Below are 117,584 nucleotides of genomic sequence, written 5' to 3' on the forward strand. Positions count from 1 at the left end.
GTATCAACACTTCTGGTCTTTGTTTTTCTAGTCAAGTAAGCCAATTACTTCTACAATGCTGATCAACCCAGCGGAAGGCGGGGGGTGACTACTTTGGCAGCTGGAGGACTTTTGACTTTTTAATTACTTTATTCAGGGGTTCAGGTATACAACAATGGTGGCCGCTTAGAAAGTGAAAACACAAACAACTTACTACCAAACCAAACCAACCAACACATCACACCATGACAGACACCTTCGCTGCATTTCACATCCTGTCTTACATGCTAATTACGCGGTCGGCGTGCCAACCACACAGTCATAAACAATTCAGACCCTGCTCCATCTCATCATACATGTAACAAAACCTTCAACTTCCACACAAAAAGAAAGCAAAAAAGCAGCCTGGTGAGGGCCCAGGACGCGGCACGAGCTGGAAGTCACAGTTTGACACCGAACCAGCCCGGTCGCCCAGACTGGTCATGACATCAGAGTGTGCATTTGAGACGGCTGTCCTCCACCTGGCACAGCGCTCCCTCAAGGGCCCAGCGCGTCTCAAAGGCGTGCTCAAACTCCAGCGAGAGGCGCGCCTGCACCAGGAGGCGGAAAAGCCGCAGGGCATCATCTGAGCCGGTCCCGGCAAGCCGGTTCCGGCGGCTCTTGAGGGCAGCCAACTTGGCCTAACCCAGTACAAAGTTGGCCAGGCAGACGGGGCCCTTCTCAGCCGCCCGGTACGGGCAGGAGCACACATAGGTGGTCTCCGAAAAGCTCCTGCCCAGAGCCTGCAGCAGTGGGCTGAGGATGACAAAGAGCGGCTGCAGGTGGGGGCAGTCCAGGAAAGCATGAAAGAGGGTCTCCTCAACACCCCCCGGGCAGAAGGGACAGGCCGTCGAGGCGGCTGGGTCCAAGTGGGACGCAAACGTGCCAGTGGCTAGGATGCTGTGCAGCGACCGCCACTGCAGGTCGCCAGTCTTCTTGGCAATTGGCGGCTTATACAATGCGCCACGCCGGGTGGGCCGGTGGGGAACCCGGCGGCCCCAGGCGCCGTCGCCACGGTGTATCGGGGCGGCCCGCCAGCACTTGGGCATGGCGGACGTGAATCACCCAGGCGTATAAACCTCTATGCGACAGAGAAGCAAAAGGACAGCCTGTGTCACTGTCAGGAGGCACAGGGAGCGTCAGCAGGGTGCCAGGGCCGCCGGCCAGATTGTCGGCCACGGCTGGGGCGACTGGTAACGCAGGGAAAGCCTTGCTCGGGGCATCCTCAGGGGACCTGGCCCGCCTGGAGATGGTCCTCCAGGGCAGCTGCCGCCTCCAATGGGAGGGCAGCCCGGATGTCACACAGACATCTGGCGAGAGCCAGGCTGACCGAGCGGGGTCAAGGAGGTGACTCAGGTGGAGAACACGCGCCTGAATGAGAGCGGCCGTGAGACTGGCAGAAGCCAGGCTCGGCACGGGGCACCTCAGCGCTGGGTTGTGCACCAGGGGTTCCCCCAGCAACTGCGGGAACTGGAGGTGACGGGCCTGGCACTGGAGGTGGAAAGTGACTTGCCAGGCTTGTACCATGCCACGGTAAAAGGCTGGAAGCACGGCCCAGTTCAAAAGCGTGAGGTCCAGCAGGAAGAGCTCCCAGTCAAAGCCGAGGGCCCCCACCCTCTGCAGAAACCGGCATGCCAGGTGTTGCCAAGGTGGGCGCTTCTCTCTGTACAGGAGTCACTGGAGGGCCTAGAGGCGGAAGGTGACCACCCTGCTCGCCAGGTCAACCAAACTCTGGCCCCAGTCACAGGTAGGTAAAGGACAGGTCGTGGGAGCCAGGGGCGCCCGTCCCAGAAGAAGTCAACCAGGAGGCGCTGGAGTCTCTCAAGCAGGTCCTCCGGCGGATCGAGTACGGCGCACCGATGTCACTAGGTTGTTCACGATGAGGACACGTCCACGGGAGGAGAGGCTGGGTAGGCGCCAGTGCCACCTTTGTAGGCGGGCCTTCACTCCTTCCTCGAGGCCATCCCAGTTGCGCACCATGAAGGTTGGTGGCCCCAGAAACACACCCAGGATCTTAAGGCCCTCGCGGCGCCAGGTGAGGCCCCCGGGCAAGGCCGGGGGGGTCGTGGCGATCCACTCTTCAAGCAGCAGGGTATCACTCTTGGCCCAGTTGATACGGGCCGAAGAGGCGCGTTCGTAGGCTCACTGGCAGGCTGTCTGGGCCTCCACATCTTCCTGGGTGTTAAGGAAGATGGTCACATCGTCTGCGTATGCTGAGAGCCGCAGCGGAGGGGCAATGGATGGGCCCACGGCTGGTGGCAAGGCCACACCTCTCAGGCGGCGCTTCAGCGCATGCAGCAGTGGCTCAATGGCCAGGGCATACAGCATGCCCGACAGGAGGCAGCCCTGACGGATGCCTCTGTGTGCGGGGAACGGGGCACAGAGCACGCCGTTCACCTTGAGCAGGCTGGAAGTGTCTTGATACAAGACCCGGACGGCGCCGGTGAAAAGGGGCCCAAAGCCAAAGGCCTCCAGGGTCCAAAAGAGGTAGGCATGGTCCACCTGGTCAAAGGCTTTCTCCTGGTCCTGAGAGATAAGGCCAACGTCCAGGCCAAAGAGTTTGCTGGCTGTAAGTAGGTCGCGCAGCAGAAACAGGTTTTCTTGGATGGTTCTGCCCGGCACGCAGTAGCTCTGCTCAGGCCCAGTGACGGAGGCCATGACAGTACAGAGGCGGGTGGCCAGCGCTTTGGCCAGGATCTTGTAATCCATGCACAGCAGGGAGACAGGCTGCCAGTTCTTAATGCAGCCAAGGTCTCCTTTCTTGGGCAGCAGCGTGAGCACTGCACGGCGGCAACTGATTGGCAAGACCTTGTCGGCAAGACTCTCCTGGAAAACGTGCAGGAGGCAGGGGCCGAGACGAGGCCAGAAAGCCTTGTAGAACTCCGCAGGTAGCCCGGCGAGGCCCGGGGCCCTGCCGGAGGCGAGGCCAGCGGCGGCCGCTGCCAGCTCCACCAGAGACAACTCCTGCTCAAGCTCGCCGGCCTCCAGGGCACCAAGGCGCGGCAGGCCCGCATGGAGTTCCCGCGCGGCGTCAGGGCAGGATGGCTCAGCCGCAAACAGGTCACGATAGAAAGCAACAGCATGCTCACGTACTTCACCTGGGTCAGTGATGACCTGGCCCGCAGAGGTCTTGAGGTGATCTAAGATAGCTCGCTGCCCGCCGTCGCTCCAGGTTGAAAAAGAAGCGGGTCGGGGCATCTGTTTCGGCCAGCTCTTGGCAGGGGGCGCGGATCCTCGCTCCACGGGCCGCACTCTCCGCCAAGTCACGCAGGCACTTCTTCCGGAACCGGAGGCTCTCGCGCAGCACCGCATCACTGCCGGCTGCCAGCAGGGCAGCCTCGAGTTTTACCACATCCTCCTCCAGCTCTCTGATACAGCGGCGCAGTTCATTTGTGGCCAGCTGAGTGTACTGCTGGCAAAAGGCCCGGATCTGTTCTTTTGTCCTTTCGTTTGCTTTAGAAAGGTCAAGAGCCCCCCATAGTCAGGACCGACCTGGAGGGGTCTGCCAACATGGGCTGCACATTTCCCACAGAGGAGCGGCGAGGCCGCACACTGGCTGGGAGCGCTGCATCCACGCCCTCAATATCCAAGCCCATCAACCTCCTCTGATCGTCTAGGTCAAGGTCTGGCTCTTGAAGAGCAAGCCCCACCTTTTTGGGAGGGGAGAGGTCATCCCACTCTTGAGGTCGCTTGCGACACTCAGAAAGCTGGATTTCCATCTCACAAGCCTCCTCATCTAATTCAGTGGCCTGGGACGTGACCAAGAGGTCAGCAGACTCCTCTGCCGCTCCCTTGGTCAGACCTCCAGAAGCAACACATTGTGCATACGTCTTCTTGCCCCCCGTCTCCGAGAGCTGGGAGATGGGCGAGGCGTTAAGGACCCCTGTCTTCGCCTCCCCCACCTCCAAACTGCCCTCATCCCTGGTCAGCAGGGTCGCTGACGTGACAGCCGGAGCAGGGCCGGGCTCTCCAGCAGGGACCTCCCCAGCACCAGCTGAGGAAGGCCTCAGTGGGGATGGGGAGTCCTGAGGGGTCCCTTTTACTTTCTTCTCCTTGTTGTTGTTCTTCTTCTTCTGCTTTGTGGCAGATGACCCATCCTTCACAGAGGATGGGCCAGACTGTGTCTGGCCTGTCTCCCTAGAGCCAGCCACCTCAGCCTAAGCCACGGTGGAGGGCAACTTGCAGGAGGCCTGAGCCCCGTCGTCTGACAGGGCCTCAGTGCCACAATCGCTGACCACCCCAGCCTCAGACGGGGAAGTCGGGGCAGGCAGGGCGGAAGCGGAAGCACCCGCCTCTCCCCCTGGTGGGGGTGGGCACCGTAGGTGGAATGAGTGGGGGGGGGGGCTGGGGTTGGCAGCTGGAGGAACCCAGCCCCACTGAAACTGAATTCATTGGGGGTGAGGACTTGCAGAAGGGAGAGATACAGCTCCATATAGAAACACAAGTAACACATTGACAGAATTACAAAGACCCTAGAAAGGTATCCCTAATTACTGAGCACACCCCAAAGTGATGGGCAAATCTGATAACAAATTGGTGGAGAAGGCTAGCAGCACATGACCCTAATCACATGGTAATTGTTGAATAGTTGCTGCACAGTGGGAAACTGAGGCACAGACCACAGAGCTTTCTCTTCCTTTTTCTTTTCCTTTTTTTCTCTTTTCTTTCTTATCAGACCAAGATCCTTCAGTGAGGTCCCTCTCTCAGAATATTTGGTAATCTCCTGTAACTTTTAAATTAAGAACTGTGCTGGAATAACTTTAGGACCATGCTATAAAGAGTTGAGTTGTGCTTTAGAACTAAGATTTTAAAGTACTACTCTGTCAGCCTGAGATCTGAGTAAAAGAGGCTTTTGATAGTGATCATTAATATGATAAGGGAAAGGGAAACGTCTGCAAAACCCCTTTAGCTGTTTCTCTGAGGCACGAGAAACCCTGCAGGTTAGAGAGATGGGTAATAAAAAAGGGGAAATGCCCTTGAAAAAGGTTGCTTCAAGGGGGAAAATCCTCTGACTGAGTCTTGTTTAAGTTTTGAGCCAAGGGGTAGTGCAAAAGATGCAGCTGCTGCCTGGGCATTGTTTTATGCATGTTTGGAAATGATTGAAATGTTAAAGAAGAAGCAGGAACTGGAGCTTGAGACAGAGCAGTTACAACAGCGTTTGAAAGAATGTAAAATGAAAAGGTGTGGTTTTATAGCAGAAAAACTTAAATTAGTGACTTTCCATAGAGATATACAGGAAGAGAGAGACAAGGTAAGCAGGACTGCAGAGCAGTATAGGGAAGAATGAACACGCACAAAAGTGTTGTTAGAAGAAGCCAGAGCAGCAACTTCTTTCTTTGGCAGATGGAAACAAGGCAGCCAAGACAGCAGCAAGCCATCAGAAGTGTGAGGCAGAGATCAGTAAATTGCATGCCCAACTTAGTGCCCATAAAGGGGTGGTAGCAGCTGTAAGGTTGAGAGAGGATTGTGCCTTTGAATCCCCTGAGAAAATAGAGAGACCCCCTGATGCTGTCCCCAAAAGCTCATTCAACCCAGTTGGCCCCACATGCATAAGGTTGCCCCTGTTTCCACAAGGGAAGTTAAACATGTAGTTTCAGGAGCTGATCTTCCCATAACGGAAATGGTCACTGGCATAGTGAGATGGTCTCCTATTCAAGCCAAGGCTATTGCTGACAGACTGGGGTCACTGAACTGTGACACTGCCATTGCATGGCTGGCTCACATTTGGCAGATGTATTCCTCTGCTGATGGCATGGACTTAACTCAATTAGCTCAGTTATGTTCCTCTCCTTGTGATGCAGATACTCTGGACATGGGCATAAGTGCTTGGGAGCGGACTGCCGCTGGACCCCGGGAATGGATGATAAATGCTCTTAAAATATTACTGCTTGCTTCTTCCCTTAAGAAACTGTGTATGATGGAAGAGAAGAAGCCAGTAGAAGCCCCAGAAGCTTACCTAATCAGAAAGAAAATGCTGGCAGCTCTCTCTAATTCATTACCCCAGAAAGAAGAGAATGGGATTATCACTTCCCATTATCAGGGACCTGAACTGATACAGAGCACCTATGCAGGGTTAAATTCTCAGACAAAAATGACTAGCGGGGTGTAGATTTAGAGCACCTAACCTGGAACGAACTAGTGGCAAAAATCAAACAGGCAGGAGATTTGCTGCAAGAGACTGGTGTTTTAAAACAACAAGCAGGCAAAAAAATTACATCAGAGCCTGTGCAGGCTATCACCTTTGTGAATAATGGTCCTCACTCTGCCAGTCCCCCTCCCAGTTCTAACACCCTTGGCCCCACAACTCTGGGCAACAACAACCCAAATGAGATCCTTAGGAAAATGATTTGAAAGGAGCTGGTGAATTTAGGGGAGGATATGGGAAAATACAGTCGCCAGCCCATTAGTGTCTTGATTAATGCTTTGTCTCAGGCCATGCGGAGAACAGAGTTAATGCAGGGAGCACCCCCTCGGCCTACTGCCCCAGTACGGACTGCATCCCCCATGCCCACTCCCCGTCAACACCAGACCCCTGCCTCCTCTCCTGAGTGGAGGCTCCCGAGGGAGCCTGCTGGTCAAAAGTGGTGCCCGGCTCTCCTCGGGCCTCCCCAGCTAGGCACAAAACTTCAGTGTGATGTATGGGGGAGACCCATGTGAGGGCTACAGTGGGGAACCCACGGATGATAGCCCAATTGCTAGCGCATACTGGATCATCGGTAAATATTTTAAGTCCCCAGTGGATCTCTGGACCCACCACTAAACATTTTTAGCTCAGTGGATATGGGGGAGAAATCCAGGAAGCTCCTGTGTGGCAGGATGTTCCTTTGCAAATTGACAGATTGCAAGGAAAAGTAGAGTGCTGTGCTCAGGAGGGAAATGAGAAGGGAATCCTAGGAGTTTCTTTCCTCCAGGCATTTCAGCTAACTGTAGATCTAGCTAACGGGGTGTTATGGAAGTTAAAAGGAGGGCCTGCAGAAGTCTCTGCTGTGCATCGTTGTGCTTCCATAAAGGCACCCACTACCCCCCTCACCTCCATTAGTGATCCATGGGTACGGGAATTTCCCAGTGTGTGGACTAAACTTAAGACAGAGTGTGGAAAAATAAATGCTGAGGTTTTGATTGAAGGAAAAAAACCCACCCCCCAATTATAAATATAAGTACCCAGCTGCAGGAGAAGGCGGCATTAAAGAGACTCTTGGAACAAGGAGTGCTTGTGCCTATGCACTTTGATTTGCAAGTCACCAGCATGGCCAGTCCTTGAGGCAGACAGGGTCCCTTACAGAATGACAATAGACCTCTGTGCCTTAAATGCAGCCACCCCTGCAGTAGCCCAATACAGTGAGATCTTAGCAGCAGTAGCAGCTGGCTCCAAATGGTTCTCTATGATTGATATGGCTAATGCTTTCATGGCTGTCACGGGGCGGTGTCCTAAGGAGCGGCCATGATCTCTCCTAGCGCCCCCTACTGTGCCAAGATGGTGTCCACGCATCCTCGTTCTCGCCCACCACGTCTTTGATGTTACTAGTATTATGGGAGGCTGCCTTCTCGCCCCCTTGGACACGGTACTCCTGATGTATTCAAGTCTGTGCCCTGCTTTCGATGACTCTGTGCACTAAAGCCTTAGGGGCTACGCGTGGCTCCTACCACCCCGATACCACGCCCCAAGCCTCGCAGGTGTTCTGGATGTTGCCTAGTCAACTTCCAGCTGTGCCCTCGTGGGCACCCCTGGCTCTTCACGTAATCGCCCGCACCCTCACGGGCTCGCTGGGGTTATCTCACCCTGGTCCGGGCCCTCACGGGCTCTCTAGCCTCTTTCTCAATGGCCTGCACCCTCACGAAGCGCTCCCTGGCCTCCCTTTCCTCACAGCTGCCCGTGCTCACCGCAGACGCTCCCTCTAACCCCCAGTAGCCTCACCCGTCCTCCGGCGTAACAACAAAGCAATAACATAAGCCAATCGGCTACAACTCAAAACTAAGCCTCCTGGCTAAAACGCAAACTCTGAGCCCTCTGGCTAATCATCATTCAAATCCCTACCAGGGTTTTCTCCACCCCGTCCTCAAACCAAACTTCTGCAGGCCATCAAGCTGCTCTAGGCTGCATACTCCAGCAGAGCTCACACTCTCTCTTCCCCTTGCATATTAGTAAGGAACTGCCTGCTTGGCCGCAGCCTAAGCTGTTTATATAGGCCAGGCCCTGCCCCCTTCCGGTCAGCTGACCACTGCAGTTGCCCTGGCAACCAGCACCTGTACCTTTTCCTAGGCCCAGGACACTGCTATACCCCTCCATCCTTCATGTTGATATAAGTTTGCTTTTACCTATAGGGGATGACAATATGCCTTCAGCCGAACTCCCCAAGGTTTCTGTTCTTCCCCTAGTAATTGTCATGCCCATGTCACTAAAACGTGGAACTGTTTGTGCCCTGAACACCACTCACATGTAATTTCATATGTAGCTGACATTTTAATACACACCCTTGCTTCAGAAATGAACAAGAAAATCACTAGGGAAGTGCTAACTATAGTACAGGAAACTGGATTTAAGTTAAATAGAGCAAAGTCTCAGTTAGTGCAGCAACAAGTGAAAGACCTGGGTGTATGTCTTGGGGAGGATGGCAGGACACCACCCCTTCTAGCAAAGAGTAGAAACAATAAGAAAGCTGCCTGCTCCCACAGACGCACACTCCTTGCGAGCTCTTTTGGGAACTTTTAACTTCTCCAGAGAGTTCATTGAAATGTTTTCTGACAAAGCCAAGCCTCTGTACAAATTATTAAAGAAAAACAGGATTTGGGAAGGGGGATCAGACCAACAAACTGCCCTGGCTACCTTAAAACAAGATGTGGCTAGTGCTCCAGCTCTGGCTTATCCTGACCCTGTCCTTCCCTTTGTGATTCAGTTCGCCTCTTCAGAGACAAGCTTTGGAGCCACTCTTAGTCAAAAGCAATGTGATAAGCTCAGAGTCATTGCATATGCCTCCAGGCTCCTAAATCAAACAGAGCAAGGCTTTTCCCCCTGTGCAAAGGAGTGTCTTGCCCTGGTCTGGAGCCTCGCACTTTGGGAATTTATTACTGGAGGGTCGAAGGTCATTGTTCAGACTGTGCAATCCCCGTTTAAGTACATCATATCAGGGAAGATACAAGACGGCCAGTTTCTAACCCACACGTTGCTCAGTGGACCCTCACCCTAGTAAACCGAGGAGTAGAATTTAAAAAAGAGCAAGCTGTTTCACCAGCCTCGTATGGGCTAATTATAGAAGGAGAGGAGCATACCTGCCCCCTCCCTCTTCTAAAGCACCTTGAATGGCCTGTCAAGGGAGGCAAGAGGCTTGCAATGCAAAACAGAAGGGGTTTGTAATCTGGTTTACAGATGGCTCAAGTTTCTACCATAAAGGGCATCCTGGAACACGGTTTGGAGCCTTCCGCATAAATGATGGAGAAATGCTCCAAGGACCAGCTCACCCCCATTCTGCCCAAGCAGTTAGAGACATTCTAGCTTATGAATCTCAGGACACTTCTGTTGCTGGTTACACTGACTCTGGCTGGACAGCCAGAGCAATCGCTGTGTGGCTCCCGCTTTGGTTGGGTAGAGAAATGGTAGCCACAGATGGGCGTCCCATTTCTCATTCAAACAAATGAGACAAATTGCTAAGCTGATCAAGGAAACAACTAGGGACACCTGGGTAACTCGCACAACAAGATATCAGAAAAATCACTGGTGCCTTAACCACAGCTGCTGCTACTAGTAACCACGCTGAAGACACAGGCCAGGTGTTGGTTAATGCAATAGGAACATGACTTCTAACTTGCCTCAAAACCCTGCCAGAGAGCAAGCAGAAGTCAGTCCCCACATGAAAGCATTGGAAACCCCAAGGAAAGCAGCAGCTAGAGAAGCTCTAGTGTGTTCTCATCCAAAGAGCTCACAGCACAGCAGCAGCCCATGGCCCAGGGGAAATGCCATGACCACAGTGGTGGCTGGTGAGTGAGATAATACAATTAAAAACTGCGTGGTGGAGGGCTGCACCCTTGTCTGCTCACGGACAGGACTCCCTATAAGATCCTCCCAGTTAGCTTCCCACTGGCCAGCTTCCAGTGGGAGGATCTCCACTACATGCCGACTTTATGGAAATGGGAGACTCCTCCCCAGCTTGCTCTTGCGACCTTATGGCTGAGGGCAAATCAAACTCAGGGCATCCGAACCCCAAGCCTCCGGGCTTGGGCCTGCATGTAGGATGCCAGCCAAAGGATTTGGAAACATCTGAAGCCACAGGCAAGGACGGAGGATGTGTGCTGGTAGCAGAGCTATATTTGGTTCTTGAATGACTCACGGATTCGAATTGATTTGGCAGATTTGACTTGGGACACAAAAAATTTTCCTTAAATAAATAAATTTAAAAAACTAACACTCATTCCCTGTCCATGGTGGGATTAGACTCCAATCCAGTCCTTTTCTGTCTTTTAGCCAAGTCCTCCCCCTTCCCCTCCCCTGCAGCACCTGGTCACAGGTGTTTTCCTCACCATCTACAGGAGGATACAGACCAGACTCCAGCCCCAGCACCCAGTGGCTGCAAAGAAGAGATCTGCCCACCACTCCACACTGCCTTCTCTGCAATATTCAGGACAGTTCCCTCCTGTGGTCCTTGTACAAGCCTTCCCCACAGCACTTTCTAGGCCTCTCCTTGTGGGCTCCACTCACAGCTCTCATCCACACCAGCTTGGCTCAGACTCCAACACCTCCATAAGAGTTCTTCCCAGACTCATGCCCTCTTTCCTATGGAGGCCATGGTCTGGACACCAACCCAGAAGGCCTCCCCCTTTTTTTATTATATATTGTGTGTTCCAGGTCAAATCAGCCAAATCATATGAATTGAGGAGAACTCAATCGTTGCAAAAACCATATAGATTGAGCAGGCAGAATTCAATCTTTCCAAGCACCATGTATGGTGCTACAACCAGCGAGCATCCTCCATCCCAGGGACTTCAGATACTCCCAAATCCATTGTCAGATATCCAATGTGCAGGCCCAAGCCTGGAGGATGCCCCCACTTGATCTTAGCTCACACGCCCTGGGCACTCAGAGTGCCCAGTCCTTTAAAAGGGACTAAGCCCACATACTGGTACTGCTGAGCACCAGACTCCTACAGCCACATCTCAGCAGCTCACCCAGCTGTTTACTTTTGCCAGGAGGTTTTGCTCAAAGTCCTTAGGCTGGGCCATCAGCTGGAGGCACCATCAAAATAGGGTTTCATGGTCCTGGCTGAGTTCTGGCTGTGGCAGGCACCCGTGTGAGCTCTGTGGAGCATTCCTGACTAAAACCTCAAGCCTGTGGGCATGGTGCTTGTACAGCTTAGGACCATATCTCAAGTCCTCCTGAGCACTGCAGTGCTCCTGAACAAGAGCGGGGCTGTTAGACAGGCGCAGGGCAGAATGCAGGCTACGCAGTCCCAGAGATGTAGCACAGATCTTGACTACGCTAATCCTCTTTTCTTGACACCAGTTCCTGCAGAACCACATACGAGAGATTCAGTGGCACAGTCTGGGTGTTTAAGGATTCCCTGCAAGATCCATCCAGGCTTCTCAGTCAAGTTGTTGTAATTTATCCTACTAATCAAACAGAACATCATTAGGAAGGGAGAAAAAAAAAGCTGCGAGTTATAGTTAAGGACGGGGGAGGTAAGTCTGAGACTGCTGTGAAACAGAGATGCAGACCAGGATCACAGCAGAGAACAAGGCAACACAGCACCATGGTGGATCCTTTTGGAGTCAAAACGGGGAGACACACAGGCTGGGCAGCAGCTATGCTGGGCAGATTAGGTTGCATTTAATGACTGAGATGCTAAAAAGCTGTAAGAGCCTCTGAAAAGTAGAGCTGACCCCTAGTAAACTACCATACACTATCCCAAGATTGTTTTAGACCTTCCATCACTTTTTGAAACAGCGCCCAGGTATAGACATTACACTTTTACTGGTATAAGTGATCAGAAACCAGTTAATACCAATAACAGAACAGAAGTTTGGCATATATAGACTGGTTTAAAAATGGTGGAACCCAGTTTAAGATTTGGTTTCCCTCACCAAAGGGTGAATGTGTGCTCTGTTCACTACTGATCTGTACTGTGCCACTTAGAGAAAACAGTGTCACTTCAACTGATTTTGCGTCAGGCTTTTTGAATGTCTGTACCTAACCAGGGTCCTTTAATTTCCTATGTTGGGAGGAGCATGCTCTACCTACCGCTCTCTCAAATCCCACCCCCACCTCTTTCCCATCATATCAAACATTACCAGAACTGACCCGACTTCTTTACAGCTCCTTAATATGGAGGAAAAGTATTCCAAGCCTTCATCCCTCAGCTCCTGTCCTTGGAGGTCAATCTTATCTAAAGTGGATTGATTCATACCATATTACAGGGCTCCAGCATGTGCAGTCCTGAAGGGAACATCACCCAGAGAGAAGGTCTGAGGACAGTGAGACACGTCTTCTGCCAGAGAAGTATCGTGTAGCTGAAAAAGGCAATGGAGAACTTTTAGCACATCTGCTGGACTCAGCCCTGCGGCGATCCAGTGGTTAAACCACTCCAGAAGAGCATTTTGTGTTGAATCAAGGAGACCAAAGGCAGGATGCAGGAGGCTTTCAATATCTCTGTGGGTGCGTCTACACATTCATTAATGTGTTGTAGTTACTGCACATTAAGTTTAGCATTTGGATAGTATCCAAGCACTAAATCAATGCGCTGTATCGGCCCTACTGTGTATTCACGCAGAGGAACACCTTTTTTAGTGATGTTAATGCACATTAGACTAAATATACTGCACATAAGCAGGGGTTTTGCCTGTCGTGTGAATCCACAGTGCAACAAGAGTTGTGTGCAGTAAGCCCCTGGCGCAGACTGTACTGACAGCAAGCACTGAAGCTCCTGGATGGAGACCAGGGACTGCCCCACAAGGGCCATCCTGGGCAATATCCTTGTCCTGCTCGGGGCCTCAGGGGACCTGGCAGGTGGAGGTGGGGAGTGGCCTTGTGGGCAGGGTGTGGGCGGCCGTATGCAAATTGCACAGAGGGCAGTGCAGGGCAGGCTGGGAGTGGGGCGCTAAGCATAGTTTTGTGGGGCAGAGCATGGGGCAGCTCATGAGCGTGGGCAGCAGCAGCTGCCGTGTGGCAAGGCCAGGGCAGCAGGGGCAGTGGAAGTCGGGGTCCGGAGTGGGAGGCCCCATCCGGCTGGGAGCATGATAGGTATACTTACCTGGCAGGGGAAGCAGTGTGACCACATAGGCAAATTTTGTAAATTTGAATTTGTAGTAATTTTGTGATATCTCAGGTGGGTTTTGTTTATTTCCCCTTCTTTAGAATGTTTGATAGTGTTTGTTTTCCTAATAAAATGGTATATTTTAATAATAATAATAAAAAAAAGGTTCCCCAGGGCAGTTGATTATCTCTGATATGTCCTCCATTGGAGGTCTATATTGAGCAGATTCTTTTTGGTGTTGGGTGGTGAACCGGAGCTTGCTCCATCCACTCCATGCGTTGACCTGGTATAGCAGTGCTTCCAGGACCGGTGCAAAAAAAACAGGAAAAAAAAAAAAGGGCCTCTGAGGGTGAGGCTGGCCCTTTGCACTCTGGGCCTGCTGACCCCTCCAATTTCCCCATGGGGGAAACTTGACTGCAGAATTTGTGACAGTGGAGGACTGTGTGTGTGCTCTCCTCTGTCTTCCTTGTGCAAAAACAGACTACAAAGCATTTTTTTCCCAGTCCTTTTATGGTGATTTTTTTTTTTTTAAATATTCACTTTGTGTTTATTTTCATCAGGATTTTTGGTTGGGTTTCTATTGATTTTTTTTGTAACTGTATATAGGCAGTCATCAACTTACAATATTTTGAGTTACAATGTTTCAACCTTACAACATTTATAAACTGACACCCTGTTTCAACTGTATGACGTCAGTTTTGACTTTACAACGCTTGATCGGATGCGATGCCACAGCAGCGAACAAGTTCGCTGCATTGCTCATCTCCCTGGAGAACATCTGTCCAAATTTCCTTAGGCACTTTCTTTAAGAAAGCAGACAAGACTCCAGAAAAACCTGCAGCCAGGCTCCTGAGAAGACTCCAGCCAAAAGCCCTTCAAAAAGTCCAGCCAAGAGCCTTTCAAAAAGTCCAGCAAAGTCACCTCGAAGTAGTCCTTCCAAATCAATATGATTGCTATTTACAATATAAATACTTTCATGTAGCTATATCACTCATCTATAATTGATCTAGTACAAACTTCTGGGGTGTTTTTGGTGAAAATAGGGTATTGGGCCTTGGTTCAGGAACCAATCCCCCATTTATAACATTGTTTCTGATGAGAAAATTGGTTCTGAGTTACAACGTTTCAATTTAAGATGTGGTTTTCAGGAACCAATTGTGTCATAAATGCAAGGACTGCCTTACATATGTACATACTTACATATTTTCCTTAACGCAATAAAAACCATGTAGGTTAAATTCCCAGAAGGACGAGCTTTTCCCATGAGCTGAGCTCTTCCCCATTTCTCCTTCCAGTCCTCCCACCAGTGTCTTTGCATGAGGAGGTCAGGGAAGAGCTTGCACAGTCCCCCACTACCACAAATTCCACAGCTGAGTTTCCTGCATGTGGTGAAATCACAGGGGTCAGCGGGCCGGGAGTGCAAGGGACCACGCTCACCCTGAGAGAACCACCTGCTTTTTTTCTTCTGTTTTGGGGGGGCAAATATTTATATGTGTGTGTGTATCTATCTATCCAAATAAGACATACAAAAAACTAGGACTCTTGGTTCCAAAATGATACCTTCTATTAGACCAATTGGGAAATTGCAAGATTTCTGCAAGCTTTCAGAATCAAAGTCCCTTTGTCAGGCTCTGGGAAAAGTATTGATGATACAAGATGGTAAAAAGTCCCCATAGGTAGGAAATAAACTTCGTTTTTGCACAGAGGAAGCTGAAGATGGAAGGTTGTCTCTCTGGGTCCATGAGAGCATCTTTGTGAGCTGTGCTGAGTAACTCTTTGATGTGTAGATCAGGTGGAATTCCTTCCCTGGAGGTGTCAGATGGCAGGCACGGAGGTAATATTGTTGCTCCGCAATGAAATTTTAAATTCAAAACTGGCTAGAATTTGGCATCTTCCATGTGGCAGCAGTGTACTTGGTAGCCGTGTTGGTTTGAGACAAGAAGACGTACAAAAAACTAGAACTCTTGGTTCCAAAATGATACTTTTTATTCGACCAACTGGGTTGAATAAAAGAACAATTTTCTTGCTACCCACCCTGCTCTTGAACACCTCCAGCGGTGACGAGCCCCCAACTTCTCTAGACAGTTTATTCTACTGCCTCACTGGTTTAGCAGTCTCTTAGGAAAGGATCTTCTATGTGACTATTAAATAGCAAAGAATTTTATCATCTGGGTAGCTTTATTCCAGTTAGAAAACAGAAAAGGTATTTGGATGAGGTTTATATCACTATAGGAAATCCAGCTACGCACAGACTTAATAACGTCTGTCCTAGGAAAATCAACCTAAGATTCTTCATTCTGGTGTGCTTTGCATCCTACCGTTTAATAGTTTTTCCTTGTACATTTAGCAGTTGAACATGTACAAAAACAGAGGGATTTTGCTCTATTAATTTCTCTAAGATTAGCTAAAAAGACTGTTTTATATTTTCCTATCCACAAACTGTGCAACACATTTTTACAAACTTAGGTATAGAAAGAGATCCATAGATTGTAAGGGGCTGGAGGGGACCTTGCAAAATCATCAGGTCCAGCCCCCCTGCAGGAAGCAGGAAAGACAGCTGGGGTCGGGTGCCCCAGCGAGGTAACCACCCAGTTTCCTCTTGAAGATTTCCAGGGTAGAAACTGAGAGAGTTGGTTTCTTGTTTAGCAAAAGGCCAGCAGTATTTCAGGTGAAGAGTGCAGAAATGAAGGAACTAAAGGAGAGTGATAATCTATGAAAACTGGACAACTTTAAAAAGAAGAGGAAGTAGGAAAGCATACTTGGCAAAGATGATCAGAAAATTTTTGACAAAACATTTTTTGGGATCAGAATTTGCCTGTTAATCAATTTCACTTCAATTCTGCTGTAAACCAAGCAAATCTCCAATTCTGGCAGACTTCCTTCAGTCATTTTTCTGTTGTCCACCAGCTGGCTTGCCCAGCTGATGCTGGCTCCCCTCATGGATAGCTGGGGAGGCTGGACTTCCAAGGTCCCGGTTTGTTGTCAGGTCTCAGTCTCCCAGTGCTTTCAGGTCCTGGTTGCTTTACAGCCCTAGCTACTGCTCTCTAGCTCCAGGCAGCCCCTCTGAACTGGGGCTTCCATGGTTATTCAATCCAGGACAGTTGGGTGGGTGGCCTGGCCTGGTGTCCCTTGTGGCTTGCAGGGTTCTTTGCTCTGATGTGACCTGCCACCGCGTTTGTGCAGCTGGGTAGAGAATGGTGATTCTGTTTCTTAGAGGCTTTTTAAAAAATGTTATGTTTCATTCTTGAGTTGAATTAAATTGAATTTCAAGATCCTCTGCAAAACAGAATGTCTGTCTCTCTGTCCAGCATTGCCATTACTACGGCTGTATTAGAGTCTGTTACCTTGCTTCCTAGTGAGTGGCCTCTGAATACTGGGAACATTATGAGTGCTAGAGCCTCGGGACAAGAGGCTTGTCTAGAAGGGGTGTGTCTACACGTGCATTAGATTTTAACAGAAGCAGACTGCTCTTGCTTCTTGGGGCCCTGCAATGGGCCCCTGCCGCCACCAGGGAGAGCTCTAGGCCAGGGCTCCTAGCCAGGGCTGGCTGCTGCTGGGGCAGGGATGGGGAGCTCCCAGCCTGCCCTGATCAGGGCAAAGGACTTGGAAAGAGCTGCAGGGGAGGGCCAGGTGCAAAATATTAGCTGCCACTGGCAGATCAGGGCAGGGAGCTGGGACCTGCCCCACCACTGCAGCTCTTTCCAAGCCCTGCACCTCAGTTGCCCGATTGGGGTGCAAGGCTGGGACCTGCCCCTGACTGTGACACTAGCCCCTGTTTTGTGATCACAGGGCAGGGGCTAGACAGCCTTTTTCTGCTCAGCTCTGTGATTGAGAAGATGGGTGCGAAACTGGCTGGAGAGCTTGTTCCCCACCCAGCAATGTGATCCTGGAGCTGGGCAGGGAACAGGCTCCCCAGCACCAGCTCTGCAACTGCGGGCCTGGTGCTGAGAGATCCTTGTCTCCCAGCGCTATGTCCACGACCACAGGACTGGCTCCCAGTGCCCCATGGTGGGATGTTGGGAGATAAGGATCTCTCAGACCCCCACTCTCCGATTGTGATATCAAAGTGGGGGCTGGGAGATAAGGATTTGTTGTTGCCTGTACTTGAAATCTTGTAGAGCTACAAGTTTGGATTGCAGCAAATGCGAAAGTTTGGATTTTAAACTTAGCGCTTTATACTGACCTTTATAAACCTTTATTCTCTGCTGCTGGCCTTTAATTCTGTCGCACAATTTGATAGGGCAGTCTAACAGTTGTTATTTAAATAGACTTCCCTGCATCCACCATATTAAACAGAGAATTGCCATCTTGAGTAGGATTCACAGAGCAATTACTCAAAGAAGAAAAAGTCACTAACCTTATACTAGTCGTAGTTCTCTGGAAAGTTTTGCATGCACAGACCCCTTGATGTGCCTGACTTCCCCATGAAAGGAATCCTCTAGCTGTGCAAATTGAGTGTTGGTAAAGGAGCTTGGTGATGTTTGGGGCCATCCTGCTCTGCGTGCCCTTGGTGGAGGGGTTCAGAGGCATCCGCGGCTCATGCACAGCCCCACTAGACATTACTGGCTGAAAGAATTTGAGCATAGCTACAAGGAGACCTGTATGGACAAAATACTTCATGGAGCTACAGCTGCAGCCAGTGGCATAACTGTTCTTGTTCTCCCAGTGAAGGGGCAATATCTGATGAATAAAAGATATATCCTTCTGTCCAAGCAACAATGAACCATATTTTTAACATTCTCCCCCACTTCCACCCTAACCCTCCTCTGCTCTCTTCACAAAAAGTTGAGAGAGAGATTAGTAAGGAACACTATTTTACTTAATTTTTTATTCCTTCCTTCACCTCTTCATCTGTACATTAAACATGTATATACAAGATCTTTGAGGTACAAACTGTATTTTCTTCGAGTATCTCTAGGGCACTTTTGGGAGCTGTATATATAATGAGTGATATAACAGGAACTTATGCCACCCAGGAGCCTGTTAAGAGAGATTGTACCGTTGATTCTTTTTTCATGCTAAACCTCTTTGTACTCCTCCTCTGAGGCTGAACAACAGTCTTAGGAACCCTTGAAGATCACTGACTTTGATATGCAAAGATGGAGGCAGTCCTCCCAGGAGCAGTGTGCTGTGACCAGGTTTGTTTCCCATTTTAAAGGTGTTAAATTTGTTAACACAGCCCAAAACCCAATGTGCCAGTCAACATTTTAACCATTTTGGAAGTTGCGGACCTTAAGGATAGATATAGGTTTAGCATGAAGAACAGGAAGAGCTGCCAAAAGTGTTACCCGGGAAAGCACCTTTAGGTCTCTAACTTCCTTGGGTGTGCTCCACCCCAATCTTAAGTGATCTCTCCATATGCTGCAGTGTATATTACTCTTGATGCACTGGTTACCTGCTGGAAAAATATGAGATTTCATAGACATTAGGGCTAAAAGGGACCTTACAAGATCATTGGGTCCAGCACCTTGCCCAAGAGGCAGGAAGTCAACAAGTGTTAAATGATCCCAGCAAGATAAGCATCCAAATGTGTCTAAAAGGTGTTCAGAGTAGGTACTTGCACCACTTCTGGGGGGAGTCTATTCCAGACTCTGGAGTCTTGGATAGTAAAGAAGTTTTTTCTTATGTCCAGCCTAAAATAGCCTTTTAGGCTGAACATAAGAAAAAACTTCGTAACTGTCCAATAGCATCCAAGTTGTTCCTCATAGAGCAAAGGTTAAACTACATGCTTGTAGATTTATCAGAAGACTCTTTGAAGGAAAACTCTTGTCGCTGTTCAGGTACACTGATGGAACAGGAAAGAGTGGAAAGAGTAGAGCAGAACCAGGTAATGTCAGACAACATTGAGGGAGAAATAATATGAAATTCCTAGTTCAGTAAAACTTATTTCTATTTTAGAACATACTTCCATAATGTTTTAGCAGAGTCCCCAAAATCACTGCAGAAGGGAGAGGAGGGCCATCAAGCAGAACTTGTCTGAGTTGGTTGGGTCGGCTTTATTTAGAAATTGTGTGTCAAATTCATCGTTGGTGCAACGAGGCTGATGAGTGGAATTACAGCAGAGATGGAGGCAGTTCTCTGTGGTCAGAAATAGCCTTTGTGAGATCCATGTTTGTAGCTTATTTGAAGTAGGGAAAATAAAATAAACCAAACTGCTGGCTGCATTTCTTGCAGTTATGATTTTTATGGAATATATTAGGAGCAGAGTAGGGTCTGCCAATTAGTCAAGAGCACACATAGCTGCAGCAAACGGCCACATGGGACTGTGGTGGTGGCCTGCTGATTGAAGAAACAGTGATGTAAAAGCTGCAGCTCGTCTCTAATATGATATCTCACTGTCAAGTAAGTGGGTTGCAAACCATCCCTACACAAAAAAATCCAAGTTCTCCTGCAGTTTAGGACCCAACCTGACAGAAGAAAGTGCACTGCTTTTAACCTTTTTTTATGATAGCAAAGCATCGAATACTTTCCTAAAACATTTCCTTTTTTTTTTTTTTTCTTTTTAGCAAAATTACAGATTAGATTTGGGGAAACAGAAAATGGTTCTAGTATCTCAAATTAAAGTGAGTGAGACCTTGATGAGTACACAAAATTAGGAAAAATGTATAGTGGTCCAGTGCAGATTAAATCAAAAACACAACTATAAAATGGGTGACACCTGTCAGGATGGCAGCACTATGGAAAATGATCTGGGATCTGGGAGTGTGATGCAGCTGCACAAAAGGCAAATGAGGTTTTGGGATGCATTAATAGAAGGGTTAGGTGCAAGACAGACATGGGAGGTGATAGTGCCTCTCTACTCGGCACTGGTGAGGCCTCACCTGGAGTACTGTGTGAAGTTCTGAGCGCATCATTTTGAAAAGGAAGCAGAGAAGCTGGAGAGAGTTCAGAGGCGGATGATCAAGGGCTTGGAAAGCAGGCCATATGAGGGGAGGCTGAAGAAGCTAGGCATGTTCAGCTTGCAGAAAAAGTGCTTAAGAGGGGACAGGATAGAAATCTTTACATACTTGAAAGGCTGCCATAAAGAAGAGGGAAACATCTTCTCTCTTGCTGCAGACCAATGGCTTGAAGCTGCAGCAAAGTAAGTTTAGATTGGATGTCTGGAAACTGTCCCTGTTAGAATAGTGAGGCATTGGAATAGATGCACGGGGAAGTCGTGGACTTCCTCACCGGAGGTTCAAGAAGAGGTTGGACAGCTGCTGGTTGGGATTGATCTAGGTAAAGCTATGCCTATGTTCTACCATGGGCATTTCCCATACTTTTGGGCTTTCTTGGTTGTTCCCTTCCCTCCCCTTTTCTGCCATATATGTCAGGGTGTTTTAAGGCCATTCAAGAGGCAGTGGGTGTTGGCTACTACCAAGGCTGGGGACTTTGGCTAGGGTCAGTGCTCCTGGTGGGACCAAAACCAGAGGTTCCTGACTAGATGGTCTTGCCCCCCAGTTTAGGGTCAGACCAACTGCCATCTTTGGGGCCAGGAAGGAATTTTACCCCATGGTCAGATTGGTATGGACTGTGGGGGCTTTGCCTTCCCCTGCAGCGAGGGGCATGGCCCTGTACCCAGGACCTCTTGAGTGTAGATGGACAACATTTCACAGAAGCAGGATATTGGGTGCCATAGTTCCCCTGCTTTACCTATGGCAAGTTAGGGTCTTATGTCTGTGTTGTGTCAGGGTGACTGCAGTTTTATGTAAAGTTTAGATTATGGCTGTATGGGATGGTTTGGATAGGGATGATCCTGCCTCAAGTAGGGGGTTGGACTACATGATCTCTGGAGGTCTCTTCCAGCCCTACTTCTCTTTGACTCAATGTCTGGTCTGATATATCTGACAATGCAAGCCCCAGCCTACTCATAGGAAGGCTATCTTCATGCAAACCCTGTGCATGAATCCGATTCTATGTAACTGATGACTGTGAAAGCTTGGCTAGACCTACCCAATTAAATGACCAAATTCAAATAACAGTGCATCTTGCACAAGAATGCAAGATTGTGACTGGGACCATGCAAAATGAAGCAATCCCAATTGATTTAATCTCTGTGCTAGCTGCAAATGTACCCAATGATTTTTTATGCTAAACCATTCATAAATAACTGCATCTCCCTATGTGACTGTATCCTTCTTGCTGACACATCCTCCCTTGATTAAGGCATATTTCTTGGAACAGGTATTCAGTGTCTGTTTGGGGGTTTGCAAATGCCTCCCTAGACCATCACTGTTCATAATACTTTGAGTCCTTTCCCACTGTTAAAACAACTACCCAGAACAGTTGTCTTGTAATCAGTGCCAAGGTATCCCATTCATTCAGGCAAGAGCCATCCCATCTCACTGAAGTGGAACCTCTGGACTGATCAAAAGCTTGCAAAAAAAAGTTTCACAATGGACAACCCAGAACAGGATCCAAGCAGCTAGCAATTGTAATACGATAGTCCCCCCTACCCACTTTGTTCAGACTTTAATCTATCCACTGTCAAGGAGGAATGCTTTGAAGCTATACAATTGAAGATTATAAGAATAAAACAGAGTTGCTATCAAAATGCAGGAAGGAAATCACTGCAACATTATAACCTGTGCCCACCGGATCACTCTTGGCCATGGATCAAGGCCAGGCAAAGTCTGCAAAGCCTGAAACCGCTTCCTGCCTGCATTGGTGTGGGACACTATTGCAGCTAACATATACTCGGACTTTTGTGATAGCTCATTCACTGAGTATTGGGAAGGAGTCTTTTTCTGTCATGTAGTTTTATAGCTCATTTGGAGGATAGTTATTAAAGCCTTTCTGTCGAACGAGGTGTGTCAATCCTTAACTGTACTAGGTTCGTCCTGCTTTTGACTGCAACATAATTGCTGTTTTATTCCTCTTGCCATTCTGTGTCATACAGTAAAAAAGAATGAAAGCAATATGAGAATGACAACAGGAGCAATAATCACATAGTGCTCCCATTCACCTTCTGTCTCAGTGATTTTCTCTGCAGGTACATTTGAAAAATGGTTTTAAAAAAACAGTGAAATTGAAACAGCTTTGCTGTCAGCATTTCCAGTGTGACCCACCTCTGCAATGCTTATAGTCTTGGCAGTACTCAATCCTTCTTCATGTAGTCAGAAATGCTAGTAGCAGATTGAACTTTCTGAAGGAATAGAACATGGTGTCAACCAGCACCTCGATTAAAATGGACTGCCAGGGGCAGACAGAAGCAAAGATATAGCAGAGTGAGCAACGGGCAGCTCAGCCAGGTAGCCTGAACTGTGGTGTGAAGAAAAGCAGCCAAGATGCTGACCCATTGGTACCACAGCCAGTTGCTGCAGGGGAGAAATTTCCATCTGGGGTAAGTCTAGACCGGGGTGACCAAGACCTGACCTGTATGGCTATGTGACTCAGCCCAAAGGGCTTCTCCCAGCATGAGAAATTTGGCAGCAAGGCATATGGTGGCAGCATTAATTCCTGGGGCACCAGGAGACATGGCTATTAAAGCAGCTGCTGCTCATCCTGCCATCAAATTTCCAGATCTGTGGGGAGCCTCGTGGGCCAGGTCTGGAGCATGGAGCCACATCATCCAGCTTGTGGGGCTGCCCATAGAGCTGAAAAATTGGTAGTGGGAGAAATGGTGCCTGCTGCAGCTCTGACAGCCACAGTAATTGAGCCAAATCCCAGCCCTGTGGCCACACGCTCCAGATCCAGCCTGTACCACACCACACATCTGGCCCACAAGGATGAGTGAGCTGGAAACTGCTCTAGACAGCAGGCTTGGAGTCCCACATTCAAGTTACGGATTTACGAGGAATGGGGAGGGCAGGGCTGGGCCAGGAGCAGGGAGATGGTATCACCAATCACGCTTTCAAAGCTGGATTGACTTTGGGCCATGGAGCCTTCTCCAAAACACTATTAGAAAGTGGACAATAATGGCTCAACTCTTACACTTATTATTTGCACCAGAAATAGCAGCTCTCTTTCAAAGTGCAAGCTTCCCTCGTGTAAAGCCAGGTTTGTTAAATTATTCTCTGATAAGGGGTATAAGAGCACATTTCATAACCAAGAGTGTTTTTTCATGTCTTGGGTAATTAGCCAAATCAGTTCTGAATTCTGTCAACTGAGAAGAGTTCAATCATTCAAGTCTGTGTGATGCTACCATCGGCAAGTGTCCTACTTCCTAGACTCTTCAACTTAGGGCTTTAGGGCATGTGTAGATGAAACAGGGGCCCTAAGTTAAAGTTGTGGGTTTTAAAAACCACCACTTCAGTTTAGGGGTGATTAAACCCCCCGTGTCGTGCAAACACCCTGCTGATTTACCTGCCTCTCTGGCAGGGAGGGCGAGCTTCCAGTGAGCAGAGCAGTCCATGGGTTGTGGAATGGGGGGGCTGGTGCCCTACATAGCAGCTGTGGCACCCCCCACCTCCAAGGCAGCACCCACCCACAGGCACCTGGCTCAGGTGGTCCCGGGGGGCACCGCAGCTGTGGAGGGAAGCACTGGGCCCCCATGCAGCTCAGGCAGGCTCCAGGGAAGGAGGAAAAAAAATAAAGATCAGGCTCGCTGCTTTTCTTGGGCAGAGCCTGCTTTCCTGGGCTGCTGTCAGGCTGCCTGCAGGGCTTCCTGCAGAGCGGTGCAGTTGCATGGAGCCTGGTGCTTTGCTCCATGGCTGTAGCGGCAGCAAACTAAAACTCCTCAAAGGAGTTTTAGTTTACTGTGTCCCAAGTCATTTAATGAGCACTACGCCACCAAGGTGTGCAAACACTGACATCATTAAAATTGTGCAAAAGCATTTAGCCCACTTTAAAGTGTTGTGCCAACACACCTCTTGTTTTGTCTATACGGCCTTAGATACTCCCAAATCCATGGCAGGCATCCTACGTGTAAGCTTGAAGCTCAGAGGCCTTGGAGTTCAGATGCCCCTCGTCTTGCTTGCCCCTAGCCAAAAGGGGCAAAAGAGCAAGCTAGGGGGTATTGTTCTCAAGCTTTCCCTATCACCATAAATTGTGTAGCCAAGGTCCTCGCACTGAAGGCATTACAGATTTTTGCAGGGGTCAGCCTGCCCCCAGTGCAAAGGACAGGCCTTCACCCTCAGCTACTCCCTTGAGTTATTCCAGGCCAAGAAGAAGGGTATCTCCCCCTGCCAGGTAAGTAATACCACCTGAGCCGAAACCATCATCAAGATAGCTCACCTGCCAGGGTCACTGACATACCTGACACATTAAGCTGGATGATGCATTGAATAGGCTCACTATGAAAAAAGTAACCAAAGTAGGTTCTTGTACCATTCATGGTTATATTTCTCAGCAGCAAAGATGTGTTGCCATTGCCAGTGTCCTTAGGAAAGACCTCAGTTCAATTGCAAAAGCTCTGTTTGATGCTTCAGAGCATTTTTACCATCATAAAAGTTGTGCACAGTTTCCCTTGAGTCAGTCTGCCAGTTAACGGTAACTCCTAAGAGATACACATCTTTACCTGCAACAACACAGGGCAGGAGCACATCACTGTGCATGGACACTGTAAATGTTCCTGGGTTTATTTCCCATTTATTAAGAAGGGAGCTGGGGCAAAAACTGTACAAGGATAATTAAGAATCTAAGAGATGGCAGTGGGTAGACTAGCCATGGATAAATACAGGCTGGATAGCTGAAGGAGGCTTCTAGCCACTGAAGTAGCAGGCTCTGGAACTGTCTGCAGAGGGGACTGAACCCCGTTAATGTGTTTCCCTTTCCTATGTTCTGTTGCCTTAGCTTTGAGACAAGGTCGCAAAAAGCTGCAAGGAGGAGAATGAAGGGAACCCACCCATCATGTATATGTTAATGGCTTCAGGCACTCCAGCAGAGTGGAACAGGATTGCACTCAGATACCTGGCAGGTGGAACAGGATCTGGCCCTCAGGGTACCTGCGCTGCAGACAGAGGCTGGCATGAGGGGGCAAGTTGTAGCAATGCACATATTTCAAAGGAAGAGTTTTTGAACACGGGTGAGAGACCTGGGCAAATGGAGAACTTTGCCTGTTGCCTCAAATGTGAGGAGATGGTGGGGGAAGAGGGGCATTTTCCCAGGATGGAGGCTGAGAAGAGTCTGTTCCAGCTGCAAGGCAGTGGGGAGTCCCACTTTGACCATGGAACTGTGACCTGTGCTTTGTAGCAGGGAGAAGAGGGGCTGTGAGGGATGGGGTGGATCTTTGGTTAGCTGTGAGCATGGTAAGAAATATCTGGAAAAACCTTTAGTGTAGGTGGAGATGTGTTAGTGGCTTTGCCTCCCAAACTGTTACCCTGTAGGAGTGGGCTCTAACCCTGTTGCCTGTGCCACGTTCATCCTGATTTTAGCGGTGCAGATCAAACAACATGTCAGTAGCCCCCAACAATGGATAACAAATGAGAAGACTCAGGGTAATTACTCAGGAGTAATAATGCCCTGTGTTTCTGTTCCCGACTAGGGTGTATACTTGCTACTCAGCAGGGTCCATGTTGATCTGCCCTATGGCTTTCCCTGCCTCCCGCTGCCAGGCTGCACTCCAAGTGGCTCCACCAGGCCCATGGAGCTCAGCCTGGTGGCAGGAGGCAGCAGAAGAGCCAGTGGTGAAGCCACTTGGAGCGCAATTCTGGTGAGCACAGCCCAGTGGTGAGAGGCTCTGCAGCCCCACAGAGCTGAGCCTGGCAGGGGGAGCCGGGGAGAGCCACTAGCCAGGGCTGCACTCTGAGTGGCTCTGGCACTTGCTCTCCACCGCTTCCTGGCCCCCCGGTCTGGCCCCCCAGCTGGAGTCTGCAGAGGGATGTTGAGGAAAGCCCCCCAGGTAGCTTTTGCAGCTCCACCAGGTTGCAAACGCTCCAGCCCTGCCCTTTTGCCAGCCTCCCACCTGTCAGCTGTGGGAAGTGGGTGGAGGCAGAATGGACCCTTGCTCTGGCCCCTCAGCTGTGTCCGCACAGGGGATATGGGTGGGGGGAAGCCCCCAAGGCAGGGGCTTTCTTCCTCACAGTGCTGCTCCACTGCTGCAATTGCCCAAGCCCCCACCTGTCAGCCTCAAGGACCTCCTCCCTACACTGTGGAGACCCTAGCTGTGGGGCCAGAGTGGGATCCACTCCTCCCACCCACCACTCATAGCTGACAGGCAGGGAGCTGGCAAGGGGGCTGGCAAGGGGGCACAGTAGGGACATTTGCAGTCTGCTGGAGCTGCGCTGTGGGGGAGAAAGTCCTCGTCAAAGCAGTGTTTTTCCTTGCCACAGAGGCCACTGCCCCATCACTGTGTGCAGTGGGGAAAGGGCTCTCAGTGGGGGTGTTCACAACCCTCTTGAGCCTGTGAGAGAACTGGGACCAGAGTGATCCTAAACTCCATCCCACCTCTCTTCCCCAACTCAGTCCACAGGTACCTGTCATAGCCTCTCACTTGACTTCCTGTCCCTTGAGTAGGAGAAAGCATTTTATAGGGTAAACTATGAATACCTGGCAGGTACTCTGAGAACTTTAGTCCCTGCTTTGTACAGTTTCTCCAGGTGCTGTACACCTCTGTAGAGTGCATGGTCAGGCTCAACTGGATGCTGACATTGCCTACCCACTTATGGCAGAGAGTGCATCAAGGCTGCCTGCTGTTGAGCCAGCTCTATGCCATCACCCTTGAGCTCTTCCTCTGTCTCCTTCACAAGCAGATTGCAAGTCTGGTGCTCAGGAGCCAGCCATAATTGTGGTCCTCTTGACAAATGTTGACGATGTGCTCCTCACCATCTAGGACCTATGGAGAACATAGCACAAGTTTAGGCTTGGACTTCACTGCATCTCTGCAGGTGTACTGTGCCTCTCCTTGCATGGGGGCAGGAGGCAGAGTCTGGTCTGCATCTGCAGCCAGGTACACAACTTCCTTTTCCCTTTCCTACGTCCAGGAGGGGATATGGGCAGTCCCCACCTGCCCATATCCCCCAGCCTTCTGGAACTTGTCATGGAGCCACTGCTTTGAGAGTCCCTATGACACCACCGCAGAAGGCTGAGAGACATCAAGCTGGTCTACTTCTGAAAAGTCCATCACTGCCATCTCTATATACTTTTCCTTCACGAGCTTCATCATCCTGTCCTTATGTCCCACCCAGACACCAAGTGGTGGGACACCTTTGCCAAGGGCAAGGATCCCCAACGGACCAACCTGTATTCCACTGTAATCTCACAAACCACCAGGGACCTAGATTGGTGGCTCTTGCATGGAGCTCTCTTCATGGATGTGTACCTGGTATGCATCACAGACATCCCTGACACCTACTTCTCTGTCAGCAGAGGGAGACCCTGGTGCATGCCAACTTGAGTGCACCAGGCTGCAGCTCATCCACTGCCTTTTCAGGAACCTCCTCCTGATGTTCTGGCTGCACTTCTCCCAGCACCTTTTAATTTACACACTGCTCATCTGAGGTCACACCAAGTTCTGGGGCCTTTGGGTCAACCTTCTCTTGACTCCTCTTGGCTTCTGGCTTGGGCTTGGGCTGGGACAAGCTGCCCGGCCTGGGTAGCGGGACCTGTTACTCGGGAAATAAACCCAGGAAATAAAATTACATTTTAGGCTGTTATATTTTTAGCTACAAAAGAGCTTAGCTAGTGTGACAGGCTGTGATTTTGCTGTAATATTTCTGATTTAAATGTGTTTTTATCATAATACCGTTGCGTGCCTAAGTTTTTTTTCACTAACTTGTTTAGAAGCTGAGTGGTGGAGGTTTCAGCACCCTATTAGGCTTAATGGGCCATCAAGCAAAACTAATTGGCCTATGTTGACACATCTAGTCCACTCCGGACTTACACCTGAAGAGACTCCCTGCTGTTTCTGGTGTCAGGGAGGCCCTTGAAAAGAATTTTAAAACTTTATTAGGGAAATATTATATCTCACCACACCATATAGAGATTTTAATTTTAAAAGAAACAGGACCCTGGGTTTAGTGGTTACACTGATACATAGGTATAGGATATTAAAGCAGTCTAAGAATGAATGATTATCTAAATTACCTGTTTCTCCTCTGTTAAGTAATTTATTTTTAAAAATGTACACTTGAGAAGGCCCTGAAAAGGAAAATGCACAGAGACAAGGGCAAGGAGACTGACAGGCAGGCAGGACCAGAGCAGTCTAAGGGAGTTCTGCTGAGGCTGTTTTGTCCCAAGAAGTTAGCTTTGCTTTTTCCCCCTCAACAGATGTAGTTGAGTCAATAAAAGGTACCACCAGACATATCTTGTGCAACACCCCAGCCCTGCTACTTCCCGCGTAGACCCGCTAGGCTTCAGGGCAGAAGGAATCTGTCAGTTGTGGTCTTTTTACGAAGCGCTGCCTGCTTTGCTGCTTGGGACTGGTTGGGCTCTGAAACCTCAAAAAAGGTACAGTCCTCCTCCAGGAGCTGAATCGCTTCTGGGGTACCATAAATGGAGAAGTGAGGTGAGTGGGTGGGCGCAAGGATCAAAAGGCTGGGGATCAAGAGTCCAAGGAGCCAGAGGCTCACCTGCTGTAGAAGCTCTGTCTGGGCTTCTGAGAATACTTAAAGAGATTATATAAAGCCAGGGGTCTTAAGCAAGTAGTCCCTCAGGGATTGTGACAGCTAGGATGAAATGTGTAAATGTGTTAGACAAAGAGGAAGGAGTAATTGATGTGTTAGGGCCAATTTATGTGCTAGGACCAGGTGCAGAGATGAAAAGAGACGGATCTTCTCCTGGAATTTTAAATCTTGCTTAATTAACACATTCCAAGGCCCACTGCAAAACTAGATGGTTTGGGTTCTCTGGTGTCCTGGAACAAAGAAACCTCTTGGATGTCCTCTTTTATGTTATTTTCCTAGATTGTACAATTAAATGATCGCTGGCAACACATTTGTGCAGGCTTGTTATTGTGATGCCAAGAGAGAAGGTAAAGGAAGAAAAATGAAGTAAGAAAGCTTTGATGTATTTTGTACTTAACTTTGTTTAGCATAATGGTTAGCTTTCTTAGAAAAGGACTTCAGTCATATCTGGCTTATGTGAACAGTCTGCTTTGTTTGTAAGAAACTGAATGACAAAGGGGGAAATTGGGCAGATATGATTTGGTTCACAGAATCATAGAGACATCAGGTTGGAAGGGACCTCCAGGGGTCATCTAGTTCAAATTCCTGCCTAAGGCAGGATCGTTCCTATCCAACTGGGGCAGGGCGCTGCATCTCCTGCCACTTTAGGTCAGGCAGCCTGCTGAGCCACTGGCAGGTGAGGGCCAGGGCTGATTGCAGTCAGCTGCCCCAGGGGGCTGGCAGGTGAGGCTAGGCCTGATCAAAGGAGCCACTTAACTGAAGAGAGTCACCTGGTTGGAGGAGATGACTCTCTTCAATCAAGACTTAGATAGGGTATAAGCTTAGACCCTGAAACAGGGCTGGCAGTAAGGCACATCACCCAGCAAGAGGGCTGCCATTAGTGAGGAGCATGATATCCAGAGGTTTGGATAGGAACTAGGGATGGAGGAGGCTCCTGGGGACCCAGTGTGGGATTCAGAGTCCTGAAAAGGGGCTGAGTGCACAGGGGCTGGATGAGGCTAGAGAGAGAGGGGCAGAGTGCATGGGGGCTTGTTGAGAGGCTAGAGGAGCCCAGAGAAGGGGGCTGGGTGCCTGTGGCCTGCTGAGGGCTTGACAAACCCAGAGAGGAGCTGTGTGCACAGGGGCTTTGTGAGAGGCCCAAAGCAAGTGGGTATGCAGAAAGACCTATGGAGGGCTCTGAACTTGCAGAGAGAGAGAGAGAGCAACACATGGAGGGACCTGAGAATGGACCCACAGGAAGAAAGGGCTGACTGACCCTGGGAATCTCGACTGGCCTATGCTGGGGCCAGGACCCAGGAGCGGCCGAAGGGTGGGAGGGCCCCCCAGAGCTGGGAGAGCCTGGAGTCTCGACTGGCCCAGAGACAGGGCCAGGGCCTAGGAGAGGCACAAAGCTCCTTGTAGGGGCCACAGCTGAGAAGAAGCCCAATATGACGATGGCTGGTAGGGCTCCATGAGTGAGATGGGGCCAGAGATAGAGGACTTGGAGGAGAGATGGAGCTAGGGCCAGGGAGCCCAGTGCCTAGCAGCCCAGGAGGGATGTTGGATATCTAGGAGGAGCCCAGAGAGGGGTGAGCATAATAGCCTGAAGCTGGTCCTTGGTAAGACCTAAATCTGCACCATACTGGGGTTGGTTGATGTGATGGGGCAGCCTCCATGAAATGCCATGCACAGGCCACTCCAGGGAAAGGCAAGGAAGGGGTGCTAGAAAGCCTCAGCTCCCACTGCCTTGTGGGTGACCTTGTGGAGGGGGAAAGCTAGGGGAGCACACCCCAACAGAAAAGCACTTGATGTGGGTCCAGAGGCCCAGGGAGAGGGGCCTGAGCAGCACAGTAAGACCCAGTGAGTACGATGGGACCAGAGGGGTCCATTGGCCCAGTGAGGGGCTGGAGAGTAGATTGCAGCACTGGATGGGTCTGAGAGTCTGGACAGCAGTCATGAAATGAAGAAATAAGAGTCCAGGACAAAGTACCAAGATGGGGGCTGACAGCTTAGAGAGGAGCCAAGGGAGAGTTCAAGGGGCCTGGTAGCCCAGTGACTGGTTGCGTGAGACTAAGGGGTCTGAGGGCCCAGAGAGGGGCTATATCAGCAATGAGCTGAACATCTGCAAAGCTCCCATTGCGAGGCATGGGGTAGATTTGGAGCCATGCAATTTGCCCTTAAGGCTCAAGTTGCCATCCAGGGGCACAGTGAGGGAATGAGGCCCAGTGAGGGGCTGGGTGCAGGTAGAGGCTGAAGGAAGGGGTCACTGGAATTGGGCCACACAAAGGCCTGTGGACAGCTTTCCTGTTATCATATTTACCATCAAGGCACGGCAGGCAAGATGGGAGGCACCTCAGGGATGGAAGGGGGCATGGCTGCAGATCCTCCAGGGAAATGTCACAGCCACCCCTGGGGCGCGACCCTTTTACAGCAATCCATAATCTAAGCTCTAGATAAGACTAGTGTCAGCTCTGACTCAACATGCCTAAGACCCTCACTTGCCAAAGGTAAAGCAGGAGAATCAGGCAGACAAGGTCCTGTTTCTATGAAATGTCCTTATATACTCAGGGGATCCTGCGTAGAGGGCAGTGGCCCCCACAACAAGAGGAAGGTAAAAACCCCTACAGTGGGTGCACCTACATGTGCATATGAATGTGACGTCATAAACTCTGGCACTTACCATGCTGGAGTTTATTGTTCCTGGGCACTGTGTTTACACATGTGCCTGGGACCACAGCATGTTAAATTGGGTCAGAGCAGCCCTGGCTGCCAGGGAGTCCAGGGTATCAGCCTGACAGCCTGGGGCTTGCTCTGACCCCCGCATCACATGCTGTGGAGGGGCTGGTTGGGGCATGACGGGGCTAGCTGGCAGGCAGCCCCTGTACTAAAGCACCTTTATGCCCCAGCCAGCCAGGGCAGAGTCTACACATGCACTGCTGCGCACAAAAAAACCTCCACAGCAGAATTGTACTTGTATTTACAAATACTAACTTGCTGCAGAGTTTATTAGTTTCCTGGGGCCTAATAGGGCTGCATATGCAGACACAGCTGTTTACTGTGGAGCTAATTAGGCAACTCCACAGTAAATGCCTTGTATAGACGCGCCCAGTCTGTAGCAATCTGACTGTGGGGATTAACCTAGGGTAACCATTTTTCCAGTTGCAAAAAAGACCGGGGTGGGGTGATGGAATTCAATTGTCAGGGGTCAGTGATATACCCGTGCCCTGCATCTGCCCCTCACTCCTAAGGCACGGTCTCCCCCAGCCCTGCTGTTGCCCTTCACTCCCAACCCCCAGATCATGCTGGTGCCCCTCACTCCCAACCTGTACCCCGCATACCCATAGGCATGTACCCCCCCACTCTGAGACTGGCCACTGCCAAAGCTGCTGTTGGCTTCTGCCGGCTGTCGCCACCCCCCACCCCCGCTGCTGATGTGGCCGCCTGCAGTCCCTGCTCACTGCTGGCAGTGGCTGCGGGCAGTCCCTGCTCACCGCCATGGTGCCCCCTCAGTTGCAGGATCATGCCCCATGATCCCAAGTCATAGTCCCCTGCCTCCATGGTGCCCACAAGCCACAGAGCCCCCTCAGTGCCCCTCACTCCCAAGCCACAGCTCCTTGTTGCCTCCAGCCCTGCTGGTGCCCTTCACCCCCAACCCCCTGCCCCTTCCCCTGCTGGAGGGGCAGGCACCTCCCCTACCTCCCTGCTCTGCTGATGCCCACACAGAGGCCTGTGATGCCCCTGCATCCAATTGCCCTCCCCCCCGCCGTTCTCTCCAGCCCCAAGCAGCTCCTTTCTGGGGCAAGCTGGGAAGTGCCAGGAAAACCTTGGGATGCTCAGTGGATGGCAGAGCAAAATTCTGGACATTTGCTGATATTTTAAAAAAACACCCAAAAGGGAGATGGGAAGACGTATCTGAGAAAATCCAGACGTACAGCAACCCTAATGAACCAGAAAGGATGGAGTCTCTTTGGTGAGCAGCGCTCCCATCCCATATAAACAGGGACTTACTGAAATGGCGGTGGAAATGCAGTTTCCCTCCTGCATCCCCCCACCCCCTGCCACTCACTGCCTGCTCCTCACGCCTGGGAAGCAAAAACGAGTTTTGCTTTAAAAGCACGATGCTTTTAAATATGGTGCCAAGGGGTCCCAGCAGCCCTGCCGCTTGCTGCGGACTGCAAGATTAAAGGAGCTGCCGTGCAGCGCACTTCTGCAATTTTTGGTTGGTCCCTACATAGAGGATAACCTAGAGAAAGGCCTGCTACAAACTCGGGTTCAGGACACGGGCCAGCCCAGATCCCGGGATGCTCTCAGGTTTTTAGAGCCGATTCACCCTGTGCGACTGATCCTGTTGGTTTACTAGTAAAGGCACCATCAGAGCCCTTCCTTTCGAAAGAAATAACCTGCTCTTGGAGGACCCTGCCATCCAAGACCTGACCCTGCAGGCCGCGGTGCACGGGCAGCCTCTCACGGGGCAGAGGACAAAGAGCAGCCGGCTCCGACCCGGCCGCGGCGCCACGCGCAGAAAAGGCGGGAAGCGCAGTGGCGGGAAGGGGGGGCAGGGTAGTACTGTGCGCATGCGCGGGGGGCGGGGCCGAGCCGAGCGGGCGGGACTGCCAAGATGGAGGGCTGGCGCGGAGGTGAGCGCGGCGCGGCCGCTACGGAGGGGCCCGACCCAACCCCCACCACCCTCGTGCCCGGGGACGGGGCTCTGCCGCCGGCAGCGGGCCCTGTGGGGGGGGCGTGTGCCCGCCGGGAGCCGGCCGCGAGCGGGGCCTGCGGCTGCGCGGGGCGCTTCAATTGTGGGGGGAGGGCCTGCGCAGAGCGCTTTAGAGGAGGAGAAGGGGCTGGATAAAGCGCTTTAAAGGATGGGGGAGGGACTGCAGGACAGAGCACTTTAAAGGACGGGGAGGGGGCAGGATGGAGCGCTTTAAAGGGTGGGGGAGAGAGAGGGGGTAGGACAGTACTTTAGAGGAGGGGGAGGGGCTGCACACAGTGCTTTAAGGACAGGACAGGGTGCTTTAAAGGGGGCTGGTAGAGTGCTTTAAAGGGGGCTGGTAGAGTGCTTTAAAGGGCTGGACAGAGTGCTGTAAAGGGTGGGAGAGGGGGCAGGATACAGAGCTTTAAAGGGTGGGGGAGGGGGCTGAACAGAGTGCTTAATGTGGGGGGGCAGGACAGCACGTTAATGGGTGGGGGAGGGGGCTGGGTAGAGTGCTTAATGGGTTGGGGGACAGGACAGTGCTTGAAGGACTGAGAAGCTGTGCCCAGGATTGTTTGCAGGGCAGAGGTGCGGTAGGCAGCCGGGCTCAGCGGCGCCCAGAATCACCTGCAGGGCAGAGGTGCGGTAGGCAGCCGGGCTCTTGTCGCTGTGGTCATCAAGAAACGAGCACACGTACAAAGCCGAGGTGCACAGAGGGGACGGCTGGCGACTTGGCTTTAGGCTTGCTGGGGTGGCGCTCAGACCCCCTGACCCTTGCTGCCTCCTGGGCTGCCTGACAAGGGGCTGCTGGATGCACTGAGGAAGGTTGTGGGCCGAGGCTCACCCGGAAACTAGAAGCCTCCTTTGAGAAGAGAGGCCAGTAAAGATGTAGCAGCAGTTTTCTTGGGAGAAATTGCGTGGAAACAGGGAAGGGAGTGAGGCTCAGAGGTTCGTATGGAGGGAAGCTGTCAGAGCACCTCAGCCAGCGCTCGCTGCCCCCTGAGCAAGTTGAGGGAGCCTGTGGATGCTGACTAGTCAAACTGCCCAGAGATAAGCAAAGGAGTAAAGTGGAAGACAGACAGTCCCCCGCGTTCGCCCGGGTTCTCCCCAGCCAGATCCTTCCTGGGCTGGTGGATGTGTGACACAGGATACCGGGCAAGATGGACCTGTGGTCTGATCCAGGAAATAGCAGTTTTTACGTTCTTCAGTCTGGGGGTTTGGGAGAAGGTGAACACAAGTCATCTGCTGAATTTTCTTTTTCAACTCAGCTAAGGCAAGAATCCTATTTTCTTATTGTAGCTTGGTATGTGCCATGTCTAGCTGCACATGAGACCCTCCAGGAATTATGTAGGAAGGAGAATCTCACATGTAAATCCATTGGAATCGCCAACAGGAATCTAAAGAGTTATGAGGTGGAATATTTGTGTGGCTACAAGGTAGAAGAGGTAAGATAAATGTCTGGTCTTATTTAGCAACTTGATGAATGCATCAGTAGCAATTTGGAATGGGAAAGAGAGTTTTGCCTAAGGTGGACAGTAGTAGGTGAGGGCAGGCCTCTGGTCAGGCACCTATTGATATTGAACCAAAACCCTAATGGTGTTTCTTGAGCTTCTGAAGTTGTATGGAAGGAAGGTTCTGCTTTTCATAACGGAGTATGGTATGATTGAAATGAAAGCTCTCTTGTTGATTTTATTTTATTTGCAAGTAAAGGACCATGACTTGTTGGTACTGTAGTCACTTCGAACAGCTAGGGCCAGCTGCTGTACCTGGATCAGCATGGCCAGAGCACTACTGAAGTCACTGAGGAAACTTGCAGTTACAAGAGCCTGCTTATGTGACTCCAGTTTCAGGATCTGGCCCATTTTAAAACAATTTAAAGTTCTTACGTTATATACAACCCAAGTTCATGAGACTTAAGTGTTTTGGACATATCATTCCTTTAGGATGATGTATGTAACTATGACAGTAGTGCTTCTTGAGGGTTGTTTGGTAAGTTTAGACTTATTTTGTTCTTTTGTGATTTTACTTTATTCCATTCATATACAGAAGTTAGTAAATATAACCTTTACTAGAGCTGCTTTAGTAAATTTAACCCTGTACTGGTTTAGTGGAATTTTTTTTTTTTCCCAGCTGTATAGTTATTTTTGTGCCTCACTTGCAGTGATAGAGTACATGGCATTTACCTCATGAAATGCATGATTTTTCCATTGCTGATTACCATTATGTTCCTGTGTGTTTATGCCACCTCCTTAACTTTGTGTTTAATTTTATGTACTATGGATGTGATTAGCAAAGCATTTGCGTCACTGAACAAGCCCACTTTAATTTTTTTAAGTATTGAATTTTGCTGAGCTGTTAGAAGTGTTATGTCTAAACTTGTATTATTCTGTATTTCAAGGGCACAGAATACTACCTTGTGAAGTGGAAAGGATGGCCAGAATCCACAAATACTTGGGAACCTTTGGAAAATCTTAAATGCCCATTGCTTCTCCAAAACTTTCATAATGATCAGAATGAATATTTATCTCGAGCAAAGCAAGGGAAGGCACTAATAATGAGAAAACATGGCAAGGCTTTGAAACCTGCAGTAGCAGATTACATTGTAAAGAAAGCTAAACAAAGAGTAGCTCTACAGAGATGGAAAGAAGAACTCAACAGGAAGAAGAACCATAAAGGAATGATTCTTGTAGAAAACACTGTGGATCTTGAGGGTCCTCCATTAGACTTTTACTACATTAATGAATATAAGCCTGCTCCAGGAATAAATGTGATCAATGGAATCACAACTGGCTGTGAATGCTCTGATTGCCCTGCTGAGAAATGTTGTCCCAAGGAGGCTGGATGTCTTTTGGCTTACAATAAATATAGGCAGTTAAAAATCCAACCGGGTTTGCCCATCTATGAGTGCAACTCATTCTGTAGATGTGGTCCTGATTGTCCTAACAGGATAGTACAGAAAGGCACACCTTACTCTCTTTGCATCTTCAGAACTAACAACGGCCGGGGCTGGGGAGTAAAAACCCTCCAGAAAATTAAAACAAACAGTTTTGTGATGGAATATGTTGGAGAGGTATGTATTTATCTCATGTAGGTGAATTATGGAGTAAAAGCGTTATTGTTTCAGAAGAGGGACTTTTTAATAATTGCGGGGGTTTTTTTTATTTTTTTGCTTTTCTTGATTCTGCCATGTAGTAAGCCAGTATGTTTTTACAGTTAAAGGAATACACTGAAAAAATGTCAGTCAAGAATAAATTGCTAGTATGCTGTGTAGCCACACCAAAGTGATTCAGAGAGACTGAAATAAAGACAATCTTCCTTTCTTTTCTCCTAGCCAGATTCCTTGTCCCTATTCTGATAATCTATTTCTTGAATACAGAAATCTTCAAGTGTTCTTTTGGTTATGATCTTACCCCAGTCTAAATTACTGTTATCTTCGTTACCAGTTACATTGATGGCATCAATCCCTTTTTTCCACGCCTAAACCTGAAACATTGATTGTGTTTTAGGACATATTAGTCTTGGTTGTTACCAGTTAAGACTTTTTTTAATGTCTTATTTTCATTAAGCACAAAATCTCTTTTAAAATTATGTTAATTTGTTCTTTATCGTGCATCAAGAATCCTGCTTTTCTAGTCTAGACATAATCCTTGAGTCATTGCACTGGCTTCCTACTGCATCGCTTATGAAGTTCAGCTACTAGTCCTTGCTTGGGAACCTTTCACTTTCAGTTTCTGATTATGTCTGTGACCTGGTGTCTTCACGGTTCTCCCACAGTCTTTGCTCTGTTACTGACAGAGGTGTTGGTATTAACTAAGAACAGTAGTGTGAGGATTTACTGGAATTCCTAGAAAGAGGTAGCTTAGATATAGCTAGTAGCCTCAGAGTTTTACAGTTGATCTTTGTTTAGTTTTGTGTTCTGTCATGTAGAAAACAATGGTGCATCATTTATTTGGAAATATATGTTCAAGAAACCGTCCAGTGTTTTGTTGCTGGAGGAGAAATGCTGTCGCTGTGTACTAACAGGGCATTGAAGCTTTGTACAATTGGTATTTAATCAATTGAACTTGATAAATGGACTGTAGTGTTCCTTATTCCTTAGAAACATAGTAACCCTCTTATACATAGAGGGTAAGTGGGTCTAATTTTGATCTGTTCATGTTCTGTTCAAGAACATGTAATTTATTTCCAACTTTGTCATTATCTTTTAGTTTAGTAATACTTAATAATATGATGCAGGTTTCTTTTTTTAGGTCATTACAAGCGAGGAAGCAGAGAGACGAGGCCAACTGTATGACAACCAAGGAAATACGTATTTGTTTGATCTGGACTATGACTCGGATGAATTTACAGTAGATGCAGCTCGATATGGAAATGTGTCCCATTTTGTGAATCACAGTGTAAGGATTTTTTTGTGTGTATTTAAAAACTTGAAGAATTGTCCTGGTTGAATCGAGACCCCCTCTCCTATTTTTATACATGTCTTTCATGGAATAACTTTAACATAAACTCTGCCCTGTTGCTTTTGATGTTGACCCCCACACATTCCCAAACTCTGCGTTCATAGAATGCATCAATGTTTGGACAGTAGGGTTACAGGAACCTGAAGCTTTCCAGGAATAAGTGAAGTCATTTTGTTCAGTGGCCTTTTAAGTTTAATTTAAATACACTTTTTAATCAGACTGAATTTGATATCCCAAAATAAGTGTAGTTTTTTTTTTGTTTTGTTTTTCCTGAGGGAAAGTGAGGGGTCTCTCACTTCCCTTCCATAAACTCACAAGTTCCTGAATTACATCTATGCTTTTTTTTCTTTGGATTTTTCAAAAAAAGATATTCTGTCTAGTTATACAACAAAACACAATTGTGTAGAATGAAATACATGTTCATGAACTGCTCGGAGCAAAATTCTGAGACATAATATTAAGTACTGTGGTTTTGAGTTGTAATTATCCTCTTGTGTACAAAAGTGTAGGCAATATTGTAGAGTCTTTTCATCAAGTAAATTAGATCACAAGAGAGGGAACTTAACAGGAATCTGCTTAAGTATGACAGATGAGTTTTCATTGTTCCTTATCCATTGAGGATCAGGGATAAGAAAAGGTGGTAGAAACTATGGTGACGTGTGGTGGGTGCATGTGCACTCCCCATCAAGCCACGCTGCCTGTTTAGGCAACAGGCAGGGGGGACTTCCAGAAGTGGTGTGGGCTGCTTTTTAGTGAGTGTGATAGGCCTCCGAGGGAGGGGGCACCACTCCTCCCCCTCCTGTTTGAAATCAGCTGCAGAGGAACCCCCTCCCTCAGTCAGTGTGATCGGTTGTCAGGTAACACCCCCTTCTCCCAGTTGGTGCCCCTGGTCAGTGAGATCGACTGCAGCGCCCCCCCAATAACTTGATTTCTGGTCCTGACTCGTGTTTAGATTCCTATGCATGAGTATACTCACAGACATGAATGGGACTTGGCATGGCATACAAGGGACTGGGATCATAATTTGCTTTTTTGATTTGTGCTTGGTACTGGTTTCTAGATGACAAAAACAAAGTTTTCTCTTCAGTTAGTTAATGGGTAACATTATATGGGAAATAAACCTACATAATCCTTGGCTGTTCATAAATAAGGTGTGAACTGTTGACTTTGAAACAGAGAAAGGAGGAGGAGCGTTTGCCTTGACGTGTTCTTCTCTGTGAGTTGTAAATTATGGAAAACGAATATTTTTCTCTTTCCTTGGTATCTTTCCCGTGCCGCCTTATTGCTTTCACCCTCATTTTTACAGTCCATGGAAAACTTAAAAGTATGTTTTAAAATATTTTTTTCTTAAATTGAAACTAGCTAAATCAGGGAGACCTAATTGAACTCGGAATCCTCCTGTGCATGGAAGTGTAATGAATTCTTAAAGTACTCCATAACTGCTGTTACTACAGTAAATTTCGTTTCTTTCCTACATATCTAAACAGTTGACATCTTGTGTCACATTTTGCATGTTTGTTGTGGAGGGGAGGCATTTATAAATATTTCTGGGTACTCTGCGCTTCTGGATCTAGGGTGGCTGAATTTAAGTGCCTGAATATAAACCTAGGAGCGTGACTTCAAACTGCTTTTGAAAATGAAGGAGCAGGTAGTCTATCCAAAGATAAAAGGCAGAAGTAGAGCTTTCAAAACTGTATAGGTAATTTAGGAGTTGAATCCATTGATTTCTGAAATGTTTACTTGTATTGGTATCACACTTACATTCCTGCTTTCTTTCTCATGGGCTGCTAGATATCAACAGAAGCCAAACAGTCTTTGAACTAAGAATTGGAAGTCCATCCAGTACACCAATATTATACTAGTAATTTCTGACCTTGGGACCAAAGTTAAGATCTGACTTAAGAACAGAATGTTTTTTTTAAGTAGAATGATATCTATACATGTGTTGTACACACAGCTGTAATGTCATACAACAGGGTCTTTGTGGTGGCTGATAAGCTCAGTTGGTTAGATTGTGGTGCTAGTAACACCAAAGTTGCAAGTTTTGATCCTCATGCAGGACATGATACCTTTCCTATCTCAGGCGGTGGGTTAGACCAGATGACCTGTTGAGGTCCCTTTCAGCCCTGCTTCACTGTTTTCTATTATTTTCTCTCATAATACTGTTGTTTGCACAAGGATAATATAATTGACTTAGATGGAGTTGCTTCTCACTTTTTGTCACTGGGAGAAGAAGATTGGACCCCTAAATTCTTACTGGCACACCTCGTTCTTATTGGTAGCATACAATAACTCTTATTTACCATTCCATGCACCAGTCTGAATTTTTTCTTTTGCTGACAGATACCTGAATTAAATCTCTTATTTTGCTTTACAGTGTGATCCAAATCTTCAGGTGTTCAATGTTTTCATCGATAACCTTGATTTGCGTCTTCCTCGGATAGCGCTGTTTTCTACGAGACCTATCAAGGCTGGAGAGGAGCTCACATTTGATTATCAGATGAAAGGTATGTAGCCAGCATGGTCTCTCGCGTGCTACCCCTGCAAATCCCCTCCTCTGCTGCACAAGCCACTTTGGCAGGGCTAAAGCTAGAGCTGAGTTGCCGCCTGCCTGGGGCTAGTACTCAAATCTAAGAGAAGGCTTTTTTCCCCTTGGGGGGGGGGAACATATCACCTCAGATTCAAGCAAATATGGTATTTCCAGGTAGGAAGTCTGGATGCAGCTGCTTGTCTGCGTGGCCAACCCTGCAAAAGTAACTACAGCCCTTTTCACTGGGCTCAGACCCTTGATTTTCCCCCTCCTGTACAGACAGGATTGCATGCCCTATCCATTTATTTTTCTAACCTCAAACTGAGCTCTGATACCCTGGAAGGCAACTTATTATGCAGCATTAGCTAAACTGTCAGGCCTAAAGATGAATAAAGGTCTGGGTACGATTCCTAAGGTTTTTTGTTCAATTTATTTTATCGACATTCTTATTTGGAAAGTGTAATTTTCAGAAGCAGTCACTTCTGAAGAAAACAAAATAAATGATCAATCTAAATGACTGTTTGTTAATTTGTATTCAGTTTTCAGGAGGAATCCTTGTCCATGACCAGGCCCATTGTGCCAGGTATTTAACAAACACATAAGGAAAAATGGTCCTTGCGCCAAAATGATTACAAAATACAAGCTCTTCACCTTGTCAGGGTAGTTAAATTGATCATTGGTTAGTACTGTCTGATGGTGTTTTGGACAAAGCATTAGTGAACAAGATTCTGTTTGCTGTGTCAGGTATCAAATCCACATGGGATCGTCAATAAGATTGGAAGATTGTTTTGTTGTTGTGTGTATATGTTCTACCGGCAGTTATACGGCAAGCTGTGGTCACTGGCGCCTGTTCACCGCTGAAGTCTCTGCATTGTTACAGTAACATGCAGTGTGCAAGTGTAGCTCTTAAAGTACTTTAACTCAGTACTTCATATGCATAGTTCTTTTGAACTTGAAGGAGCAAAATACTTACTTAGATTAGTATTTACCAACTGATTCAATATTGTTTATTAAAATACAAATATTAATTAAAGGTACTTCATGAGACTTTTATGTATAAACATGGAAGTACTGCAGAACAACCTGTGTTTCATGAGAACTAAAAAACTTAAAACTTGTAGTAAATATATTGCTACTAGCAAATGTAACTTGTTTTAAAATAGCAATATAGAGAACAATGGTAAAACTGTATAGAGAAATTTTGGAGCAGAATAGAAGCCACTGGCTAGCTTCGTAATTATGGTGTCCTCCACTTGGAACCTATTCTCCTAATTTAAAAATTGAAAGTTCATTTTCTGAAGATAATGCTAACTTTGTACATGTGGCTGAAAAGATTGTTTTTCTTGCCCGTTACGTTAACCGTCAGTCCTTTAGTTTGCTTCCCATCATGGCCTGTATTTTTGCTACCTATCAACTCATACTTGTGGATCAGACTTCATGTTCAATACTACACTTTCAGACATGCATTTCTGTGCTTACTCCAATGTGACATTTCATGCTTGAAGAAGCTGCCTGTAGATATCCACAAAGCTACCTCCTTGTCCTCCTCTAAACTTCACTTTAAAACTCCCTTTTGTGATGGTGTCTACAAAGAACTTGGGTAGCTGTCTCTTGGTGCTCCTCAGTCTGTAGCTATTTACTGTTCCTTGCCCTATAATTCCACTTGTACCCTCTTGGCAGTAGATACCCTCTTTTGTATGTGTGCCTAATGGTATCCTGGCTTGCAACTAGGGCACTTGGCCAGTACCAATAATAACAGATACCATATGATTTTAGGTGTATTTTCACAGAGATCATAACTGCTTTCATGTGACTGACTTAGTCATGGTAGAAGGCAAGGTAGAAATGCACCTTCATAGACTGGTGGTGCCCAGGGTTCTGGTCGTACAGGCTGGATGAGTGGTGCAGGGTTGGTTTGGCTGCCTGCCTACTGGATCTAGCAGCACACCAGCATGATCTGGTGCGCAGGGCTTCCCCCCCCACCACTTAGGTCTAAAAATGTGGCAGCAGGGGAGTAGCAATTAACAGTGCCACAGCTCTTTACTGCCAAATTTATGGGGCTCCCCCCCAGGTCCCAAAGCCAGATAATATGGCTCCATAAGCCATATTATGGAGCATATGGGTTGAGCACCCTGTTACAGACTAACTGAAGCAGAGGTGTATAAGTTTTCATGAGCCAGAGCTCACTTAATCAGATGCTTTTGAGAGGACATGCATGCACAGAGCAGCCTATCAAATAGAGAAAGTGGGATTTGTGTGCATGTTTAGCTTCATACTTTTGAGAGTTTTGCAGAACTGGGTTCCTAGATTGTAAAGCTTCTGAAACCATACCTTTTTCTCTTGCACAGTTCCAGTGTTGCAGCTAAAGAAATAATAATAATTCTCAATTTCTAACAACCTTTAACCTTTTTGATGTTTTCTTATGTGTTTAGGCTCTATAGATCCTATTTCGGACTCCGCTGATGCTGTCAGCCCAGCCAGAAAGAGGACCAGAACTGTGTGCAAGTGTGGGGCTGTGTGTTGTAGAGGGTATCTTAACTGAATGCTCAGTATCCAAAGTTGCCGATAAATTATTTTGCCTTTCTAAATGATTTCAAGAAGATTATTCTAGTTTACATATATACCCATTGAAGTATTTTTACATCTAAGTAAGTCAGTACAGTGGAAAGAAGGCATTAAATTTGGGTTTGAAATGGGCATTAGCCAAAGAAGGAGATTTAATATTACAACCACCAAAACATGAAACACTTGACAGCCTGGATTAAAAACTAGATGTGCCTGGAACTACTGTCCTGTTGTTTAGGAGCCAATGAATGAGTTTGTTCAGAAAATGTGGACTAAGACTTGAATATTGATTGTGTATGCTTACAGCTCTAATCCTGTAAGGGGCTGAGGTGATGGTGTTCCATGAAGCTGAAAGACTGATGACAGGAAAAAAGTCCTAAAACTCATAGTTGACTAGTTAACTCATAACAGTTTCCACTTTCCTTTTAAAAGGCTTAAAAATAGCAATAAAACTTCAGCCCTGATCCTCCTCCAGGAGGTACTACCATGAAATGTTGCACAGGTATGAAGGTTCGTAGGAATACACTTGAGCAGGAAAAAAAAAAAAGGACAAGATTAGTAATGTCTGTAGAACTTTGCACAGTGATTTGTTTCAGCGGACTCTAGATTTAAGATCAGGATCTTGGAAATGATGTCTGAATGGCGTTGGCTAATAATTGCATATAGAATTATAACACGTTCATTCCTATGAACTTTTTTCCAATTTTTACAGTCACTGTATTTGCTGAATTCCTGCAGTTATAAAAACAGCTCATAATATCAAATTATTTACATATGCTGATATTTTTTTTTTCCAATCATTTGGAAACAGGCAGTTGTCACTGAAACAGACTATTGATTCAAGTTGAGAGATGATAAACAGGAATAAAAGTAAAAATTCAGCCATTATTTCTTTGGTAATCTGTTGCATTTGTGTAGATACCAAGTTGTATGGTACAGATAGAGAAGTATCCTGGGAATGGACTTTTATGCACAACTGTCATTGATTGTTACTGTTTTTTTTTTTTTGTTTTTTTTTTTTTTACATATTGTGAATGGTTTTTAACCCAGTAGCAGAATTTAAAAACATTAGGCCAAACTTCTTCCTGTTGCAACAAATTTAACTTCAGTGAAGTTAGACTAGGGGCAAATTGCCCATTTGCTGTAGGCATTTGTAATATGTTCTTTGAATTTTGAATGTAAAGCTGAGAAACATATCGTTCTTCAGCTTCTTGAATATTTTTCCATTGATATTCAAAAGTAGTTATGTTGATCTGTTGATAACGTATACTAAAATTGTGTTGGACTTCAAAGATGCTGAACAGCAGTTGAGTTAGACTGCGTGAGCAGAGCCACAAACTATGTCCATAGTTCCAGGGACAAAGGTTAAGTGCTTTATTTTTCCTGTGGATAAGCTTGCAGAACTTGCATAGTACTTGAAAGTGATGTACAAGATCTTTAAGGAGTCGGGCAGAGTTCTGTTGCTCCATAAATGGATGCTTGCTACATACCATGAGGTCAGCTACTTACCTTTATAAGGTACACTGCTGTTGGCTCAGGTGAATGAGGTCCAGTATTGTAACATATAGTGATTTTCTTCATTTGTTAAAAATATGCCTTAAAGTTCATGTTTACCACTCCAACAAAGGTTTTGAAGGACAGTTTGAGTCATTTGTTAGTTTAAAAGCACAGTTTTATTTTACTAGAGAACTCATTTTGCATAGGGGAGTGAAATCGCATAAGCTAATGCACAACAGCACGTTTGCCATTGGGATACAGATTTGGGGTAAAGAGCAGTACACAGTGCTCTATGGGTTTTGTAGACTACAAAGAAATATAGTTTGAAATTAGATGCTTTATATTGTTTAATGACTGAGACACTGATTGCATAATTTTAAACATACCTGGCATTTTACTGTGCTACTTTGTACCCATACTTGGATAAAAGTGCTGGATTTAATCATTGTTAAAGGTGTTGTACATCGTTCATAATTGCTTTTCTAAAGCTTAAATGGAATGTGGAGTGTAAACCCTTTTTGAAAACATAGAAAATAGTTCATATCTAGAATCATTCCACTTCCTATGGAATACATCCCAAGTGAGCAGCAAGTTGTGCAGGGATGGAATCTGAGCTCCTGCTCCTCAACAGATAGCAGATGTTCAGGAGGCAATTCCCTGGCCTCTTGCAGATGCTTTCGATTGTTCTTGTGGCTGTTGCCCCTGTTGGACCCCTTTGCACAAGCCACACAGAGGGCTGTAGTCACTATTTTGGCTGCTCTGTTCCCTTAATTTTGGGCCCTGAACACGATAGTCTGTAGCAGTATAAGAGGGTTAGACAGAAAATCAAAAATACATGCTTATCAAGGTCTGCCAGCTCTCAGTATCTGAGTTTAGTGTCCTGTCTCTTCTGATGATAGTGTTTATTGCCAACACATTGCTTTAATCTAATGGCTTGGAGTATTACCTCTGCTGCAGGATCTCAAATTCTGATCCTGTGAAATAATGGGAGAGTACTTTAAGTAGACCTATACATCCCATTGCTGATTCAGAACCATAAATAATGTCTGAATTTGCAGTGCATTTTGGTTTTCTTCTGTGAATTAGTTTAATGGGATACTAAGTCACTTTTAATCTCCTGTCATCCTTTCAGGAGTTCAGGAGGGAAAATTGCCAAATTAGAAAAGGAGAAAGAAGTTAGTGTCAGTTCCTTAAGGAGCTGAAACCAGCCACATTCTGCCTTTTATGCTTCTTGGTCAGCATTTACCATGGCCACCAGTACAGCTGTGTCAATGGCACTTTTTCTTGACTAGTAACATGCAATGTGTTTTTTCAGCTGTTTTGAGGTAGCGGAACTAAAATGCTGCAGCATCTTCTAGAAGAAAAAAGCTATTGTGTATTTATTTAAACTCTCAAAATTGTACCAACTTCTTGGTTATTTTCAGTGTGTGTATTTGGGACTGTGTACTTGTTAGGATATGCAGTTTGTAACCTCAGGAACACTACTTTTTCATAATTGATATGTGAAGTCTGTAATAGCAGTATCTCTTTTTCTTATAGTTTCTTTTGATAAAATAAATTTTAATTTAGTATTTCTTTTGTGGTTGGCTTTTTTATAACAACTGGCACTTCTGCAGGCGGCTAAACTACTGAGATTTGAATCACCTGGACTCACTAGGCTTGGGAGACACTTCGTACCTGTACCCATATTCATCGCACAGCGTAAGCCAGATCTATAATGTTGTACAAATATGTTTATAACTTTATTTTTTTCATAGTCTATACTGAATACACAGCATCTTTTCTGGATCCTTTTAAAGTTTCATCTCTCTTACTTGATTAAACAGAAGCAACCCTTCAGATATCTGAAGGGCGATTTTATAGAGAGGATAGAGATAGGCTTTTGTCTGTGGCCAGAGGGGACAGGACTAGGAACAATGGCCTTAAGCTGCAGCAGGGGAAATTTTAGGTTGGATTTTAGAAGCAACTTCTTGACTATGGAGGTGCATAAGCATTGGAACAGGAGGAATAGAAAAACTGGAATCTCCATTGTGGGAAACTTTCAAGAGCAGGTTAGACAGACACTTGGCTAAGGTAGTTTTAGTCCAGGATGATCCTGTCTTGAGCAGAGTGATGGACTAAATTACCATGTGAGGTCACTTGTAGCCCTGCTTTCCTATGAACCTAACTTATCAGCAAGTAATTTTTAACACTTCTAAAGAATTCTGAATTGTGTTGTTCTCCCTTGGACAGGGATGATCAACCCCTAGCCCATGAGCCAAATCCAATTCACAGGGCTCCCACTGGGTCTAGAAATTTGGCAGTGGGAGAGAGCGGTGGCACCACTATCCTGTTGCCGAATATTTGGATCGGTAGGGAGGCCCAGGTCCTGTGCATTAGATCAGATATCAGATCCCACTTCATAGCAATGCCCATACAGAATTAGATTTACATTCAAAAGGTGTAATTTTCTCTTGAAAGTTTGTTAAAGGGGCATGCAGAGGACAGTAACAAAACAAAGCAATAGCTGTTTGTGATTTTGACACCTGCTCCCTTTTTTATTGGACTCTGTAAATCTTTGAAGTGTATAGTGTATATAGGGGTCAGCAACCTCCAACCTGTGGCAGCACCCCAGCACATCCCCCTGACCACCTATTGCACATGCCATTCACCATCACTGCTGAATTTGGCCCTTCTGACTGCTACTGAGGAAAAGGACCAGCATTGAGGGGGAAGGAGGAAAGGAGCTAAGTGCACCATGGGGGCACTTGGTGGTCCTGGTGCTGTGGAGGGCAGCAGCTGCCTGTGATCATGGCTGGGTTGCAAGCCTGTTACCTCTGCCACAGGGTTTGGCAACCTATGGCCTGTAGGCCTGAGGAAGGATGCTGAAAAGAGGGTTTCACCTCTCAGGCCACTGCTTCGCTGGGAGCTTTACCCAAGCTCTGCTGCAGCTACATGCTGGGGAGAAGTGCCAGTACATGGATCCTAGCATCAGTCCACCTCCAAGCGAAGCTGGTTCATACAGGGTCTCTGCTTGAAAAAGGTGCTGGTAACTGCTAATAAATTGCCCTTGGTGTACATTACAGTGAATACATCCTTTCTTTAAATTGTTCTGATGCCCCTAATCATTTGTCTCCAAGAAAAATGTAAAAGACTTGAGAGAAAATTATTTGGTACCCAGCTCCTTAAAATACCTCTTCTCATCTGACAGTAGACCTTATAAAAATTAGTACTGTGCGTCGTCAATAAAGCATATATCAAAGGGTCAGAACACTGTGTGTGTGACATCTCACAGAGCAGAAGTTAAAAAGGGTCTTGTGGGCATTTTTTTAATTGACAGTTTTGTAAATGTTTTACTGAGAGCCAAACACTTTTACCATGGCTGGTGTTAAACCCCTGAAATTAAATCCTGCCCTTGTCCAAGGCCTGGCAGAATGGGTATATTTATATTATGTAAACACATCAGTAAAAAAGTTTGGCTGTCAGGAAAAAGTGTGCAGGTTGTTGGTTAAAAAGTTTGTTTTGGGTTGGCAACCCCGTTCTTAGATGCACGAGTCCCAGAAAAATGTGTTGGCACGTTTTATCCTGCTTATTTCACAGGGACTTAAAGTGGAACAGTAGACTTCTGCCTCTGTAGGATTCCATGATGAATGCAGTGACTACAGTCCCAGTTTGACACTGTCATGGAGCTGGATAAACTAGGGAACAGCCGGTAGGAAGCAGACGTTACCCCTGGCTATAGTGCTGGTAATATTTAACATTACATCTCATTCTGGCACCCATATTTTAATATGGATGTTTAAACTTGGGAGAGGGCATAGAGAGCAACCAGAAGTAATTCAAAGACTGGAGAAATATAGCTCCAAGTCTCTTGCAGCAAAACACTAACTGTTCCACTTAAAATCTTTCTGATATATCACTAAAGTAGAGTATTGTCACCGAGAAAAGGGAAGAGACCAGACATTACAAGACTAATCTTGTAGAGAAGGGCATAACAAGAACAAATCTTTGGAAGCTAAAACTAGACTATTTCATTTTAAAATTAGGATTTTGGGAAGTGGGGCTAGAAGGGAACCTCACAAAACCATCTAGTCCTGTCCCCTGCTGAAGGCAAGATCATCCCTGACTAAGCTATCCCAGGTAAGTAGGTGTCTGACCTGCTCATGAACATTTCTAAGCATGGAGGTTCCACAAGAGGGTTTTTTTAAAGTTGGGATGATTAATTGACAAGGAAAGGGAGTTTCTATGGTTTACCATCTAAGACAAGGATTTTTCAACCAGGGTACTGCAGCACCTTCAGGTGCCTTGAGATGTTTTCAAAGGCGTCACAATGCAACGTAGTGTTTGTACCATTGGGTACGCAAATATGATTTGCAAGATAAACCCAGAAATCTCAAATCGGAGCAATGGTGTTAAAAACATTCTGCCCTGTTGTGGCTTTTCTTTGCAGCAGCACAGTTGCTCTATTGTTTTTATTTCAGTCAAAAAAACAAATGGAAAACTAAGAGCTGGCATTTTCCAGGGTGTGCCTGGACCCTCACAAAAAGTCCTTTAGGTCTATAAAGGCTGAGAACCACTGATCGAGGATCATCATATACAGACTTTCTGGAAAACATATGTATTAGTCAAATATAAGTTATTGGGCCCAGTAGAAGTCCAACTGGGTGAAATTTAGTGGCATATAAGCAAGTAAAGATACACCTTACAGACTAATTGAAGATGCATAAGCTTTAAGTTGTAACATATGTTTCTACTCTGTCTTCTGCCTGACTTCAGCCCAAGATGGCCAACTACCTCTCTACTTGGCGGCGAACATTACATGATAGCTTAGGCCAGAGGTAGCAATTATTTTGGCTGAAGGGCTATTTGAGTTTCAGTGATCTCTTGCAGGGTGCAGGGCAGGTGCTAATAGATGCTGTTCAGCCCTGGGGCCCATTCACCCATTGCTGAAGGTACCAGACTGAGCAGGTGGACAAGTAGGATTTTTATAGAGACTGGCCCAGGATCTGGGCAGACGGGGTGTGCTTGGCTGGGGGGATGGGATGGGGCCACAGGTGGGTGGGGAGTGGTGCCCTGGAACAGGATGGGTGGGGTGGGGCAGGGATTGCAGTGATAACACAGAGTGAAGGCCTGGGGCAGAGCCACACTCCACTTCCCACATGTCCCTGCCCATGGAACTGGTGCTCATCACAAGGGTATGTAGGGAGCAAATCACAGCTGTGCCCCAGCCCTGTACTCACTGCCCCACAATCTTGGCTCAGTCCCAGCCACCCATTCTACTCCCAGATGCCACTCCCCACCCACCTGCATCCCATCCCATCTACCCAGCGGAGCATGCCTTGCCCATGGGGGGCCTGTCTGTTCTTTCTGCTGTCTCAGGGGGAGGGTACGGGATGGACTAACAGTGGCAGCTGGGGAGAGTGAGCCACTGCTGCAGTAGCTGCCTGGAAGTCCAGCTGCTGTGCTGCCCCTGCCCTGCTGCACAGTGGGGGATTGGCGGCACCAGTCACACAGGCTGAAGTCCAGGCTGCTCCCCGTGTCTGAGCTGGGCAGGGCCAAGGGACCTGTTGTGAGCCAGACTGAACCCTTGGTGGGCTGGATCCAGCTTGTGGGCCATATTTTGCCCCCACATCTGGCTTAGACCACGGGTAACCTAGTGGTCTCCAGGTGGTAACCCCCTGGCCATGAAGAGGGATGAGGACCAAGTTACCCCTGGACCCTAATCATGTCAGTGATACACTCAGAGACTGTTCCATCCATATTTACCCTGTGTCAGCCAACAGATTCATAGATGCTAGGATTGGAAGGAACCTCAACAAATCATCAAGTCTGAACCCCTGCCTAGGCAGGAAAGAGCGCTAAGGTCAGACGACCCAGCCAGATGCCTATCCAGCCTTCTCTTAAAGACCCCAAAGGTAGGGGAGAGCACCACCTCCCTTGGAAGCCCATTCCAAATTTTGGCCACCCATACTGTGAAGCTTTTCCTGATATCTAGCCTAAATCTGCTGTCTGTTAGTGTGACCATTGTTCCTTGAGATGTGAGTTCACATATACTACAAATGGAATAGGACAGAGTCCTTCCCCATTCTAAGGGATGTAAGTGAAGAGCAACTGGAAGAATACTCGCTTCATCCTCCAAAACAGAGACAACCTGCTTCTCCCTGCCAGCAAGAAAATAAGTCTCCCTATAATACAGTGGGCCATGTGACGCTAACTATCTTCCTCTTTCCAGGGCATGCTGCTTAAAGTGGCCAGTAAGTGGCCAGTACGGGTAGAACTGCATTTCTGACATGCTGTGACATACATTAGATACTGTATTTACTTGAATCTAAGGTGATCCTGAATTTAAGATAATCTCCCCAAATAATTAGATTCTATACAATATTCCATGTACTGTATAGTATCTCATTATTGGAGGGTTGTCTTTACTTCATCCCTCCCACTGGAGTAGGGAAGCAAGTGGAGCAGGGAGGTGCCCTGCTGCCTCTGTCCCCTGCCCACACCCCTGCAGCCTCTGCTCACCCCTACCCCTTTCACAGCCTCTGCATGGCAGGCTCCATCCCCATTCTAGCCTAAGTGTGGCCCTGGCATGGCCCCATAGCAGTGGTGCAGGCTGTGCACTGCTGCTACAGGGCTGGGCTCAGTACTCCAGGCTGCAGCTGGAGACACAGCCTGCTGATGCAGAGCAAAGGTAAAGCTGGAAGGGAGGGGGGCAGATCGGGGAGCAGAGGCTTGCAGGAGATGGCAGGATGCAGAGGTCGGGGCAGGGAAGTGGGGACTGACAGGCAACAGCTGCAACTAGGGCCCCAGCCCCAAGCAGGGGCTAGAGCCGCAGCCACCTGCTCCCTCTGCCCCCATACTTATTTCTAAGACAAAGAGCTCTCCCCCCCAGTAAATGGGGAGAAACCATGACTTACAGTTGAATAAAGAAAGTATTTTGCATGTCTCAGACTAGGAAAGCCTTTGTTTGTATACAAAAAGTTAAAAAACATCACACTAAAGAGCATTCTTCTGTGCCTCATGTTCAAGTCACTTATTAAATGCTAGTTTGAAACTTCATCTATTTTTGAAGCTGAACTGGATGGATACTGTATATGACATATGAAAGAGAAGGTAAATGTTGCCTAGCACATTTAAACATCTTGTATATCTTTTTCAGCCAAAATTCTCCTTTTTGCCTTTACACTTGTTTTTTATTTTTGTCCAAACCCTTTTCCTATCAGTAGTTCTAGCTTTTAAAAACTGTAAGCAAAAATCTAAGACGCCTCAAACAGCACACTATTGGACTTCCTAGTCAAGTGAGGAGAGGGTTGGTTTTCTAGCTGAAAGAGCCTCTCTCTTAAGTGTGTGCAGTTAAGAGTGTAGAAAATGTTTATTACCAACACATTTCACAGAGGTTAGAAGGGTGAAAGGGATGAGTCCTAAAGGATGGAATGTGACTTCTAACAGAGGAATAATATCACTTGGCAGAACTCCTGGTAGTCTCCTCCTCCAGTCTTCCCTCTTTTGCTCCATTGCTTCTGCAACATACTTCTTCATGGTTTATTTTAATTAAAATTTTAATTTTTAATTTAAAAAATACAGTGTTCTCCTCTTCCCAAATAGAAGAATTTTGAGATCTCTCATAAGGGATTTCTTCATTTTTACAGTGCCAAGAAGTCCCTTCTTATCCCCAGTAGTGAGAGATTTTCAAGGAAGTGCAAGACGTGATTGCTAATTACTTTCCCTTCCAAAACTGCTCCTGGATGTAAACACAGGAAATATGCAGGACTTATTTGTACAAATATCTGAATACAGTTGGATACTTCCTTTAGGACAGCTCAGATTTTCCTTCTGTATATTGTTTCACCTGCTGCTAGCTTCTTGTAAAGATATCGCAGCTTATCTGGCGGGGGTAACTCAGCATCAGGGGTTGACGGGATTTCAAAGTCAGATGAGCTTTGAGAGTCTCTGCTTTGAAAGTCTCTGTTCAGTTCAAGATCAGGAGTTTCTGACATGTCATTATTTACTTCAGGTGGCGTATTTTGCGTTGGAGAAGTAACATCTTCTGTCTCTTTTTTGTGGTCTTTGCCTTTCAAATCACGGTCAATCTTATTTTGGCCAGGTTCATTTTGGTCCAAACGCTTCAAACTGTTGGGATCAGCTTGATTACCCATGAAAAGTGATGTAGCCGTGGTTATTCTGTTCCCACCCCTGCTTGACCAGCTAAGATCAGCAGCATTCCGCTCTTGGGAGGTAATGAGCACCGTGTCCATTTGACTGTCCCAACCCTGGCTCCCCTGCTCTGATATGTGAGTTGACTGAGAAGAATTCTGCGAGGAGATGTGGGTAGAATCACTCTGCCCTTCTGAATCACTGAACAAGTTTGGTGACTGGGACCCACCAACATCTGCAGAAGATGGGAGCTGGTCCTCCGTTTCAGAACCATCATCAGTTTTACTGTCAAGCTTAAAGAAAACATCCCACTGTGGTGTTTCTGCATCCTGCTCGTCACTAGGTGACGCACAAGTCAAGTCTAAATGAGCTTTTTGCTCAATATTTTCTGGTACAGCAGTGGAGTCTGGAACCTGGGGTACAATCTGGGGACAAACTGTATTTTTATTAAATTCTTCATCCTCCTCTTCTTCATCCTCCTCACCGTTTGATTCCTCACATTCTATGAAGTCAACCTGTGAAGAGGTAGGCATAGTGGTTGCTTTGTAATTTCCTGCATTCTCACTCTGGATTCCTTCAGAGTTTTTAGACGAAGCTTGTGTCACAGGCAGCACTGTCTCTGCTTGATGTTTTGAAATCTTACACCTTACAGGAGTCAGTTCTGCATTGAAGAGCTCATCATCGTCATCTGAGGAGAACAAACACCATTGCATCAACCAGTCTGATACAAAAAAATGTTAGCATAGGAATGTATACACAAGTCAAATTCTATTACTTTCTCTCCATTTACTGATTGGCACCTAGGAAGCCGTATAGCCAGTAAATCACCATGCTGAGGGGGAAGGATTATTCACATTAGTCACCTTATGATTTGTCCACTGTGATGACTAGAAGCTTTCCTTGTAGTGCATCTCATTTGCTTTAATGCAGAATACAAGGATGGCTGCACTGTGTTGTCTAGTAGATATTTACCTCCATTCTACAGGTTCATATTAGTCAGATGTAATGAAGGAAGCTGGAGTCAATTATCAACCTTCATTATGAACTTGGGCACAATTAATTCCCTGTGTTGAGTTCTAGGATTTTAAGGGAAAAGAGCTCTTGACTTAAAAGCGACAGCCCAAGGATTATTAGCAGGTATTTTCATGATCAGACCCTTAGTGGGTAAAGCAAACTACCAGCATCTCAGAAAGCAGTACTTCAGAGTACTTTCATCCACTTGCTAACAATTTACTTTGCTTGAGTGAGCCCAGAACACATTCACAGTTCCCAAATGATGGCAGACTGGTTAGATGTCAGCTGTTACAGGACCTTTTAATCACAGGTAGAAGTGAAATCTTACTTGGGTAAACCAGACAGTTGGGAGTGGCACAGAATACAAAATGTGAAATCAGACGACCTTAAATATGACTCTTTGTGTAAGTGGTGTAGATCAGATACAACTGAGGACAATGACCTGGTCTCAGTTATTCACATCTTTACCTTTTCTTGTCTTGACTATAGCAATGCACTACACTGGGGCACAAAGCTTTCAGCACTCAGGAAGCGATAGCACAGGATACTGCCTTGCCTTCTCAGGAACAAAGGCTTCTTCAGGAACATCAAACCTGTCCTCCACTCCCTATACTTGCTTTATATAGGGCATAAAATCAAATTTCAGGTCTTGCCTCTTTCTTCCCCATGTTCTATACCTTGGCCCCAGGATACAGAGAGACCACCCCCTTCTAAAACCCCAGGCTGGATACTGGCCAACCATGGTGCCCCATGAGGGCAAGGCTCATCTGTGCAAGAAACAGCTGTTTAAGTGGCTGGGCCAGTGTTGGAGAACAAGATCTGTCAGAAACTAAGGGCCACCACAAACCTCCCCAGGCAGCCACTCCAAAGGCAAGATGCATTTCTTTGCCTTCCAACAAACCCATCAACATCCACGGTTAAAATAACACCCCCCAAACAAGATGCTCCACTGCACGTCTCCCCTGGCTCAAAGAGCAAACACGTAGCAGATGTCAGTCGTGCTGATCAATGTATTACTGGAAACTTTAGACACTATGAGGTTAAGTATGGTACAAGAACTTATACTGAACAGTACCAGCAGTTGCACTGGTATTAACTTAATCATACAGCTTTGTAATTGGGAACACAACACCTCACTGCAGTTTAATTATTAACATTGGAAACATTTAGGTAGCAAAATACCCATGGTTCCAGAACTTCACCACTATCTGTAAGCAAGAAGATAACCGCATCAGACTGAACAGTAGTTACAGGTGCTGCCTTTCAAAGATTCAGTCCTCCACTGAGCTGCATTACCTGAAAGCACAGCTTTTATTGATAAAGCACTTCTGTGCAGTAGCTGGAAGCTGAAAAGTCAACAAAACAGCAGCTGGCATTTGTTGATCAGTGCTGGCTAACTGTGCCCAATCAGATAAGGGAGTATCTGGAAACTGGGGATTTGTTCACATGCTTGCGCTTTTAAAAGCGCCTGGTGCTGCGGCACATGTATTTGTATAAATGGTGAAATACGGGTCAGTGATGAGAAAATGGCACCAGCGTGCTTTTGAACTAACATACTTTGAGGGTGTTTTAGTTCAAAAGTGTACCACCCTCATTTGCTACATGCTGACGTGGATTTAAGCACTTATACAACTGCATGCGGTGCAGTGCAGTGTGCATCTGAGCAGCTCCGCATGCGAGCTGATGCAGCGGATCTCCAGCATGTTGCAGCACAAAAATGTATGTGTATAAATGCTCATTGGTTCCAAATAACACACAAGTGGCAAGACTGAACATAAGCTTGAATTTTACAATGAATTTCTTTTGCCACAACCATCTGTCCTGATGGGTCCTCCTCCTTTACCTGTGTCTGTTGAGTCTGTTGTTCTGGTTCTCTTCAGCATTCCCAGTGGTTTATATTTGGGTTCAGTATTTCTCCTGTATGACCTGCATAATGGCTTTAAGCTGGGGGGGGGGGCAGGAAAAAAAGGATTTTTAGAACTCCTTCAGGGCTCCTACAATATTATGTAGGCATAATAGGGAGCAACAATAAACTAGTTCACTCTTTCAACTTCACCAATTTATTTTAAACACACAACTTGCAGAAGTCACATATTAAAGCCTGTCCTAACTTTGCACCTCTTTTAATGCCCACAGTTCAATGGCCTCACGGCAGCGCTCTCAAAACTGCCAAGTTAAAACACAGCAAAGAGTACATCATCCATGATCATACTGTTCTCTGTGCAACTAAGGAAGAAAATGGAGATTCAACCTTAAAAAAAAGAAAAAAAAAAAGATGTCTTGCAACCACAAAACTGCCACTTCTTACAGTAGCCCTTTCTTGTAATAGCCTAACTACATCTCCCTTCTTGTAATATCAGCCTTGTAAATTAATGTCACAAAGATCTTCCTACCTCTCCAACAGCTCAGCAGGGAGGGCAGGGTAAATTAACTAGTTATGGTACATACAACACATTAATTTTCTGTGCAGAGAGGTTGGGAGTTGAAGTCCCAATGGAGATTTTACTTAAGAGGAAGGATCCTGCTGAGGTTCTCTGAAGCAGGGATGACAAGATGGCATGCACATAAGACATTCAACAATCATACAACAGAAATAGCCCAATATAGCTAGCCTAACATCGGTAAGAGAAAATCTATAAAGATCAGTGAAGCCAATAAAAAAGCTGGAAAGTTTGTAATTTATGCTATGTCTAAAACAACAAAGCGGCACTTGAACATGTGGATTCTCCTCCCATTTGGCTTTCTGAACAAGATTTGAATAGGAGAGAAGAAAGGAAAAGAGAATATGAATAGAAGGGAGGAAGAGGCAACAAAAGCTGACTGCCAGCTGGAGATAATTCCAGGCTGAGGCATAAGTTATCATCATCTTTATAGCAACCAACCAGAAACAGCATCAATAAAATAACCCAGACCAGCCAGCCAAGCAGCACTTACATTGCAAGAGCTTTTTCCTCCGTCGCTCCCACTGGAATTACATTGGGATACACATTCACTGGACAGATATAGCTCAAGAAATCCTTAATCTGAATTAAGGGGAAAAGCAAAAAAAGAAAAGAGAGGTACACATAGTTTAATAATTACTTTAAAAGTATGTCTGTGACACACGCTACCATATGGTAATGCTGATTGAAGCATGTGTATCATAGGGTGTGTGCCTTAAGCATAATGTAGATCAGCACAACCCAGGTGCTGGAACCCTGTACAAACAACTCTAAAACACAGAATCAGAATTAGCTGAATGGATAATATTGTTTTAGAGGTTTTTATTAAAAAGTTTCCCTGCTCCTTCCCTTAAAAGTGTTCAAGCCACCAAGAGATATCTTAAAGCTGGAATCTGTTTTCATACGAAAATACATTGTTCTCTATCATGTATAATGCAGGTTCACAGTTCACATTTGGAAAGGTTGTTCTTATAGACCAGATTTTTTTTAAATAGCGAGAGGAATGTTTGTTTTAAGGAACTGTGTAGAAGAGGCTATGATAACAAACAGGTAGTAATTCTTAATGGTTTAATTTATACAGTGGGGGCCAGAATGTGGAAAAGTCATACAAAAGCCAAAACATAATACCTAAATGTTTCCCACTACAAAGCTGCAACATAACTTTGCCTTAAGCTCTGTCAACATTAAAAGACAGTTGTGCTTAAATATATTAGAAAAAGGTTAGTCTAGATATCCAGTTGAAATACAGGGTCTTGCAACAGCTATGCAAGGGCACTGCTGATCTTGCACTGCCTTCATCACTCATTTTTTACATTCACCCCTTGTCATTACCAAGAAGCTTGTTATCAGACATTTTTTCCCTTGTTGCATTCTAACCTATCGCTTACTCCAAAGTGAGCATAACTACTTCTAACATGTTGTTCGTAACATTGTGAAACTGGACATCATTCTACATACCTCACTGTATGAAGAGTGAAAAGAAAAACAAGCTCTGTATGAACTCTCCCCAATCCTAGAAACAGATATGACAAAATAACTCAAAATTGCCAAGCTCATTACAGCTTCAGTTTGGTTAGAGGTTGAGTTAGGAAACAATTCCAAAGATGACTTAACTACCTGCACAAAACTCAGGGTGTGGACACACCAAATGTATTTACTCTAAAATAAACTGACTTTAGTCCAGCAAACTTGACATGAAGCCCTGCTACAAACTCTTTTCTAGGGCAGAAATTATGTCATGAAAATCTGTAGCAACTATTTGGAGGTGCCTTACTAAGGAGTTCACCTTGTGTCTGCTGCCCTTGTCAATTTTATCCCAGAGTAGCTGACTGTTCAATGTAGGCTGTTTCCACTGCCACACAGTGGCCATGTTCTGTAATAGCATCTACAGGGTTTATTGCAGAGCAGTAGCATCATGCATCTACACCTTCAGGCAAAATGTTAGTAAGCACCCTCATAATGGTTTTATTCATATCACAGCAGGCTTCATAACATTGCTTACCTTACTATTACATCAGTTTTTCTGGTTCTCTCTCCAAACCACATTGTGGAAGGTTTGACACTAATGATGCGCAGCGGGGTTCCATTTTGGGAAGTAATTCCACAGGGCAACCTATTCCCTCGAAGATACTCATCATCCTACCAGATAAAAAGCATCTACTGAAATACAAAGGCAAATATAATGCTGGCCTTTTCAATATGGTGAGGCCACAGCTGGAGTACCGCATCCAATTCTGGGCTCCACAAATTCAAGAAGGATGTGGAGAAGCTTGAGAGTCCAGAGGAGAGCCATGCACATGATCAGAGGGCAAGAGAACAGGTCTTATGAGCACCATGGGACTCTTCAGCCTGGAAAAACGCAGGCTCGGGGTGACCTGGTGGCAGCTTGTAAGTATATAAGGGGTGTGCATCAGGATCTGGGGGAACGCCTGTTCACCAGAGTGCCCCAAGGGATGACAAGGTCAAACGGTCACAAACTCCTCCAAGACCGTTTTAGGCTGGACATAAGAAAAAACTTCTTTACTGTCCAAGCCTCCAAGGCCTGGAATATACTCCCTCCAGAGGTGGTGCAAGTACCTACTCCGGACTCTTAAGAAACATGCGAACGCTTACCTTGCTGGGATCCTGTGACCCCAGCTGCTTCTTGTCCCTGGGGCAGGGGACTGGACTTGATGATTTTATGAGGTCCCTTCCAATCCTAATGTCTACAAAATCTGTGAAATCTATGAAATATGTATTTGCTACTGTTCTAGTCTCATCTACCTCTTTTGGAAGCCCTTCTCTACATCCCATGGTCATATTAACCTTCCTTAACCTATCAGGACCTGCCCTCAATGTTGTCTCCAATTTTATTTGTGTTTCCCCAGTTCTGGGATTCCTGTTGCAAGGTGCTGTACTGGTTTGAAGGTCAACGTAAACAGTACATGAAGCCTTCTATATACCACCTGGCCATGAGGTATCACACATTCTGCGCTAAGGCAGGACAACATAACCCTCTACCCTTTCTAACATATTGCGGGTCTTTCTTCTTCAAGTGGCTGAACTGGAATTTTTACTCACAGTGCTAGCTTTAGACCTAGTAAGATATGCTTCACTTCATTTTATTCAGTAACTAAACCTTTTACTCCCCTTATACCAAGTGCCATTTTCTCCCTCCCATGTTCTTTACTGGGAATGGAAACACTGCAAACATTTAAGGCTACAGCTACTTTTTATACAAAGCTATCAGGTAGTTTACAATCTAGTACATACGCGTGGATGCCGGCATGCATGAATTTGAGTGCGCCGATCCGTAGTGACATGGTACAATATTTCTGGCATGTTTTTGAACATATCCAGCTTGTTCACATGCACCTAAAGCAAACAAATATTTAGTCCTGAACATTACTAAATGCATTTACTAAAAGTTACATTAAAACAAAAACCTGCAGTGCTCAGGAATACTGACCAAATTTGGAGAAGAGCGGGGAAACAGGCAATTACGTAGACACCTTGGTATTTCTACCTCAGCCAAGGTACATCTTTAGCCACCATCTGAAATGGATAATTCTGTTCTGGGAAGAATCTGAGTATGTCCAGCAAGTCCTTAGAAGGTAGCCATAGGTCATCAACATCTGGATCTAACCAGTCAACACCTCCCCCAAGCCATGCCAGGGAGAGTAGCAGTGGCTGAGTCCCAGTCTGGGTCATTCCAGCCGACAGCCAAGAAAAAGGTTGCCAATTGCTGGTCTAGGGAATTAATTTCCACTGAATCAGATTGCTTTTATATGGCATTCCATGGCTGACAAAGAGCAGACTATGAATGTTTCTCCTGGGAATAAGGATTCAATTCTGACTGCAGAGCTGCAAAGTCTCAGTAGATGGCATCTATTGGGAATTTAGTTAATACTGTTTCTATACAAACTAGAAGCTTATTTCCCAGATTACTGCTGCTTTATTAGTATAGCAAGGGAGAGCAGGAAGACCTCTCAGACTGCAGAAATCTTGAGAATAGCATTTTCCAAGTCACTATATTGGCCACACAATCATTGCTCAGGTTGGTTATAAAGCACCTGATATGAAAGCGTTACCTTGGTTCCAAGCTCCTCGCTGAGGTTTATGAACAAATATTCATATCCGTAGGCAGCTTTGCAATTCAGCCACACAACATGATAGCGACTCAGCGTGATCCAGCTACGTACTAACTCTAATATCCCATTTAAACATTCCTCCTAAAATGGTTAGAAAATTGTATGCATTTAACTTCGTAGTAACAGCCAAAGCACCAGACTTTGGAAACATAAAAAATATTTCCTTTAAGAATTAAATAGTGACAAAAGGCTGGTTAATTATCAGTATCTGTGTGTATGTTAGTCTCACATTTGATTTGTACTTACCCTGCTAGGGATATGATAAAATCTGGGATCACAGAAGGTGGTGTCTAAATACACACTCTGAATGTCTTTCACTCTGAAACAGAGAAATGCAATATTATCATGTATGGTGATGACAAAATTGTGTCCCCACCCATCACAGATGCAGAAAGTTTTATCATATTATTAGAGAGACTTCCAATTACTGAAAACGATCATATGCTAACTGCTCACAGAATGGAGGAAATGTAGCAATTCTTCAGCTGTATAGCTGAAATGATAAGATATTGAAATAGCAGTGCAACATATCTATCTTGCATTGCTCTAGTTTAGACTTAAATATACTGGATTCTAGAAAGTCTGAAAAACACTATTTTCTGGTAATATTTATGGCACTGTGTCACTGCTCATCTCAGCCTATAAATGTAATATGGATCTACTGACTTGCAAATAGCCTTAGTCAATTAGTGGGAGATGAAGGGAAAAGGTGACATTAGTCCAGCCATAACATTTATGGCTACAGATTCTTTAAGTCTTTTTAAACTTCACACTCACAGCAAGTCTCAGCAGAAACTAAATTTAAGGATTATAGGATTTTTTGTACCTTTTCCCTGAATGCAAAAGCTCCATCCTGGCTGCTTCTCCTTTTGCTAGTCTGAAATCCCCAGTATAAAGAATTGTGCCGTTTTCACCCTGAAACAAAAACCTACGTGTGGAAACACTAGTTAATTTCAGCAATAAAGTCCTGTGACTGCTACAATGAATTTATTATTTTGTTTGTAGAAATTGAAAGAAATGCTCTAGATTTGCATGTGACATAGCAAAGGTAATAGCAAAGGGCATAGCAAAGGCTATGTACCTCACTGGTGTAATTTTAATGAATCCATCAGACATTACCAAAACACTAAACTTGATTCAAGTTCTGTGTTGAGGACAGTCAAATGTCTATGGCAGGGGTGCTTGACTCTGGCCCACGGGCCAAGTGTGGTCTGCTGAGTCAATGCATCTGGCTGGCAGGGCTCCCCACGCATCAGAAGATCTGCTGGCGGGGGAGCTGTGGCCATTAATAAGGCCACCCTCCACCCTGCTGATTTCCCAAACCCCAAGCTGCACATGCCCAGTCAGAGCCAGGCTGCACCCCTTGCCCCATGGGACTGGAGTAAAGCCAGGCCATGCTCCCTTCCCTCCCCCTCTCCCGTATACTATGAGGCTGGGCCATGCCCCTTCTCCTGTGGGGCCAAGCCATGCCCCCTTTTCCCTGGGTCAAGCTCCCTTCCTCCCTCACCCCACTCAGAGGGCTGGGTCACATTCTCCCCCCAACCCGACCTGCATAGCCATGTGAAGCCCCCTTCCCCCACTACGGGGACAGGCTTAGGCTGGACTTCCCCATCTCCTTCCACGTGGTTGGATGGTGCCTGCTGTGCAGGCCCTGGGCATTGGATCAGAACCATCATCCAGTCTGTGGTCAGACCAGGCACTGCCCATTCAGCCCACTGGGGGAAAAAATTGAGCGCTACTGCTTTCATAATTTCATAGTAGTTAGGAGTCAGAAGGGACCTGAATAGATCATCTAGTCTAACCCCCTGCCACTGGCTGGAGCACACACTGGGATCACATGACCCTAGACAGGTATTCATCCAACCTCTTTTTGAATTTACCCAAGGTAGGAGCGAGGACCACTTCCCTAGGAAGTTGGTCCCAGATCCTAGCTACCCTAACAGTGAAATAGTGCTTCCTAATCTCTAACCTGAACCTATTCTCCAGCAGCTTCTGGCCATTTTTCCTCCTCACCCCAGGTGATGCTGATCCTATTTGCTGCTGATCTCCCCTAACGAGTTTGTAAGCAGCCACCAAATCCCCCCTCAGCCTTCACTTGCTGAGGCTGAATAGGTTCAGGTCCCTCAGCCTCTCCTCATAGGGCCTGCCCTGTTGCCCTCCAGCCAAGTGGGTGGCCCTCCTCTGAACCCTCTCAAGGCAGGCCACACACAGATTGGTTTAAAAATGGCAGAACCCGGTCTAAGAGTTGCCCCACACCAAAGGGCTACTGATCTAAACTACACCGCTTACAGAAACCCACATTACTTAAATCAATTCCTCATCAGGCTTTTTGAATATGTGTACCTAGCCTAAATGATGCATTTTTCAGGGGCAAGATCTGTGGATGCAGTTCTCTCATTGGAAGCAGGAGTTGGCTATTTGTCAGGAATATACATCTCAATCCACGTGAGAATTATTTGGACATTTGGAATCAAATGATACTGAAATAGGTTGCTTTTCCCCTCCTCAAGCTGCTCACCACTCTAGGAAATCCTGTTTTACCACCCACATGAAAGTGAAATAAGAGGCTACAGCTTTCTGCTACTATTTGTTACCAACATTTAGAGAAGCAACTAGTGAAGTGAGAGGTAGAGAAAAGGGCAGACTCCACTTCCTTTTTTTTGATTTAGTTATAAATAAGAAATTTTAAATGCAATCCCATATACAATACCCATGTGTTTAGATTGCTTTGGTTAAGTTTTCAGTTGTTTCCTTAAGTCTCACATTTTCCAACCCAGGGCTCAGAGCCAAACCCATATGAAAAGTCTCTTTGTAAATAAGATTCTGGAACACAGCAATTGCACTCATGACCTACTCATAAGAATACAAAATAGAGCATAACTGAGCCCAGAGAAGGCAAGTTTCTCCCACTTTGTTAGTATATCCTGCACAACCACTGTTATTCATCTTAAAGGAGGCTACTAGAATAGCAACAAACATGGATTAGCAAACTATAGTATTGTTTTAATCATTAAAAAAACCCAACCCTGTTTATAAGTACCACATTTTCAGTTTGATTTAGGAAAAACAGTCTTTCCCCCCTGAATGACAATATCTGTAGTTAAAGACAATGAAATGATATTGCTCCTACAAAATCCCAGAGGCATCAACCAGTTAAACCTTAGATTTAGGTTTAATCATAAGGAGTTAAATACATACAAAATATTAAAATAAAAATTGCATTGGGGGAAAAAACAAGGGGAAAAAAAGTATGACTGGGTGTTTCTGCTGCATGCCCAAAAGTGCAAATACAAATGTCCAGACTGTAGGTGCCCAATTGCAGGTCAAACTCACATAAGCAGAGTGCAACTGTTATGCTTGGGGGGGGGGGAAGAACACAGACATCATCAGAATGATATTGTCATTTCTTCTCTCTAGAAAAATGGAACTTACTATTACAACAAGCCATCATTTACATTTAAAACCATACTGAGTGTGGACAGCACATACATGACTGATCCTGGGCAGTGACCAGCTGGGAGAAGTGTCACCACTATATCTTCTTTCTAAAAAAAAGGCAAGCCAACATATTAACAGGTTAGTGCAAGTCTCAGGCTGTGGGACCATGGCCCTGACCTTTTCTGAAAGTGATCAGATCAATCTACAGCTCTCCTGAACCTCTGGTGGCACTTGGGTGCACCTTCACTGAGAGAGGAGTGTGGTCTTCTCTTCCCTGTTCCACTCTCACATTCTGCATGGCAATGGCTTTCAAGTCATTTCTGACTAGCTGATTATGTCTCAGACCAAGCTCATGGATTCTGGTCAAAAGGGACCATGCCACATTCCCTTTCTCCCTTATGTTTTAAGAGCTTGTTTGTTGAAGGTCCAAATCTCAAAATGCATTGCTTCACCCCACACTGGCTCTGCATAGGAAAAAGTGCTGAGTGCATGCCTGGCTTCTAGCTGTATTTTTTAGTATGGTTTTTAGACACATTTCAGTACGGCTAAAAAAGGCAATGGAGACACATGAATGGAGAATCAGAGGAGCAGCGGAAAGTTGAAGAGCACAGCTGAAGATCAGAAAAGTAGAAGAAAGAGGACTCCACCTAGCTATATATAGCTTTGAAAAGGAGAAATTGCTTGTTATTACAATATTTATTTCAAAGTTTAATTTCCATTCGTATGTTTAACAAAACAACATACAACGCCCCCCCTTTTTTTTTATATAATTACCTCACCCGACGTTTCATCAACTAAAGAAATCTGAGTTGGAGTTTCAACTTCAAGTGCAATCTACAACAAAAAAAGAAATGTATTTTAAGATGCATTGCAAATTGCCGTTAGAATATGCTTAATAACAGGTATTCACTAGTATTATGTGGACATCTTAAGTGTTCATATAGACTTAGTGTAGACAGCACATTCTTTTGGCTCCAGAAATAGCCAAAAGAAAAAAGTCTCTTCCAATAACAAATTCTGTGCAAACTGCTCCTGGCTGGGGAATAGATGCATTCATTGGGCTCCCAGTCTATCCTCCATTTGGGCTAATTCTTGCATGTTTTTTCCCCTGTCCTGATGCAGGCCACAGGATGATTTAGTTATCTATAGGACTGAAAGACCTGTACAAAGCAGGAGTGTGGGGGTAAGTGTCTCTCAATCCTCGTAACATGAGCTGCGGCATTGATCATTCCAGCCCCTTGGCTTTGTTGGATTAGCAGATGAACAACTTGGCCCTCAGCCGCTATAAAGTCTTGGTCTCATTACAATCCCAAAGCTGTGATTTTGGATTTCCTTACCAGATAGCTAAGATCTGAGTTCGCTATACAAGTAGCAAACTCAAACTGAGCTACAAAAGAATTACATGTGCCAAGGTCAACCAATACCTAAAACGAACTCTAGTTAGTGCTGTTCTTAAAATACCAGTACCACTAAAGGTGGATCTATACATTTTCTAAATGTCACTTGGCAGATCTGGTTCCCCACAGCCCTAGATGCTTGGGTCTCTACAGAGTCAAAACCCTGCTGCAGAAGTAGCAGCTGGGGCCTTTTTTTCTCTGTAAAGTCCCTGAAGCAAGTAAGTATTCCCTGCAGCTCTTGGCAACCCCTCTGTGCTCAGTGGCATCTCCCTCCCATGTCATTCTCCCTTGGCATTCTCTATTCACAACTCTGGGCACAGGAAGGAAAGACCTACCTGCCACTGCTGTCCCCAGGGGCAGAGGACATCCTAGAGCTGCTCCTGTCCTGCTCCAGTTGGGCCTGGGAGGATCAGCTATGTGGGAAGCTGGGCTTAGCCTGGGACAGGGACAGTGACAGGCAGGTTCCCCCTCCCAGTCCAGGTGTTCCCCACTAGCCTGGAAGTGGGTGCAGAGGACCCTAATGGAGCAGGCCAGGAGCAGCTGGGACAGCAGTGGCAGCATCAACAGGTGGGTCTCCCCTTCCTGCAGACACATAAATACATAGAGAGGGCAAGGCAGGGGAGAAAGAGATGTCACTGAACATAGGGGGTGGGTGCTGAGACCAGGGGTGGGGAAGTCTTAATTGCTTTGCGGACTTAAAGATAATTCCCAGCTGTTGCTCCTGCAGCATGTACTACCCAGCATGGGGTAGGGGAGGGGGCACGCTGAAAGCAGGGGTGCAGCCCCTCTGCAGCACTGGTTGCTGCTTCCACACACCCCTTTTCAAAATCCTGAATGCACCTATGAGTACCACACATGGGAATTCATGACACCTTGGGCCATTAATGAAATATTTAAACAAAAACAACTCTGCCTCTCAGTACCAATTAACTGCCTGAACATCATTCAGCACAAACAATTGAAGTAGGTGAGCTGCGTCACACTTCTACCCTCCTCCCTGGGTAGAGTACATCAGTATACCTGCCACAGAGAACCGTAGTGGAATTAAACCGAGTCAAATTCAATGGCAGTCTTTAGGTCCAGGCTTTAGGTCTGATCTGCCTCAAGAAGGTTCCTTCACAGTCAGTTAAAGAAAATTTGGTTGCAGAGGTTAAGTAAAAAATTCTGTCTGTATGCTGCAATCTCTCTGGGAGGTTTCAAACAGATCAAGATCAACTCTCCCTCTTTGCATGAACAGATTCAATCAGGTTGCTGATCATAAAACATTTAGACAACATTATAAACTACTCTCCTACTCTGATATTAATCAATTTTACAATTGTGGTGCATACAGAAAGAGATGATGATGATGATGTTTATACCAGAGCTTGTGAACAGAACACCCAATCTACTGCTGTCTGATTAAGTGACTACATATTTTGCTCCATCACTGTAAGCCATTACTGGGAACAGAAGCTGCAATTAGCTGAATAAATTTAAGTCCTGCGGGAATGGGGCTCCCCCCACCTCTCGCACATGTATTCTTCTTGGGGCCTTGGAGGGGCAAGTGAGGGAGCTCCAGGCAGAGGTTAACAGGCTGAAGGGGATCAGAGAAGCAGAGGACAAAACTCACAGGTATTTCCTTTCCCTGCAGGGCCAAGCACCAAAGGGAGAAGAGTCCCAGGATGTGCCCTCCACAGTGGAATGGCAGAAGGTTCCCTCCAGAGCCAGGGCTGCTTGCGGTGGTGCAGTATCAGTTCCCTCAGTGCAGCTGGGGGACAGGTATGAGGCCCTGGCAACACTGGAGGAAGAGGAAGGAGAGGAGGCCACTCCATGCACAGAACAGACTGAAGGAGGCCAGCTGACCCAGAAGAGACGCCAGGTACTTGTCATAGGTGACTCCATCCTGAGAGGAACAGGGGGCCCCATCTGTCACCAGGATCCCATGACACGCGGGGTCTCCTCTCTGCCCAGAGTTCAGATTCGGGATGTGACGGAGATGATCGCAGCCCTTATGTGGCCCACTGATTGCTACCCCATGGTCCTAATCCATGTGGGCACTAATGATGCTGCCAGGAGCAGCCCAGATCACCTGATGAAGGACTACAAAGCTCTGGGGGACAAGCTGAAGGAGACAGGGGCACTGGTGGTCTTCTCATCTGTTCTCTCAGTGAGCAGACTTGGACAACACCATGAGACCTGCATCAGGGAGGTCAATTTGCGGCTTCAGAAATGGTGTCTCAAGGCCAGCTTTGGCTTTTTGGACCACGACCCATTCTTCAGAACAAGAGACATGCTTGGATGGGATGGGCTTCACCTCTCCCCTCAAAGGGAGAGTGTGTCCTCTTTCAGATTGGCTGATCTCCTCCAGCAGGCTTTAAACTAGGTTCACCTGAAGAAGGGGAGAACAAGGACGGAGGGAGCCACAGAACACCGAACCAAGAGACACCCACAAGATCAACCCAGGTACGCAGCAAAGATCCTATTAGACAGCAGTTTAAGTGGGGAACAGGGACAGCCACCAGGATATTAGGTGTATATACACAAATGCCACAAACATGGGAAACAAGCAGGAGGATCTAGAGCTCTTGCTGGCGAGCAACAACTTTGACCTAGTGGGACTAACTGAAACCTGGTGGGACTCTTTTCACAGCTGGTGGGAATAGAGGGCTATAGGTTGTACAGGAGAGCTAGGTAGGGAAAAAAAGGTGGGGAGAGATAGAGTAAGGAAAAAAGGTGGGGGAGTTGCTCTCTATGTCAAAGAACAGTACACATCTTCCCTAATCAAATTAGGGTCAGAGGGTGGTCAAGCATAGACTCTGTGGGTTAGGATCCAAGGGGCTTGGGGTGAAAGGGATCTGGTGGTGGGGGTCTACTACAGGCCGCTGCGCCAGGATGATGAGCTAGACCAGGAATCTTCCAAGCGGCTCAAAGAGGCTGTGAGGTCTAGCGATATGGTAGTCATGGGGGACCTTAACTACCCAGACATATGCTAGGAGGAGCAGTCAGGTAGATCTAACCGCTCTTGCAGGTACTTAACCTGTATTCAGGACCTCCACCTAACACAGGAGGTAAAGTGTCCCACCAGGGGCCACGCCTTGCTCAGCTTGGTGTTGGCCACAGGGGATGACCTGGTGGGGGACCTGTGGATTCAAGGTAACTTGGGGGACAGCGATCACCAAATGATTAAATTCACTATCCAGCAAAGGGCAGGCATTATACCCAGCAGGGCATGGGTGCTGCACTTTAAAAAAAGATGACTTTAATAGACTCAGGGGATTGGTTAGCAGGGTGCTAGGAGCTAAGAACTTAGATGTGTTGAGGGTCCAGGATGGGTGGATATTCCTCAAGGAAACCATTCTTTGGGCTCAGAGTGAGCCTATCCCATGGGAGAGGAAAGGGGGCAAGGGGGCCAGGAAGCCCCTTTGGATAACCAGGGGCATCCAAGATACTTTAAGGGCAAAAAAAGAGTCGTACAGGAAATGGAAGCAAAGGGTAGCTAGCAAAAAGGAGTATACTTCTTTGGCCCGCACCTGCAGGAAGTCAGTCAGGAAGGCCAAGGCAACTCTAGTACTCAGGATAGCATCAGGGATTAAGGACAATAAAAAGTCCTTCTTTAGGTACTTCGGGAGCAAAAAGAGGGTGTGGGGTAGCATAGCAGCCATATAGGAGAGGCAGGGGGACTTAGTGACGGATAGCAGGGACAAGGCAGAGATCTTCAAAGAGTTTTTTGCCTCCGTCTTCTTAAATGGGAATCTAGACAAACCCTCAACATACATCATGGACACCAACAAAGGGAACATCAGCCGACCAACAGTCAGTGCTGACACAGTAAAAAGACACTTGGAGGGACTGGACGTATTCAAATTACTGGGACCAGAGGGACTCCACCCATGGGTAATGAAGGAATTAGCGGGGGTCATAGCTGGCAAAGATATATAAGCACTCATGGCACTCGGGTCAGGTTCTGGAGGACTGGAAGCGGGCTAACGTCCCAACGTTTCAGAAGGGGAGAAAGGAGGACCCGGGGAACTACAGAACGGTCAGCCTTACCTCTATCCCTGGGAAAATCCTAGAAAAAATTATCAAGGAGCACATCTGTGGGAGCCCGCTGGCTAATGTGATGTGGAGGAGTAAACAACGTGGGTTTTTAGCAGGCAGGTCCTGCCTGACTAACCTAGTTCCCTTTTACGGCAAGGCCACTAATTGTTTAGATGCAGGAGTTGAGGTAGATGTTATCTATCTGGACTTCAAGAAGGCCTTTGACAAGGTATCCCATACCATCCTGATAAATAAACTGAAGGGATTTGCCTTGGATGATTACATGGTAGACTGAGTAGCAAATTGGCTCAAGAGTCACACTCAGAGGATAATAGTGGATGGGTCGGTGTCAATCTGGAAAGATGTGTGCAGTGGAGTCCCTCAGGGCTCAGTTCTGGGGCCGGTGCTGTTCAACAACTTTATCAGCGATCTGGATGAGGGGGTGGGAAGCACCCAAATTCACGGACAACACAAAATTATGGGGTGCAGCTAACACCCTGGAGAGGTGGAACCAGATCCAGGCTGACCTAGACAGGCTGGGGAAGTGGGCAGAGAGCAACAGGATACAATTCAATAAGAACAAGTGCAAGGTGCTACATCTAGGAAGGAAGAACTGCCATCACACCTACAGGCTGGGGGGTGACCTTCTCAGCTCCACTAAGGCAGAAAAAGATCTTGGAGTCACTGTTGACTCCAGGATGAACATGAGTCGCCAATATGATGAAGCAGCTGGCAGAGCCAATCGCACCTTGCCGTGCATCCATAGGTGCTTCACAAACAGGTCCAGGGAAGGAATTCTCCCCCTCTGCATGGCACTGGTCAGGCTGCAGCTGGAGTACTGTGTCCAGTTCTGGATGCCGCAGTTCAAGCGGGATGCAGACAACCTGGAGAGGGTCCAAAGAAGAGCCACTCACCTGATTAGAGGCCTGCAGGGAAGGCCCTATGAGGAAAGGCTAAGGGACCTTAACCTCTTCAGCCTCTCCAAGAGACGGCTGAGAGGGGACCTTGTGGCAGCGTACAAATTCATAAGAGGAGAGCAACATGAAGTAGGCAATGAGCTGTTCACCAGGGCACCCCCTGGAACGACAAGGAACAATGGCCATAAGCTACTAGACAGAAGGTTTAGACTGGACATTAGGAGAAAGTTCTTCACGGTCAGGGTTGCCAGAATCTGGAATGGGCTCCCAAGGGAGGTGGTGATCGCTCCATCCTTGGGGGTCTTCAAGAGGAGACTGGACAGTCACCTGACCCCAGGGTTGGTGACTCTTTTCTTGCCTACCAGGAGGTCGAATTAGATGGCCCACTGAGGTCCCTTCCGACTCTATGAATCTATCTATGAATCTAAGTCGTTAAAAAATACAAACCTAGAAAGCACAATTATAAAAAATGTCTTAACGCTGCACAGATGTTTGTAAATACAAAGATCAGGCTGATCTCTACACATGGAGCCTTCCTGCATTACTAATCTGAGACAAAATAATCACATAGCCCTGAAAACTTCCTTCTCTAGTGGACGGACACCTGCCAGGCTGGTACTCTAGGCTGGTGTCCCACTGCTCTCGAGCACCTCTTGATCGGAGACCAGCTCTTGCCTTGGCTTCTGGCTCACTTCATATACAAAAGCTCCCTGTATCATCCCATATAGAAATACCCATAGGACTAGTGCTGACTCCCTCCAAACTCCAAAGTTTAAGCATACCTTTCCTCAGAGCCCCAGCCTTGTGGGCATTCTGCCTTTACTAGTCACCTCCTCAGGGACATGCAACTAAGGAAGCAAATACACAGTGTTTGCAACTGTTCCAAAAACTCTTCCCTCTTTACTGTTGCACAAGAAATATGTGGAGCTGGACAAGACACATACTTACATACCCTTCCCTATGCTTAATGCGCAGTAGCCTAATAATATTGCGCAAGAGCATGCCAGGCAAAAACCATGTTAATACACTACTGCGCAGTAATGTTAGGCTACTGTTTTTTTAGGTCACTAAAAAACTGTGCGCCAGCGCTACTGCAAAGTAACTGTAGTTATTGCACATTTAGTTAGCACTTCATTAAGCAAGTACTAAACTAAATGCACAGTAACTACTGTGCATTAATGAACGTGTAGACGCACCCAGTAATGCTAGGCATCTTACCCGACTTTCACGGAGGGGGAAACTACCTCATATTCATCATGCAGCAAGAGTGGAAAGATTGGCAGTTACTACAGACTGGAAGTTTTCCTCCCAGGAACTTTTTTGTATGTGCCCACCCACAAACTGTGTGGCTTGATTGCATGTACCCACCCTCAAACTGTGTGGTTTGAGATCCATTATTAAAACTCTGTCTGGGGAAGACAAGCTGGAGGCAGCTGGTTTTACCTGAGATATGGCTGCCCAAAGACGCTCCAGTCTGAACAGGTTTAATGACTATGTCTCTTTTCTGGGAGTTACTACAGAACCACAGAAGGTCCATTTAAACCTAACAGTCCATTGATCTAGCATGGTTAAGGAACACCAGTTACTTAGTTAATGGTACCAAAGGGGTAATATAGCCAGCATCACACCTGGCCACTTGACACCCCAGCTTGAATGGCCAGATATCCATTTACAGATAGGTTAATCAAGGGCGGCCTTTGACATGAGGCCAGAGCAGGGCTTAAACTCCTGGCTCCAGAGCCATAGCAAAGTGCCTTAACCACTCTGCCACCATGTCACCCCTTGACCCACGGCTCCCACCTGCAGACCCACTCCCCACACAGCCTGTGCTGCTGTCTTGGGCGGACAGGATGGACCCTTGTATGGACAGTGGTGCTGGGTGTGTTTGGAGCCCCAGAGTACACCTCAGCACTGGCAGCCCCACACAGTCAAGCCCACCCAGGAGAAGCCACTTTTGCAAAGGCGCCCAGTGCCCAGCAGAGCAGAATGTCCCTCATTCGGCACCTAACCCTACCTGCACTCAGCCTGTCTCTGTGGCAGCCCCTGTGCTCAAGCTCCCCTTGAGTGCGTGGTGTTGCCAGGGCAGAGACAGCAGCTGCAGGAGCCAGTAATGGTCCCTTTGTTGCCAACAGCAGCACCCTGTGACTGCTCCCCAACTCACCCTCCCTCTTCCACTGCTTGCTGGGATCTGTAATCTGCTGTGGGCAGGCCAGCGGTGGGACACGGGGACTGGACTATACTTACCAAGGTGCTCCAGGACTGTGGCCATAATTATTGGCTACAATGATCAAAAAAGCCAATAGCTGATAAGTCATTTCTCCTTTATCACTGCCAATCCAATAGGCAACCAATTTATCAGTACACCCCTAAATAAAACCTTTACCCTACTCATCCCACTAGCGCTACATCAAACTCCTTTGCTTATAAGTTACTCAATTTACACAAACCCAAGTTAACAGAGACCAAACAGGTGCTGTACCAAGATAACTGGAAGTGATTTGGAACTCAAAGTAAAATACTTATAAATGCTTTAGCTTTACAGTGCAATCCAATAGGTAGACATAGCACTTCACACAGGATAATGTTTGCCACCCAGAAGAACATATCCCTGGCTCAGAAGCTTAGAGGCTACAGGCTCAAGTAGTGCAAGATAAGACTCAGGCTGTGTCCAGATCAGTGCAGATGTTTGGTTCCCTGGGGACAAGTAGCTGTGGCACACACCTTGTGCCACTATTGTCCCTAGGGAATACCATGCACACTCTGCCGTGCACCAGGTTACCCTGGGTGGGGTAGGGGGGGACTATGCTGGTCCCAGCAGCCTTACTTGGGGTCCTGGGAAGCTGGAGCCATGGCAATCCTGCAGCTGGGAACCCGGCAGCTGAAGCGTGGCTCTGCCAGGCTCTAGTTTTGGGTGGGTTGTGCTGCACCACCCTGCTTTTTTTCTGCACAGGTTTTTCTTGAGCCCCAATACCAAAAAAAACCTTCTGCACTTCCAGGTAGCAGTGTGGGGAATGCTTGCACATGCAGTGTGTGGCACTGTAGATGGGTTTCTGGTACCACATACCACAGGGCCATGCTTGTCTGGACACAGCCACACTGTCCAGGCAGAGGAATGTGTGCCCTTTATAGAAAAATGACAGGTGGAGAAGTTTTCAATTAGGCACAATTTCATATGTGCCACATCTGGGGTGGAAGAGATGAACAGCTGCAAGTAGGTCACTTTTGTATAATGCAACACTGGCTCAAGGAGTATGGCATTCAACTTCCACTGTTTACAACTACAATTCAAGCGGGCAAATTGTGTTTTGTAAGAATTCTGCATCTGGATACAGATCTCACAAGGCTGGAAGAAAGACATTAAAAAGAGAGGGATATAACACTGACAAATCAGAAAGGGGAGGCTTTAAAACAAGTGAAGAGTAACATGTTAAAAGAAAAGGGGGTAGTGAAAAGACAAGAAAAGCGGAGGAAAGTATGAAGGAACACTCAGAAATCAGGTAGAAAGTAATACAGAACCAACAAAAAGGGAGTGCTATAATTAGATGCTAAAACAGACTAAAAGAATGAAGTTGCTTGTGGACAGAAAGGCAGCAGTAAAACCAAGCAAAAATAAACCCACTCCAAAGACCAGAATGGGACATAAGTTACCCAGCGTTTTAGGTGGATACTGATACCAACTACAGAAATTTAATACTGTTTCTTTGGAGAAGCAGTAGTCCCACCCCCCCACTCCTGTCTACTGGCAAGGAATACAACTTGCTTTAACCTGAAAAAAGTGTAACTTACAATGCGAGTCTCCCAAAACTTGTATTTTGGGCTGGTCAGCAGCAGCTCCTTCGTTACTGGAGAACAGTATAAATGAACTTTCAGGCTGTGCAGAGAGAAGATAACAAACTTAGTTTTCAAAACAGAGTAGGCAACAATCATTAGATAACTTTGTGGCAGTGCATATCTGCTAGACTGGCCCCCCACCTGAAGGGAAGTACAGCCCTGCAACTGTGGGGCAATCCAGGGAACTGTTCTGCCTCAACCTGGCCAAACTCAAGCTCTGTTCCTCCAGCTGGTCTGTAGGCCTTCCCAAAATAATATGGGTTTGTACCTACAACCACTTTGTTTTTAAAAAAATCCTTCCTCCATTCCTTTCCTGTCATAAGAACAAAAGAATTGCCATCTTTTGTACAGAGTATTACACAGTGGCAGAGAACAGATGTGGAAGAGCACAGTGGGCTGGATATGACCAGAGTTGGGTTTTTTCCCTCATTGTTCCTCTCTCACTTGCAGTTTCCAGCATTTAAGGTCTAGGAAGTTCTGCTTCAGAGGCTGTATTTACAACTCCTATGCTCAGTAGTTACTAATGCTCCTTTCCTCCAAAAAATTGTCCAATACATTTTTTTTTTGTGATTCCGGCTAAACTGTCAGCTTCCACACTTTAATGACCCAGTGTGTGAAAAAACTTCCTGTTGTTACTTTAAACTTACTACCTCCTAGTTTCATCTTGTGACCCCTAGTTCTTCTATTTCGAGGAGAGTAAATAATAAATCCCTACTGACTTCCTCTTTACCATTTAGTATTTTGTAAACCCTTATCATGTTCCCCCTCAAGTATCTCTTTCCTAAACAGAATAGACCTAATCTCTCCTCATATGGAAGCCCCTCCATACTCACCCTTGCTGCTCTTTGTACCTTATCTAGTTCATCTATATCCTTTTTGAGGTGAGGGGACCAGACCTGGGCACAGTATTCAGGATGCAGACACACCACAGATTTATGAAGGGGCATTGTGATGCTTTCATTTCCATTCATAATTCCTTTCTTACTCCTATCATTTTGTTTGCCTTTTTTATGGCTGGCTGCTGAGCACTGAGCTGATGTTGAGCAAGCAGTTTGCAATGACTCCCAGATCTCTCCTCCGTAGTAACTGCTAATGTAAAGCCCATCATAGCGTAGGCATAGTTTGGGTTATTTTTGCCCAGGTACATCACTTGACGCTTATCTACATTGAACTGCACCTGCCATTTAGTTGCCCATTTGCTCAGTTGGTGTACATCCTTCTGTAGTTCCTCACAGTCTACCTTGGTCTTTACCACTCCAAATTAATTTTGTGTTGTTGGCAAGTTTGCCCACAATGCTACTCACCCCCTTTTCCAGATCATTTATGAATATGTTAAACAGCACTGGTTCTAACACAGATACCTGGGGGACTCCACCTTTTACTTCTTTCCATCGTGAAAACTGACCATTTATACTCACTCTTTGCTTTCTATCTTTGAGTCCATTCTAATCCACATGTAGATGTTCCCTGTAATCCTGTGACTACCTAACTTAGTTAAGAGCCTATCATCGGGGACCTCTGTCATGATCTGAATTTAAGGCTTTGGTACTTTCTCTGGAACAGATGATAACTATCCCAAGCTCTGATGCAGAGCTGGGAATGTGGTTCCTTATGCTAGTCTAGACTTTGGGAAAAGATCTCCAGTTTTTTTTTTATTGCTGGCAGAGAGACTCTCGATTTACTTTTTAAAGGGAAGGCTCAATAAACTAGAACTTGTAAACTCACCATCAGCTCTGGAGAATAACCCCAAAACAGGATGGTTTGTGAAAAGACGGTTGCCTATTTGAAAAATATTGTTTTGAAGACAGACAATACCAAGATATCAGGCCTTACTTGTCTGCCCTTCAGAAAAGCTTCTTGTACTATTTCACCTACTTTTACTCTGGGAAGATGGGGAGAGAGAGGGAGAAGCCAAAATTTTCCTTGGGAACAGTAAACAGGTCACTGCAGAGGGCACTAGGTTACAGTGTACTCCACCAACATGCAAACTCAGTAAGTGCATCCTTTGCTTAACTGCATACCAGAACGCTAGCGCCAAGTTGTTGCCAATTACTGATATTGTAACAAACCCCAGTTATCTGTATATCAGTTAAATGCATAAGCCACTAATGTGTATGGCATCTATCAACTCAATTTTCTTTTGGATAACAATCATGCCCCTGGGCAGCTACAATGAAACAATGAAGGGAAGCAGCTGTGGAAAGTGCTGATAACAGAAGCCTTGCAAACAACAAGACCAGTCAGTTTCAAGGCAACTTTCCTTCATGTTCAAAGTTTCTAATAGCAGCCCTGAAATTATCAGAAGCCAGGGAAACAAGGGTAGCAGGCTGCATTCCCTTTACATTGGGTGGTGTGTGTGGCCATGCACACCATGCAGTTTAGAGGGAACGCTGGTAGCAGGTCAGCTTCATACTAGCCAACACCACAGCACTCTGTACTTTGAGGGTATTCTTGGATTAAGGTTTAAGTGCATACTCCAGTTACATGCATGGTTGTTTTTCAGCCCCAAAACAAGGCACTTATTTTGATCCTGGGGTCAAAATAGAGGACACTGCATAGTAGAGGTCCGAACACAAATAATCTAGTGCCAATCAGAGATGTTAGTTCACCTGTTACACTTTAACAGATCCGATCCAAGCACAATCCGCCTACTTTGGGATTCTGATGCAAATTTTCGAAGTACAGAAGTCCACTATTGGAACTTGGAATCTGGCCCACATCTAGTCAATAGTAAGGATTTCTGGGCGAATAACTGCAGTGGGCAGCAGCAGTTCCAATTTGTTCACAATGACCTTGGGAACAGTATGATCTAGTGAGAAACTAAGGGTATTTTTACAAATGCAAGCACCACAATGCTGGATGCTTTGAAAAGTGCCCAGCACTGCAACACTTGCAGTTGTGTAAGTGGCAAAATGTGTCAGCACTGAGAAAACGGCAGTGGCATGCTTTTGAACTAAAACACATAGGAGGTGCTTTAGCTCAAAAGTGCACTGCTGCCTTTTTCTGTGAGGATGTGCATTTTGCCACTTATACAACTGCACACAGCAAAGTGCAGTTCAGCCCAGCTCACATGTGGAGAAGACTTGATTAACTGAGCCTGCTCTGACGCAGCAGATCTCCAGTGCACTGCGGGACAAAAAAGTATGTGTATAAATGCCCTAAGTTTGCTAATGCCCCATATCACTTGATGAGGAGGCAACAAATGAACTTATGGCTCGAACAAAGGAAAAGTATCTCCAAAACTCATCTTCTTCATCCTATTCCCTACAGCTTGCAGCTTAGTTATTAAATCACTTGTGTTTTCCATTAATGGTTTGTACACCGGGGTCTGGACAGTACTAATATGGCTCATGAACATCTTCTCTACCCAAAGTGAAAAAGCAGGACATGTTCAAATGTTCTCACGCTTTGATCAGAGATGTGGAAACACAGCTGCTGTGCACATCATGCAGAGCGATGAGCCCTGGTTAGAAACCAACAGATGTGGTGGGGGAAGCTGTGTGGTTTGGGCAAACAGTCAAGTTCCAAAAGCAAGTGCACGACCCACGACCCAGTTATTTCTCCACAACATTTTAATGAGAGAAAAAAAAAGTGCAGCTTTCAGGTCCCTAGAGTCTAAGGATGCTGCCACTTAAAGCTGGATAGAAACCAACTATGAGGTAACATATTTTCAAGCATTAAATTTGCAGCTGGCTGGTTCTTTTCGTAGCTACACAGACATTTTTAAGTGGCAGTGGCGATGCGTAGAGGGTGTGCATGGCTGCATGTGCACTCCCTGTGCTTGGCGGTGCACCCCCTACAAAAAGGTGCTGCCGGTCGCCACTTGCCATTCACTCCCCGGCCAACGTCTGCGGGCTATCCTCAATTGCTACCACCACTGACAGCGCCTGCAGGTGGTCGCCAACCACTGGTCAGCACTTGCCTTCACCCCGCCCCTGACAGCGCTGCAGCTGCCTGTGGGAGCTCACCATGCCCTGCCAGCCTCCAGGGGCACATGGCATTTCTGTTATGCGGTGATCATTACTTGCACATGTGGCTGGTCTCCATTTATCGTGTGGGTAGCCAGTTATTCGTGTAATATACGTAACGTGTGACAGAGGCCCGAATGACGCGTGCTCACGATCCTACATCAAGAACTGCCCACGGACCCACGCTACCTGCACTCCAGTCGCCTTTTTAAGGATGGTGCCCTCAGCCCCTTCATGTGATCTGCAAGGAAGAAAGAAATAAACATTCCCAGCATGTTCCTACAGGCCTGGAGCCACTTCACATCAGCTGCAGAAAACTTTTAGGCATGGAGACAGGATACCTGGAGCAGCCGGGCTCTCCAGTGCCAGGCCAATCCCTTTCCCAAGGCAGTTGGCCGCTCTGCCTTCCGCCCGCTGCCCTGCACCCCTGTCCGATCGATGGCTCCGCGCTCTGCCCCGGCCCACAGATTGCTACGCGCTCTGCCCCCCGTCCTGCGCCCCGGGCGCCGCGCTCACCCTTATGGCAGTGCGACAAGAAGTAGGCCCGCGCGCGCAGGTTATCACGGTCGAAGCGATCGATGGACACCCAGGGATACTCCCGCGTGCGGCCCCCGAAACTGCTCATCTCCCCGCCGCCGCCGTCACTGCCGCCTCCCTGCGCGGCCCAGCTTCCGCCAGGTCCCTCCTGCCCCTCTCCCATTGGAGGCGGTGGCGGCCAATCGTGGAGCCGCTCCTGCCGCGCGTCAGCCGCACGGGCGGGTCCTTTCCTCCCATTGGGCGCGTGACTCCTCCCCCCCTCCCCCCGCTCGTTGCTGGTTGGCCCGCGCCCTCCCCCCGGTTGCTAGGCGACCGCAAACGGCCGCGGCGCGAGGACCGCATGGGGTGAGTGGCCCGGGCCCCGCCCCCCCTCCCCACAGAGGAGTGCTGGGGGGGGGGACAGTCTGTCCACAGGCGGGGGGGAGGAACACGGCATTCTGGGATGCTGGAGGACCGCGGTTGTGCGGCTTATCAGGGTATCCGGTATTTGCGGTATTGGTGTTGTTGCATGACGGAGGGTGGATAATCGTAAAACGCGGGTCATTTCTGAGGCAGCTGATGGATGCGGCAAACCCCAAATCACTCTTGGAGACTTGGAACAGACATTCGGCTTCGCTGGCGGTGTTTTCTTACGGTGGCTGGCCTCGAAATGAAGAACTGTGTCGACTTGGAGGACTCGAATCTCGCGCGCTCAATGCCGAGGGATAGCGAGCGGTGTAAAGGACATTGGAAGACAACTTATTTGCACATGTGTTTGCCTAATTTTTTTTTTAGTGTATGTTCATTTTTCAGCAAATAGGATTGTATTTGAGTGTCCGATACAACTATGTCTTATTTAAGACCTGGCGGTGCTGGACTCGCCTGTGGGGAGCAGCCACGCTGACAAGGCCCAGGAGCCGGGCACACGGGTCAGGGACACGCCTGCCCCCGGAGCCGTGTGACTCGGAGACACCCCAAGGCTTGTGGATGTAGCTGGAGGCGCTGTGGGTGCAGTGTGGGGGTTGGCGTTTCAGGAGCTGCCGGAAATGAGTGTGTAGCCATGCAAGGGGCTTTGGGTAGAGGTGATGTCTTTTATTAGACCATCTCAGTAGTTGGAAAAATTGTTTTTTGCGAGCTTTCGGGCACAAACACCCTTCTTCAGGCCCGGGGAGAGTCTCCTGATGTTTTGTGAAACAGAAAATGGAGGTCTGTGAAAATGCGAATGGGGCAGTGAGGATCAGAGACCACAGGAGAGGATAGGTGTGAGACAGGTGAGGGGGAAAGGGATTCATTTAAAAAAAACCACCCCAAAATCAGATTAGACACCTCACAGTGGACTTAATTCAAACCTTGACTGCTATATTGACTGCTTCAGGGAAATCATGAACAATGAAATAATCCACAGCAAACAGCACCATGAGGTCCCGCTGCCCAGCCTGCTGGATAGGGGCTGTCTTCTTGTCATTGTCTTCTCTCCATTCTTTCTGCCTCCATCAGCTGTCTCTTGCTTTAGGATCCTGGCCCAGGACTGCTAGAGAACCTGGATGATACAAATGGCACGTACATCGCCAGTCATGTCAATCATAATACTAAAACCTGATTTTCAAGAGGCTTGGGTTTTTATTTGTATACACTGAATGGGCCCATTATGTCTGTGCTCTTGTTTTGTGTGCATTCTGGCAGGAGCTTTTCTGGAAAATCCACGTGAATTCATGGATAACCAAAATGTGCCATGTCTATCCAGCTGCACTGGACCAGCATATTTGCCAAATGAGGCCAGGACCTCCAGCAGTGGCGAGCCGGTTAACTCTAGTGACATGTAAGTAGTCATAAGCACAGTTAGATGTGCAAACACAATTCCTAAGATAAACCCAGAGATTTCAAATAAGAATCACTATTTGTGTTCAAAACATGCTGACCTCTTCTGGTCTTTCTGAGGTCTCTGCAACAGAAAAATTGCTCTTATTATTTTCCTGTGGTTAAAAATGAGTGAAAACAAATAGCTGGCATTTTCTGAAGAGCATCTTGAGTCAATGAAGAGGTGTCTGGTGCCTAAGGTTGAGAACCACTGGCCTAATTCAGCCGTATGTTTCCCATATGGGAACCTACAAATATACAGGCAGAACAATCTTTTCAAAATAGTGCTACTAATATATGCTGAATATGTTAAATTGTGTTGTGCTGTTGCATGGTGGAAAGGGAAAATAACCTCTGTAGTCCTTGCCAGTTTGTATATAAGAGAACCACTACTTGCAAAACCCAAGTTAGGAAGAATGTGGAGCGCTGAACTACTACTAAAACAGGGCAGCAGCTATAGAAGAGGACCTGGTATCTAGCCTTTTTTGTAGAGACCTTTGGTAAACCTCATGCAGTATGAGTTAAAGACCCTTTATCCTTGTTTGCCTAAAAAGCTTATAAAGTTTCATAGTAGGGTTGGAAGGGACCTGAGCAGATCATCAAGTCCAACCCCCTGTCGTGGCAGGAAAAAGTACTGGGGTCAAATGACCCCAGCAAGGTGTTCATCCAGCCTCCTTTTAAAGACCCCCAGGGTAGGAGCCAGCACCACTTCCCTTGGAAGTTATTTCCAGATCCTAGCTGCCCTGACAATGAAGTAGCGCCTCCTGTTGTCTAGTCTGAATCTACTCTCTGCCAGCTTGTGACCATTAGTGCTGGGGGGAACAGGGACTCCCCCAATGCCTGCTGGTCTCCTCTGACTAGTTTGTAACAGGCCACTAGATCCTCTCTCAGACTGTTACAAACTAGTCGTTATGTAACAAAAGCTGCCTGTAACAAAAGTTATTATGCCAAAGATGTAGATTTCTACCACTCCCAAATTGTTGTTTCCTAGGGCTGCAGGAATTTCTAGGGACTTTTCCAAGTATCATATGCAGTAGTTTGGATTTTCTAATCTCCATGTATTTTGACTGTGACCGGCATTTCTGCTTTTGACAGGACTTCTACACTGAACTTTTTTTCGTGTTAGTACTGTGGCATCTTGCTGAATAAGGTGTTTAGTCTGTATTTAAGATTTTGAAGCGTGTTTTGAAAATAAAAGCAAAGAAATGTAGAACCTTCCTCAGCAAAAAATCTTTTATTTCTTAAACAACAGCTTAGATTCTAGGAAATAGAGCAAACCCTAGGCTGAGCTGCAGCCTAGTGCCATTGAAGTTTGGCCCACAGAACAATGAAATCTGTCAGATGCTATGGAATTTGCAGGACTTTTCTTTTTAGTTAAATAAAAGGTGCTGCTTAGCAGTAGAATAAGATAGATCTAAAAAGACTGATACACTGATATGAACAATGAATTGAAATTAGTTCCTGTTGCATTTTACACCCATTCTAGATTCTGAAATATAGGTCATAGTCATCCTTGATACAACTTCACTGGAGTAAACACTGTGTTTAATTTGGGCAGGTGGAATTCTAGGGTGCCATGACATTAGTAATATGAATGTAAAGTGGACTGGCATGATAATAGTTTATATTCCTGGAAAGTTGAGGAAGACATTCTTTCATTCATAGATTCATAGATGCTAGGGTCAGAAGGGACCTCAACAGATCATTGCATCCGACCCCCTGCCTGAGCAGGAAAGAGTTCCAGCCTTCTCTTAAAGACCCCCAAGGTAGGGGAGAGCACCACCTCCCTTGGAAGCCTATTCCAAATTTCGGCCACCCTTACCGTGAGGAAGTTTTTCCTGATATCTAGGCTAAATCTGCTCTTGGTCAGTCTGTGACCATTGTTCGTTGTTATCCCAAAAGGTGCCCTGGTGAACAGAGTATCTCCGATACTTTGCTGTGCCCCCCTAATGAATTTGTAGGCGGCCACAAGATCACCTCTCAGCCTTCTCTTGCTGAGGCTGAAGAGGTCCAGGTCCCTTAGTCTCTCCTCATAGGGCTTGGCCTGTAAACCCTTAACTACGAGTGGCCCTCCTCTGGCCCTCTCTAGGCTATCCACATCTTTCTTAAAGTACAGCGCCAGTGCCGCGTAGAGGGGAAGTATCACCTCCTTGGTTCTAGTCATCATGCATCTGCTGATGTATGATAAAGGGCAGTTAGCTTTGCTGATGATTTGTCACACTCACAACACGTGTTCATCTTGGAGTCCACTAGGACTCCAAGATCTCTTTCTGCTTCTGTGCTGCTGAGAGGGTCACTTCCCAGCCATTAGGTGTGCTGGATAATTTTATGCCCTAGGTGCAGTGCTCTGCATTTGTCCATGTTGTACTGCATGCTGTTGTGTTCTGCCCACTTTTCCAACCTGTCCTGGTTTGCCTGCAATTGTTCCCTACCCTCCAGAGTGTGCACTTTACCCCACAATTTAGCATCATCCACAAACTTGGACAGAGTACACTTACGCCCACATCCAAGTCACTGATGAAGACATTGAAAAGTACAGGTCCAAGGACCGAGCCCTGCAGGATCCCACTGCCCATATCCTTCCAGGTCGATACCGACCCGTCTACTGCCACTCTCTGGGTGCAATCCCCAATTTGCCTCCCACCAGGACTGTGTAAACATCTAAGTCACAGCCTCTTTATTTATGAGAAAGGGATGAGATATTGGATCGAAGGCCTTCCTAAAATCCAAGAAAACCATATCCACCTCTACTCCTGCGTCTAAGTGTTTTGTGATCTGGTTATAAAACGAAACTAGATTAGTCAGGCATTATCTACCTGCTATGAATCTATGCTGGTTGCCCTGCTGCATTATTTTTCCCTCTGGACTCCCACAAATATGAACTTTAATAATCTTTTCAAAGACTTTTCCAAGGATGGAGGCGAAAACTGACTGGCCTATAATTACTCAGATCCTCCTTGCTCCCCTTCTTGTAAATAGGGACCACATTGGCCCTTTTCCAGTCCTCCTGGACCTGACCCAAGCACCATGCATACTGAAATCACCGTGCCAGTGGTTCTGCTGTGACATCGGCCAATTCCTTCAGTACTCTCAGATGCAGCTCATCCGGGCCTGCCAACTTAAATGCATCCAGTCCATCCAAGTGACTCTGCACTAAGTCAGCGTCGGCAGTTGGTAGGATGTTTCATATACTGGTAATATGATTCTGCCCACTTCCAAAATGCCAGTTTTTACTCCAGTGGTTGGCAGTGAGAGATTATTTTTTACACTGTCTGTAACTTATTTAGCATGTTTTACGCATTCTGATTATAGAATCTCAATAATGTTCCTTGTTCCAATTTTTATATTTATTATTTTTTAAAACAATTTCAGCAAACCATCTGGTGGAATGGCTGGAGCTGACATCAAACCAAAATGTATGGAGCGTGCCAAAAAGTGGTCAGATGAAGTAGAAAATCTATACAGATTTCAGCAAGCTGGATACAGAGATGAAATTGAATATAAACAAGTGAAGCATGTTGATATGGTAAGATTCATTATTTTCAGTTTAATAACAGTCCAAATTCACTTGCCAGTTAAATTCCCATAGCCAATTAAATACCAAATACAAAATAATCAAACTCTATTCACATGCTGCAGTATCCATTTCTTATCAGTTTGACTCCACAGGCATCTTTGCAGATGTCCCCATAATCCCTGTTCAAGTGATCTCCACAGCCTAAGATTTACAGTTTTGCAAGGAGTATGTATTATAATAATTAAGTTTGTATTCCTGAAATACAGAATACCAAAATAAACATAGAGGAACACCTTGTATTGCTTTTCATTATTCTTAGTTCTGTTCTAATATAACTTGTAAGTTTTAAGTAGATTCAGAAGTTCAGAACAGCTTTTTCACTCTAATTAATTACACTTGTCATTGAAGCTGTTTTCAACCTGCAGTGTGCTGCCTGTTCCTCAGTTACATGCCTAGAAAAGAACATTCAAAAAGAACTTTGTGCTGATAAAAGGTATAATATGGGCAGCTCTCTGTCATCTTCCTCCCACTACAGACCCAGTGGGGTAGATTTGCTTTTTGAGAATGGAAAGTTGCTTTAGATTCCATAGATTGAATCCTGTACCATTGAATCAGTGGCAGTTTTACTACTGAACGGTGTAAGAACAGAATCAGACCTTAGATGTAATCAGGTCTTGGGCTCTGTTGAAGCAGGAGTGGGGTAGAGCAGTTTGCATGGAGGTGGTGGTAATGCAGCTGCTTGCTGGGGCCATTGAGGACTTGATTTTTCTACCCATTTAAGTCAGTGATGGCTTGCAGGCCAAATCTGACTAATGGAGCCATGTCATCTGGCCTGTGGGGTAGGCTGTCCACAGGTCTGGACATTTGGCAGCATGGAAGCATGGCAGCATTACTTGCCACACCCTGGCTTCCAAATTTTCGGACTTGTGAGGAGCCCCACAGACTCCATTGGCCAGATTTGGTCTGTGAGTCAGAGGTGAGCAAATGGGTAGAAAATCAAATCCTCACTCCACAGTGTGGGGCCAGTGCACAACTGGATCTAGTACGTAGGTTCAGGCTCACATACGCCCGGATCCAGTACGTGGAGTCAGGCTGGTACATGGCTGAATGCAGTGCTCAGGGTTGGGTTAGCACATGCTTGGATCTGGTATATAGAGTCAGGCTGGTGTGTGGGGTCAAGTCAGTGGTGGTGTGTGGAGGCGTGGCCAGATCTGTTATTCAGGATTGCACGCCTGCATACTGACCAAGAGTTCCGGTTTCAGTGTGAAGACCAGCTCCACGCCACTTACCTGGCCTGCAGAGCTGATTAGGTTGAATGTCACTTCATTTAAGTTAGAAAAGTCCTGTGCATACCAAATAAGCCAGGTCTGTCTAACTTCCAAGGGGCTGGGGCTGCATGATCCCTCACCCTGCTGCAGGAAGCACCTTGATACTTTGTTACCTGTCAGTGCCTTCCCTGCTGCTGCTCTCCCTGCCCCCTACTGCACTGGGTGCTCCCCGCTGCACTGTGCGCCCTTCTGCTGCTGCTCTCCCCTCTCTGCTGCACTATATGTCCTTCTGCTGCTGCTCTTCCTGCCCCACTTGCTGTACTGTGCACCCTGCCACTGCCGGTCTTCCCACTCTGCTGCTCCCTGTGCCTTCCTGCTGCACCATGCGTTCCCTCGCTGCACTGCGTGCCCCCAGTGCTTTTCCCTGCACCCTCCTTTCCACTACGCACATTGCCACTGCTGCTCCCTCTGCTGCACAGCACACCCCTCCCCGCTGCTGCTCCTCATGTCTGCCTCCTGCTGAATTGCCTGCCTTGTGCTTTGACTCCCCTTTAGGTCTGTATCTGTGAGTTTCTCTGCTGCACCACTGGGCTGCAGGTTCCTCCGGTAGTGCGGGCTGTGCCATATTCCATTGTCTTGCCCCCTAGGGCAGGGGCAGGAAGTGGAACCTGGATCCCCTGTCTTCTGTCGCAGCCAGTTCAATGAGGGGAAGAGGTAGCTGGAAGAAAGCCTGCAGGATGCACTGTAACCCTTTGGGGGCCACATGCAGCCTGCAGGTCACCAGTTGGACAGCCCTGAAATAAGCCGGTGAATAACCCTCAAATGTAAGATGTAAGTTTCATAGATTCAAAGATGTTAGGATCAGAAGGGACCTCAGTAGATCATTAAGTCTGACCCCCTGCCCTGGGCAGGAAAGAGCGCTGGGGTCAGAGCGCTGGGGTGCTTGTCCAGTCTTCTCTTGAAGAGCCCCAAGGTAGAGGTGAGCACCACCTCCGTTGGATGCCCACTCGAGATTATGGCAACCCTAGTTGGGTGTTAAGATTAACAACCTACTGGTGCTAGGCTATGAATAGCATCATTAATCACCTATCTCATACAGTTCCTCATAGTATATATGCTTCAATATCTCTATAGAAGTCTAGGTAGATACTTTTATTAGCATGACAGGATCACTAATCACTAATAAAATAAAACAAAACAGATCTGATACAGGCACAAACTACTGTAGCAAATGCCTGCAGTATCAAAACAATTACCACACCCAACAAGAGGTTTTCTCAGTTTTGTATAGAAAGTCCTAGGGATTAGGGTCACAAGCCCGTGGGCCAAAGGTGAGGGACAAATAGAGGTAAATAGCCATTCAGTGTATAACAGCATACCTAAAAGACAAGTAACACGTAGTAGTCAGTACCACTGGAATACGTATTTTAAGCACATCAAGTTCCTTTCCCTATATCCAGAGGTGTCCCCAAAACCAGTCTTTAGTCCAGAGTCACTCTGTACAGGTATCTTAAGTCGGAGGTCACACGCAATCAGTCTGTAGTTCATCGTGTTGTGCCAAGGCTTCCCTTTTGTGCCAATCATTCTCAGCTCTGTCCATTCAACTTCAGCTGCCTGACACTTGGCTAGCCTGGAACTGTGTGGTCATTTCCTTTTCCTGCTCCCCCAAGTTCACTGGGATTTGCAGTCCAGAATCACAGCAGCAGCAGGACTCTGCAGAGTGGCTCTTCACTTCCTCTTCCTGCTTCTTGATGTCTCTGGGATTTGTAGTCCAGAATCACAGCCAGCAGGGCTCTGCAGGGTTGCTCCCCTTCCGTTACACATTCATATCACATTTGCAGTTCACATAATACGTTACATCACATAACACGACCATTACACTACAAGACAAAAAAACCACAGTTCCAGTGGCAGGACACTGGGAAGGAAGGACATGCTAACAACACCATTTCCAAAATCAATTTCAATCAGACTTCCTTGGAACTAATGTCGGTTCTTTTTTTGACTGTTCACATTTTAGTATGGCTCCCTTATGCTATATTACAGAGACCACAAAATGCAAGTGTGAACATACAGTGAATACAATGGGGTTTACCTTTAGAAAAATTATCTAAGCACTTATTTCAACTGAACATTAGACATGTGGGGAAGGCTGCTCCAACATGCTGTAATTACAGGGCATCGCACCAGACTTGGTTAATTGAGTCTGCCGGAGGGTGCTAATAGTGTGCTTCTGGCAGCCGCTGCATCTCGTGTATCCGTCCCCAAGCTTCGAAATGATGGTAGGGCACTTTAACTAAAGCTCATTTGAAGTGCGAGGACACTGATACATGAGATGTTGTAGGCTCTTTAATTAGAGTGGCTCTTGGAGCTGCTTTAATTAAAGCACCCACCTCCACTGTTGGATCAAATGTAAAAACGTCCCTAAATATGCAGTTAAATTATAAAGCTGCTGTTTCTAAGATAGTCTCATTAGAATCTCTAGTGTCTCTCCCCAGTGACTGCCAGACATGGGGTAGAAGGAATGGACATTATGGGCTCATAGATAACAAGAAATACCCCTGGTGTCCATGTTACAGATGCTTAGCTAAGATCATGTAAGTTCCCCAAAACTCTTTGAACTAAAGCATGGAATGTTTGAACTTTTATAGCTTAATGAGTTTCTTGTGAAGTACTGAGCTGAAATCAATGGGATCTAAGTGTGTTAGTGCCTTGCAAGATTGCACTGACACTAATTGCCATGACTTTATTTATGGCTCGTTTGTTTAAAAGCTCTGATGTTTGTTCCTTTAACAGCTCCAAAGAAACTCGTGATATGTCTCTTTTCCGTGGTTTGATAAGTGTTGAAGAACCCATTACATAAGCATCATTCTTTCAAACAACTGATATCTTTCAGCTATTCACACTACTGAAGGACTGATTCTCTTCAGTACGGCAAAGAAGAAAATGCTAGCATCCTTTCACTAATCAAGGGGAATTGTAGGTATTAGATATTAGAGATGAAAAAGTCATTTTAGGTCATTTCTAATGTCCTTCACTACCAGTGAAAGGCTATTTCCTATAGCATAGTTGCTAGCACCTTTGTGCATTCTCATTTTAAATGACTTAAATGCTATAGCATCTGTTATGCTACAGCATTTTTGGATCATTCTGTAGAAACTCTTCTAATAGGGAATGTAGTAGGGGATGTAGTACTTTGGCCATAACCTGTTTTCTGATATTTTATGTTCTTTAACCTATAAGCAAAGGATGCACTCATTATTTTTAAACCAAATATTTGCCAAATGCAGTTCATGCAAACATGTCCTTCTGTTAAATGCACTAAACAGATATTATTTCTTATGTTCAGTAGATGGACGAATATTTTTATTGCATTCTCAGGTGGATCGTTGGCCAGAAACAGGATTTGTGAAGAAACTTCAGAGAAGGGACAATACCTTCTATTATTACAACAGGCAAAGAGAATGTGATGACAAAGAAGTCCATAAAGTGAAAGTTTATGCTTATTAGTTTGTTATCCTACCTACACCGTCTAATCTGTGGTAAATACACTGTTTTAATCTATTTGATGTTTAAGAAATGTAAGCAAACAAGGTCTTCTTAATCTGCCCTTGATTTTAAAGATAGGTGAACAGGTTTTGGAGTTTTTTGGGCGGAGGGAAGGAATAGTAATAGTGTTGTACCTTGAAGAAAGAAAGATGAAGAAATTACGGAGAATTATAGAAATTACAGAGAAATGGACTTCATCTTAGTTCTAGGATAATTTATGGTTGTTTTATGAGCACTCTTCCTGGTTAGAAGTTTAAAAAATTATTAACATACTAACTATCAACTAACCATTTGACATAATTTACTTAGTTTTACAGTGTTTTTGATGAGGTCCATTGTTAGACACAATAGTCATAGATTTCTGGGGTCAAAGGGACCTTGTAGATCATTGCATTCGATCACCTGCTCTATGCAGGAAAGAGCACTGGGGTTAAATAACCCCAGCTAGGTGCCTGTCTAATCTCTTCTTGAACATCTCCAAGGTAGGGGAAAGCACCACCTCCCTTGGAACTAGTCATTATTTAGTGCTTTACAGATGTAATATGTTATGGAAACGGGTTGAATAATCCTAACCAGAGCTTTTTGTGATAGTTAAGTATTACAGTGAGTTGGAAAATTGAGACAAAAAGACAAAGTAACTTCCTTGAAGTGATCAGGCAGCCAGTGTCAGAATGTGGATTAGAATTTGTTAAAGGTAATTGAGTGACTATAGAGTAGGGGTCAAAGCAGTGATGTTGACTAAAACCTGAATAATATGATGGAAAACAAACATAATAAATATCTTTTGCTTAGAACAGTATTAGCTATCCTGCGGCTCTGTGTTATGTGATAAATATATTAATGACTCAGAATAGGAAGTAGTCTTGCTTATTTACATTTGCTTATTTTTGATAGCAAAATTAAAGAGAATTTGGAGGAGTTAAACACTTGGTGGAATGAGTGGAATAGGCAGAAAGAATATCAGCAAAAATCAATTCCCTTTTTATCAATTGTATAACTCAAGAACAAACAAAACTCATTGATACTCAAGGATAATGCATTTAAGACACGCAAAATCTTTGTTTTCCTGTAGAAATGACTATTGCAACTAGCCATCTCCTCAAATAAAAAGGACTGTGTATTTATTGCCATTAATAACAAATTGTGTTGTGTCCCATCCCTTCTGCAAGATAAAAAAAAAAAAGTGTTCTCAAATAGCATGCTTTGGGGATATGATAATTGTATTAGGGGATCAGGAAGGAATTATTTGCCCATGTACAGAATTGCATGTTTTGACTTCACTTAGTATTGGCCAGTTCAGATGCAGAACAAGGGATTTGCAGATTAAAAATCTAATTAGACATGGACAGTATTAAAGCCATGAGACGTGGGCTTTAATCTCACTGGGAATTGGGTGCCTAATTCCTTTAGACTCTTTTGAAAATCCCAGTCTAAAGTCAAATTAGTTATGTTACTTAGTATACCACTGGAAGGCTTTCAGAAGCCTTTACAGAGTAGGATGTAGTGGAAAAGATTAAGTTATGTCAATGGAAATGAATGTTACACTCAAAAGACTTACCTTAAACTTTAAAATCTTTATCTTTTAAAATGAGTGAGTTGGAAGTTGTTACACAATTACTGTAATCAGGATAATTATATAATCACTCTAAGGAAATAATGATAGTCAATGTGAAATATTTCTCTGGTAGTCCAGCATGTAACATTGGTCTCAGTATCTGAAAGATGAGGTTATGATTGCAGCCAAAAGGAAGGAAATGCATTTACAAGAGCAGCAGATTAATATTTTTCCGGATCTAAGCACTGCCACTTCTCAGCAGAAAAAAATTGTGTGTCCGCTGAGGGATGGTCTTTGAAGTACAGTAGCAAAGGCATCTGTCTCTTATCCTGAAATTTAAGAACTCTGTTTTAAAAATGAAGTACCTTTCTATAATTCTGTATCTTTTTGAAGAACGTATGTATCAGTAGAAATACAGATTAAGGATGTTCAACTTGCTGATAGTTCTGAGACCTCAAGGTTCTAAGTGCCATGTTTGCGCTTCCAGTTAATTTTGTTTATTTATTCATTCATTTATTTTTGCAGCTTTCTTGCTTTGTTGGGTTTCTGTGCACGAAAAAAGGTAAACTCCAGTACATGTAGAATAACTCACGTAGGTTACTAGATGTAAGTCAAATAATAGTCTCTCTTTTACCCCTTGCCACTCTGTGCTTAAAAATGACTGTCAAAATGACATCATGAGGATTCATGTTGGTTTCTTAGTTACACTGTATAACATGTACTCGGTTTACAAGGCAAAATATGGACTGCAAACCCACATGGACTGTAGCACAGTGTGGTAATATGTCTACATCCCAGTTATTGTCCAGTTCCTACATAACCACATGACTCAACTGAGATGTATTATAGTTATAGCAGTGGTCCACTGAATAAAGCGAAGGACTGAAATTCTGGCCTTAATGAAATCAATAGGTGTTATAGCCATTGACCTCAGAGGATTTGACTCTTAGTGTCTATATTCTCTTATGCCATAGCCTTAACAAGGTCAGATTTCTTAAATTCCATGTGCTCTAATTTCTGTCTGCTTACAGATAAACTTTATGGTCATTTTGCCACCAGACACCAACAAGTACAAAGTAAAGGTTCTATAATTTTTTCCCATTTAAGAATTGTTAGTGATGTTTCAGCCAAAATAAATCTACCTCACTGCTAGTCATATTGTGTCTGGAGTTTTACCAAGAACATAGTGTGTCATTCTGAAGTAAGACCTCATGTAGAATAATGTGTATAGTTCTAGTCACTTATGCTTAAGAAAGAAGAAATTGAACATCTAGAACCTGGGGTACCTGGAACTTCAAACAGCTGCAGAAATGACCTGCCATGTGATCAAGGGAACAGAGAGCCCATCAGATAAGAGGAGACTTAAACGAGTTTGGATCTTTCAGATTAGCCAAATGAAGACAGCAGTGATTTAGAGTCATAGATTCAGAGATGCTAGGTGTCATGGGATGGGGTCCCCAGCATTGGCCGTGACATCCCTAGGGCTCCGCGACCATGCCAGTCTTGCCCAATGGGCACCTTTTTCCTCATCTGCCACGTCTTGCTGGTAATTATAATAAATAGTGAGGCTGCCTTCAAGTCTGTGTTTCAACACGGTCCTGATGGACCGTGCTGAACTTGCTCAAAATGGATGCCTCACGGGACACCCTCAGCCTTATGGGCTAGCTGCGTGGCTCTAAAACTATCCCTTTACCATACCCCAAGCCTCACAGATGGCATTCAAACGTTGTCCCTCAGAAGCCCAAGTCTAGCTCGGCCTCCTGTCATCGCCAGGCTCTCCGCAGCCCTGTCATCTCTGCGCCCCCTGATGCCGAGCTCTCCACAGCCCCATTGTCTCTGCACCCCGCTGGCACCAGGGGTCTCCACACTGTAGTGGATCCCCAATGAGACCTCCTCCCCCAGTAGCCTCAGCCCGGTCCACTGGTTTAGAAACAACCAAAATATGAGCCCCAGGGCTATAACAAAATACAACCTGACTTTGTCCTGACTAGGCTGGCTGGGAAATTGGCTTCGTGGTCGGACTCAGAGGGTTGTGATTGATGGCAGTCACTCATCATGGTGCCCTGTGACCAGTGCGTCCCTCAAGGCTCTGTCCTGGGACCCATACTGTTCAACATCTTCATTAATGATGTGGACATTGGAGTCAGGAGTGGACTGGCCAAGTTCGCCGATGACACCAAACTTTGGGGCAAAGCATCCACGCCAGAAGACAGGCGGGTGATCCAGGCTGACCTGGACAAGCTCAGCAAATGGGCAGATGAGAACCTCATGGTGTTTAACACCGATAAATGCAAGGTTCTCCACCTTGGGAGGAAAAACCTGCAGCACCCTTATAGGCTCGGCAGTGCTACGTTGGTTAGCACTACAGAAGAAAGAGACTTGGGAGTCATCATTGACCACAAGATGAACATGAGCCTGCAATGTGATGCTGCGGCTAGTAAAGCGACCAAAATGCTGGCGTGCATCCATAGATGCTTCTCGAGCAAATCCCAGGATGTCATTCTCCCCTTGTACTCGGCCTTGGTGAGGCTGCAGCTGGAGTACTGCATCCAGTTTTGGGCTCCACAATTCAAAAAGGATGTGGAGAAGCTTGAGAGAGTCCAGAGAAGAGCCACGTGCATGATCAGAGGTCAGGAAAACAGATCTTACGATGACAGGCTGAGAGCCATGGGACTCTTTAGCCTGGAAAAGCGCAGGCTCAGGGGTGATCTGATGGCCACCTATAAGTTTATCAGGGGTGACCACCAGGATCTGGGGGAATGTCTGTTCACCAGAGCGCCCCAAGGGATGACGAGGTCGAACGGTCACAAACTCCTGCAAGACCGTTTCAGGCTGGACATAAGGAAGAATTTCTTTACTGTCCGAGCCCCCAAGGTCTGGAACAGTCTGCCATTGGAGGTGGTTCAAGCACCTACGTTGAACACCTTCAAGAGTAAATTGGATGCTTATCTTGCTGGGATCCTATGACCCCAGCTGACTTCCTGCCCTTTGGGCAGGGGGCTGGACTCGATGATCTCCCGAGGTCCCTTCCAGCCCTAATGTCTATGAAATCTATGAAATCTATGAAGGACACTCTCCCTAGGCAGTTTCTGTTTTTAAAGGAGCAGGCACTATAGCATTGATCGAGGAGGTCCCTTCCAGCATTATGTTCTGTGTTTCTATAAAGATGTAAAGCAGAGCTCCTTTTTTAAAACACAGGCCATTTTGTCAGAAAGTTACAAATACTGGACTTACGGTACATACAAGGAAAAGATCTGAGCAAGAAAATGCAGGCTTTACATAGTTCTTTTCCTGACATCAAGTCTGTATGATTTGTGAACTGTAATGGATTTCAGTGTCTGCTTGTTCTCTTCTTAATGCATTCTGAGTATTTTTCTAGTCTGTATTCTATCTTCTCTGCATGATGAAAATTGCTGTTCTTACTTACCTAAACTAAGGACTTCATAAGTATTTGTAGAGCATCATATCTTTATGGGTCCACATGTAAGAGATTGTTCCTTTTTAGTATATTTTGTTTTCACTTTCTGTAAAGATGTGCTTATAAAATCCCAAGGCCAATTCTGTCCTTTTTCAACAGTAGATCTAGTCATTTTACTGGAGTTATATTTTTGTAAATGAGGTTAGAGTTAAGTCTTTAGGGTCTTACATTTAGCGTAAACTCTCCAGCAGAAAAACAATGGTACTGAGTAGAAATCTTTAATTGCAGCTGAAGAGGAACAGGGAAAAATAGGTATCTTTTCTTTTGTTGCATACTATTAAATTTTGAGAGGCTGGCCCAAGGCTGTGCTGTCCTTGAATCGGTTGAATAAACTTGTATTACAGGGAAATAAACCTAAATGGACTGCACTGGGAGAGATTACATCGGGTATTCCATTGGCAAGTTTCTGATTGCAATTAATGCTGCAGATTTAATTTAGGATTTAACGGGCGTATCTACATGAGCACTTTATTGCACAGTGGCCTTATTTGCTGTGCAGTAAACTATCACCATCTACACGTGTGTGGCAATTATGCCGATATAGACTAATTTACTGCACCATCACACACAAGTGCTATCTGAAAGCACAGTAAATTACTGCACTTAAACATATGTGTAGATGGTGATGTCCAAACTAGTTTACTCCAGTTCAGATTGTGCTGGAGTTTATTCAGCCACTTAATTGCATATGTAGACACACCCAATCAGATAATTAATTTTTTTGTCACTAGTACTTGTCACAAAAGGCCTCAGTCAGGAAGGAGGTTTATTTTGCTAATTAACATGCATGAAAACACGCTTCCCCCCCCGAACAATGTGTAATTTAAATCTGCTGCAATGGAATTCTTCCTTTGGTTCTCTGCTGCTCCCCTTCTTTGTCCCATATGAATTTATTCTGACTTTGTGAACTGCAAGTTCTTTACAAGTTTTAGGCCAAGATTTTGAAAAGTTGGTGCCTAAAGTTAAGACTTTAACATCCTTATTTAGGCACCTTGACTAAATGCTTTGATTTTCAGAAGTGTCATGTGCCCAGGACCTCCCAGTGAAATCAGCATTTTGAAAATCAGGACATTTAGATGCCTAAACATAGGTTCTGGATCCTAACCTTAGTCATCCAGTTACATTGAATGATGGTAGTGATCCCTTTAGGCTTTAGAATCTAAGGCTAGGAATATTCATTGCATTTGTCCCATGACAACTTTTGCCTGTGTCTGTCCCAGAACAGAAAAGTTCGAGGATTGGCATGTACACACATCACCCTTCTAATCAGGGTTTAGTGGGCAGCTGAATGTACCATTGCTTTTCTGTCACTGATTCAATGATGCAGTCCTAGTACAGTCATTCAGATGTACTTCATGATGTCTCAGGACAAACTGTTAGCACTTATCTCAGAAAGCTTTCTAGGGTTTGTCCCAGGACAGTGGACATGAATGTCTGAATGACTGTACTTTGTCCTGGGAGAAAATCACCTTTCCCAGGACAAATGCAACCTTTTTTGTTGCCTAAGAATCCCCATCTGTAGGCTGTTAGGAGAACCCATTTGCCTACATAATGACAGAATCTATTGCTTAACTCTTGAGCTGGGCATGTGAGGTGAAGGGAACAGAAATATTTTCCATGATGCACAGCTAGCTATGCATTGTACTCTGCATATTTTTCCCCACCTTTCTCTGACTCAAAAGAGAGAGGCAACAATCCCATGCACTAGTACAGACTGCGGACTGAGCGGCTAAGCAGTAGCTCTGCAGAAAAGGTCCTGGGGGTTACAGTGGACAAAAAGACAAATAAGAACCAACAGTGTGTCCTTGCTGCAAAGAAGGCTAACAACATACTGGGCTGCATTAATAGGAGTGTTGCCAGCAGATCGACAGAAATGATTCTTCCCCTCTATTCAGCACTGGTGAGGCCACATCTGAAGTAATGTGTCCAGTTTTGGGCCCCCCACTACAGAAGGAATGTAGACAGAGCGAGTCCAGTGGAGGGTAACAAAAATGGTGAGGGGGCTGGGGACCCCATGACTTCTGAGGAGAGGCTGAGGGAACTGGGCTTATGTGGTCTGGAGAAGAGAAGACTGAGAGGGGATTAAATAAGTTTTCAACTACTTTGGTTACAAGGAGGATGGAGCTGGACTGTTCTCAGTACTGGCAGGTGACAGAGCAAGGAACAATGGTCTCAACTTGCAGCAAGGGAAGTTTAGGTTGGATATTTCGAAAAAGCTCTCTCACCAGGAAAGTACTAAAGCACTGGAACAAGCCACCCGGAGAGGTGGTGGCATCTCCATCCTTGGAGGTTTTTGAGACCCAGCTAGACAAAGCCTTGGCTGCGATGATCTAGTTGGGGCTGGTCCTGCTTTGAGCAGGGGGTCGGACGAGATGACCTCCCGAGGTCCCTTCCAACCCTAATTTTCTTTGATTCTGTGATTATAACAGACAGGATATTAGATGTGGCGGGCTGGAGTCTGAGATGAGTCAGAGAATTCTGGCTGGTGTAGCTTTTTGAATATTCATGGTCAAACTGACTGCTAGGTTAGGAATTTGAGGATAATTTTCTTTTGCATAAGATCAGCAAAGACCTTGGTTTGTTTTTCACTTGGAGCTTGAGCTGTGAATTGCCTACTAGGATCATCCGAGCATGCCTTACCTAATAAATTCCCTACAACTGCTAAGGCCTCAGGCATTATGGCATTCAGTCTTCCCTCTGCTCATGGAACATAACAGTTTAGCCAACTGAAATGTTTTGGTCCCACTAAAGTCATTAGGCTTAGTATAGAGGTATCTGAGTAAAATTTAATAACCTGTGATATACAGTACTAGATGCTCTAATGGTCCCTCTGATCTTAAACTGTGAAATCCATATAATCCCTTCAGGGTAATAGCTTTCCCAGTATAAATAAGATTTTAACGTCAAGCTAGAACCTGTTTTTTGCTTATCTACTGTGGTCTTAATAGCAATATATTTTGAAGCTGAATGTCTGATAGCATGTAAGCATAGGTGGAAAGGTTGCAGGCAGTCTGAGTTGGGAATGGGGACGAGACAGCAGGGAGAAATCCTGATTTCAAACTAAATTGTTTAAGTGACTTAAGGTAAAATTTTCAAAAGCGTCCTAAATTCCTGGACACTTGAAAATGGGATATACTGAGGAGTTTTAAAAAATATTGCTCTCTTTTCCTATCTGGTTGGAGCCAGATAGGAGTGGTCATTTCTTCTACTCATTTATTGATGTATACCTTAATGTCAGTAAGGAAAAACAGCTTTTACATGGGTTTTTTTGTATTTCACTTTTAGTTGTTGTCTATGGCATTCTGGATGGAATTAACTTTTTGACATGGAGGAGAGCCCGTAATTGGCAGTTTAAACATTTCATCTGCTCTGACTGCCAAGAGTGCTCAAGAATTAAGGCCTAAGGACTATGGAAGAGTATGAGAATATGACCAGATGAAGCTAATGTTGAGGGACAGAGAATATTTTCCTTGCTGTTTATCCAATTGCTAGAAATTCAACTGACAAGATCAAAATCTGCAAGATAGTCTTAGAACCCAAAATGTAAGATTGTTTCTCTGTATCTAACTCTTAGAAAAATAACATTTTCTCCCCTAAAATAAATTACATGAAAGTTTCATTTGATTCACTGTATGTGTAATATCATTTCACACTATTCCTGATCTGACAAACTCTGTGGGCTAATTTGAAAATTCAACAGATGATATTGCAAGTTTAACTTTTATCTCCAAATTTATCATCAGGTCAGTTTGCTAATGGAATTTAAGTATGGAAATGATTAATTTCAGTTACACAATCTTTTCCGAATCCCATTTAGGATGTTTTAAAGAGGCCAATGGGCAACTCCTAGTTAAAATTCTTCTACCAGATTGAAGGGGCAGGTTGAGATGATTTTTATGCTTCTAGTTATGTTTAACTGCTTGCTAGATATTAGTAAAGTAATTACAGGGTTATCACAGACTAACAAGGGAATTTTGCAGTGGGGGGTAGTTAACTGGTCTTTGGGAAGATAATTTTATAGTGACAACAAAACTGCAGTCCCCCTTGCTTAGATCTTTTTATGTCCATGCCTTTGGCTCTTCCAATTAAATTTCTAGGAGGTGAAGAGGGGAAAAAGGAAGGTCTTTGAAATATAATTACAGTAAAAAAGAAAGATTTCATCAAGAAGGAAAACCTCATCAAGCCAAACTGAAAACCTGAAGGAGAGTGTAACAGAACAGTCCAACTGTAGAGGGATTCAGGCCAAGAGGCCATACTGGGGTAGAGCCCATGTGCCACATGCTCAGTGGGTGTCTCATTCTCCTATTTTTATATCTTCACCTGCCATGACTTGGTGTAACTGAAAAAGGTATCAGAGGGTGGTATCTGATTAGAGAGGGTGGGTCACGACATCCAAGAGTCTTCTGTAGAGCTCCACCTCCCCTCTACCCCACCTCTTTCTATTTGGGTGTTCTGGTCAGTGCTTGGAATAGACGCCTGGCTGTACTGGGTGTCTGGCCTTGTTCAGGCAGAAGAGTCTGCAACAGAAGGAAACCACATTGCCTGGGGTCAGCACATCTCAGCTGCTTTGCTGCAGTTCTGCGGTCAGCAGTGTCTGGCCTGCATTAAGAAATGAATAAACTAATATAACTTAAATAATCATGTCTGTGCCTGCTTCAGGTCCTTCCTCGGCCCAGCAGGGTATCTTGACAACCTTTCTCCAGGCAATCGGGGCTCCTTAGGGCTTGTACTTTATAAGGGCACAATCTGAACGGGCTAGTCTGTCCTGGGATGACCCCTTTGGGTAATGTGGGGCCAGGGGTATCACGAACCCTGGTGCATCCCCTAAAAGTACCTGACCTCCTGTGGTGAAGAGAAAGGTACCAGACCTCCTGCAGCGGCAGTCAGGATTCCATTCAGAGAGCCAGAGTGATCCTGGTCTACTACTTCAGGTCTTCAGCTCCGATGGAGGAAGGCAGCATGGGCCTTTGCCTGTGTTGGTGTTCCTTTCCTGGGGTTGGTGCCACCTTATGTGAGGAATTCTGGTTTGGTGTGGGCCAGCCTGGCCCCCTGCTTGCTCTCATGTGTCCTGCTGCTGCTGACAGGTGTTGAGAGCCCTACAGGAGGTCATCAGCCCCTGCATCTGCTGCTTCCGGGTCCTAGGTGGTGCTTCCTGCACCAGCTGCCTACCTTCTTCTTGAGCTGTGGCCCATGTCCACTTGGAGCCAGGGTTCTCGCTCTCACCCCGGCCTGGGACGGGAAGCTGAGGGAAGTCTGCTGCTTGCTGGCTGCCTGTCTGACAGAAGAGCAGAGCACATTGTTGGCTCGTAGGCTCACTGCTTCTCCATGAGCCCAGCCAGGGATCCACTGCCTGAGGACCACATCATCAGTCATCATCCTGGTGAGTATGGGGTTTGGCTGGCACCCTGCTACATTGACACTTACCTGTTTCACTCACAGGGAGTTCACTCATGCAGGTTAATTCTCAGGCTGGACTTGGCAGGTGGGGGTTAGGGCAAGGAGGCTGAGCTGGGGTCATTGAGGAGAAACACTGCATGGAGAATCTTGACGCAGAGTCCCTGGAGTCACGTGCTCCCACACAGGGACTCTATTAGGCCAGAGAGCTTCTGGAAAAAAGAAAATGTGGGCCTGGGCTCTCAGGACCCCAAGGAGGGGAACCTGCAGCTCCAAGGAGGAGAGGGCTGCAAAGATCCACGTGGAGATATGGAGGAGAGCCTCAAAGAAGCATGAAGCTGAGGTGCATTGCAAAAGGTGCAGAGACAAACCTGGAGTAGCCAGGCAGTACTGAGAGGACTGCAGGCAGAGAGGCTGCATGGAGCAGTGCATTGGCATGCATGGTGAGCCACAGTATTTTTCTTCTGGCTTTGTTTATTATTAAGTATCTTAACTGAAGAGTGGCCAGGACTGGCTACTTCCAAACTTGGAGCAGAGGGGCAGACTTCTACATCTGAGTGGTTGCCTCTCTGTCAAAGTTCATGAATTTAATGAACTCTTGATACTGGATCCTGTTCCTTTCCATGTTCATACATAAATTGACAAGACTGGTTAGAAATTGACTTCCCTCAGCTCATGCTGCTTATCTCTATGTCATGAATTAGTGGATCTTTGAGTATTAATTGACTGGGTGCTGAACTTTGGGAGATGATACCCAGCAGATTAAGGGACCTTATCAAGTTGCCCTGATTTCTCAGGTGAAGGTGTGAAGTAATGGATGCTCTAACTGGGCTGATGTAGCTGAACTGAATCGATGGAAGAGTGAATTGTGGGCCTCCATGGATGACAAGATCCAAGTAATTGATCAATTGATTAATTTTGTAGTTGTTTTGTTAGATGAAAGTGTCAATTAAAATGGATTTCATTAAGGACTGAAGGAGCATTAGAAACTGGATCAAAAGATCCAAAAGCAAGAAACAAATTGGTAACTAAATTACAGAATGAGATCAGCCATTGATGCCTTGAGAGGAAAGGGACACAGCGTAGGGAAGGAGGAGTCCTGCAAAACAACCACTATGGGTTAAAGGCATTCCACTGGCCTCTGCATAATATTCACTTTCCCTTTTTCTATCATTACAAGTTGTAGCAGGCAAGACCGGAGGAGAGGTTGGAAATTAGACCTTGGCACTGGAGAAGTGAATACGATCAACAGCACCTTCTCACAGAGAGACATGTCTATAGTGACCAATTCAAATAATTAAGCAGTTTCCAAATGGGGTGGACAAATTCCTACAGGCCAGGTCCATCAGTGGGTATTAAACATGATAGTGTTGCAACCTTAACATTCGAATCTTTGGGATCTCTGAGTGCTGGAAACTTTAGGGGAGAGGGACAGTGGATAGATCAATTTCCCTTTTGCCCAAGGAGGCCTACAATTCACTCTTCCTGCTCACATACTTTTTCCCTGTAGCATCCACTCTGCCACTATTAGATACAGGTTCCTGGGCTAGATGGACCTATGATCTGACCCAGTATGACACTTTTTTGTTAAAATGTGTCTGTCATTCTGAATACCTTGGTGTCATTCTTTATTTAATCTTCCATCTGATCTGAATGCAATCACAAATACATAAGTTGGGAGAAAGAAAATGGCTTACCTAAACACTGCTCCAAGGAATCCAGATTATTTAAACCACCAGAGAAGAATTATGTTAACATTCTTCAATATGGTGACTTGATGTATGTTTGTCTCCCTTTAGTGGCTGGCTCCATCAACTATAACAGCTTCCTACATATACCTAAACAGTGACTTTTAGTTTAAAAGATAAAAGGCTGTGGTTTTAGTGCTACATTTCTCAGGCTAATTCCTTGCTGATACCCTTGCAACCTGTACATAGACACTGATCGTTACAATACCAACTTAAATGCAGTTGAAATAGGCCAGAACATCACTTGAGATTACTATCATCTGAGCAGAGCTGGTTTGTATCATGTGATGGTCTAGCCTTCCATGCATGCTCTTCAGCTGGCATTTTTTCCATTATGTGTATTTAACTTAATGTTATATGTTATATGTATAAATATGTGCAAAAATATCTGGGTGAGACTCAAGGTAATTTCCTGTGGGGTGAGGGAAGTAAGAGTGGAGGTTAAAATAGAGCATGCTTGAAATATTTATGTAGCTTCTCCTTTCATTTTCAGTTATTTCACTCTCTGGTGACAGTTTGAGCCACTCCCTGTCTCTGATAGCAGATACCAAGAAGAAACATGGCTGTAATTTTAAGAAGACATGATTGTTTTTAAAATCGCATACAAAACCAGCCCCAGGAGTAGCTTGTTCCTTCTAAATCTGGATTTGTAGGTACACATGGAGCATCCGTATCTACCAGAAAGGAGGCTTAATGACTGCAGCAACACTGCCCAGTGTGAACCAGGTGCTGATGGAAGGACTGAGAACTGGATGGGCCAGGTAAGGGGTAAGCATGACAGCAATGAGTGTGGGAAATGCACACCGTCCTACTCCCAGCCTTGTACAATTTAATTAGATAATGAGTGTACCTTTACTTGGGATCCCGTGGGCAGCTGCAGTAAGGGAGTTCTTGATTTGTGTTGTCCAGGGAACTGCGATCTTCAGGACTTTGTCAGATTTGAGGACCAGCCTAGTGGTGTCTTTCACAGAAAAATCTTCTACCCTTATGTGACCTTAGTGAGGAAATCTTCATGTATGTCTCCTCCAGAGTGCTTAATCACTACAGAGATGATTTAGGCCCTTTGCTATAAAAGCTTCATCTTCAGGGACTATTTATTAAAAGGTACCTTTGTTAATGAGGTTGCATTTAACCTCAAAACCAAAGGAGAAAGTAATCCCAGCATTCTCCAGGAGTGTGGGCCACTTTTCTTTTGTTAGAAAGATCCAGTGAAAGTCTCATGCCATTAAAAAAAATCATACCAAACAAAGGCATGATTCTTTATGCCAAAGAAAGGTCATAAAGCTGTGGGCTAGAAGCAGAATTAATGGGGCAAAACTGATTACTAAGCTCGCCATCACTCATGGCTGTGTCAAAAAGGTGAAAATACTTTGGGGAGGGGAATGAAAGAGGTGCAGCTGTTGCTGGAGCTGACATCATGGCAGATTGCAGCAGGAAAAATGTTAACAAAAGGCTATCACATGAAGTGAACCATTAGATTATCCAGTACATTAGTACCTTGAAGGGACTTTTGGAGCAGCAGTGAGCTGTGCCAGAGCACATTAATGAGGAGGGGCTGGCTAGATAGATAAGATGCTGACCTCCACCTTCAGATTCATACAGCTAGCTTAGGAACAATTGAGGCAGCTGCATCAATTACAGTGATGCATGTTCTAAAAAAGCTAATATATGAGCTGAACTAAATCTGTAGGCAAATGAAATGGCACAGGCTGAGTACAGAAGAAACCACATGGTGGACTTAAGAATAAATAAAATATTAGGCAGCAGAGACTATGTCCTATCTGATGGATCTACAGTAGTACACTTCTCTAGGGATACCCAAGCTCTTTTCAATTTACAGGTGAAAGTATTGTCATTGGAAATAACACCAAAGCTCCATTTCATTTTACCCTATTGATAGAGGATGGATAGAGCACAGTGAATAAAACCAAGAACCACTTCACTGCTTACACTACAGTGAGAACTGCCAAAAGCTTAACGGAGGTAGACTTTATGAGGACAATTAAAAAGACCAGCAAAATCTATACTCTGCAATGGGGTATGGCTCAAATACTGAATAAATACTTTGCTTCAGTCTTCAATAACAGTGAAGAATTAACTGAAAACAATGGTAGGGGTACAAAACAGGAATGAGAACATGGTTATGGAAATAATCACATCTGAGGTAGAAGCCAGACATACATTGCTTATTGTCATAAAATCAGAGGATCCAGGTAATCTCCACCCCAGAACTCTGAAAGAATTGGCCTGTGAATTAGGAATCCCTTTAACAAGGATTTTTAATGAATCTGTCAACTCAGAGTTTACAGTCTATGATTGGACTTTTATGATTAGGCAATTGTATTGCCTATTTTTAATGGAAAAAAGTGTCACCTTGGCAGTTATACGTGACTCCAGTATTATGCAAGATCTAAGGACAGATATCAAAGGAAAGAATAATAAAGGATACGGAAGTAAACAGAAAATGGGATAAAACACAACATAGTTTTATCTAAGAAACATTGTGTCAAACCAGTCTAATCTTGTATGACAGGACAACTGACTTACATTAGGGCAACACGGTGGACATTATCTATTGTGATTTAAGCAAAGCTTTTGAAACAAACCCAATGAGAATTAGCCAAAGTGGTGAGGATAGAGATCAATGCTCTGAATATAAGGTAGATAAAGAGTTGGTTTAAAGGGATTTTACAACAAGTTATGCTGGAAGGCAAGTTATTGTACTGGAGACCTATTGCTAGTGGAGTTCCTCAGGGATTGGTCTTTGAACCTATCCTGTCTACCATTTTCATTAGCAGCTTTAGTAGAGAAACTATAGTGGTACTTAGGAAATTTGTGTATGACACTAATCTAGTGAGGGTGGAGGGAGAAGGGCAGGTTCTGCCAATATAGTAAAGGAGCACATTATTATACAGGAAAATTAGATCTTGTGGAGTAGAGCAGCATTTCTCAACCTATGGGTCGCAACCCAAAAGTGGGTTGCAAGAATATTTCAAAGGGTTGCGAGCTGCAGCAGGGCAGAGGGGCAGTGGGAAGGCACCTTCCCTTTCCATTGGGGGAATGGGGCAGGGGAGAGCTGCTTGGCCAGGAGCCAGGAGACACTGCTTGGGGGGGGGCCATGACCGGGCTGCCTGGCATGGTGCGGCAGCCCCAGCTCAGGGCAGTGGGGGTGCCACAGGCCTCTCCTCCTCCTCCATCCAGCCTATGCTGTGGCTGGACTTGCTCTGCTGCTGCCCGCATGAGCCAGAGCCGCCGCAGTCACTGAACTCCGGCCCAAGCGGGACAAGGGCAGCTGGGGGCCCCTTTAGCAGGGCTGGAGGGGGGCAGGGAGCTGCAGGTTGGGAGTGAGGGACACCAGCATGGCCCAAGGGGGCAGAGGATGGGGGAGTCAGGCACCATCAGGGCTAGTGGGGTGTGCGTCGGGGCAGGCCATGGATCTTTGCAAATGGGTTCTGGTAGGAAAAAGGTTGAGAATCACTGGAGTAGAGCATTAGAAATGGTGTGAAGTTGAATGGTGTCAACTGCTAAATTATGCACATACTTAAGAACTAATCAGAACTTTAGCTGTCAGGTAGAAGGCTCCTAAGGTTGGTGTAAGTGAGCAAAAGAGGGACCTGGGTGCACAAGGGGATTTCAGGATGATTATAAGTCAGTGTTATGATGCATCTATGAAAAAAACTTAATGCAGTTCTGGGTGGGGTATATTCAGCACAGACAAGGAAATATTCGTATCCTGCGAAATCGGGTAATGTCCATGAAATCCACAGGAAAAAAAACATACCAACAAGAAAATGCTGGATCCTCAGAGGGAGCCAGCAGTCTTCAGGATGCTGTGGCAGCCTGCTGGGGTGAGGCAGGGAAGCAGGGAGGTCTGCACACTTGAAGGGCTGACAGCAAGATGGCTGCCAGCCCTGCCCTTCACTGCTTATTGGCTGCGAGGGCTGTCTGTCATGTGGCTTGCAGCCTATCAGTGGTGAGGGGCAGGGCTACTTGAGCCCCTTGGCCAATCAGAGGGTTGGGTGGCACTGTGCTCCACCTGTGAAATGGCTGCCAGGCCCCACGTTCTTCCCACGAAATCGGGGGGGCAGCCGCCCTGAGTTCAGTAGGTCTCTTGACACAGAGATGGCTACTTGAGGTTCCAGGAAACATCTAAAACAACTGTGCTATGGTGTAAACTACCTCATTTGTTTCAGGTCCCTCTTATGGACCTTTGAATGTCAACATTGTTACCTACATCACTGCTCATCCATGCAAATAAGAAAGGAAAAATACATTGCAGAGATTTACAGCAGTTTGAGGCATGCCACTGTGAAGTGCTAGCTCTGGATAGGTAAGAGATGGATATATTACAGCAGAGGCGTGTAAAAACACAAAGTGGGGCTGGAAAGGGTTTTCAAATTTCTGTTGGGGGAAGAGTGAACTTCCAGACACCTGGAAACACTGCAGTGTATGCTGTCTGGATTGTGCAAAAATGAAGGTGATTAAGCATACATATTCTGAAAACAAAGGCCCAAGCCTGCACTCAAATCTGTTTATATGTGCTGAGCTTTTGGTAGTTTTACAGAGATCCTATTGCAGGATCGGGTCCTAGGTAGCTGCATTAAACTTACAGTGAAATAGATATAATTTCATATTCTGCTACATATAATATTCTGCTGGTTGCAGTTATACTAATAGAGATATATAGTACCAGGAGGGGCTTACTGGGTCATCAAATATAGTTCTCTGCTATCACAGGAATCCATGTCATATAATCCCTTCTATCTTAAAATGGTTAATTTTTCCAGCCTACTACACCTCTAGGAAAGCTGTTCCAGAACCTCTTCCTCTGATGGCAAGCAGTCTTCTAACTTAGGAATAATGCATTTATAGGCAGCAATCATATCTCCTCTTAGTCTTTTGCTAGGCTAGACAATCCAGCCTCCTTTTCTAGCCTCCTTTCATAAGATAGGGTCTCTATTCGTCTAATCAGCCTAATAGCCCTTTTCTGCACCTGTTCCTCAGTGCATGACATTTTCTTAAACATGGGTAACTAGAATTGTATTCCAGATGAAGTCTCACCAGTGCCTTGTTTAATGACAATGATTACTGCCCTGTCTCTCCTGGAGTACCTGTTATATCCTACGACTGTATTTGCCTTTTTCAGGGCTACATCATGCGAGTAACTCCTAGCCATCCAGTGACTGATTAATCTTTCTCCTCATCTGTCCTTTCCAACAGGTGAGTTTCCATCTTGCAACAGAAATTATTGTCCCTGAATGCAAGACAAATCATGCTTTGTGTTTGAATGTGTATGAACTATTATGTCTACTAGCTCTAATATTCTAAGGAAAACTGAAATAAATGACCTTTAAAAGACACTTTAGAACCCTTCTCATCTACGAACTTTTTCTTTCCTTCCCTGTGGAATACTACTAAAAGCAACTATTTGTCTGAGATGTCCAAATGAATGTGGCTATAGTACCCATTGAAACCAATAAATTAACTTGTGAAAGAGACCCAACTCTTTAAAATATACACAACTCGGTAAAATATACACAACTAACACTTAAATAGTTCTGCTGCGTGGCAAATGATGCACTAGTGTCATGCAACAGAGAAAGAGCAAAGCATCTACCAAAGCATATATTTCATGTAAAGATCCAAATATGCATGTTACTGAAAAATAGGGATCAACTATGGAACCATCATTCATTGAACGAGCAACAGCACTTGTTGGACTAGACACAGATTATTGAACCAGCTACGTCATTAAATCAGGCACGTTGCTTACAGAGTCAACTGTTAAACCAGATAGATTATCTCTTGAGTCTGGTATATTAACTGCTCAGTCAGATCTTCTGGCATCAAATTAGAGCTTCTGCCTGTGAAATGGAAGTGCCACGTGGTTAAAAAAAAAAGTGGATGTATAATTGGGCAGTCTAGAGAGAAATGCAGAAAGTTAGAATGGAAGGAGTTTAGGTCAGTGGCAACCTTTTAGGATGGCAAGCTGGCACTTACAACCTGGCCACTGTTATAGAACAGCTCTCCCTGCCCTAACCCTGCTGAGGCTGGTTTCCCACACCCTCCAATGCTGCCTCCACTTACCAAGCACCACCAATGCCAGTGGAGAATGATTAATTTAGTGGTGAGGGTGAGCTGAGCTGCAGGGAAGCATGAAAGACCTATCCTTGGCACAGGGCAGAGAGGGCTGGAGCAGCAGCAGACGGCCTGAGAACATGGACTCTTTAAGGGGCTGGTACACGTGCCTCTGCACATTTCCGATCCTCCCTCCCTTCCCCCTTGTGAGTTGGACCAGACCTTCACGGGCCAGGCCAGATCCAGGCTCTTTGCAGACAAGATCCGCTCCATGGGCTATAAGTTGCTGACCCTTGGTCCATGCTGCTTAAGAACAGAGCTGTAACATCAAACTATTTCCCCAGGAACAGCATCTTCTACTGCTGCATCAGCTTCTAATTTCTTTCTTTTTCACATTTACTCCCTTAAAGGGCTACATCTACTATCCAATATTCTTCTGCATCCTTGCTTGAGCCCTGTCTTTTCAGCTCTCTCAGATGTTCTTACCCCTCATAAAAGGGTGAAGGAAGCATAGAAAATCTCCCAAATCCCTGCATACACTTAAGGGAAGATTTCCCAGAAACAGGCACCCAGCTAAAAGGCTGCCTTCCAGGGTTCCCTACATTCTGATGTAGGGGCTGTGCTGGAGGTGGGGCTCACAAGTAGAAAAACATACATTGGGCAGGATTTGCAGCCAAACAATAGCCCTGGGCAGCTGTTGGGATGTAAATATACACTCAGGGCTGTTTCAGTTATCCTGGGGGCTGTGCAGGTGTAAGGGAACAGAGCCCACCACTCTGCCTAGGCACCTCTAAGCTGTGTAGCATAGCCTCTCACCCCAGTGTTAGTGCATCATTTTACATGTTCTCATTGGAATACATGGCCCAGCTCCTACTGACCTCAGTGGGGTCAGGCCTTGGCCCCTGAGATGACTGCATGTTCAGGATCCCATTTCCTAAAACTTCACAGTGACATCATCTGGAGAAGTCAGAGACATTGCTTGTGCTTCATACTAAGCGTCCCAGCCCCAGAATCATCAGAACCCAGGTCTTTTGTTTCCTATCATTATTAGGTCCTAAATTTTCAAACTGAAGATGCCTGGGCTGCCTTCCAATAACTCTCCATTCTTTTTAAGTAGCAATGGTAAGGCACTTTCTCAGGAACTGTTGTCAGGGGAAGACCTTACTATCTGGGTAATATGCTAACTGTCTCTCCCTAAATGCCTTAGATGAGATAAAACACAGCGTTCACAGTCTAGCAGAGTAAAGTGTTTTCTTTTAACATTTAATCAGCCTGAAACAGGTTCATAGTTCTCTTTTACTCTAGGCACACAGACTCAAAAGCCTTCCACCTAGGAGGAGCTAGTGAAAGTTCAGGAAGGTGGTTTAGATGATTAAGTGGAGGTAAGTACAAAGCAGTACTTTGGCTCTGAGCTGTTAAGAGGTGATGCACAGAGCAGCGCAAAGGAAGTTACTGGCTGAACACAGGGTACAAAGTTTTATTAGCCCTATAAAACTCAGCACTGTGGTGTGGTGGCAGTGTGGTTAACTGTCTGTCTACAGCTTGAGGGGAGTTTGAGATGTCCCCTATCAGCCTAAATAAGGAAATGGCTTCCAGTGCTTCAGGCTGGGAAGTCAAAGGCAACCACATCTCTCACATTATGCTGTTGTCTGTAGAATCTAGCATGCCTTAACCACACTAGTTGGATTGGCTATTTGCTACATATTTTGAATGGTGTCTGCTGGCACTGTGCATGTTAACTATTTACATATATACAGAATAGAGCACCCTTGTAACATCTCTCATCCCATACTGGAAGCAGAGTGATTTCAAACTCTACAGACTTTGTTGATGAAGTAAGCTGTTGCTTACAAAAGCTTATGCATCTCTAATTCAGCTAGTCTATAAGATGCACCTCTACCCTGCCTTTTTCCAGATTTTGAAATAAAAAAGGCACCATTATCTCTCTTCCAGACTGGGTGGTTGGGTTTTTTTGGCCATTTCTTCCTTCCCTTGTTGTGTATCATGAGGACACTGGGACAGTATGGGTGCAGACAGAAGTGACAATTTTCACCTGATTTGGCCACAGAAAGCAGTTTATACTTGATCAAACACAAGTGAACAGCTGCAGACAGCTTTAACAGTGGCTGATCCGGTGAAAATGAGGGTTCAGATGAAGACATGTCAAAACACATAGTCTTCTACAACTTCTGTCTGCACTGTCTCTCACCCTCCAAGCTGTTTTCAGAATGGGAGGGGGTAAAGGGAGCAGAGGCAGTTAGATATGGGGGGTTTGTCAGCCCCTGCTGGAGGGTGGGGTGGGTGAATTGGAGACCCCAATGAAGTGTGTGGGGGGGGGGCTCTAATTCACCACCATCGAGAGATAGCTGAGGTACCTGTAGAATGAGTTCCCTCCCCTTTCTTTCCCGCTCCCATTCTGAAACAGGGACAGGATGGGAGAGACAGGGCTGTTGCCAGAAGAAATATGTTGCTAGGTGACTGCCACTCACCAGCTAGATTTCCTTCTCCCTGGAACCAACAGTGAACTTCTGTTTGGTCCTGGGGATCACTGTAACTGAATGATTCCTGCAAAGCACTCTCAGTTACAAATATGCGGTGCAACAAATGGCTCTACATGCGCCATGTGCATTTTGTGGCACTTCAAAAGGTTTTGAAGCACCGCAAACTGCATACTCCTGCTCATGTGGACATGGCCATCGACTCCAGTGGGAATTTCAGACAAGGCACGGTGGCAGAAACAGATGCCAAGAAAGCAACCAATGGAATCCAAAAGTGTTTTCAATAACAGCCTTTTAGGAAGTACTCTGAGATGCTCAATGGAGGACAAAGATTCATGGTTATTCTATGTCTTGGCTTTTGAACACCACTCCCAAGCATAAAATTGTAGTGTAATTTTGTTTTGTGGTAGGAGGAGAGATGCATCATGTGTTGATCTGTCAAATGGGGTCACATTGACTACCTGTGTTCTTTGGTCTCGTTGAACTGAACTCAGTGCAAAAGCAAGGGATGTCTTTGCTCTTTCTTTGAGACCCAAAGACCAAACTGGTCCATAGCATGGTTTGACACAGCATCAAGGTTGCCAATGGTATTCCTGAGCTAGAGATTGCTGGTATAGAAGTACAAGAAAATGCCCCAGGGACTGTCAGAGTGTTGGATCCACCAGGTTCATGGCTACCTTGCACTTAGGGAGAGGTACAAAACTGTTGTAACAGGGCCAAGAATCTGCCCCTTCATGCTATTAATCAAATGAAATACCTCCAGCTCATATTTAACGGAATCCAAACAGCCAAAAAACCCTTTCATAAATTTTATCAAGTGCTGAGTAAAAGCTAACAGTACAACATTTACACAAGTGATTTAATGAGAGCCCTTTTCCACCTTCCACTTCTAATCAGTCACCAGGTCATGCCCCTCTGTAGGCAAAGGTTTTATGAATGGCTTCAAATATCATGAAGAGTGTTTGCCTCATTTCAGAAACACCACTTTCCTAAACAATGGTCAACATGCATAAATGCTTGAGAGGTTAAGGAACAGAGTACCAAGTTAATGATTTTTCTCACTACGTTTTGAATCAGAACAAAGTCAGCTTGATCTTTTTGGGACCTCTCTTGAATTCAGTCTCTTTCATCTTTCAAATGACTATGCTTTGCTATTCAAACACACTGATTAGAAGTGCCTAATAGAAAGTACTGATCAAACATACTGCAAGACTTCCCGGCCCTGAGTACAAAACTCTTATACCAAGTCAAAGGAAGTGATTAAGAAAAAGGAATTCAATTGTACCAACTTGGCAGACTTCCCCTTATAAACATGAGAGGATGGTAACACTGTTCAAAAAAGTGACTTATTTCTCTAACTCTGTATAGCTGGGCCATCTAAGAATTCATAAATTCTCTGGGAAGTCTCAAGAGCTCATAAACCCTCTGGCTTGGAATAGATGAAGATAGAGTCCTGGGCTTCTGGAGTGAGAGTGGTACATCCACACTTGTGGTCCGTTCTCTGGGATAGTTCACCTGTGTCTCTGGCCCTTTAAAATTATTTCTGAACAAGAGGGAGGAAGCGTTTTATTGTTACAGGAATTCAGTACTGTTCAAAAGAATTCACCCTACAGGGCAAAAAATCCCCAAGGGGCTTTAGCAGGCCAAGACTGCAGAGGAAGAACAATAGTTGGCAGCAGGGAGAAACAACAGTTGATTAAGAAAAAGAAGAGAGGTCTGTCCCTGAAGCCCTGACATTTGATGGATCTGAACTCTATTTAATCCTAATCTGCCATTAATTTCCACCTCAGCAATATTCCCCCCTCACCTATCAGAGTAAGATGCATTTTACACACCCGCCAATAGCATTTTATATTGCCTGTGCACTCATTTTCAGTAAAGCCAACCTTAGAGGCTAAATCTTATCACATTTTACATGCCTAAATGGCAGGCACAGGCATCACCTGGACATGAGGGTGTTGGGGGTTTAGGGCATGAGCATGAGAATCCAGACACTTGGGCAAGATGGTGGTGCAGGCAGGAGCTAGGCAAGACACAGGTTCCAGCAGGAGCTAGATTAGGGAACAGGGACCCAAAACTAATGAACCAGACTATGACACTCAGAGCCCACGGATCAGGAACCAGGATTAGGAGCAAGATCAGGACCAGGAAGCAAAAGCTAGACTGGGGTAGACAGAAGGGAAGCCCATCTTTTTGGGAACTCAGAGAGCACTGCAAGGGCTGCTGCTTAGATGTAGCAGCCACAACCCAGCACTTTAACTGGGACCCACTGGAGGCACTCAGGTGGCCAGCAGTTAGTCCCATGCAGGCAATCAGGGCCAGCCGGGGGCTTATTTGCCTACCTGCAGCCCTGACTTCTGATGTACGCAGCCACGGGGCTGTAAGTTTTGGCATTTAGACACGTCAGGATTCTATTTTCCCCCATGCCTATACCTGCCAGAAGCAAAACAGAGGAGGGGCTGCGCTCTTGTGTTTTAGCCTAATGGGACAGGACACTTGCCCACACAGTGGGGAACCTGGTTCTAGGCCATACTCACCCAGCTGCCTCTCTCTGACCTCCCAGCACAGTGCTCTAATAACTGATTACAAGAGAGGCATTATCTAAACCAGGGTGTCAAACTCATCAGGACTGAGAGATGGATGAATGGCATGGGGCCAGTTTGCAGGCCAGATGAGTGACACAGAGCTGGTCCATGGGCTACATCAGGCCCCCAGACCAGCCTTGCATGACACATGCAGTGTGTACCCCAGCATATGGCATGTAGGTCCAGTCTGAGGCCCATGGGCAGCACTGTGGACCAGATGACAGGGCTCTGCAAGATGGATCTGGCCTATAGGCTGTATGTGTGACACGCCTGATCTAGATTGCTTCTCACTCCTGTTGAAGCTTAGCCACTGTTTTCTGCATTTAATATTCATATAATCATAGAAAATTAGGAGTGGAAGGGACCTCAGGAGATCAACTAGTCTGGGGGTTGTCAAAGTTTTTATGCCATGGCCCAGAAGTGGCTGCAGCCCTGCAAATCGCAGCCCAGCAGTCACAGCTGACCGCAGCCAGAATTTCCAGGCAAAAGACAGGTAAGGATACCCCCACCCCCCAGGCAGGGGGCCAAACCCTGCGCTGCTGCAGACCCTGCAGAAGAAGCCAAGACCTTTCTGCCTGGCTCTGGGGGGCCGCAATTTGCTGGCTTGTAGCCACTTCTGGTCTGGCAGCCGACTGTGCTGTGGACTTGCAGCTGACCTGCCGCAGCCCAGGCATTGAGAATCCCCGATCTAGTCCAACCCCCTGCTCCATCCCCAACTAGATCACCCCAGCCAAGGCTTTTTGTAGTTGGGTCTTTAAAACCTCCAAGGACAGAGATTCCACAACCTCTCTAGGTAACCTATTCCAGTGCTTTAGCACCCTCCTAGTGAGAAAGTTTTTCCTATTATCTAACCTAAACTTCCCTTGATGCAACTTGAGACCATTGCTCCTTGTTCTGGTACCCACCACCACCACTGAGAACAGCCTAGCTCCATCTTCTTTGGAGCCCCCTTCAAGTAGTTGAAGGCTGCTATTAAATCCCCTCTCAGTCTTCTCTTCTTTAGACTAAATAAGCCCAGTTCCCTCAGCCTGTCCTCATAAGCCATGTGCTGCAGGACCCCTAACCATTTCTGCTGTCCTTTTTTCTACATCAGGCTTGTCCAACATAAGGCCCACAGGCTGCCATGCGGCCCTCCAAGCTGTTTTCTGAGGCCCAAGGTGCTGCGAGAGGAAGTGAAAGTAAACACTGAACTTTCATTTCAGGGCGGTGATGCGATATCACTTCCTTTGAGGTCTTTGAATATGGCTTACCAGCCCACTGGGTAATAAAAAGTTCGTGATCCGGCTGCACATTCAGAAAGGTTGGATACTCCTGGTCTACATCCTTTCTGTAACAGGGGGCCCAAAACTGGACACAGTACAGGTAATCCTTGCCATTCGTGGGGAATACGTTCTCGTATCCCCTGCGAATGGCGAAATCCCCGAATAAGGCTGCTTGCATTCATGAACTCAGTGCCCCTGGCGACTGGTGGGGTGGGTGGGCATAGCTGTGCTGGGACAGTGGCAGGAGCCTGGTGGCGGGAAGTGCGGAGCTCCCAGTAACTCCTTTAAGTGTATTTAAGAAGTGGGTTCAGCATTTGCAAATATTTGAAACCATGAATGCCAAACCTGCGAACAGTGAGGGTTTCCTGTACTCCAGATATGGCCTTACCAGTGCCAAATCAAGGGGAATAATTACTTCCCTCAATCTGCTGGCAATGTTACAAATGCAGCCCAGGATGCCATTAGCTTTCTTAGCAGCAAGGACACACTATTGGCTCATATTTGTCTTATTGTCCACTGTAACCCCCAGGTCCTTTTCTGCAGAGCTGCTGCCCATCCAGTCAGCCCCCAGCCTGTACCAGTGCATGGGATTCTTCCATCCCAAGTGCAGGACTTTGCACTTGTCCTTGTTGAACCTCATGCGATTTCTTTTGTTCCAGGCCTCCAATTTGTTGAGGTGACTTTTATGAATTTATGATTCTCTGAATCACAGCCCTACCCTCCAGTGTATCTACAACTTACCCCAGCTTGATGTCATCTGCAAAGTTGCTGAGAGTGTACTCCATCTCATCTTCCAGGTTGTTGATGAACATATTAAACAAAAATGGCCCCAAGACCAACCCCTGGGACACTACACTTGATACCGGCTGCCAACTAGACATCAAGCCATTGATTACTACCCTTTGAGCCTGACAATCCAGCCAGTTTTCTATCCACCTTATAATCCATTCATCTAACCCATACGTCCTTAACTTGCTTGCGAAAATGTTGTGAGAGACCGTAATGTTCAATGGTTAGAATCAGGGGAGAGTAGTGAGGAAGTCTGTGCTGCATTGGGAGCAAGGACCCAGGCTACAACTCATCTCACTGAGACACCTACCCTCTGCCTTGTTCTCTTCTTCCTCACCTTCTCTTGGCTGGGAAGCAGCTTCAACCCCCTTCTGCGTGAGAAAGTACCTAGAACTAGGGTTATCTGCCTCATGAGCAAATGGCCTAACTGCTAGTCCAAGGGTGTCAAACTCATTCAGCCCTCTGGGCTGGCTGAGGGCCACAGGGCTGGTCTTTGGGCTGCATGAGACCCACAGACTGGCCCCATACATTAGAGCCAATATGCAGGGCCGGTCTGGCAAGAGCAGTTCATGCAGTATGTGCCCTAGGCCGTCCCCCTGTGCTACATGCAGCATGTGTGCTCAGTCCTGTCCCATTTACCACATGCAGAACCTGCCAGCTACAGCCTGGGGTTTGCCCAGCACGTGGTGTATGGGGCCACAGGGCCTATGCTGCATGTGGTGGCCACACTGGACCGGCCTTGCATGCTAGCTCTAGTGCATAAGGATGATTTGTGGGCCTGATACAGCCCTTGAGCCAATGCTCAGGGTTGATCTGGCACAGGCATTGCATGCAGCCTGTGCTAGACCAGCTCCATGTGCTGAGCCAGAGCCAGAATGTGCCATGTGGAGCCCAGGGCTCCACAGGCCAAATCTTGTCTGCGGACCTTAGGTTTCACTCCCCTGCATTAGTCTACTGAGCTAAACCAGGGAAGGGCCTCTTCCTCCACCATCTAATACTCATGAGCATGGGTTTTTGCCTGGCTGTAATTTTGGAAATCTGACTTTACACACCTGTCTGTTCAAGTGTACATTGCCACATACAATGTGGCAATGTACTCCATAGAGTACAGCCATACTGAGCATGCTTGGTGGGCATGTGTGCACTTGCAAGCCAGAGCCGACTCCCAAGCTGTGCGTGCCAAAAACTGCAGATATGCAGCTGTCGCGCTTGGGTGCATGAAGTGAAACAGGACTTAGTTCAAGCGTTTGTAAAAAACCCTTCCCTTCAATCATGAGTCAGACTCGCCCACATCTCACGTTTTTCTTAGACTGATGACCTATTACACAATTATCCATTTGGGAGAGAAGGGGGTTATTTGCTTTCTGATTTTAAGATTTCACATTTCCAGGCTCTTTCCCACACTTAACGGGTGGGACTTTCCTCTAAAACATGACCAAAAGCTGCAGCTTTCATGACTTCAGGATCTAGGACTTGAGGCACAGGACCAAATGTAGCAAGATATTTGATAAGACCTCAGTGAGTAGCAACACTGCCTCTGCGTGGGCTCAAGGTGCAGAGTAGTAGGCCTGGGCACAAAACTGTTTTATTCTTCCTCTTTTTAGGTAGTTACTGAGTGCATCTACATGTGCAAATGCTCCAGGATGGCTTTACTCTACAGCAAATTACTCTAGAGTAAACCCACCCCGGGCACGCATGCAGGGAAGTGGGAGCAGCTTTGCTGCTCATGGCAGCAGTCTGTTCCTGCCCCTGCCAGCCCTAGGCTTCCCCTAGGTGCTAGCCCAGGGGTTGGCAGGGAGCATGGGGCCAGGAGACAGCGGTCTCCTGGAAGGGGCTGGGACATAGCTCCCTGTCCATGGGAACTGCCTGCTGCTGGGTTGGGCTCCACCACGAGAGCCCAGGCAAGGATAATGCTCTTCTGCCCTGGCAGCAGGGAGCTCCCAGCCCCTGCTAAGAACCTCCCAGCCCTGAAACTGCAGGGTGGGGCTGGAAAATAAGCATCTCCCTGATCCCAATCCCAATCATGGGGACTAGGAGCTCCCTGCTGCCAGAGCAGAGGGACATTGTCCCTGCCCAGGCTCCGGTGGTGAAGCCTGCCCTGGCAGCAGGCAGCTCCTGGGGGCAGAAAGCAATCTCTCATCCCCTACTGACCAGGAGCACATTTACACCGTCACATGCAGTAAGTAATCGGAAATAAGTTTGCTACTAGTATTTACAGGTAGCCGATTTACTTGTGATTAGGGCAAATTACTGTGTAGTAAGTATCTGCACGTATAGATGGTGATGCTTGCTGCACAGTAATTAGCTTTCATCTTGTCTCCTAGTGCCAGAGATTATAGCATCAAAGGAAACAATTCTTGACTTACAGGCTGGTTCTTAGGCCCCTATAAAATATCTGTCGAAAATAATAACAACAAGAAAGCAAGAAGAAAAATGGGTCGAGAACTAGGCCTAGATTTCCCCCTGATTGCACCACTTTTAGTTCAGTGTGACTCCACGGATTTCTAAGGAGTCACAGTGGCATAAAAGTGGTGTGACCTGACAGAAAACCCGGGTATCTTTGGTCCCATTCACCCTTCAGACCTGCTGCACTCACTCTGCCGGCGCAGAGAGGACAAATTAGATCAGCCTTCTCCTATGTGTTTTGAAAAGTGCAGCGCACTGTCAAAATGAAACCCCTGCATTATCATTTGTAGCCGTGATCAAGACACTTACCCCCGCTACCGCTAATAATGGCATTCTTAAAGTGAACCGGAAGAAAGCTCGGTTGGTTAGTCTGTGAAGGTGCACATCTGCCCTGCCTTCCTCCTTAAGAGAAGTCCTTCTTCACGTGCCCCATCCGAAGTTGTCCCTGGTGCGCCAAGCGCTATTTCCCTCGCAGCTAGAAAGGGAATAAGGATTTGCAGCAAGGGCCGTGATTGGATCCGGCGGGCGGTGAGCTCACGGCGGAGGCCGGCCCAGGGCGAGGGAGGGCTGGCTTGCGACACTGCCTGGGAGGATATTAGCGGGGCGAGGGGCGGGGCCCGGGGCAGCCGGTACCTGTGCTCGCGTCCCCGGCGGCGGAGGTAAGCCCCGGCGATGGAGCGTTGGCTGCGCGAGCGTTCGGCTCCCGGGCACGTGCTTCCGGGGCGGGGGGGGGGGGCACCCGGGCGCGTTTCTGCGCCGCCCGCGGCTGTTTTGCTCCGCGGTTTCTCTGCGGCTCTTCCCCCCCGCGCTACATCGAGCTGGGTGGGTGGGGGAGGGCTCAGCGCCCGGCTCTCTTCCCTCTTCCCCGGCTCGGGCCACTGCAGCTGCTGCTGCGGATCTGCGGGAAGCAGGGGGTTATCCCTGGGCGGGGGGGAGTCCGGAGGAAACAAGTGGGACCCGGCCCAAAGTTTGGGAGCCGAGGCGGCGGATGGGAGCCGCAGATCCGTGTCGGAATTGCTCCTAACAGCAAGTTCTGATGCTGCTGATTTTTTTTTTTATTATTATTATTATTATTATTTTATTTGTTAACCTCCCCCCCAGCGAGCTGTGTGGAGGTGCAAGAAGAAAAGCTCTGGCTTGTGCTGCTGTGCTCGGCGCTCCCGCGCTGCGGGTCCTGGTGGCCGGGGCCCCCCGCGGGCGCCGGGCTGGGCTGCCGGAGAAAGGAGCCTTTGGGGGCTTTGCTGTGGTCCTCCGTAATTAGCAGCCCTGAGTAGTTCCATCAGAAGACATAAAAGCAGCCTGAGCGCGCCTCCCGGCCCTGGGTCTGACC

The 117,584-nt window shown here is 46.2% G+C and overlaps 3 protein-coding genes, 1 long non-coding RNA gene and 1 pseudogene across 17 annotated transcripts; 3 read left to right on the forward strand and 2 right to left on the reverse strand.

Moving 5' to 3' along the window:
* The first annotated feature begins 13,531 nt into the window (after positions 1 to 13,531).
* On the forward strand, positions 13,532 to 13,716 carry LOC149865503 (U1 spliceosomal RNA; annotated as a pseudogene).
* A 19,608-nt stretch (positions 13,717 to 33,324) lies between these two features.
* SUV39H2 (SUV39H2 histone lysine methyltransferase) lies at positions 33,325 to 66,788 on the forward strand. Of its 8 annotated transcripts, XR_016441716.1 has the most exons (9): positions 33,325 to 33,354; positions 34,713 to 34,858; positions 35,812 to 36,483; positions 37,664 to 37,810; positions 40,251 to 40,380; positions 46,082 to 46,166; positions 63,601 to 63,759; positions 64,744 to 64,804; positions 66,652 to 66,788. XR_016441716.1 is itself a non-coding variant. In XM_090041852.1 (6 exons), exons 1-6 carry the CDS (start codon positions 33,336 to 33,338, stop codon positions 63,642 to 63,644), a joined length of 1,158 nt encoding a protein of 385 aa, XP_089897978.1. In that variant the 5' UTR covers positions 33,325 to 33,335; the 3' UTR covers positions 63,645 to 64,388. The 8 variants fall into 8 exon arrangements, 3 of the variants coding, with proteins under 3 accessions (XP_089897978.1, XP_089897977.1, XP_089897979.1); XR_016441712.1 differs by lacking the exon at positions 46,082 to 46,166; XR_016441714.1 differs by lacking the exons at positions 63,601 to 63,759; positions 64,744 to 64,804; positions 66,652 to 66,788 and adding exons at positions 48,045 to 48,584; positions 58,921 to 59,009.
* DCLRE1C (DNA cross-link repair 1C) lies at positions 48,584 to 78,434 on the reverse strand. Its single transcript, XM_090041850.1, has 14 exons — positions 78,271 to 78,434; positions 77,944 to 77,995; positions 73,742 to 73,826; positions 64,396 to 64,455; positions 63,673 to 63,728; positions 61,010 to 61,111; positions 60,430 to 60,502; positions 60,124 to 60,264; positions 59,306 to 59,407; positions 58,056 to 58,192; positions 57,512 to 57,566; positions 56,547 to 56,635; positions 55,456 to 55,556; positions 48,584 to 53,286 (listed from the first exon to the last, which is right to left on the reverse strand). Exons 1-14 carry the CDS (start codon positions 78,377 to 78,379, stop codon positions 52,265 to 52,267), a joined length of 2,184 nt encoding a protein of 727 aa, XP_089897976.1. The 5' UTR covers positions 78,380 to 78,434; the 3' UTR covers positions 48,584 to 52,264.
* On the forward strand, positions 66,854 to 98,774 carry MEIG1 (meiosis/spermiogenesis associated 1). Of its 7 annotated transcripts, none has more exons than XM_090041861.1 (5): positions 66,854 to 67,463; positions 79,954 to 80,089; positions 83,500 to 83,653; positions 88,294 to 88,454; positions 96,780 to 98,563. In XM_090041861.1, the coding sequence occupies exons 2-4, from the start codon at positions 79,983 to 79,985 to the stop codon at positions 88,420 to 88,422; spliced, it is 390 nt and encodes a 129-aa protein (XP_089897987.1). In that variant the 5' UTR covers positions 66,854 to 67,463; positions 79,954 to 79,982; the 3' UTR covers positions 88,423 to 88,454; positions 96,780 to 98,563. The 7 variants fall into 7 exon arrangements, with proteins under 7 accessions (XP_089897987.1, XP_089897986.1, XP_089897985.1 ...); XM_090041860.1 differs by lacking the exon at positions 66,854 to 67,463 and adding an exon at positions 78,560 to 78,636; XM_090041859.1 differs by lacking the exons at positions 66,854 to 67,463; positions 96,780 to 98,563 and adding exons at positions 78,661 to 78,767; positions 98,637 to 98,774.
* LOC149865507 (uncharacterized) lies at positions 86,050 to 116,699 on the reverse strand. The gene is made up of 2 exons (XR_016441718.1): positions 116,564 to 116,699; positions 86,050 to 86,792 (listed from the first exon to the last, which is right to left on the reverse strand). It is a non-coding gene; the product is annotated as an uncharacterized LOC149865507 (long non-coding RNA).
* Positions 116,700 to 117,584: the final 885 nt, after the last annotated feature.

This window comes from Crocodylus siamensis, chromosome 4 (assembly GCF_052110815.1).
Source record: "Crocodylus siamensis isolate JL-2025a chromosome 4, ASM5211081v1, whole genome shotgun sequence".
Taxonomy (NCBI): Eukaryota; Metazoa; Chordata; order Crocodylia; family Crocodylidae; genus Crocodylus; species Crocodylus siamensis.

Excerpts from the sequence above, each read along its gene's own strand:
- DCLRE1C (XM_090041850.1), bottom strand. The coding sequence starts at position 78,379 with ATGAGCAGTTTCGGGGGCCGCACGCGGGAGTATCCCTGGGTGTCCATC. Across the intron at positions 64,456-73,741 it reads AGTTTTGGGAGACTCGCATT|ATTGCACTTGAAGTTGAAAC; the intron begins GTAAGTTACACT and ends TTTTTGTTGTAG. Across the intron at positions 59,408-60,123 it reads GCGAGGAGCTTGGAACCAAG|GTGCATGTGAACAAGCTGGA; the intron begins GTAACGCTTTCA and ends TGTTTGCTTTAG.
- MEIG1 (XM_090041859.1), top strand. The coding sequence starts at position 78,734 with ATGCTGGAGGACCGCGGTTGTGCGGCTTATCAGG. Across the intron at positions 78,768-79,953 it reads CGGTTGTGCGGCTTATCAGG|GAGCTTTTCTGGAAAATCCA; the intron begins GTATCCGGTATT and ends GCATTCTGGCAG. Across the intron at positions 83,654-88,293 it reads AAGTGAAGCATGTTGATATG|GTGGATCGTTGGCCAGAAAC; the intron begins GTAAGATTCATT and ends TTGCATTCTCAG.
- SUV39H2 (XM_090041851.1), top strand. Across the intron at positions 34,859-35,811 it reads GTGGCTACAAGGTAGAAGAG|GGCACAGAATACTACCTTGT; the intron begins GTAAGATAAATG and ends CTGTATTTCAAG. Across the intron at positions 40,381-42,835 it reads ATTTGATTATCAGATGAAAG|GCTCTATAGATCCTATTTCG; the intron begins GTATGTAGCCAG and ends TTATGTGTTTAG.